This window comes from Carassius carassius, chromosome 37, assembly GCF_963082965.1.
Source record: "Carassius carassius chromosome 37, fCarCar2.1, whole genome shotgun sequence".
Classification (NCBI taxonomy): Eukaryota; Metazoa; Chordata; class Actinopteri; order Cypriniformes; family Cyprinidae; genus Carassius; species Carassius carassius.
Genome location: NC_081791.1, coordinates 3,290,806 through 3,434,151, shown reverse-complemented (window position 1 = coordinate 3,434,151; position 143,346 = coordinate 3,290,806). Strand labels below are relative to the sequence as shown.

The 143,346-nt window shown below is 39.0% G+C and overlaps 9 protein-coding genes across 18 annotated transcripts; 8 read left to right on the top strand and 1 right to left on the bottom strand.

The window, feature by feature from the left end:
• Nucleotides 1–3,843: 3,843 nt before the first annotated feature.
• On the top strand, nucleotides 3,844–11,344 carry LOC132117851 (PRA1 family protein 3-like). The gene is made up of 3 exons (XM_059527167.1): nucleotides 3,844–4,043; nucleotides 8,608–8,825; nucleotides 10,552–11,344. The coding sequence occupies exons 1-3, from the start codon at nucleotides 3,865–3,867 to the stop codon at nucleotides 10,725–10,727; spliced, it is 573 nt and encodes a 190-aa protein (XP_059383150.1). The 5' UTR covers nucleotides 3,844–3,864; the 3' UTR covers nucleotides 10,728–11,344.
• Nucleotides 11,345–12,074: 730 nt separating this feature from the next.
• On the top strand, nucleotides 12,075–18,134 carry LOC132117850 (serine/arginine-rich splicing factor 6-like). The gene is made up of 6 exons (XM_059527166.1): nucleotides 12,075–12,268; nucleotides 13,565–13,767; nucleotides 15,150–15,265; nucleotides 15,394–15,596; nucleotides 17,142–17,219; nucleotides 17,295–18,134. Exons 1-6 carry the CDS (start codon nucleotides 12,162–12,164, stop codon nucleotides 17,728–17,730), a joined length of 1,143 nt encoding a protein of 380 aa, XP_059383149.1. The 5' UTR covers nucleotides 12,075–12,161; the 3' UTR covers nucleotides 17,731–18,134.
• A 30,603-nt stretch (nucleotides 18,135–48,737) lies between these two features.
• Nucleotides 48,738–49,615, bottom strand: LOC132118642 (uncharacterized). The gene is made up of 2 exons (XM_059528615.1): nucleotides 49,048–49,615; nucleotides 48,738–48,964 (listed from the first exon to the last, which is right to left on the bottom strand). Exons 1-2 carry the CDS (start codon nucleotides 49,613–49,615, stop codon nucleotides 48,738–48,740), a joined length of 795 nt encoding a protein of 264 aa, XP_059384598.1.
• A 5,338-nt stretch (nucleotides 49,616–54,953) lies between these two features.
• si:ch211-10d23.5 (uncharacterized protein LOC556599 homolog) lies at nucleotides 54,954–57,656 on the top strand. Its single transcript, XM_059528614.1, has 5 exons — nucleotides 54,954–54,985; nucleotides 55,187–55,339; nucleotides 55,421–55,543; nucleotides 55,773–55,799; nucleotides 56,881–57,656. The coding sequence occupies exons 1-5, from the start codon at nucleotides 54,976–54,978 to the stop codon at nucleotides 57,654–57,656; spliced, it is 1,089 nt and encodes a 362-aa protein (XP_059384597.1). The 5' UTR covers nucleotides 54,954–54,975.
• A 703-nt stretch (nucleotides 57,657–58,359) lies between these two features.
• On the top strand, nucleotides 58,360–72,355 carry LOC132117844 (lethal(3)malignant brain tumor-like protein 1). Of its 5 annotated transcripts, XM_059527159.1 has the most exons (23): nucleotides 58,360–58,406; nucleotides 59,261–59,418; nucleotides 59,697–59,863; nucleotides 61,289–61,415; nucleotides 61,924–61,953; nucleotides 62,348–62,513; nucleotides 62,673–62,796; nucleotides 62,925–62,973; nucleotides 64,139–64,230; nucleotides 64,382–64,486; nucleotides 64,555–64,690; nucleotides 64,908–64,999; nucleotides 65,076–65,227; nucleotides 65,492–65,568; nucleotides 66,608–66,693; nucleotides 66,779–66,889; nucleotides 67,807–67,945; nucleotides 68,024–68,111; nucleotides 68,235–68,429; nucleotides 68,536–68,585; nucleotides 69,322–69,479; nucleotides 70,250–70,312; nucleotides 71,587–72,355. In XM_059527159.1, exons 1-23 carry the CDS (start codon nucleotides 58,360–58,362, stop codon nucleotides 71,719–71,721), a joined length of 2,547 nt encoding a protein of 848 aa, XP_059383142.1. In that variant the 3' UTR covers nucleotides 71,722–72,355. The 5 variants fall into 5 exon arrangements, with proteins under 5 accessions (XP_059383142.1, XP_059383138.1, XP_059383140.1 ...); XM_059527155.1 differs by having other exon boundaries at nucleotides 67,807–68,111; XM_059527157.1 differs by having other exon boundaries at nucleotides 58,387–58,406; nucleotides 58,705–59,418; nucleotides 67,807–68,111.
• Nucleotides 72,356–75,593: 3,238 nt separating this feature from the next.
• LOC132117846 (serine/threonine-protein kinase Sgk2-like) lies at nucleotides 75,594–81,408 on the top strand. The gene is made up of 12 exons (XM_059527160.1): nucleotides 75,594–75,699; nucleotides 75,790–75,842; nucleotides 75,994–76,051; nucleotides 76,250–76,333; nucleotides 76,679–76,810; nucleotides 76,959–77,071; nucleotides 77,148–77,184; nucleotides 77,274–77,360; nucleotides 79,252–79,347; nucleotides 79,427–79,582; nucleotides 79,673–79,762; nucleotides 80,683–81,408. Exons 1-12 carry the CDS (start codon nucleotides 75,682–75,684, stop codon nucleotides 80,842–80,844), a joined length of 1,086 nt encoding a protein of 361 aa, XP_059383143.1. The 5' UTR covers nucleotides 75,594–75,681; the 3' UTR covers nucleotides 80,845–81,408.
• A 1,375-nt stretch (nucleotides 81,409–82,783) lies between these two features.
• On the top strand, nucleotides 82,784–90,404 carry mybl2a (v-myb avian myeloblastosis viral oncogene homolog-like 2a). 3 transcript variants are annotated; one of them, XM_059527152.1, is made up of 8 exons: nucleotides 82,784–82,831; nucleotides 85,346–85,405; nucleotides 85,646–85,734; nucleotides 85,841–85,912; nucleotides 86,009–86,101; nucleotides 86,385–86,605; nucleotides 86,778–86,925; nucleotides 88,493–90,404. In XM_059527152.1, the coding sequence occupies exons 3-8, from the start codon at nucleotides 85,669–85,671 to the stop codon at nucleotides 90,266–90,268; spliced, it is 2,376 nt and encodes a 791-aa protein (XP_059383135.1). In that variant the 5' UTR covers nucleotides 82,784–82,831; nucleotides 85,346–85,405; nucleotides 85,646–85,668; the 3' UTR covers nucleotides 90,269–90,404. The 3 variants fall into 3 exon arrangements, with proteins under 3 accessions (XP_059383135.1, XP_059383136.1, XP_059383134.1); XM_059527153.1 differs by lacking the exon at nucleotides 82,784–82,831 and adding an exon at nucleotides 82,858–82,993 and having other exon boundaries at nucleotides 85,346–85,396; XM_059527151.1 differs by lacking the exon at nucleotides 82,784–82,831 and adding an exon at nucleotides 82,858–82,993.
• Nucleotides 90,405–96,681: 6,277 nt separating this feature from the next.
• LOC132117840 (protein tyrosine phosphatase domain-containing protein 1-like) lies at nucleotides 96,682–110,612 on the top strand. Of its 4 annotated transcripts, XM_059527146.1 has the most exons (10): nucleotides 97,718–98,307; nucleotides 98,869–98,903; nucleotides 99,180–99,354; nucleotides 99,662–99,742; nucleotides 99,828–99,946; nucleotides 100,079–100,216; nucleotides 107,009–108,060; nucleotides 109,675–109,857; nucleotides 110,004–110,114; nucleotides 110,188–110,612. In XM_059527146.1, the coding sequence occupies exons 2-10, from the start codon at nucleotides 98,894–98,896 to the stop codon at nucleotides 110,281–110,283; spliced, it is 1,965 nt and encodes a 654-aa protein (XP_059383129.1). In that variant the 5' UTR covers nucleotides 97,718–98,307; nucleotides 98,869–98,893; the 3' UTR covers nucleotides 110,284–110,612. The 4 variants fall into 4 exon arrangements, with proteins under 4 accessions (XP_059383130.1, XP_059383129.1, XP_059383131.1 ...); XM_059527147.1 differs by lacking the exons at nucleotides 97,718–98,307; nucleotides 98,869–98,903 and adding an exon at nucleotides 96,682–97,024; XM_059527148.1 differs by lacking the exon at nucleotides 100,079–100,216.
• A 5,231-nt stretch (nucleotides 110,613–115,843) lies between these two features.
• LOC132117841 (protein Wnt-7a-like) lies at nucleotides 115,844–130,159 on the top strand. The gene is made up of 4 exons (XM_059527150.1): nucleotides 115,844–116,090; nucleotides 117,137–117,363; nucleotides 119,267–119,538; nucleotides 129,250–130,159. Exons 1-4 carry the CDS (start codon nucleotides 116,020–116,022, stop codon nucleotides 129,730–129,732), a joined length of 1,053 nt encoding a protein of 350 aa, XP_059383133.1. The 5' UTR covers nucleotides 115,844–116,019; the 3' UTR covers nucleotides 129,733–130,159.
• The last annotated feature ends 13,187 nt before the right edge of the window (nucleotides 130,160–143,346 follow it).

The following is a 143,346-nucleotide window of genomic DNA, read 5'->3' as shown; positions in this document are numbered from 1 at the left end:
CATTGGTTACTGTATTCTTTCAATTGCTCTAAACAAGTATTTTGGGTGAACTTTTTTATTGAATGCTAGACATCAAGTTGTTGTTATTTTCATCTGAAAGAAGAACTTTTTTTCAGTAAGCTAGGCCCTATGTGTTCAGTAAGCTTGTTTCAGTAAGCTATGTGTTTTCAAGGTTTCAAGGTTTTATTGAATGCAATGCTCTATACAAGTGCAAAGTAATGCATTCTTAGTCAGTCTTTTATTTTGTAATTTTAAGAGCAATAAACATATATTGCAATGTTAAGGAATTCATGTTTTTTTCATTCAGATATGTAAATCAACATGTATAAATTGTTAGTAGTCAATTAATGGGGAGATAATCGAAATCGAATCGGCCCGAAAAATTAATCGTTAGATTAATCGATGCATCGAAAAAATAATCGCTAGATTAATCGTTTAAAAAATAATCGTTTATCCCAGCCCTACTCTGCACCCATTTACCTAAATTTGTTACTTCAGACTTATGTGCCCTCTAGAAGCTTGCGTTCTCTAAGTGAACGTCGCTTGATTGTGCCATCCCAAAGAAGCTCAAAGTCACTTTTACGGACTTTTAAATTAAATGTTCCCTCCTGGTGGAATGACCTCCCCAACTCAATCCGGGCAGCTGAGTCCTTAGCCATCTTCAAGAATCGGCTTAAAACACATCTCTTCGATCTTTATTTGACCCCCTAACTTTAACACTCACTATTCTAATTCTATTCTTAAAAAACCTTTCTAATCTTTTTGTATTCTATTTTCTTTTCATTTATTATGCAATTGTATTTGTGTGTGTGTGTGTGTATGTAAAGATCTCTAACACTAGCTTGCTCTATTCTTTTTTTATTCTATCTGTTTTCTTTTTATTTATTATATTATTTAAAATCCCATGCTACGTGTACTGTATTAACCTAACTGAGACTTGTTATAGCACTTATATATCATTGCTCTTTTTGTTGTTTTTGATTGCTTCCACTGTCCTCATTTGTAAGTTGCTTTGGATAAAAGCGTCTAATAAATGAATAAATGTAAATAATATAATAATAACCGCTGTGACTGATGTCGGCTATACTTGCTTGTAAAATAGAGTTAGAAGCAACAGAATATCTTTTTTTTTGTTTTTTTTGTTTTTACTGAAAGTGCTGTTCCTCTCTGCGCTCACTGAACACAGCAGATACAGAGAGAGAGGCTTGTGCTGGGAAATAGAGACCTCGCGCTCGTGCAGCAGCACCAGAGAGCAGTGTTGCCAGATTGGAAATGTCCAAGTATCGTACCAGAAGTTCAAAATTATCGTATTTGGAAGAAAATTATCGTACATGAGTCAAAAGAGTTATTTATCTATTCTAAACCAACAACATTTTGACACGACCTGCAAATTACCATAATAGATAACAAGGCTTATTGTTGGACAGAAGCAGTGAGACAAAATACTATCCCATTTTTTCAGTGACTGTCTGCGTCGCGGCGCATATTAAATCATATTAAAATGATTTTTAAGACTTGCTTTGTCGTGTCCAGTGAAGAAGGAATTTAGCTGTTGCTGCGTGGTGCAGTTAACTCCACATCTGAGCCGCTGTCATCGGAATCCTGCGTGCTGCCAGATGTTGAAGGGGTTCTTGCTGTTATGGACCGCAACATAGTGCTCGTTGGCTTTAAAGCAGGGCACTCTCCTGCATTCTTAACACACCCTCATGTGCACACGAACGCATTTAGAGTGTCTGTAATGAGCCGATTTCGTGTATGAGAAAAGAAGCCCTATGACTGCAACTACCATCATTTAAATTTTCATAAAATTCTGAGATTATCGTACATTACGGGATTTTTTTCATTATTGATCGTACATCGTACAGAGGTAAAAATTATCGTACAAATATGATAATTATCGTACGTCTGGCAACACTGCCAGAGAGTCTCAGAGACTAAATAATAATTGGCCAAAAAGTCGCTAGATTTGTCGCTAGTCGCTTTTTTGGAAAAAAAGGCGCTAAATCTAGCGACAAAGTCGTCAAGTTACTTAGCAACTCCACTGCCCAGCGGACCCCGCTTCAACTGTCTCGCAAGTGTTGATAGGCTATTACACGTGAGGTGTAACCAATCAGATAGCGCCGTGGGCGGGACATTGAGCAAGTCTGCAGAGTGGTGAATACAGAGAGGCTGCGCGCCAGCCAAAGTAGCGCATTTTTAAATAAAATTGACTTTAATCAAACCACGGATCCGTGATAAGTTTTGTGATCCGTATCGCCACTAGTGTAGTAGCACTGATCACTTTGAGGGGGGGGGTAAATGTATCCCCACCAGGAATAAAAATAATTAAGCAGAGGCAGGGATACATTTACCAGAAAGGGGGAAATCCCACGCACCCCCCACCCTTCCGGCAAATCGCACCCTGAACATACTTTCCAGAAGGCCAACAATTCACTAAAATTTATTTTTATTTATTTTATTTTTTATATAGGTTTTATGAAGTATTCAAATTTGTTGAGATAATGAATTGGTAGGTTTTTGTTAAATGTAAACCAAAATCATCACAATTAAAAGACCCAAAGACTTAAACTACACAGTCTGTGTGCATTGAATTTAATACACGTATTCTACAATTTGAGTTGAATTACTGAAATAAATGAACTTTTCCACGTCATTCTAATTTATTGAGATGCACCTGTAGTATATACATATAATAATAAAAATAATATAAATATAATAAAAGACATTATTAAATGTCACTAAGACTGTGATTGATCTATCCTGTCAGCATAAAGGAAATAAACATGTAGGCCTACAGTTGAATTATAACACTGAGAAACGTTGCTAGCAGTTAATTGTAAAAAATAAATAGATAAATAGTTATTGAAGGATTATTATTAATTTGATTCATCGTTCTTGACCCGCCATAGAACAGGGTTGGGCACAAGCCCCACCTACTCGTGCTCTGTGTCACGTGAACGTCGCTCAGTCAACGTGCTTAATCATCGCTTTGCTGTCAGAGATCGCAGTAGGACTGTTCGATTCCTGTTCGAATTTTTGGAATCGAGTCCGATTCTGATTCATGGTTCTGGAATCAATGGGATTCGATTCCAAGAGTCGATTCCACACTGTTGTTTTCGAATCTTTTTTTTAGACTGGATCTAACTTCGCCATGACTGCAGGATAAAGTTCGTAGAACGTAGCCTTCTCACAATATGAAGCTTTATTTGTAAAAATAAAATAAAACAGTGATCATTTTTTGTATCTCTGATTTATTATAAATTGTAATTTTGTCTGCGCATGATAGTCATAAACCACAGCTCAGCAGTGGACATGCGTTTATTTCAGCTCTTTTTTATCAGAATTATTATTGGCTGATAGAAAGGTTAACAATAGCATTTAATATAAGAAGAAAATAAGATAAACATCATCGATCACGTCGTTTAACGCTCAAAATATGAACAACATAAGCCATTCTACCCTAAAATAACCTCTGAATCATTTTTGAACTGGTTCATTCAAACGATCTATCTGAAATAACATTTTCGTGGAAACGAATTAGACTTCTAACACTATTAGCGAGCAAGATGCGAATTTATGCAAGTATGGTTAACTATGGGTCTCAAACGGAAGACTGCTCAGTACTACACGTCATTCAGATCATTTTCGTGGATCGACGTTCAGCGACGTTTGATGACGCAGCAGCCGAGATATGCAGCTTTCGTTTGATGCTGCAGTCTTCTTCAGAGAGGCACCATAGTCTTGTTGAACTGAAAACGGCTCTGAATGAGGAGTCGATTCCCTTTGATTCGAATCCTAGGAGTCGACTCTCGATTCCCAACGCCTCTGAATCGATTCCCATCCAGCCCTAGCTCACAGAACATCATGGCAGGGATGGAGCTCGCGCACTTCAGACCGTGGGGGGATTTCTTCCCTGGTTTTGACAGCTTCTCCAAACCCGATGTGTCTGATTTAAGCAAATGGAATAACAGAGTGATCAGCAATCTGCTTTATTATCAGACCAACTACTTTGCAGCCGCTATCGTCGTAATTCTGATTGTCGGGTATGTAGAGGTCTTAAATACCTTAATCATGTATGTTTACTAGTGTAGCCTATGCATCATTCAGTGTGTTATCAAAGATTGATCCAGAGTGTTGTGCGTGTTTATTATTTTTATAAGCTTGAATCAATGTCGTACGCAGCTTGGCTAGAGTAAACTCCTCCTCCATTTAATGCGTTGACTGTAACGAGTCGTGAGAAGTGTTTGTGTCTCTGAGAGGGATGTTGAAGCTGGACCCACCCTTCTTCGGCTGTGTGCTGTTGTCCTGGAATCAGTGAATCACTGCAGGCTCTGGAAATGTGTTTCACTGACGGTCCTGAACGCAGCTCGTTTTATGACAAATGATACAAACAGGATTCCGGGGGACCGTGACATGTAACCTTACATGTTTAAAAGTCCCACGAATATATATATATATATATATATATATATATATATATATATATATATATATATATATATATATATATATATATATATATATATATATATATATATTATTAAATATAATAGTGCTATTCAAAATAAACTATTTTGAATAGCACATGTATGCAATGTATAATTGCAGAACAAATATATACGTTGTATTGAACATTAGGAGCATCAGATTTTGTGTGAAAATAAATCATTAAAATTGTTTATTTTGTTTAAAAATCTTAAATACATGTATGAGGTGGCAAGAGGGGCCTTTTACCCCACACACGGGTACAACATACAAATACGTAAGCTAAAATAATGTTTCATATGTTAAATAATGTCTCAGTTTATACTTGTTCAAAACAATCACTTTAGCAAAGTTTGTACTTTTTTCAGCTTGTTTTGAAAAATAAAGGAATTTTTTTTTCAATAAATATACTGTCATTTAAATACATTAATATAAAAATATATTTTAAAATACAGAAAAATGATTTTAATAAGTAAAAATACTGAAAGTATTGAAGGAGATCCAATAATAATTGAATATATATTTACAGTAGTAACAACAAATTATATTTTATAATATGATATGATCAATATCATGTTTCATTCTAAACATGGTGATTATATCTAATATGGGCACCAAACATAATATATAATATCTACCATCTGAATCTGAACATGTCATGTCAACAAATGGAAAAGTCAGCCATCTATTAATTATCATGATAATTACTGCACGCCTTTAACCCCAACAGCGGGGCGCCTTTTTACCCCAAATACCATAATTTTACATATTTTTTCGTTATTTAAAAATAGTTGCTTCAGTTATCTTAAACAAAACTGAAAATCATAAAGGAGACATTTGTCTCAAAATATATTACTTAATTTTAGTGATTCTCATTTGCTATTTAAATCTACAACATTTTAAAATACAAGCAGATGTTTTGGAAAGTGCTACGCCACGTTTATGTGCCTTCTAGTGGTTTAGAGGAAAATAATATCAAAGGCACCTTTTACCCCGTGGCACTTCAGCCCTGCTATACCCTGTAAATTAAATATAATAGCATGCAAGTAAAACTCTAAAAACTAAGTTTTAAACAAACATTAACATTTTAAAATCATAATTAACTTCAGTTTTAAGACTGTGTTAACCGGACGTTGCTACCAACTTTATTTCAGTGTAGTGACATATTTCCATCTTAAACTGAATATTAGTTAGAGTGCTTTAGGCTGCACGATTAATCAAACGCAATTAATCACGATTGTCATGAACATTTAGTCAGTAAAGCCGGTTCTGTAATCAGCAGTAAATCTCCATCACCTGCTTTCAGGTGGAGCAACATTTAATACATTTTACTCCAAACTCACTTCACTTCACTCACTTCACTTAAAATAAACACTTCTGAGATTATGTGGCTTCTCAAACAGAATAATTAAAGCACACAATATTTCACTGTATTCTAAGCAGTAATAATGAATATGTCGATATTAGCATTTCATTATAGATTTATTATAGATATTTTATTATGATGGAAATTATAATAAGAACAACTCAGATAAACCATATTTTGTTGTAGTCGTGTATTTATTTGTCACGTTGAATTGGATTGGATTTTGAATTGGATTTTCAGCAAGAGAGCGCCCTCTGGCCTTCGAGTGGAGATTTACTGCTGATCACAGAACTGTGCTTCTTTGCATTACAATCGCAGCTTCAGCCTAATCACGATTTATTGCCCTTGTGATTTAATTTTGATTAATTGTGCAGCCATAGAGGGCGTGGTCAGAGATTATTTTATTGTTAGGAGATGAGAGGGTCTGTATTACTTACTATTGGAGAAACCGTAACCGCTAACTTGGATCACGTGTGTCTTAATAGCCAATCACAGGCTGTCACTAACTTTCAGTCAGAGTTGTGCGACACTTGATTGCAGTAGGCCCGGACCAGAATATTCGATTATTCGATTTTTGTCCAGTGTCATTAAATTTTCAGTTCTGAGATTCAAATATTCTTCTTTTTTTTCGAATACCTGGCATCCCCCTCAAAACGGTTCTCATTCGACCTTGAATATAAATGCTCCACGATTTAACGTTGTGATTCAGTTCATCTGTAAGAGAAGACAAAAATGTTGAAGACCTCAGACAAAGGCAGTGTGCCACATGTGTGGTTTTAAACTGGTCTACACCACTTCTGTAAGTAGTACACCTATAGTAGTCTATTATTATTGGCTTAATAAACTAGCTGCTTTATCTGCCATGGTAATCAGTAATTTCACACATGATAAAAATGTGCACTTAATTTGCTTGGAAAATACTTCCAAGTTCAGTAGCCCAGCCTAATAATAATGTATCTATATTAAAACTATAGCTCTTAACTGACCTGTGTGTTTTGTATCACTAGTGCAGTGTTCGTTCTCGGAGCATATAAGCCCTGCCCACCTGAGGCATGCTGCTTCTGGCTCACGCTGTTCTGTAGTTTATTAAAAGTTGTTTAATTCTAAACGTGTCACGTGTCCATATTCCACCAAAATGTGACACTGGACTCCCTTGGGTCCGCAGCAACATGGTTCTCGACATAATATAAAATGCAAACAGACACACAGAGATTCCTGACTTTATTAGAGAAAAGAATATGTTTAGCCCCTCCCTCCGAAGCTTCGAATATTCTGTGTTGATTACTACCAAAGCTTCGAAGCTCAAAGGACCAGCCCTAGTTTACAGATACCATATGAACAAATGGAAAGTGCCATAACCTGAATCCTACATGTCGCAAAAAAAATCAGTGACCTCTCTTATAAAAGGGCATTTGTTTCATGGTAAACTCTAAAAACAGTTCAATCCAAAAGTTTTGTTGAAGATTACCGAAACAAATTTTTTTTCTGCAGAGTAACTTTCACAGATTAATTGTTCACATCAAGAATAGCAATGTGCACTAGAAAAGTAAATAAAGTCCATTTTAATTTAATGCAGACTTTAAGGCTTCCTTTATTTCTTTCTTTCTTTTATTCCTTTACAAAGTTTTACAATTCTTTATTTAAAAAAATGTATTTATTTATGTTAAAGCAATGGTTGAAAAGGCCAATTCACATCAAGAATGGCAATTATATTAGCAGCCACACATAAGCACAATAACATTATATTTATTATAAGCACATACTGAGGTTAGACTTTAACGATAACTTGAGAAGTATACTGATAACTAACATAAGTATACCGATAACTATACTGATCATTTAAAATATGCAGATAATTGAAATAAAACTATACCAACAACTTAAGATATCTTTACTGATAACGTATGATAGCAATACCGATAACTTAAGATATCTTTACGATAACTTATTATAGCTACACCGATAACGTATGATAGCAATACTGATAACTTAAGATATCTTTACGATAACTTATTATAACTACACCGATAACTTATGATAGCAATACCGATAACTTAAGATATCTTTACGGTATCTTATTATAGCAACACCGATAACTTAAGATATCTGTACCGATAACTTATGATAGCAATACAGATAACTTAAGATATCTTTACCAACAACTTATTATAGCAATACCATTAACTTAAGATATCTTTACCGATAACTTATGATAGCAATACAGATAACTTAAGATATCTTTACCAACAACTTATTATAGCAATACCATTAACTTAAGATATCTTTACCGATAACTTATTATAGCAATACCAATAACTTAAGATATCTTTACCAACAACTTATTATAGCAATACCATTAACTTAAGATATCTTTACCAACAACTTATTATAGCAATACCATTAACTTAAGATATATTTACAGATAACTTATGATAGCAATACAGATAACTTATGATATCTTTACGATAACTTATTATAGCTACAGCGATAACTTAAGATATCTTAAGTTTACAGATAACTTAAGATATCTTTACCAACAACTTATTATAGCAATACCAATAACTTAAGATATCTTTACCAACAATATATGATAGCAATACCATTTACTTAACAGAGTGTCCCAACTGAATACATCCTGACATTAGGAGCCCTGTTTTATCACCCGTTTGATGCAGCATCTATATATATATGTGTGTTATAATAACAGTAATGGTGATTAATTGATGTGCATTAGATGTGTGGTGTGGTGTTTGCAGGTGTCTGAACCCGCTGGGCATGTTTCTTGGTGGAGCGGTCGTGGCTCTGGTCTTCATGGGCTCGGTGTGGGCAGGAGAGAATAAAGCTGTGATCAAGAACTTCAAGAAGAGAAATCCCACCCTGTTTGTTGTGGGTGTCCTGGGAATCAGCTACTTCCTGTTGTCCTTGTGTGGAGGAGTGATGGTGTTTCTCTTTGGTATCACATTCCCCATGCTCTGTGAGTACTAGTGTTAGATCATTATTTATATATATATATATATATATATATATATATATATATATATATATATCATTTTTAATATGTTTTCTAGGACTTTATACTGATATTAACTGCTGTGGATGCTGCATCACCCCAAAACAAATACTAAGTTTGGTCACAAGTGCCATTGTAGAAATACTCTGTTCACAGGCATATTTGTCACCCACACTCTCAGAAATAAAGCTGTCAAAAGTGGGTTTTCACAGCCATGCCATTAATGACAAAAACCTTTCAGTTAGCAGTTCTTTAAAAGAACCACTTTTCTTAAAAATGTAAAAATTTGATCTTTTCACTATAAGGAACCTTTTATGCAATGGAAAGTTTAAAAGTTTTCTGATTAAACCATTAATACCAATAAGGAAGCTTTATTTGTAAAAGTGCAGGATTACTTTTGCAAATGAATGTAAAGTGTTTGAGGTTACTCAGAGAAAGTGCAAGTATTTATGTATAATTTATGTCTTATTCTAATAATACAGCTGTTCTGTCGAGCAGTAACGACTGATGACATCTCACGTTTGACACATGCCTTTTATTACTTTAAGTGTAAAAATCCTTCCTGTCAATTATCCATTGACAAAAAGAAAACACTTCCTGGTTTAAGTTTTTCACTGAAAAATTATTAAAACATTTTTGCTAACAAAAAAAAAAGCCAACATAAAACAAAATTTGAATAGTAGATGAAAATGTAGCCTTGACTAACTGAAATAAGCACTAATATTATGAACTGGAGATGAATAAAATCTAGACCTGAAATAAAAAAAACTCACAAGACACAAGCACATAACCGAATTGCCCAAATTAAACTAAAATACAAAATTAAAACTGAAAGTTTAAAAAATAAAAGCTAATTCAAAATATAAAACCTGTAATAGAATATAAATAATAACAAATAATAGCAACCCTTTCTTAACTTTATTTCTTCTGTGGAACATAAACAAAGATATTTTGGGATTTGTATGGACTTCAAAAATAGACTTAGACTCTATTTGAACAGAAAGTTTGGAACGACATGAAGGTGAGTAAATGATCAGAGACTTGTCATCTTTGTGTAAACTAAGGCTTTAATGTTGGAGGATTTGAGCTAGTTCAGTATATCAGTCACAGAGACATGATCGACAGATCTCTTCTCGGTTCTTTGACGATTATTACTCACTCAGAGTCAGGCTGCATGGGGATTTCAGGGTACTGCGGATAACAGGCAGAGATCTAGCAGCATGTTTTGCTTGTAGTCATAGCAACACAAAACATCATCATCTAATTATACTATATTCAGTTTTAGCAGAACAGATTCCTGGAAACGTCTCTGCCTGAAACCACAGCATGAGTCTGCTCTATGACTACAAGTGTGATAAGGTCTTAAAATAACTCTACATTCGGTGCACTCTAAAGACTGAATAAATAAAGATTTGAAATTATATCTATGAATTAAATGAATTAAATTGTATTAATTTATTGTATGTACTTGTTTAAAAAAGTAATATCCTGCAAAAGGAAAGACTGCATTGCATCCACTGGGCCAGTACTGTACCCTGGGCTTAATGGGAAAGATGCACGTTCACTGGAAACACTAATAGAGCAACTGAGCTCTGAATACTGGAGAGATGGCCTTCTCTGTCATCAGTCTCATGTCTCATATGTGTTCTGTCGTGGTTTTGTTGCTGAAGTCTTGTGTTTTGCCCTGCAGTGATCCTCATCCACGCTTCTCTGAGACTTCGCAGCATGAAGAACAAGTTGGAGAACAAGATCGAGGGTGTTGGCCTGAAGAAGACGCCCATGGGAGTCATACTGGATCTCCTGGATCAACAAGAAGAGAAATTTAACAAAATCCAGGATTTCTTGGAGAGTAAGCTGAAAGATTGAGCATCAACCGCCTCAGTGTCCACTACATGCCGCCACTCTTTCTTCTTGAGTTGTTTTGTGTTTGACAGCCAAATACCAAAATGAAAATATCTTGTTTAAATGCCAAAGTATGATGCATACATGTTTGTCACGTCACAAGGAACTGATGACAATGCTGTGGTTTGGTTCTTGCTAGTATGAGACTGTCTGTCAAACTCTTGTGCTAGCCTGCTTATATTAACATTTAGTCTATTTATTTTTATTTTTTTGTTTTTATACATGATGAATTAGAATAAAAGTGTATGCTTTGTAAAGTCTGAATAGATTTCTATTGACAGAGACACTGAAAGCACTTTGAAATATTGTGGATTTGGTCATACCTTATTTTCCCCTGTGGTGAAACGATCATCGTTCTTCTATTGCACATTTCTAATAGTAATGAAATGTTTTCATTTGAGCTGAAATGATATATGATTGAAGAGTGTGTATTGCATGTTTTATTTCTTCTTTTATTAAATTTTATTTTTGGCTAATGCAAGCTCTGCAGTGAACAAACATTTACATGCTTCTGAAATCAATGCACAAAAAACGGTTTGTTTGCTGTTTTGCACAGATTTAATAAAGGTGGAATGTGGAAACGTGTGGGCATGATACAAGCCAGTACAAAGTAAACACCCCTTTGGCAGAAATCAGACTGTCCAAACATGACGTTTCATTTGAAATAATGAATTGAGGTACAGTATGTTTGGGATTGAGATCAGGCATGCCATTGTGTAGCTTTAATCTAACTATGGGCTACCGATGATTATAACTAGTTAACTTTTTTATTTTTTTTATTATTTTTTTTTATATGCAAAGGTAGTATAATACAAAGAATAGTGTTATAAATGTACATATTTTAAAAAACTTAAGAGGATTTACAATGCTTATGACCGTTAAAAGCGTCATCGCAGTCTTGTGAAAAGGGTCCTTCATTCGTCAAAGCGCAAAGGATTGTGGGTAATATTAGCCGTGTGCACGGATCCACACTTCAAAATAGTAAATAGTAGACCAAATACTATGCTTTGGGACAAACACATAGTATTTAGGATGGATAGTATGAACATTGGGACGCAGGGTTAGTTTGGATGGGGCGCTCTAGATCGAAGAAACTTTTTTCTCGATTATTGTGTTTTTTTGAACATTAAAGCATGTCAACATATTCTGTTACACCAAATACACAAAATAATAATCTTTAAAAAAGCTGACCCCTTAAAATTTCCCTCATTCCCGTTAATGTTTCATACTCCAGTCCAGTTGGTGGCGGTAATACACCATAACTTGGCTTGTCAACCGCTATTAAATCGTACAAGAAGAAGATCGAAGAACTTCCGGTTCACGATCGGACAAAAGCCTGTCTCTGCTGGTCTTAAAGCTGGAGATAATCCGTTGCTGCTGAGCTCGAGCGGAGTCAAGATGCCTCGAGTGTACATCGGCCGTCTGAGCTATAATGTCCGCGAGAAAGACATCCAGCGGTTCTTCGGAGGCTATGGGAAGCTCCTGGAGGTGGATCTGAAGAACGGGTGAGTTATTTCATCTGCACGCGACACAATAATAAAGCGCCACACGATGACGCTAGGGTCCGCGCGCAGCGCTGCCGCCATTAAACCATTCCGTGACGCGGAACTACTGGTTGGTTTTTAGCTGCAACAAAGCTATATAACAATAGACTTAAACGGAATTGCCATTTTTGAACGAATGTGAGTTTGTTTGTTTGCGGCGGTTGATTAACGTCATGCGGCGATACTGAGCTCTATTCGGCGGGACGTGTTTTGTTTTGGTTGTTGGTTGAAGCTGATTCTCTCGCCACGTTTACGGCCGAAGCGCCTCCACTGTCTCGGGCCTAGAGACCACCGCAGCAGCACACACACACACTGGAGCTGATGGGCGGAGCGAGCGATGAAACAACATCATAACACCTACACTTACTGATTCAATGTTAATTCTGTTACGACTTTACAATTATAACTAACATTTATATGAACTATCTCACACACTTCACTTGGCGTGTTGATTTAAGAAAGCCAACATACTGTTTTTCGATCTCAACTAATAAACTAATATTTCTGACTCCTACAGCTTTAAGACCGTCTGTCTAGACAGGCCTAAAACTTTGGACTTGCTAACTACATGTTAAACCATACTAACTAATCCGGGCCGTACACTTGCAACGAACTAAAACATGTTAGCAATAAGCTAAAGATTCCTAGCACGAACCAGAGCACCCCCAGAAGACATTAGTAACCCCTGACTATCTAATGGATGTCATGGTCTTCATTTCTAGCTTAAAACAGTTCAAACTAGAAATGTAAAATATTAAAGCTTTCTCAAGCCTGTATCAGTTTTTGACAAACCTATTTAGGTCGTTACTTTCATTGCTGGCCTGGTTGTAATTAATCACATTGATTATGCAATTTAAGAGAGAACTGCACCAGATTTTCATTTGTGTCTCAGTTGCTGTTGCATTAAAGTAAATTTGCAGGTTTATAATTTTGTGTACTTTGCAATCTTCAATTACAAGCTGAGGCCTGAATTTGTCTCAAGGATTTGGAAAACTGAAAGTGTAAAAACAAAAGCAAGATTAATTTTTTTTTTTCTTCACATTAGGTCTTTAAAGGCAGATCTTATCTCATTGTGTTAATGGGTTCTTATAATGCTTTCAATAACATTATCAAATGACCAACCCTTTTGAGCGGCAGAGCGCCTGAGGTCATGAGATTGACCTCCAGGAGCAGCTTTGATCAGTGACACACATTGTTGGGGTCCATTCCCTCTGTCCACTGCTCTGATGCCTGTCCTCATCCGTTCTGTGCTCGTAGGTACGGCTTCGTTGAGTTCGAGGACACCCATGATGCAGACGACGCCGTGTATGAGCTGAACGGTAAAGAGCTGTGTGGAGAGCGGGTGATGGTGGAGCACGCCCGGGGTCCTCGCCGGGACCGCGACAGCTATGGAGGAGGAGGAGGAGGAGGAGGGGGTTATTATGGTGGAGGAGGAGGTGGTGGAGGAGGAGGACGCAGCAGTAAGTAATGCATTGCATTGAGCACTTGTTTTTACTATTTATTCTATTAACCAGATCATTCTTGGAGGATATTACAAGTGTAAGCAAGCATGTAACAAAACTTGCTACCCAGTATTATGCTCCAGCAGGTGTTATGTTGCTTACAAGTGTTTATTTTTTATTATGTTTTTCTCTGTCCCTTTTGCTGCTAATTCAAGCAGTTTTTGATTTCTGTATTCGCATTTACAGAATACCAAACACCATGCTGGCAAAATCACATTTCAGCTGCTGATGAAAATGCTATTAAAAAGGATGATGTTTTTGTTTCCCTTGCCTGCCTTTTTAGTAAAGAAAGCCAAATCAGCTGCACACAGCTTTCTGGATTCCTTGTCTTCATTATGATGTTCATGTAATTCTAATGAAATGTCATAAATGAACATTAAGCCTTTAGCCCAGTCATATCAAGGCAAGTCCTTCCTCAAGTGTTTATTTTTCGCACTTTAATTTCACCAATTCGACTATCTTAAAACATGTTTTGTTTTAGATTACATGCTTCTACCATTTAAAAAAAAAAAAAAACATTTCTATATATAAAGGGTGTTTTATATGATCGTGTTTCTTTTCCCAATATGCCATTTTCTTTTGTTCTTGAGTTTAAGCTTGTGTTCTAGCCCAGTGGAAACTAAGCATCAAAGTTCATGTTTAAGTCTAATTTTATTTCCAATTTGATTTTCATAATAACAAAGTCCTTGATGTTTCAATTTGAAAGAGTCCAGTGGGGGCTGAGGCTGAGTCCAAGTGTCGTTGTGGCTAAGATGACTACCTGACCGGTTTGGCCTTGGCCTCTTCACCTTACAATGTGTGTGTGACCTTTGCCCCTTGATGCTTTGGCTGACCTAACCGGAAGCCAAGATGACCGCAGCCTTTTGCCAATAGACCAGGGGTGATGGTGAGGAATGACACTAGTTATTGCTATGTTGTCCATATGGAAAGCCTCTAGCCAGGATGTAATAGAAATACCTAAAATGGAGACATTGGGTTACACTAGCATTTCTGTACGGGCAAATCGAGATGCTCAAGGCAAGGATTTGTAATCCTAAATCTTAAAACATTTAAATGTATCATGCTGCCTATCGAAAAATAAGTTTTGCCCTGAAAGGCCAAGAATGGTCTGGTCAGCCTTATGTGTGTCTTATCAGTTTCTCTTTTATCCAAATAGTAGTGCCTTTTCTGGGAGGCAGCAAACTGCTCTTGAGTCTGAACAGGTTGGCAATAAGCAACAGAGGGCAAATATGACTTGTATTTTCTCTTAGGTTCTAATGTAAAATCAATGGCGCTTGTCTTTCCCTGATTTCTCTGTTGTAAGAAGATCTTTTTATGTTCCCTTCCCTTTTCTTAAAAAGGTGGTTACAGCAGCAGAAGTCGTCCTGGAAGGGACAAGTATGGCCCTCCCGTTCGCACTGAGTACCGTCTCATTGTGGAGAATCTGTCTAGTCGCTGCAGTTGGCAAGACCTCAAGGTAACGGTTGAGGAGTTTCATTAATAAAATTAAAAAAAAAATCATCTCTCTGCATCACTATTTATAATTGAAGGAAGTACCGTGCCATCGCCAGCAGTGTTGAGGTGAAGTTTGGCTTCCTTTTGTAGGATTTCATGCGACAGGCAGGTGAAGTGACCTACGCAGATGCCCATAAGGAGCGTGCCAATGAGGGCGTGATTGAGTTCCGCTCCTACTCTGACATGCGGAGAGCTGTGGAGAAACTGGATGGAACCGACATCAATGGCAGGAAGATTCGTCTGGTTGAAGACAAGCAGCGCCGTCGTCGCTCCTACTCTGGCAGCCGCTCTCGGTGAGTTCACTTATCAACAACAAGTGCAAATCACCAGTTTCTGATGAACCTGTTTGTGTTGTGCCCTAGTGCTGCAACGATGCGTCGACGTCATCGATTACGTCGACATGCGTGAAATGCGTCGATGCGTCACACTGTTTACATCTCGCATAATGGCATACTTTAGATTACAAGTTATTGGTATGATCACCCGTAGCGGCTGAAGTAAGGATAAAATAAAAAATAAATTAAGTCTGTGTTGGCGCGGGTTTCGAACACATATTAGGGACCGTTCACATATCGCGCCTAAAAACGCGTGGAAAACGCTAGTCGCGCCGCTTTCTCCTTCTTTCCAAAGCGCTCTGGCAGTTGCACCCCTGGGGCGTCTGCCGTTGCTAAGCAACCATGACCTGCACTCTCAATGAAGACGCGGAAATGCCAGAAAAGGATAAATGGATTTGCAGCTCTAAAAATCGCTTGCAGTAGCTCTGCTACTAAATTTATTTAAAAATGGCAATCCATATACAGCTATGATCAGCTGTTCCCTTATCTAAGCTGAGCTTTCAACGTTGTTACGGGAAAGGATGAAGCTGATTGGTTAGTTCTTGTCACATGACCTGCGGTGCGCTTGCGGCATTCTGAAAAGTTGAGATGTTTTTAACTCGATGCGGTGCGGACGCGCTTGTTTTCGCGTGCGCGTCGCGAGCGCGTCGCTTCCATTATGAGCGCGCATACCGCGCGCCTACATTGTAAATAACGAATTTGAGCGCGCAAAAGACGCGATATGTGAACTGCCCCTTAAAAGACAGCGCCCCCCGAGACAACAGTCACAGACCACTGAGCTACCCAGAATCAGCTCCAGATCTCTGGAACAGAACTCTGACTACATTTTATGGTTTGTGATGCTAAAGAACATTTCATGACGTCTCGGACAACTGTAAATTTGTAGCTACTGTGGTTTAATTATAAATGCTATCGTAAACTCATATTTACCATAGTAAAATAATTGTCTTTGCCTCTTTATTTTTGTATAGTGTAAAAACTTCAACCACATTGGTTGAAAATGAATAAAGGTTGAAATTTTATATTAGAAGTTGTACTTATATTTTTTTGTAAAGTTATCCAAAGGATTCATTAGGTAATCAAAAAAGAACATTAGATTATTTATTGTAATAAAAATAATCGTTATAGTTGTCGACTAATCGAAAAAAATAATTGTTAGATTAGTCGACAGAAAAAATAATCGTTAGTTGCAGCTCTATTGTGCCCCTAGATTGGCATTGGCATCTCACAGGACTGGGATCTTGCTGGGTGGGCACTTTTCACCCCTGGTGTACCACACGGTTCTATCCTGGGTCATATTTAATTGCTGATTATGATGTTAAAAGGCTGTTCTCAAACCCTCCCATCTTTGTTTGGACAATCAGTCCCTTGCCATCTGAATGCTGAAGGGTGCTGCTTTTATTACAGCCTCAGTATTTGTTTACAGTTGACTTTGCATATTAGACTGGGATAAGAGTAGGTATGTTTAACAAAAAATTAATTATACATCTTTTCTCCCCCCAGTTCTCGTAGCCGGCGTCGTTCTCGTAGTAGGAGTCGCCGTAGCAGCCGTTCTCGGAGCAACTCGAGATCTCGCTCAAGGTATTAAAATGAAAAGTGATTGAACATAAATGAGTGTTTGTATCCCTTCTTTCAGCTGCTGTTTGTCTTCTGTAGGTCTCGCTCTCGCCGGCACCGCTCCCGTTCCAGGTCGGGACACAGGTCTCGTTCCAAATCTCCATCGAGCAAGTCTCGCTCGCGCAACCGTAAATCCCGTTCTCGCTCCCGCACACAAAAATCTCGCAGTCGATCAACCAGTCGCAAGTCTCGGTCCCGCTCTGACGAGCGCAAGTCCCGCTCTAAGAGCACTTCTAAAGTGAAGTCAGATCGTGGATGCTCCAAGGAGAAATCGGTCAGCAGGAAATCTAGGAGTAGATCGGCTTCACCGATGGAGAATGGCGACGGGGATCGTGCCAAGTCTGCTTCTCGCTCTCCATCACCTCAGGCGGAGAAAATCCAGTGCAAGTCTCCAGACAGGCATTCACACTCGCGCTCTAAATCTGGCTCACGCTCTAAATCCCGCTCCCGTTCCAGATCTGCATCCCAAGATTAGTATTAAGTGTGGTCTGATTTTTATTTTTATTTTTTCACCCTTCTTACGAGTCCAGCTGTCCAGGATAGTTTTCTAATTATCATGATGGGATCCAGGTCCAAGGCATTTCATGTTTTATTTTACTTTTATTTTATAGTAAAAGTGAATCACCACTTCAATTTTTATATTCATAACAATAGCATGAAAATAAGTGATTTAATTTTGTGTGCTGCATGTCAGTCATTTTTATAAGCCATGATCCTCTGTGGTGTGTGGCTGGAAGAGTCGTCTTGGGAAGGAAACGAAAAGCCACTGCATCTTTTGGCTTGTAAAACTATTATCTGAAAAATCTGGGCCTTGATTTCTTCATGTAGTAATTTGTTGAAAACTGTCTGATTTTGTTTCATTAAAATCCAGTCTATTTACTTTGTTGTTGTGTTTTCTTTTTAATGCCTTTTCACCAAAAAACATTGATTTTTTTTTGTAAAGGGCTGTACTTATTTTTCTTTCTTGCAAGATGAGTGGTGATCGAGGCCTGTTAAGACCAACATTTATAATAGCAGAGCTTTATTTTATAGTCCTTCCATTTGCACATACAGTGCAGGGTGTGCATGATTATGCAAGGTGATATTCTGATCATATTTTTTTTTTCAAGCACGTTTTAACATTTCCAAACCACATCAATCCTAATAACTACCATTTGTATTCAATCATTAGTAAGTGATGCATAGTTATCCATGAAGGCTGGAAGTGAAAATCTTATAACCAGGTGTGCATAATTAAGCAGATTTACTTTTACAGATAAAATGAGCCAAAAAAAAGATTCTACTTAGACTCAAAAGTCAAACATTATTAAATCCCCATGAGAAGGATATGATACTAGAATTTGCAAAGTTAAAGGGTTAGTTAGTTTAAGATATTTTAGATTTAGTCCGAGAGCTCTCAGTCCCTCCATTGAAGCTGTGTGTACGGTCTACTGTCCATGTCCAGAAAGGTAAGAAAAACATCATCAAAGTAGTCCATGTGACATCAGAGGGTCAGTTAGAATATTTTGAAGCATCGAAAATACATTTTGGTTCAAAAATAACAAAAACGACGACTTTATTCAGCATTGTCTTCTCTTCCGTGTCTGTTGTGAGAGAGAGTTCAAAAAAATTCACCAAATCGAACTGAATCGTCGAACTGAGTGTTGTATGTGGACTCATATTTTTTGTAGGCTTTATGAACATTAGTTTCCAGTGTCACATCCTCTTGCACCTCTCTTTCAATTTATGCCTCCACCTTGCAATTTCTGCGTTGCATTAGTTTTTAAATATTTCTCCTGGCCGTTTAATAATTTTTGAGTTAAATCTATTTTATCTAATAATTTAGCACACCTGAATATAAGGAGTTTTTCACTTCCAGTCTTCATGGACGATTATATATCACTTATAAATTATTAAATATAAAATTAATAGTATATATTAAGATTAATTTGGTTTGTAACCGGACAAATGTGCATAAAAATGTGATCAGAATATCACCTTGCATATTAATGCACGCACTGCACTATGTACAGTTATTGTGATTACATTAACTGGTAATAAGGTACTAGCTCTATACCTAACCTTAACCCATGTAGTTACTTTATATTACTTTCTAAGCTAAGTACATCGGCTAAAAACACATCTATTCCATCTTTATTTGACCCTCTATCTATAGCAATCTTTACTATAATTCTGTTCTTTAAAAAAAGACTTGCACTCTAATAATATACATTTTTTTAAGTAACACTAGCTTCTCTATTCATATTGTATTCTCTCTGTTTTCTTTTTATTTATTATATAATTTCAGAAAAAAAACCTTGCTATGTCTACTGTGTAAAGCTAAATAATTTGTATATCATTGATCTGTTGCTAATTCTGATTACTTCTATTGTCCTCATTTGTAAGTCGCTTTGGATAAGTGTCTGCTAACTGTAAATGTACATTGTAAGTACACATACTGTAAAATAAATTGCAACCACTATAATAACTGGGTTACACTATTTTAAGATGTCCTTGTTAAAGTGTAATACATTTAAGTACTGAATAATATTAATTAACTACATGTACTTACTATTTTGTTAGGGGTAGGATTAGGGTTACTTGCATGCAATTATGCATAAGTGTTGCTGTTAATGCACTTACGTATTGAGTGTTGATGACAGAACATTACTGTGCAGCATTGATGCTAATGTTATTGTTCTTGGTGTGAAAAAGCCTTCAAGTGTTGGAATTTAGTTTGGCAGAACTGGTGTGCAGTGCTTATAAGAGACATAAGATGAATTGATTCCTATATGAAGACTTTTCCCCCTCTAGCACTGGCAGCAGAACATTTTTCATGATGAAAGTTTCAGGATCTCATGGCTTTCCATTGCCAGAGGAACTGCTGGTTTGATTACAGTTCAGCTCTTGGATATCAGGGCAGATAGTGACTCTCTTCCCTGGGGCTCATGGATACAGTCAGCTGGATCTGAGAGAAGGGGAAAGCAGGAGCAAAACTGTAAGGAAGAATGTTTTTTGCATTAAAAATATTCCATCTGATCTGGTATTACAACTAAAGGTAACTCAGATGTTTTATGAAGAATATTGAGATTTAACTAGCCATTAATAGACATTGATCTAAGCCACCCAGTCCAGTCAATTTGACATTAAAGATTGTATCAGATGCATGAATGCAGGGTTTTTATAAATAAAGGTGACTTGACTTGATCTGCAATCAGGAAGTCCTGTTTTTTTGTGTCCCACGTGTGCATTTTGTGGAATTACCTTCAAAGAATTGGCTCTACTAGCTAAATCAATTACCTCCCACATAGCAAATTTCTTCGGGCCGCACAATCACTTTTCCCTCGACCCAAGTACTGCAAAGAATGACGGCCCTGAAGTGGCCCAGAACTGGATTAAAGACTAGGGCCACACATGGGCCATAACCGGCCCGAATCTCAGCCAGTTAATCACCCATAACTGGCCCTGAAGTGGGCCAAAAGAGGTTTTATTATTGGTACCAATTCTCAGCCTTAAGTAAACCAGAATCCCCCAATCTGAGCCACACCTGAGCTTTATATAGCCCAGGCCAAATTACAGAATCTTAATATTATATATATAATCGCAATTATTAATTTTGTGACATGCTTTGGTAAACCAGACAGCAACATAGTGTTGGCCCAAATCTGACCCACATGTGGCCCGCATGGATTTCACGCAGGCCAGATGTGGGCCGGATTTAAGATGACACGGCTTGCTGTCTAGGAATGTACACACAAACTATGCCAATAAAATACATTAAACTGGATAGAAAATCAGACTTAAAACCCATACATCATCTAACTGTGCAATAAAAAAAACATATTGCATGGGTTTTTCTATTTATTTTTATAAAGAACAAATCAACCAATAAATGTATAAAGTATACCTTCTATAAGAGAAACGTAACAGATAGACACATGTAACTTAATCTTAATAATTTGTTGCAGATGTTTAAAGAGCAGTACCACAGTAATCCAAATGACGATGCATTTCAGTAGCAGTCCTCTCTGGCAGAATTTAATAGAATCGTAAGGAGCAGGGAATAATTTAAATTGTTAAATGCTGAAAATACTAGGGGTGCACCGATCAAGATCGGCCGATCATAATGCGCATCTCGTCAGTAAAGCCGATTCGCTAATCAGTGGTAAATTCCATCAAGTGCGTGATTTCACAAAGAGCAGCTGTTACTACACAGAGCCGTTGTTAATTGACTAGCTGCACAAATAAACGCTGATAATGAACGTGGATTTGCGCAGCTTGTCAGTTAACAACGGCTCTGTGTAGCAACAGCTGCTCTATGTGAAATCACGCACATCGTTTTTAATAGGCTATAAATATTGCCCCTATTTAAACTCGTCTAACAAACATTAAACTTTGAAGCACATGCTGATTGATGGACTAGCATTACTCAAGATTACTAACTACCTTCCAGCAACACTACATTCATTGAAGGTAAAATAGTAAAAAACATAATAATAGTTCATTAAAACCAGGCTCAGTTGGGGGGCCAGTTCTCCTCTGTCCAGACGAAACCAGTAGTTCAATTCCAGGCTGTCAGATTGTGCAGAAGAATCATCTGTTTCCTGTGGTCTTGTCCTGGTGCTCCTCTGAGACAAGGTCTTTACAGGGGATCTGTATCTGGGGCTCTAGTTGTCCTGGTCTCCGCTGTCTTTCAGGGATGTAGAGGTCCTTTCTAGGTGCTGATCCACCATCTGGTCTGGATACGTACTGGATCCGGGTGACTGCAGTGACCCTCTGATCTGGATACATACTGGATCTGGTGGCTACGGTGACCTCGGAATAAGAGAGAAACAGACTAATATTAGCGTAGATGCCATTCTTCTAATGATGTAGCAAGTACATAGGGTGTTATGGGAAGTGTTCCCGGTTCCGGTTTACCTAATTAATGCAGCCTAAAAATCCTTTAACGGATTTGGATATTAAAAGCATATTAGTATGTTATGTGTAAGCCAGGTTAAAGAGATGGGTCTTTAATCTAGATTTAAACTGCAAGAGTGTGTCTGCCTCCCGAACAATGTTAGGTAGGTTATTCCAGAGTTTGGGAGCTAAGTAGGAAAAGGATCTGCCGCCCGCAGTTGATTTTGATTTTCTAGGTATTATCAAATTGCCTGAGTTTTGAGAACACAGCAGATGTGGAGGACTATAGTGCAATCAGAGCTCGTTCATATGTGCTAAACCATTCAGGGCTTTATAAGTAATAAGCAATATTTTAAAATCTATACGATGTTTGATAGGGAGCCAGTGCAGTGTTGACAGGACCGGGCTAATATGGTCATACTTCCTGGTTCTAGTAAGAACTCTTGCTGCTGCATTTTGGACTAGCTGTAGTTTGTTTACTAAGCGTGTAGAACAACCACCCAATAAAGCATTACAATAATCTAACCTTGAGGTCATAAATGCATGGATTAACATTTCTGCATTTGACATTGAGAGCATAGGCCGTAATTTAGATATATTTCTGAGATGGAAAAATGCAGTTTTACAAATGCTAGAAACGTGGCTTTCTAAGGAAAGATTGCTATCAAATAGCACACCTAGGTTCCTAACTGAGGACAAAGAATTGACAGAGCAACCATCAAGTCTTAAACAGTGTTCTAGGTTATTACAAGCAGAGTTTTTAGGTCCTATAATTAACACCTCTGTTTTTTCAGAATTTATCAGTAAGAAATTACTCGTCATTCAATTTTTTATATCAACTATGCATTCTGTTAATTTTTCAAATTGGTGTGTTTCTCCAGGCCTCGAAGGAATATAGAGCTGAGTATCATCAGCATAACAGTGAAAGCTAAAAGCATGTTTCCTGATGATATCTCCCAAGGGTAACATATAAAGCGTGAAGAGTAGCGGCCCTACTACTGAGCCTTGAGGTACTCCATACTGAACTTGTGATCGATATGATACATCTTCATTCACTGCTACAAACTGATGGCGGTCATATAAGTTCGATTTAAACCAAAATAATGTTGTGGTCAGTAGTGTCGAACGCAGCACTAAGATCCAATAAACCTAATAGAGAGATACACCCATGATCAGATGATAAGAGCAGATCATTTGTAACTCTAAGGAGAGCAGTCTCAGTACTATGATACGGTCTAAATCCTGACTGGAAATCCTCACATATACCATTTTTCTCTAAGAAGGAAAATAATTGTGAGCATACCACCTTTTCTAGTATCTTGGACAGAAAAGGGAGATTTGAGATCAGTCTATAATTAACTAGTTCTTTGGGGTCATGTTGTGGTTTTTTAATGAGAGGCTTAATAACAGCCAGTTTGAAGGTTTTGGGGACCTATCCTAATGACAATGAGGAATTAATATTGGCCAGAAGAGGATCTATGACTTCTGGAAGCACCTCTTTTAGGAGCTTAGATGGTATAGGGTCTAACATACATGTTGTTGGTTTAGTTGATTTAACACGTTTATACAATTCTTCCTCTCCTATAGTAGAGAATGAGTGGAACTGTTCCTCAGGGGGTCTATAGTGCACTGTCTGATGTGATACTGTAGCTGACGGCTGAATGGTTGCAATTTTATCTCTAATAGTATCGATTTTAGAAGTAAAGTAGTTCATAAAGTCATTACTGCTGTGGTGTTGGGAAATATCAACACCTGTTGAGTCTTTATTTTTCGTTAAAAATGTTTGTTTTCTTCTAAAAGAGAAGAAAATAATCATATCTGGCAGTTTTTAATGCTTTTCTGTAGGATTGGTTACTTTCCCGCCAAGCAATACGAAATACCTCTAGTTTTGTTTTCCTCCAGCTGCACTCCATTTTTCGGGCTGCTCTCTTAGGGTGCGAGTATGCTCATAATAGCATAGTGTCAGACTGTTTTCCTTAACCTTCCTTAAGCGTAAAGGAGCAACTGTATTTAAAGTGCTAGAAAAGATAGAGTCCATAGTTTCTGCTACATCATCAAGTTGTTCTGAGGTTTTGGATATGCTAAGGAATTGAGATAAGGGACTTTCGCACCGCCGGAAGATTTTCATAGTACTAAATGTGGAACTACCCTCTTTTGGGTGTTTTCCAACCGCTGGAACTAGGTGCGATTTTACAGCCTTTTTCAAGAACCTAATTAGGTCCTACAGGTCTAACAGTCTAACCAGCCCAACTGTTACTATCCATGACGTAAGTAGACATTGATTGGCCAAATGCGTTTGAAAACGCTCTCATCCGCCATGATTTAAAACGCTGTGCAAACATACTGTAAACTTATTTTGCAAGTATTGTGAACAGCAATAAATATACGGACGCCGAAGTGCATGCACTGGTAGCAAATGTAGCACTGGCAGTTGTCGTGGAGATCCTCAGTCCTCCTTTCCGTTCTTTCAATCGCTTTATTTACATGTCGACATTCCATGTCCACTATTGTGAAACCCGCGTGACACAACAAAAACACAGCTCAGATCACAGTGTCCTCCATCTTCCTGCTGTTAACATTGTTGTTCTTTGTTAATGTTATTGAATGCCGCGCACAAATGACATCGCTGTCAACCAGCTTATGTCACTTACTAGTACACACTGTCAGTGCGAATGCAACCCTTCAAATGGTACTGTGAAATAGTTCATGCAAAATCGTCCCAGTACTTTAGTACTGTACATTTAGTCCTGAAACTAAAGTGGTGCAAAAGGCCCTATAAATCAGGAAGATTAGTTACACAGCAGTCTTTTGTGGTAGAAGTGATGGTTCTACCATACTTGTGTGGCAGAGAGGGGGACACTAGGACTTGGGGAAGAATTGTGTGAAGCATGACTGGTAAGGGTGCTAGAACTAATTGTCACACAAACAAGACCAGGTGAAACAACTTATTTAAAGTAAGCCAAACGATCAGAAGATGAGAAGGTGAACGGGAAGCTGGGCTCTTTGTTTGTTCAGGGGGCGAGCTGATTTAGTGCATAATGTAAACTGCTAAAACAAGGTAGTAACTGCTTTTATGGTTTTGGTTAGTATTTTTTAAGTATAATGTTATGATACTTGTTTGTTTGCAGCATTTTGATTCGTCATGAGTGGGGCTGATTACTAATGTATTATTGGAATGCACAAGCTACTAAAACAAGGTATTAATAGTTATTCAATTGTTTCTGTTTTAGAAATGTACTAACGTGTGCATTTTAATTGTAAGACTGGCACCGATTGTTATGTTTAATTTAGAGTTTGTTTCTTACTACTTATTTTATATGAGGTTTTAATGAGTTCTTGAACTCAAGTGAAAATGTTTGAAGTGTGACAAACGAATGACGAGTGAGTCTCTCTTTGTTAACATTTGTGGGGAGTAATGACCTAGCATGGTGCTCATGAGAATGAGGAATTGCTGAATTGTTTGTTAAAGGTGTTTTTGTTTGTTTTAGGTTTTCCCAGGCGGTTAAACTCAAGGGACAGTGGGCGCACGTGTGGTGTTTACTTTTATTGGATGCAGTGGTTTGGTGTGAGGGTGTCACATATAGGTAAATGTTGTGGTGATGTAATGGTTTGTTTTGAGTATTAAGTCTTCACTCCACTCGTACCTCTGTGTACTGCCTGGGTTGGTTTATTTTGTCTTTTTGATTATGTGTTTTAATGCATAAGGGACTTGTGAAATAAAACCGCTCTGTAAAAGCGTTTATACCTGAAGTCCTCACCGCTGGTTTATTCTATATACATGGTTTACCTGTAAGCTCATTAAGTGGGCAAGGTTACAATCTGGCGTAGTCGGCAGGATAACCAGCGGTCTTAATGTTATAATTTTTGTAAATTCAGTGTGAATTTTATTTAGTCGTAAGGTTGATTAAGGAAGAGGATTCATTTGTTGGGGTGAACCTGGATTGGAGTAACATCTGAGACACTGAATTTTTTTTTTCCCTACCCAACAATTTTCTTTACACTAACTGTTGTTCATCAAGGATTGTTGGATGGCTGATGACATGGAGCAGCAACTCTCTGCACTAAGGGAACAGTTGGAGGCACTTCAAGCCACTAATGAACGTTTGCTGAGAGAACGGTCCACTCCCCTGCAGCCTGATGCCTCTCGGCCGAGTACCTCCACTGGTCACCATGTGCCTGTTGAGAAAATTGTGTTTATCCCTAGAGAACGTAAATGTCCTAAGTTTTATGGTAATGATGAGTCAAGTAGTGTTACGATTGAGGACTGGGTGGAGGAGGTACGAGCTTATATTGAGGACAGAAATTGTACAGTGACTGAAAAAGTCCAGTTTGTATTAGACCATTTGGGTGGGGAGGCACGAATGGAGATTAAATTACGTCCACGTAGTGAGAGAGATGTACCTGAGATAATTTTTAAGATCCTTACTGATATGTATAGTGGCCGTAAATCTTATGTGAAGTTACAACAATTTTTTGATAGAAAACAACGAGAGGGGGAGACATTGTGTGAATATTCTCATGCACTTATGTATTTAATGGAGCTGATTGTAAATACTAATGCTGACTGTGGCTCTAATCCAGACAGGGTTGTTCGAGACCAGTTTGTAGAGCATGTGAAAAGTGTGTTCTTGCGCCGTGAGTTGAAAAAAATTAGTACGGCAGACTCCTACCATGTCGCTGTGGCAAGTCAGAGAGGAAGCGATGCGATGGTCAGAAGAAAGCGAAGTTGAATAAGGTCAAACAAATTCCACTTCAGTCTTTAGGCAGGCCAATATGGAGTTGAGTGATTGCAATGCTGTAGTTGTTGATAAAAGAGATGTTGAATTGACAGAAATAAAAAATATTCTTAAACAACAACAGATGCAGATCAGCGCCCTTACGCAAGGTTTTGAATCTTTTAAAGCCAGATTTGAAGTTTCTCATTGTGGTCCTCAGGCTGAGGCTATAATTAACCACCCAGTAAACCAGTCAGTTCCTGCGTCACGACAATGTCTGAGCTGCAGGATAACAATTTGTGGAAGGAAGCCATGTTAAGATGCCAGCAGTTGGAGGACCAGTCCTCCAGTTGTGTGGGGAAAGTTCGTGTCCAGTCTAAAGCCCCAGTTCCTCCAATTCCAGCTGGCTGTTTGGTGTTAGAACCTGCAACTGGACCTAAAGGTAAAGTTGACAGTAGGTCTTTAGTTTATTTGGAACCAATTGATTCTGATGAAACTCATTTACCTCCTGGAATATTACTGTCCCATGCGTTATTGACCATGGAGAATGGGTTAACAAATATTCCTGTTGTAAACGTTGGCACTCAGATTGCATATTTACAACCACGAGCATTGTTGGGGGGGGGTTGTATCTTGCAGATATGTTTGATTCTGAAATTATTGATTTTGAGGAAAGATTTACTCCAGATGGGTGGATCGCCTCTATTAAGCAACATACTGCGGAAGCAGAGCCAGAGTTGAAAAGTTTTGATGTGGTAGATCTTACAAATTTGACTCATGAACAACAGGCAATAGTAAAAAATCTTTTGTCTAAATATAGAGGAGTTTTTTCTAAAGGAGAAAGTGACTTAGGCTGTACTACTTTAATAGAATACCAGATTCCAGTAGTTGATAAGGCCCCAGTTAGGCAACGTTATAGGAGAATACCCCCTTCTCAGTATGAGGCTGTAAAGGCACATATTCGACAGCTTTTAGAAGCACAGATTATTAGGGAGAGTTGCAGTCCGTATGCCTCACCCATTGTCTTGGTCCAGAAGAAAGATGGCACGTTGAGGCTCTGTGTGGATTACAGGCAATTGAATTCTTAGACTCGAAATGATTCATACCCCCTCCCGAGAATTGATGAATCCCTGGATGCACTGTCCGGGGCCAAATGGTTTTCCACTCTCGATTTAGCAAGTGGCTATAACCAAGTCCCTGTGGCGGAGGCAGATCGTTCCAAAACCGCATTCTGCACACCATTTGGATTATTTGAATTTAATCGTATGCCTTTTGGCCTGTGCAATGGACCAAGTACCTTTCAAAGACTTATGGAGCGCATTTTTGGAGATCAGAGTTTTCAGTCCCTGCTGCTATATTTGGATGATGTAATTGTGTTCTCATCTTCTTTTGAACAGCATGTACAAAGACTGGAGTTGGTCCTGCGCAGACTTGATAAGGAGAATCTGAGAGTAAAGTTGCCTAAGTGTTCATTTTTTCAACACAAGGTGAAATATTTGGGCCATGTGGTGTCTTCTGATGGAGTGTCAACTGATCCAGACAAGATCGCAGTTGTGGCAAAGTGGAGAAGACCTAAAAATCTTCAAGAGCTAAGATCATTCCTGGCCTTTGCAAGCTATTATCGCTGCTTTGTCGCAGGTTTCTCAAAAATAGCACAGCCGTTAAATACCCTGGTTGCTGCCTTGCTGCCTAAAAATCACAGAGGTACGTCAAACAAAGCCTTGGAGCAATGGACTTAGGTATGTGAACATGCATTTCAAACATTAAAGAGCAAGTTAGTATCTGCTCCTGTGTTAGCTTATGCAGACTTCAAGAAATCTTTTATTCTTGAAGTAGATGCAAGCCATAATGGACTGGGTGCGGTACTTTTGCAAGAACAAGACGGTAAAGTAAGGCCTATAGCATATGCAAGTATTTAAAGTAAGCCAAACGATCAGAAGATGAGAAAAGCTGAACGTAACATGCAAAATTATAGTTCCATGAAATTGGAATTTTTAGCCCTGAAATGGGCAGTGGCTGATAAGTTCAGGGAGTATTTGTTGGGAAATAAATCTCTTGTTTTTACCGACAATAATCCATTGAGCCATTACCAAACGGCAAAATTTGGAGCAGTGGAGCAAAGATGGGCATCACAACTGGCAGCCTTTGATTTAGAGATTCGATATAAGCCCGGAAAGGCAAACATCAATGCCGATGCACGCCAGTATGTTGATGCAACGATGGAAGTTATTGCCCCATTAACCCCTTTGCCAGTTCTGTTGACACTGGCTATCCAAGAGGCGAGTAGCCCAGACATGCAGGTTACCCAGGAGTCAGTGACAACTCTTCCAGCACGAACAAAGGGGGACATTACACTGTTGCAGGTTGCAGATCCGGTGATAGGCCCTTTTCTGGTGTTTTGGAAGCGTCAGCAAAGCCCAAATCGGGAAGAGAGAGAGGCGGCATCTCCACAATTATTAGAACTTTGTAGGCAATGGAATAAGCTGCTGGAAAAAAATGACACTCTCTATCGACGAATTATGCCACAGGAGGGAGGCAAGGAAATTCATCAATTGGTGCTTCCAGAGGTGTTAAGAGAGGATGTGTTAACGAGTTTTCATGACGAACATGGGCATCAAGAGGTTGGCCAAGGCCGTTCAGCCAAGGGTACGCAGTTTTATGGGCCATCTATTGGCTTCTAAACCACTTGATATTTTGGCAATAGACTTTACTGTTTTAGAGCCTTCATCCGATGGAAAAGAGAAAGTTTTAATATTGACTGATGTTTTTTCGAAGTACACTCAAGCCATCCCTACCAAGGATCAATCGGCCAGTACTGTAGCAGAGGCTTTGGTAAATCACTGGTTTTATATTTTTGGAGTACCCCGCCAAATCCATTCAGACCAAGGGAGGTGTTTTGAAAGCATGCTGATCCAACAACTTTGTTCCATGTATGGGGTAGTTAAAACAAGAACAACACCATATAAGCCACAGGGTAATGGCCAGTGTGAACGTTTTAACCGAACACTTCATGATTTGCTTCGCACTTTGCCTGTTGAAAAGAAATGCAACTGGCCTGTTCACCTTCCACAAATGTTGTTTGCTTATAATACAACGGTGCATCAATCTACTGGCTATTCCCCTCATATGTTGCTGTTTGGACAGGAACCGCAACTACCGGTAGATTTTCTCCTGGGGCAGGAGAGCCTGCAAGGAGGGAGGATTGGTGAGTGGATCACAGATCACCAGGAGAAATTGAAGTGTGTATTTCAGGATGCAAGACATCAACTCCAAGCAGCTGCTGACCAGAGAGCAAGGTAGCATGATGTGACCGTTAAGAATCCAGAACTTGAGTTGGGACAATTAGTTGTAAAGAGAGATCACAGAAGGAAAGGTCGCCAAAAGATTCAAGATTTCTGGGACCCCACAGTGTTTAAAGTGGTAAGGTGCCCCAGTGATGGAAACGCTGTGTATGCTGTTGTCCCAGTGGAAGGTGATGAACCAGTGCGGAATATTCATAGGACAGAACTGCGACCAGTGCATGCTCCCGTTCCCGTGTTGGAAATGGAGGATTTGGGGTTTCCCATTCAAAGTTCTGAACCGGATCTGGAGAGTCCGAACCATTCTTTTGTGTTTTTCCGTACTGTGACAGATTGTCATCTCAATAACCCTGTGTTTCCTGCACATTCCCCATCGGAGGGTCAGCGGAGCGGGTACGACCAACCTGAAGTTACGTCCAAAAAGAAACTGGACAGCAAGAAGAGTTGAAGAGAACTTCAAGAGCGACAGCAGGCCACCATTCTAACCCACATCACTTGCCACGACCAAGTTGTCCATAAGAAACAGAACTGTAAGGGTTTTGGCATGCGGATTTGTAGGTCCCCTATTCCATGGAGATGTAAAAAAAAAATTTATTTTGTCCTGTCGACGGGACATCAACGAAATTTGAGGAGGAGATATGTGGCAGAGAGGGGGACACTAGGACCTGGGGAAGAATTGTGTGAGGCATGACTGGTAAGGGTGCTAGAACTAATTGTCACACAAACAAGACCAGGTGAAACAACTTATTTAAAGTAAGCCAAACGATCAGAAGATGAGAAGGTGAACGGGAAGCTGGGCTCTTTGTTTGTTCAGGGGGCGAGCTGATTCAGTGCATAATGCAAACTGCTAAAACAAGGTAGTAACTGCTTTTATGGTTTTGGTTAGTATTTTTTAAGTATAATGTTATGATCCTTGTTTGTTTGCAGCATTTTGATTCGTCATGAGCGGGCTGATTACTAATGTATTATTGGAATGCACAAGCTACTAAAACAAGGTATTAATAGTTATTCAATTGTTTCTGTTTTAGAAATGTACTAACGTGTGCATTTTTATTGTAGGACTGGCACCGATTGTTATCTGTTTAATTTAGAGTTTGTTTCTTACTACTTATTTTATATGAGGTTTTAATGAGTTCTTGAACTCAAGTGAAAGTGTTTTAAGTGTGACAAACGAATGACGAGTGAGTCTCTCTTTGTTAACATTTGCGGGGAGTAATGACCTAGCATGGTGCTCATGAGAATGAGGAATTGCTGAATTGTTTGTTAAAGGTGTTTTTGTTTGTTTTAGGTTTTCCCAGGCGGTTACACTCGAGGGACAGTGGGCGCACGTGTGGTGTTTACTTTTATTGGATGCAGTGGTTTGGCGTGAGGGTGTCACATATAAGTAAATGTTGTGGTGATGTAATGGTTTGTTTTGAGTATTAAGTCTTCACTCCACTCGTACCTCTGTGTACTGCCTGGGTTGGTTTATTTTGTCTTTTTGATTGTGTTTTTATGCCTATAAGGGACTTGTGAAATAAAACTGCTCCGTAAAAGCGTTTATACCTGAAGTCCTCACCGCTGGTTTATTCTATATACATGGTTTACCTGTAAGCTCATTAAGTGGGCAAGGTTACACTTGTATCAAGAAGTAGAATTTACAATTTTGGCTATATGAAGTTTGCACAGAACTAAATAATGATCTGATACGACAGCGGCAAGGAACCGAAACTCCATCGGTGACAGAATGGAGAAAAAAACCTTGGGAGAAACCAGGCTCAGTTGGGGGGCCAGTTCTCCTCTGACCAGACGAAACCAGTGGTTCAATTCCAGACTGCAGCAAAGTCAGATTGTGCAGAAGAATCATCTGTTTCCTGTGGTCTTGTCCTGGTGCTACTCTGAGATAAGGTCTTTACAGGGGATCTGTATCTGGGGCTCTAGTTGTCCTGGTCTCCGCTGTCTTTCAGGGATGTAGAGGTCCTTTCTAGGTGCTGATCCACCATCTGGTCTGGATACGTACTGGATCCGGGTGACTGCAGTGACCCTCTGATCTGGACACAGACTGGATCTGGTGGCCACGGTGACCTCGGAACAAGAGAGAAACAGACAAATATTAGAGTAGATGCCATTCTTCTAATGATGTAGCAAGTACATAGGTTGTTATGGGAAGTGTTTCCGGTTCCAGTTTACCTAATTAAAGCAGCCTAAAAATCCTTTAACGGATTTGGATAATAAAAGCATATTAGTATGTTATGTGTATGCCAGGTTAAAGAGATGGGTCTTTAATCTAGATTTAAACTGCAAGAGTGTGTCTGCCTCCCGAACAATGTTAGGTAGGTTATTCCAGAGTTTGGGCGCCAAATAGGAAAAGGATCTGCCGCCTGCAGTTGATTTTGATATTCTAGGTATTATCAAATTGCCTGAGTTTTGAGAATGTAGCGGACGTAGAGGATTATAATGTAAAAGGAGCTCATTCAAATACTGAGGTGCTAAACCATTCAGGGCTTTATAAGTAATAAGCAATATTTTAAAATCTATGCGATGCTTGATAGGGAGCCAGTGCAGTGTTGACAGGACCGGGCTAATATGGTCATACTTCCTGGTTCTAGTAAGAACTCTTGCTGCTGCATTTTGGACTAGCTGTAGTTTGTTTACTAAGCGTGCAGAACAACCACCCAATAAAGCATTACAATAATCTAACCTTGAGGTCATAAATGCATGGATTAACATTTCTGCATTTGACATTGAGAGCATAGGCCGTAATTTAGATATATTTTTGAGATGGAAAAATGCAGTTTTACAAATGCTAGAAACGTGGCTTTCTAAGGAAAGATTGCGATCAAGTAGCACACCTAGGTTCCTAACTGATGATGAAGAATTGACAGAGCAACCATCAAGTCTTAGACAGTGTTCTAGGTTATTACAAGCAGAGTTTTAAGGTCCTATAATTAACACCTCTGTTTTTTCAAGAATCAAGTAAGAAATTACTCGTCATCCAGTTTTTTATATCGACTATGCAATCCATTAGTTTTTCAAATTGGTGTGTTTCACCGGGCTGCGAAGAAATATAGAGCTGAGTATCATCAGCATAACAGTGAAAGCTAACACCATGTTTCCTGATGATATCTCCCAAGGGTAACATATAAAGCGTTAAGAGTAGCGGCCCTAGTACTGAGCCTTGAGGTACTCCATACTGCACTTGTGATCGATAGGATACATCTTCATTCACTGCTACGAACTGATGGCGGTCATATAAGTACGATTTAAACCATGCTAATGCACTTCCACTGATGCCAACAAAGTATTCAAGTCTATGCAAAAGAATGTTGTGGTCAATTGTGTCAAACGCAGCACTAAGATCCAATAAAAGTAATAGAGAGATACACCCACGATCAGATGATAAGAGCAGATCATTTGTAACTCTAAGAAGAGCAGTCTCAGTACTATGATACGGTCTAAATCCTGACTGGAAATCCTCACATATACCATTTTTCTCTAAGAAGGAATATAATTGTGTGGATACCACCTTTTCTAGTATCTTGGACAGAAAAGGGAGATTCGAGATTGGTCTATAATTAACTAGTTCTTTGGGGTCAAGTTGTGGTTTTTTGATGAGAGGCTTAATAACAGCCAGTTTGAAGGTTTTGGGGACATGTCCTAATGACAATGAGGAATTAATAATAGTCAGAAGAGGATCTATGACTTCTGGAAGCACCTCTTTCAGGAGCTTAGATGGTATAGGGTCTAACATACATGTTGTTGGTTTAGATGATTTAAGAAGTTTATACAATTCTTCCTCTCCTATAGTAGAGAATGAGTGGAACTGTTCCTCAGGGGGTCTATAGTGCACTGTCTGATGTGATACTGTAGCTGACGGCTGAATGGTTGCAATTTTATCTCTAATAGTATCGATTTTAGAAGTAAAGTAGTTCCATGCCACACACACTCATGCAACCCCATACCATCAGAGATGCAGGCTTCTGAACTGAGCGCTGATAACAACTTGGGTTGTCCTTGTCCGCTTTAGTCCATATGACATGGCATCCCAGTTTTCATGTTTAGATATGGCTTCTTTTTATACCATTAGAGTTTTAGACGGCAACGGCAAATGGCACGGTGGATTGTGTTCACCGACAATGTTTTCTGGAAGTATTCCTGAGCCCATGTTGTGATTTCCATTACAGTAGCATTCCTGTATGTGATGCAGTGCTGTCTAAGGGCCCGAAGATCACGGGCATCCAGTATGGTTTTCCGGCCTTGACCCTTACACACAGAAATTGTTCCAGATTCTCTAAATCTTTGGTTGATATTATGCACTGTAGATGATGACAAAATGTCTCACTTTCAACATTTGATATGTTATCTATATTCTATTGTTAATAAAATATAAGTTTATGAGAAAATTATTCCATTCCTTTTTCACTCACAATTTGTACAGTGTTCCAACTTTTTTGGAATTGGGTTTGTAAAATCACAAACTCTTTAATAAAGTCTGTATGGTGCCCTGGTGGCCTGTATACAGTAGCCAGTACTAACATAACAGGGGATTTATCATTATCATTTGTTTCTCTGGATAATGTTATATGAAGCACCATTACTTCAAACGAGTTATTCTTGAAGCCTGCACTCTGAGAAATCCTGAAACGTTGTTATAAATTGACACCAACACCTCCCCCTTTACCTTTTGGACGTGGCTCATGTTTATAACAGTAATCTTGGGGGGTGGACTCATTTAAAATAATGTAATCATCAGGTTTTAGAGTTCATGTTTTTAAGTATCTGGAGATATGGTTAGATGAAAGGTATACTTGGAAGAAACATATTGAAGAAACAAATAAGAAATGCAGGATATTTTTTAAATGTGATGAGATCTTTTGCTGGAAAAGAGTGGGAAGCAGATAGAGAAACTATGTTAACAATATATCAAGCCCTGATTAGATCTATACTTGATTATGGATGTATGGTGTATGATGGAGAACACATTTCTAAATCACTTTCACTTTCCGCAGCCGGAGACTCACTTTCCTCAGCCGGAGACCCACTTTCCGCAGCCAGAGACCCACTTTCCGCAGCCGGAGACTCACTTTCCGCAGCCGGAGACCCACTTTGCGCAGCCGGAGACTCACTTTCCGCAGCCGGAGACCCACTTTCCGCAGCCGGAGACCCACTTTCCGTAGCCGGAGACCCACTTTCCGCAGCCAGGGATCCACTTTCCGCAGCCGGAGACCCACTTTCCGCAGCCGGAGACTCACTTTCCACAGCCGGAGACCCACTTTCCGCAGCCGGAGACTCACTTTCCACAGCCGGAGACCCACTTTCCTAATAAAAAAATCTATATTTTGTAAAAAATAATTAAAAATAAACCTGAATTATAATCTAAACATAAATAAGTAGGCTAATAAATATATAATGTTTTAAAAGAAATATGATATAAACTATAATAATATATAGTGAGAGCTAAGCTAAGCAATAAAAAAAAAATAAAAAGGCACAGGTTAGGTCGAGGTGTACAGCAAACAGCTAAAACCCCAGTACTACATTTTTATAAACTGTGGACCCCAGGAAACCTAATCGGCGACAGGAAACGTTACTTAAAAAATAAATTATTAAGCTTTTAATCTTTACTGTAATACTGTAATAAAATATTTATATGTATATTAATATTATATATTCAAATGGGGGGGGGGGGGGGGGGTTGGTCCTGTAGCTAATTTTACATAATGATTAAAAAAATTAAAAAATCATAATTTTTAAAAACGTTTTATTAAAAAATTTTGCATTATTAAATGAAACTTGATTAATTTTGGTAAATATTTTGCTAAATATGTTTTTGTGCTGGTAGTAGGCTAGTGCTGGCACGTTGTCTGGTTTAGACCTTTCATGGATAAATAATGATGACAAATAAAATCGCCAGTAGGTGACAGCAAATCCATGGTTTAAGTATTTATTGAATCGTTCAAATCAAACTTTTCGTTCAAAATGGCTGATTCCATTAGGAAAGGAAGGAAACAAGTGAGTCCATCTGAATGGACTGTTAAATCTGATGAATTCAAGGAACAAAACACCGTTTTACTATGCACTGTTGTAGCTACAAAATTATTATTTTTTTTTTTGCGAAGCTTGTGACTCCAAATGTCAGCTCTATCATCTCTCAATCCGTCTCAAACAGCATATGAGGGACAATGGAAGCAATCAAAAACAACAAAAGAGCAATGATATACAAGTGCTATAAGTATCAGTTAGCTTAAACGCAGTACACATAACAAAGGCTTTTAAATAATATTGTAATAATAAAACCTTTGTAATCTTCGGGAAGAAGGAGGCGGGAACCGGCGGACAATCAAAATGAAACTTTAATAATCAACATAAACACAAAACAGCGCATCAGCCCCTCGGGGACGACTGATGCGCACAAATAAAAACCAGAACATAAAATAAAGCCCAGGCCTGGTCCTCTCTCGTCCTTCACTGTCGTCGCTCCAGTTTTATATCCTTCCATCTCCTCTGTGGGACTCGAGACCGGTGGTGGGTCGCAGGTGTCGCTCATTTCCCAATCACTCCACCGGCCTCGCTCGTTCCCACATCCCTCGGCCCCGCCCCACTCATCACATACCCCCATCGCCCCTCGCAGGCCGGGGGGTACTCCCGAGACTGCGCTCTACTCCCCCCCCCCCCCCTCCGTCCGGGGGGGACCGCTCACGGGGAGCTGCGGGAACCTGGGGGTAGGACAGACGAGGCGAGAGAAAAGGAGATGGAAGGAGGAGCGACAGAGACGAGAGAGGGGAGAAAAAAATTCCGGTTCCCAGATGCACTGCTGCTCGGCCCTCCACCAGCTGGGTGATCTCCTCCGCGGTGCCTGGCGGTGGCACTGAACGGCCCTCGGCGGATGGCACGACACTCCTCCGCCGCCCGGTGGACGGCGACGGCTCCTCCGGTTTTGGGCAGCCGGCAGGAGTCCCCCGTTCCCTGCCCCTCCGGATACCTTCACGGAGGCAGCAGACTCCGGCCCCCTGGCGAACGGCGCCGACTCATCCGCTCCCTCACGGACGGCAGCCGCCCCTCCACATCGCGGGCGGCCGGCAGCGAGCTCGCCCGTCCCCGGCAACTCACTCCAGCCCACCGCCTCGAGCGTCCATGGCAGCACACTTCCTCGCCTGCTCGATGGCACCGCGGATTCCCCACAGCGGCGAGGGATCTTCAGCAGCGTGTCCCTCCTTCTCCCCTCCGGATACCTTCACGGAGGCAGCAGACTCCGGCCCCCTGGCGAACGGCGCCGACTCATCCGCTCCCTCACGGACGGCAGCCGCCCCTCCACATCGCGGGCGGCCGGCAGCGAGCTCGCCCGTCCCCGGCAACTCACTCCAGCCCACCGCCTCGAGCGTCCATGGCAGCACACTTCCTCGCCTGCTCGATGGCACCGCGGATTCCCCACAGCGGCGAGGGATCTTCAGCAGCGTGTCCCTCCTTCTCCCGGGCTTCGGCACCACTGTAATAATAAAACCTTCGTAATCTTCGGGAAGAAGGAGGCGGGAACCGGCAGACAATCAAAATGAAACTTTAATAATCAACATAAACACAAAACAGCACATCAGCCCCTCACGGACGACAAATGCGCACAAATAAAATCCAAAACATAAAATAAAGCCCAGCCCTGGTCCTCTCTCATCCTTCACTGTCGTCGCTCCAGTTTTATATCCTTCCATCTCCTCTGTGGGACTCGAGACCGGTGACGGGTCGCAGGTGTTGCTCATTTCCCAATCACTCCACCGGCCTCGCTCGTTCCCACATCCCTTGGCCCCGCCCCACTCGTCACAAATATAATAAAGGAAAAAAAACAGATTGAATAGAAAAAGAATAGAGCAAGCTAGTGTTAGAGGTCTTTTTTGCCTTTGTTTATTGTATAACAAATTCAAATTAAATCGATAGAATACAAAAAGATTAGAAAGCTAGTTTTTTTAAAAGAATAGAATTAGAATAGTGATTGTTAAAGTTAGAGGGTCAAATAAAGATGGGAGAGATGCGTTTTAAGCTGATTCTTGAAGATGGATAAGGATTGAGTACAGACAATCCAGTAAAGATTTACATATTGCTTAGCTTAGCTCTCACTATATACTGTATTATAATAGTTTATATCATATTTTTTTAGACATTATATATTTATTAGCCTATTATTATTTATGAAATTGTATGAAAATACAGATGTTTAGATTATAATTCAGGTTTATTTTTTTATTATTTTTTACAAAACAGATTTTTTTTAAATGTCTCAGTACATATAGCCTGGTGACTACAGAAAAAAAAGTTAACCATGCATTCATAAATTTGCAATAGGCAATTATTTCATTTTATTGAAATGTACACATTTTTGAATATTAAAATATTATATCTAAATATTCTTTTGGATGTAATATAGAAGTCACTTTAATTATAATATTCGGTCCCTACATGAAGAGAGGGTCAGTGGTCTGCTGCGTGAGGAAAGTGGGTCTCCGGCTGCGGAAAGTGAGTCTCCGGCTGCGGAAAGTGAGTCTCCGGCTGCGCAAAGTGAGTCGCCGGCTGCGTGAGGAAAGTGAGTCGTTCGCTGCGTGAGTCATTCGCTGAGGAAAGTGAGCCATTTGCTGCGTGAGGAAAGTGATTCGTTTATTGAGGAAAGTGAGTCTCCGGCTGCGTGAGTCATTCGCTGAGGAAAGTGAGTCGTTTGCTGAGGAAAGTGAGTCGTTTGCTGCATGAGTCGTTCGCTGCGTGAGGAAAGTGATTCGTTCACTGAGGAAAGTGAGTCGTTCGCTGCGTGAGGAAAGTGAGTCGTTCGCTGAGGAAACTGAGTCGTTGCTGCGTGAGGAAAGTGAGTCGTTCGCAGCGTGAGTGAGTCGTTCGCTGAGAAAAAGTGAGTCGTTCGCTGCGTGAGGAAAGTGATTCGTACACTGAGGAAAGTGAGTCGTTCGCTGAGGAAAGTGAGTGGTTTGCTGCGTGAGGTGAGTGTGTATACTGATGCACCGCCGGCCTATCAGTGGTAAACTCAGTGGCTACTGGCAATTGTACGGTGAATTCCCGCGACAAGTCAGTAGCCTTATTTTTGGACCGGACCACACGCCATAACTTTTTACCTACAATTCATTCTGATTTCGAGTGTACAACCGATGTACAGTCGTGGCCAAAAGTTTTGAGAATTACATAAATATTGGAAATTGGAAAAGTTGCTGCTTAAGTTTTTATAATAGCAATTTGCATATACTCCAGAATGTTATGAAGAGTGATCAGATGAATTGCATAGTCCTTCTTTGCCATGAAAATTAACTTAATCCCAAAAAAACCTTTCCACTGCATTTCATTGCTGTCATTAAAGGACCTGCTGAGATCATTTCAGTAATCGTCTTGTTAATTTAGGTGAGAATGTTGACGAGCACAAGGCTGGAGATCATTATGTCAGGCTGATTGGGTTAGAATGGCAGACTTGACATGTTAAAAGGAGGGTGATGCTTGAAATCATTGTTCTTCCATTGTTAACCATGGTGACCTGCAAAGAAACGTGTGCAGCCATCATTGCGTTGCATAAAAATGGCTTCACAGGCAAGGATATTGTGGCTACTAAGATTGCACCTAAATCAACAATTTATAGGATCATCAAGAACTTCAAGGAAAGAGGTTCAATTCTTGTAAAGAAGGCTTCAGGGCGTCCAAGTAAGTCCAGCAAGCGCTAGGATCGTCTCCTAAGGATTCAGCTGCGGGATCGGAGTGCCACCAGTGCAGAGCTTGCTCAGGAATGGCAGCAGGCAGGTGTGAGCGCATCTGCATGCACAGTGAGGCGAAGACTTTTGGAAGATGGCCTGGTGTCAAGAAGGGCAGCAAAGAAGCCACTTCTCTCCAAAGAAAAACATCAGGGACAGATTGATCTTCTGCAGAGAGTATAGTGAATGGACTGCTGAGGACTGGGGCAAAGTCATATTCTGCGATGAAGCCCCTTTCCGATTGTTTGGGGCATCTGGAAAAAGGCTTGTCCGGAGAAGAAAAGGTGAGCGCTACCATCAGTCCTGTGTCATGCCAACAGTAAAGCATCCTGACACCATTCATGTGTGGGGTTGCTTCTCATCCAAGGGAGTGGGCTCACTCACAATTCTGCCCAAAAACACAGCCATGAATAAAGAATGGTACCAAAACACCCTCCAACAGCAACTTCCAACAATCCAACAACAGTTTGGTGAAGAACAATGCATTTTCCAACAGCAACTTCCAACAATCCAACAACTGTTTGGTGAAGAACAATGCATTTTCCAGCACGATGGAGCACCGTGCCATAAGGCAAAAGTGATAACTAAGTGGCTCGGGGACCAGAATGTTGAAATTTTGGGTCCATGACCTGGAAACTCCCCAGATCTTAATCCCATTGAGCACTTGTGGTCAATCCTCAAGAGGCGGGTGGACAAACAAAAACCCACTAATTCTGACAAACTCCAAGAAGTGATTATGAAAGAATGGGTTGCTATCAGTCAGGATTTGGCCCAGAAGTTGATTGAGAGCATGCCCAGTCGAATTGCAGAGGTCCTGAAAAAGAAGGGCCAACACTGCAAATACTGACTCTTTGCATAAATGTCATGTAATTGTCGATAAAAGTCTATGAAACGTATGAAGTGCTTGTAATTATATTTCAGTACATCACAGAAACAACTGAAACAAAGATTTAAAAGCAGTTTAGCAGCAAACTTTTTGAAAACTAATATTTATGTAATTCTCAAAACTTTTGGCCACAACTGTACACCCGCTGAAGCACTATTTCCCACAATCCAATGCGGAGTGGCGTTGGGCTGGAAGCGAGAGCGGGAGCGAGCGAGTTTGAATGAGAGATGAAGTTTACATCTTTATTATTTGTTTTAACGTTTTTCCTACATTATTTATATTAAAATATGTTATGTAGGCAATAACTCAGTTTAATATTTGACTAATTTACTGAGGTGGCATTGTTGTTAACTTACAGAAATGATGATAATTTGGTGGATAATTTACATGTTATCGTTAATAACAGGTAGTGTATTCTGATGTAAAATTAACGGTCGCCTGAGGACGCTCTACAACCATCTTACCTGAGCTCAAAACGCTGCTAGAGTGAGTGTCAAGTTCCTTAAAACAATAAATACATAATTATGAACGTGTTTATGTGTGTTTATTGTTGTTCTCAGTACGTTATTTTAATAGCATTTAATAATTATGAACATAAAAGCATTACAAAAAAAATTATTATATACCATCGATGAAACCACAAAGCTGACGCGGAGGTATGTATAACTGCAACAAAGAGTATAGAAGTAACAAGAGGCGAAACTCAATAGAAAGTTCCATAGCAACAAACGCACCCATGCACAGAGCTGCAGCTCCGCCATCTTGGACTGAACGCAACACAGCTGTCATATAATTGAATGATACCGGTTCCAATTCAAAAGCGGTTGAGGGAATTAAATAGTAGTTTCTAGTTTTTAATATCTCTATAGCAGACATCCCATGTCTCCCGGAAGTTCTGGGAGTCTCCCGCATATTGATAGCGGCCCCCTGATGCCCGCAAATTAGCTAAAATTTCCCAGAATCTAGAGCTCCAAACCGTGAAGAGCACACGCAGAAAGGCTGAGAGAGCGAGACCTTGCGTGTGTGTGCTAGTGTGCGTGTGTGCCTCAACAAGCGCATGTAAGATAGAGAGCATCCTGATTGGCCTGTTTCGGTAAGTCAACCAATCAATTGTCATTGTGGGTGGGATTTTATCTCTTCTCCCCAACCTAATTAATCAGTTAACTGTATCTAGAAACAGGAGCGCCATGGCAGATGTAGAGTGTCCAAAAAAAACGAAAGTAAAAGACACATTCTTTTACTTCACAAGGGGTGGGGGAGGGTGCTGGGGATACCTCCCTGAAATGACCTTTTGCATGTTGGGATGTCTGCTATAGCCTAAACTAAAACGGCATGTTGAATAATGTACAACAAAATAATGCTTATGGATCGGTTTATAATTAAACAATTTCATCACAGAGCATGAAGCTGTCAAACGGGCTACTTATTTACCCCAATAACTTTTGGGGATAACTCCCATTTTCATACACAGCACAATTTTACAACACCAGTAACAACAGCCCATGTAGTAATAGAAGATCATCACAAAATTAACTAATAAAATTGGTGATGGTAAATAGATCACCACATCATTTCTGCCTGCATTACACACAAATCAAACATCGTGCAAGTAAAGTGCACACATTTACTACAAATAGAATGACAATGGAAGTATATTAGCTGTTCTATATGTTTTAGTCTTTAGTTTTATTATAATTTAATTAATCTTGACTGATAAAAACTTTGTACAACACATGTTACATTTGATACCGAAAGAGAGAGTTAATGTACAGATTTACAGATGACAGCTTTAAAAATTTTCTGTTGCACTTCTGTTTGGGTTGTGAGAGTTGTCGATTTTGGGTCCGTAATATATGATGGATTCTGACTCTATTAAATAGCTTCACCATGTATATTAGCCAGAATTTAGCAGTAAGAAATTACTCGTCATCCAGTTTTTTATATTGACTATGCAATCCATTAGTTTTTCAAATTGGTGTGTTTCACCGGGCTGCGAAGAAATATAGAGCTGAGTATCATCAGCATAACAGTGAAAGCTAACACCATGTTTCCTGATGATATCTCCGAAGGGTAACATATAAAGCGTGAAGAGTAGTGGCCCTAGTACTGAGCCTTGAGGTACTCCATACTGCACTTGTGATCGATAGGATACATCTTCATTCACTGCTACGAACTGATGGCGGTCATATAAGTACGATTTAAACCATGCTAATGCACTTCCACTGATGCCAACAAAGTGTTCAAGTCTATGCAAAAGAATGTTGTGGTCAATTGTGTCAAACGCAGCACTAAGATCCAATAAAACTAATAGAGAGATACACCCACGATCAGATGATAAGAGCAGATCATTTGTAACTCACTAAAGAGAGCAGTCTCAGTACTATGATACGGTCTAAATCCTGACTGGAAATCCTCACATATACCATTTTTCTCTAAGAAGGAATATAATTGCGTGGATACCACCTTTTCTAGTATCTTGGACAGAAAAGGGAGATTCGAGATTGGTCTATAATTAACTAGTTCTTTGGGGTCAAGTTGTGGTTTTTTGATGAGAGGCTTAATAACAGCCAGTTTGAAGGTTTTGGGGACATATACTAATGACAATGAGGAATTAATAATAGTCAGAAGAGGATCTATGACTTCTGGAAGCACCTCTTTTAGGAGCTTAGATGGTATAGGGTCTAACATACATGTTGTTGGTTTAGATGATTTAATAAGTTTATACATTTCTTCCTCTCCTATGGTAGAGAATGAGTGGAACTGTTCCTCAGGGGGTCTATAGTGCACTGTCTGATGTGATACTGTAGCTGACGGCTGAATGGTTGCAATTTTATCTCCAATAGTATCGATTTTAGAAGTAAAGTAGTTCATAAAGTCATTACTGCTGTGGTGTTGGGAAATGTCAACACTTGTTGAGGCTTTATTTTTCGTTAATTTAGCCACTGTATTGAATAAATACCTGGGGTTATGTTTGTTTTCTTCTAAAAGAGAAGAAAAGTAATCGGATCTAGCAGTTTTTAATGCTTTTCTGTAGGATATGTTACTTTCCCGCCAAGCAATACGAAATACCTCTAGTTTTGTTTTCCTCCAGCTGCGCTCCATTTTTCGGGCTGCTCTCTTTAGGGTGCGAGTATGCTCATTATACCATGGTGTCAAACTGTTTTCCTTAACCTTCCTTAAGCGTAAAGGAGCAACTTTATTTAAAGTGCTAGAAAAGAGAGAGTCCATAGTTTCTGTTACATCATCAAGTTGTTCTGAGGTTTTGGATATGCTAAGGAATTTGGATACATCAGGAAGATAACTTAAAAAGCAGTCTTTTGTGTTAGAAGTGATGGTTCTTCCATACTTGTAACAAGAAGTAGAATTTACAATTTTGGCTATATGAATTTTGCAAAGAACTAAATAATGATCTGAGATATCATCACTTGGCTGAATAATTTCAACACCATCAACATCAATTCCATGTGACAGTATTAAATCTAGAGTATGATTTCGACAATGAGTAGGTCCTGAAACGTGTTGTCTAACACCAATAGAGTTCACTTCATCAAGCACAGTGAGTAATGGCTTCTCCTGCTATTGTTATTTGCACCTCTTGCCACATGTACAGTTTATCTATCTCTGTCGCAGATGAGGGATTCACATGTGATAAATGCAGGGAAATAGTTAGGCTGACAGAGAAGATTTCAGAATTAGAGACACGCATCCAAACTTTAATTGAGGACAGTAAGAATGTTAGGGCTCTAGATACGGCTTTGGATGCGTCTAGCTCAGAGATTCCTGTACATTGTTCGGTTCCGGCAACAGAGCCCCTGCAGCAGGGCAACTGGGTTACAGTGAGGCAGCGTAGTCGTGGGTCAAAACACCGCTCTCCTGTTCCGATCAAAACATTAAACAGGTTCTCCCCACTCAGTGATGCACCCACTGAGAAACCTGATGAAAGTGCTCTAGTTATTGGTGATTCTATTGTACGGAACGTGAATATAGAGACACCAGCCACCATAGTCAAATGTTTACCGGGAGCCAGAGCGCCTGACATCTTGGCAAATTTAAAAGTGCTGGCTAATGCTAAACGTAAATACAGTAAGATTGTTATTCGTGCCGGCGCTAATGATGTTCGACTTCGCCAGTCGGAGATCACTAAAAATAACATTAAAGAGGTGTGTGAACCCGAACTAGAAAATACTAAAAATGTCCATACCAAGTTAAGATTAACAATTTAATTGAGGTTCAACAAATAAAAAACAGATGCAATATGGATAAACAAATGATAAAGCTTGGCTTATTGAATATCAGATCCCTTTCTACGAAAACACTTTTTGTAAATAATATGATCACTGATCATAATATAGATGTACTCTGTTTGACAGAAACCTGGCTAAAACCTGATGATTACATTATTTTAAATGAGTCCAACCCCCATGATTACTGTTATAAACATGAGCCGCGTCTAAAAGGCAAAGGGGGAGGTGTTGCTTCAATTTATAACAACGTTTTCAGGATTTCTCAGAGTGCAGGCTTCAAGTATAACTCGTTTGAAGTAATGGTGCTTCATATAACATTATCCAGAGAAACAAATGTTAATGATAAATCCCCTGTTAAGTTTGTACTGGCTACTGTATACAGGCCACCAGGGCACCATACAGACTTTATTAAAGAGTTTGGTGATTTTACATCCGAGTTAGTTCTGGCTGCAGATAAAGTTGTAATAGTTGGTGACTTTAATATCCATGTTGATAATGAAAAAGATGCATTGGGATCAGCATTTATAGACATTCTGAACTCTATTGGGGTTAGACAACACGTTTCAGGACCTACTCATTGTCGAAATCAAACTCTAGATTTAATACTGTCACATGGAATTGATGTTGATAGTGTTGAAATTATTCAGCCAAGTGATGATATCTCAGATCATTATTTAGTTCTGTGCAAACTTCATATAGCAAAAATTGTAAATTCTACTTCTTGTTACAACTATGGAAGAACCATCACTTCTACCACAAAAGACTGATTTTTAAGTTATCTTCCTGATGTATCCAAATTCCTTAGCATATCCAAAACCTCAGAACAACTTGATTATGTAACAGAAACTATGGACTCTCTCTTTTCTAGCACTTTAAATACAGTTGCTCCTTTATGCTTAAGGAAGGTTAAGGAAAACAGTTTGACACCATGGTATAATGAGCATACTCACACCCTAAAGAGAGCAGCCCGAAAAATGGAGCGCAGCTGGAAGAAAACAAAACTAGAGGTATTTCGTATTGCTTGGCGGGAAAGTAACCTATCCTACAGAAAAGCATTAAAAACTGCTAGATCCGATTACTTTTCTTCTCTTTTAGAAGAAAACAAACATAACCCCAGGTATTTATTCAATACAGTGGCTAAATTAACGAAAAATAAAGCCTCAACAAGTGTTGACATTTCCCAACACCACAGCAGTAATGACTTTATGAACTACTTTACTTCTAAAATCGATACTATTAGAGATAAAATTGCAACCATTCAGCCGTCAGCTACAGTATCACATCAGACAGTGCACTATAGACCCCCTGAGGAACAGTTCCTCTCATTCTCTACTATAGGAGAGGAAGAATTGTATAAACTTATTAAATCATCTAAACCAACAACATGTATGTAAGACCCTATACCATCTAAGCTCCTAAAAGAGGTGCTTCCAGAAGTCATAGATCCTCTTCTGACTATTATTAATTCCTCATTGTCATTAGGATATGTCCCCAAAACCTTCAAACTGGCTGTTATTAAGCCTCTCATCAAAAAACCACAACTTGACCCCAAAGAACTAGTTAATTATAGACCTATCTCGAATCTCCCTTTTCTGTCCAAGATACTAGAAAAGGTGCTATCCTCACAATTATATTCCTTCTTAGAGAAAAAATTGTATATGTGAAGATTTCCAGTCAGGATTTAGACCGCATCATTGTACTGAGACTGCTCTCTTTAGAGTTACAAATGATCTGCTCTTATCATCTGATCGTGGGTGTATCTATCTATTAGTTTTATTGGATCTTAGTGCTGCGTTTGACACAATTGACCACAACATTCTTTTGCATAGACTTGAACACTTTTTTGGTATCAATGGAAGTGCATTAGCATGGTTTAAATCGTACTTATATGACTGCCATCAGTTCGTAGCAGTGAATGAAGATGTATCATATCGATCACAAGTGCAGTATGGAGTACCTCAAGGCTCAGTAGTAGGGCCGCTACTCTTCACGCTTTATATGTTACCCTTGGGAGATATCATCAGGAAACATGGTGTTAGCTTTCACTGTTATGCTGATGATACTCAGCTCTATATTTCTTCGCGGCCCGGTGAAACACACCAATTTGAAAAACTAATGGAATGCATAGTCGATATAAAAAACTGGATGACGAGTAATTTCTTACTGCTAAATTCTGAAAAACAGAGGTGTTAATTATAGGACCTAAAAACTCTGCTTGTAATAACCTAGAACACTGTTTAAGACTTGATGGTTGCTCTGTCAATTCTTCGTCATCAGTTAGGAACCTAGGTGTGCTATTTGATCGCAATCTTTCCTTAGAAAGCCACGTTTCTAGCATTTGTAAAACTGCATTTTTCCATCTCAAAAATATATCTAAATTACGGCCTATGCTCTCAATGTCAAATGCAGAAATGTTAATCCATGCATTTATGACCTCAAGGTTAGATTATTGTAATGCTTTATTGGGTGGTTGTTTTGCACGCTTAGTAAACAAACTACAGCTAGTCCAAAATGCAGAAGCAAGAGTTCTTACTAGAACCAGGAAGTATGACCACATTAGCCCGGTCCTGTCAACACTGCACTGGCTCCCTATCAAACATCGTATAGATTTTAAAATATTGCTTATTACTTATAAAGCCCTGAATGGTTTAGCACCTCAGTATTTGAATGAGCTCCTTTTACATTATAATCCTCTACGTCCGCAACGTTCTCAAAACTCAGGCAATTTGATAATACCTAGAATATCAAAATCAACTGTGGGCGGCAGATCCTTTTCCTATTTGGCGCCTAAACTCTGGAATAACCTACCTAACATTGTTCGGGAGGCAGACACACTCTTGCAGTTTAAATCTAGATTAAAGACCCATCTCTTTAACCTGGCTTACACATAACATACTAATATGCTTTTAATATCCAAATCCGTTAAAGGATTTTTAGGCTGCATTAATTAGGTAAACCGGAAACACTTTCCATAACACCCTATGTACTTGCTACATCATTAGAAGAATGGCATCTACGCTAATATTTCTCTGTTTCTCTCTTATTCCGAGGTCATCGTAGCCACCAGATCCAGTCTGTATCCAGATCAGAGGGTCACTGCAGTCACCCGGATCCAGTACGTATCCAGACCAGATGGTGGATCAGCACCTAGAAAGGACCTCTACATCCCTGAAAGACAGCGGAGACCAGGACAACTAGAGCCCCAGATACAGATCCCCTGTAAAGACCTTCTCAGAGGTCTCAGAGGACCACCAGGACAAGACCACAGGAAACAGATGATTCTTCTGCACAATCTGACTTTGCTGCAGCCTGGAATTGAACTACTGGTTTCGTCTGGTCAGAGGAGAACTGGCCCCCCAACTGAGCCTGGTTTCTCCCAAGGTTTTTTTTCTCCATTCTGTCACCGATGGAGTTTCGGTTCCTTGCCGCTGTCACCTCTGGCTTGCTTAGTTGGGTTCACTTCATCTATAGCGATATCGTTGACTTGATTGCAAATAAATGCACAGACACTATTTAACTGAACCGAGATGACATCACTGAATTCAATGATGAAATGCCTTTAACTGTCATTTTGCATTATTGACACTGTTTTCCTAATGAATGTTGTTCAGTTGCTTTGACGCAATGTATTTTGTTTAAAGCGCTATATAAATAAAGGTGACTTGACTTGACTCTAAAAATTATAACAATATTAGCCAAATCCACTGATATAAGTATGCATATTACACAAGTTGTTTTCCCCTAGATCTAGTTTTGTTAACCAAAGCGAAATTTTTTCATAAAACAGTTCTGATTCTGAGTTGCCAAGACCTCATGTTCTTGGAGATAGCTGGTCCTGGCTGAGCCCTTTCCTTGAATTTTGAGATCCTGAGCATTACTAGAGGTAGACGGCTTGTCCTGGCTGAGCATTCTCTCTAGCCTCTCTGATTTATTGATCAAGGGAACCTCTCTCTCCCTGACCTCAGTGTAATTCATCGTATCTTCTTTATGTGTAATAAAATATAAGCAAACATTAACAGTTAACTAGCAATGTTAATATACAAAGTAAAAAAAAAACATTACTTACCATGGTCTCCATAGCATGGTTTTGTTTGGTGGGGATAACACTGTCTGTGTATTGAAGGGGGGCCTCTCTCAGCCACCCCACTATCTGCAGCCACTCTACTGTAGTCATGTTCTTTCAGAACCATCTCTGTGTCATTGATGACCTGGGGACTCTCCTGGGAGGCATATGCACTGAACTGCAGTAGGAAGGTGTCAAGATCTTGCTCACAGTTGGTCTTTTCAGAGTTGTTGAACATCAGTCCTGTGGCCACGGCCCGATATTCACATTCAAACTGGAGAGAATCAGGATTGTCACGATTACCGCCACGAGCTGAAACAAACATACACACCACCATGTCGTAAGCATATAGATCTTCCAGAACAGCCCAGGTGATTTCATCTCCATCCAATGCAAAGCCGCGGTTGTGCCAGTTGTTGCGTGTGTTTTTAATCAAATGAGGTGGATCCCACAGGCAAAACACTTTGATATTATCAACCTCAAAGTATGGCTGCTCCTTTGTCACCCCAAGGCGAGCAAGCATTGCACGATTACCAGCACCCTGGTCACAAGTGAAGACTATGCACTCCATTCCAGCCTTCCTCAGCTCACGAATTCCCTCAAGCAGCAATGACTGAAGCCGGGAATGTGGTATGGGCCCACTTGTGAAGCAATATCCAAACAGTTGCTTCCACTTCCGGAAAAGGCCTCTTTATATAAATGCTGAGGCATAGTTGGCCACAAATGGACTACGATGACTTTTTCCAAGATCCTCAAAGCCTTTAACTCAATCTGCAGAATCATCATAATGGACTGCCTGTTTGAGGGACATCTCGTCGGTGATGATGGCACATACCTTGTTTCCTGGGCGTCATGGTCTCCAATCACTTCTTTACAGTGGACAGAATGCTTTCATTAAAACCAGGTTTGAAATCAAGAGACTTAATGACCTTCTGGAGTGTGCAGACAGATGGCATCGAAAATACTTTGCAGAGTAGCCGATAACACTCAGGACTGGCATGCAGGAGAAACAAGAAAAAGGCTTTGTCTTGAACGGTCCAACGGAAACCATTAGCCTTGCGCTGGCACATCTGTAACTGAGTGCTGAAAAAAGCATAAGACTTGGCTGGTAAGAGTCTCTTCAGTTCATTCATCACATCCATCTTGCTGGTCTTCTGGCGAGTGAGGTGCCTTACTTTTGCCTTCAGCTTGCATATCTGTGACTTCAGAGACCTGATATTCATAGAATGTTTTTTAGTAGCGCCTGTCAGGTCTGGTTGCATTGGTGGTGGTAATAAAGGTCCTGCGACAGCATTATTATCTGGTGATGATGGTGGCGACGAAGGACCTGCGACAGCATCATCATCAGGAAAGCTATGTTCCTTAAAGAATGGACCAGTGGTGTGACTCTGTTTCCCTGTAAAAAATAAAAAGCACAATATTTGTAACTTATGTCCTAATTGAATAATTTTACAGCAAAAAAAAAAAAAAACATTAAATTATTCAACAAGATGTTGATAGTATTTGATGGACATTATGACTGAGAATAAGCAGGGCTTGACTGGTAATCTGGCATTCCGGGCAAATGCCCGGTGGGCCGACGCACTTTGGGGCCGGTCAATATAATATGATTTTGGTTTTTTGTTTGTTTTTTTTATTGGCCAACGACCAGCCCATAAAGCAGGGACAGCGGCCCATTAGTTTATTTTCCATACTGACACTGGGCTGGCCCAATCATCTCTTAACAGGCTCCACCCCTCCCCCTCTGTTTCTTGTGTCAGATGCAGTCAGTGGCTCAGACACAGAAATCTGGGTTTAGGATGGAGAAACAAAAGCCCAAAGGGGTTGTGGAGAAGTTGCGGGCCAAAAAAAAAAATTCTAGTGGTTGATGCCTCAACATGTGCAAAAATAACCGACATGTTTAGTGATGTAGCTTCCGTTTCCAAGCCTACAGTACCTGACGACATTTTGCAAAAACATGTGAACATAGCACATGGAGGTGACTAGCCATGGCAGCGCCGGCGGCACCCAGTCAGAGGAGCAGGCGTCTGGTAATGAAGTCAAGGAGGGACAGAGTGAGCAGGAGAGTGTAATAGAAATGGTAAGCATGGTAGCTACATGATTAACAGTGAGGGAGTGTTAATCAGGGCGGGTGCAGGAGGATAGTGTGATGATTTAACGTGACCTAAATTATTGAATAATTAGACAACACAATCGTTGTCGCTAATATAAAGTCTGTCAGATTGTCACCTACTGCACTAGCCACTCAGTCAGCTAAAGTCAAATAACACAGCATAAGCTATTTTGCATTGTTTTTTGTAGCTAGGTTAGCAGAGTTAACTTATTCAATTGCAAATTCGGCTGACTATTCTAATGTTAACCCTTTAAAACCCATAGTGGCCGTACGTTAAGTAAAAAACTTAAAAGGATGCCATTTGATTAATTTAGTTATTACTCAAAATAGGTGCGTCAAAGCGCCCACAAATAGTTACACATTGGAAGAGAGGTAGCTAACGTATGATATTTGGGGATTAATACCTGCCTTGAATTTTGAAAGCTGTATATTTTTGTTTAGCTGTATATTCAACGAAGTAGATATTTTCTCATGTTTCTAATGAATTTCCAATATCATTAATATGCAATATTAACGGTGAGTGAATAATATGAATATCATATATATTATTAGGACGTTTTGTGTGAGTAATTTGGTAGTATAGTTTGTTTTTTCTTTTTTTATGGGAAGTATCTAAACAATGAGAGGTAAATGTTGTTTGGTGTCATATTAAAGAGGGGTTTTTGCTCTTTAAAACAAAGTAGCCTATACTTGCAATTGTAAACTAGTTTATCTGCTGTCTGGTTCACTGAAAAAAAATAACTTTTTAGAATTAGCAGTATTCTGCATCCACATTCTATTTGGTTCTAAAGGATTAACTAGCTTTTATAACATGGAGCACATTGTCCATCTAGAAATCCTGCTCTTCAAGAATACAGGACTATATAACCAAAATGGATCCTTGCTAAGAGTACTTTTAATAACTCTTCCAAATAATTGTAATCATCTGTCTCTCTGTCCTTATGTATAGTCAAGTCAGGTTGAGTTAGCAGTGGAGGAGAGCACCTTTGATCACCAGGGAGTCAGTCAAGAGAGAATGAGTACACTGGTCCATGGCACTTAGTTCTCAGCTTTGTAGGGGTTTGGGGGAATGGAACAAGGGTAGTGTACTGGTTGGTTATGTCCGATCGACTGTGGTGGGCCGGTCTGAGCAAAAATGCCAGGGCCCTTTTTTTGTCCCAGTCCAGCCCTGAGAATAAGTCAACCTGTAACATAATATAGACTTTATTACCAAATTACGTTTCTTTGGTGGCAACTCCTGGCGTGTCTTTGGTGGTTTTCTCTTGTGCACTATGTCCAGTGGTGGCGGTGGGTTAGGGGCATTAACCATAGTGGGCACTGCATTCCAGTTCAGTCCTGCATGGCTGTTTTTATAATAAAAAAATTTTATGTTTATAAAGTACATTTCAATATCAGTATTCTATGATTATACTATTACTATATTTTAATTATACATACACGTCTGATGGCCTTTTAAACTGGCTGGGGTGGAAATGTGCACTGCACACGCTGTAGCTCTGATGGAGCTGCTGGAGCTTATCCCTGTCAATGTCAACACCTTCAAAATGTTGTACATAATTTCATTCATTTCACTTTTTGGAGGTGCACCTAACTAACTGTCGGTAACGTTAACTTTAACTTTGCTGGAGCTGAAGAAACTTCAACGGGATCATAAATCGGATTATCATAAAGTTGTCAGTGTGGATATTGCACATATGTGCTCTTTTTATGTGTTTATTAGAGGTTGAATTAAAAATCAAATACTGCCAAATCACCAATACTACCTCTGAATAGGATGTCTACTTCATAAATTGTATGAAAATTATGGAAATACATGGTTCAGATCACTCAAAACATATATGAAAATAGAGGAGCCCTTATATGGTCAGTAAGAAAGCTTGCCTTTCCATCTAGTGAAAAAGTTTTGGTACTATGCCCAAATAAATTTTTTGAGATATCAACCTAAAATGTGAAACACAACTTGTTCAGATTTTTTGCTTTCATTTTCTTGCAGTTATATAGTAAAATATATTTTGTAATAAATATATTTTATATAGAATATAAATAATTATATTTTTTAATTTGTACATTTTAATAAACTTAAACTTACATAACTTTTTTTCTCTCACTTTTATAATTTATTTCACTTCAACAATAACCTAGCAAATGTCTTCTTTAAAACAAGACCAACCATAAGTCTATATTCCAAAGCATTCTTGAATTACAACCATTTAAGTTTGGATAGTGATTTTCATGTTTATGCGAAAAAAGGGTGACAGTTAAAGGGTTAATTTAGTGATAACAATGAATTAATAAAGCGGTCATTTGCCAGGTCAGGTGTTCATATATCTCTGAAAATATGCGATTTAAAAAGCACATTTCGAGTCTTGACCCAATTTTGACCAAATACATAACGTTAGCACACTGTTACTGCGGTCATGGGATAGCATACATTAACGTTACAGCACCTGTTATCGTTGACGTTAGCTCACTTTAACGTTAATAAAACACTTTTCTATTTTACCTCTCTGAATCTTTGGGGAATCTATGAAATGCTAGTTGCTTGGTTGTACACTGATAGTTGTTACAGTTGATGGCAGAACACTGTTATCTTTGTTTCCAATTTATAGACATAATGTTAATGCTGTGTATACGGTAGTTCTGCCAACGGTAAAGCCGTTGGTTAAGTCCAAAATGGCGGCAGCGCGATAGCAGCGCCATCTAGCGATTGTTGTCAAAACTGCAACGGAGTTTCGCCTCTTGTTACTTCTATACTATTTGACTGCAATATAAAGTAATTTTGAGTATTATTGCTATTAGTATTATTTTCTAAAATTAGGTACATGTAATATAAAATTACATATGGCAATGTTTTTGCAACAGCTCCAAGTCTCACGCGCAGTGTAGGCTATACGTCACTGTCCGAATCCGTTCACTTATTTATTTGTTCACTCCTTCCTGATATAGTGAACTCAACTGCCATACACTATATAGGGATTAGTGAATGAGTGAATGAGTGAGCGATTTCAGACACAGCACTGGCATCCCATATGAAAGGGAAAGAATACAGCTAAAAGAGGAATTAAAAACTGCTGGCATTTATTCTATGACATTACATAATATGTTAAACAGTTGTCATAAAGGTAATAAAGCTCTTATTAATTATTTGAAAAGAATAAATGTATATTATAAATTATAGTTTATTTTTATTTTTTTAATTAGCGTTTCCTTGATATCGTCGCCTCACACTCCATTCCACTAGGTGGCGGAATATGCACCAAGAGCTGGTTTGCCGACCGCCATAAAACATCAAAAGAAGAAGAAGCAGAAGACTCAGCGTCGCTCAGCTGTTCACTTGTTTTTGTTATCGCTTGTTTTTATTTTTTATGTATATTTATATATATATATATATATATATATATATATATATATTTCAAACTGCAGTTGGTCGATGCTCTTAAAACTGCGGTGTCATCTTTAGAGAACCTGCATCGAGAGGTTTGACTGATCTCCATCCACACATCTGCTCGTGGCAAGCGAGTAACTCAGATATATCTTTGTTTATATGGTTCTAGTAAACGGTTTAAAGGATATAACTATTACCCAAACCTCCAGGATAATCATAGTGTACATCAAGTAACGTTACACTTGATTCGTCTTTCGTTTAGTTTCGTTATTAATTTTTGGATGGTCAGTGTTGTTAATAACCGAATCTGCATAGTTTTACTGTATAGTAACAATAGTAGTATGTTGTTGTAATTTTTCAGAGCACATAAATAGTATTTAGTACTTACTAAATGCCTTTTAATTGTATTTTCAGGCTCTGGAAGTGAATAGTCATGACCGCTGGTGAGTTTAATGCTTTGTGTTATAATATAAATGTTACTTAGGTTCTCTCAGGCAAAGTGCTGAATTGTGATTTCTGGGTAAAGTAGGGTCTGTGGTTAGCATCACTTTACTGTTCTGCAGCATCAGTGAAACACTCATAACTATCAGAACATATTCCTCTAGAGGTTCGATCTCTCAGCTTGTGTTTGACGTGTCTTACAGAGCGAGCGTTTGTGTTCGAGGATGAAGATGAGCTGTTCAGCGTGATGAAGGATATGGACTGTCTCTACTGTAGGATTCCAGTCACTGCGTCTAAACATCACCTCAAAAAGAAACATCTCAGATTCGCTATTTATTATAAAGACTCTGGCATTGGTAACTGTTTCTTCAAACACATCTAGCACCCAATGTTATTGTCCAGCCGCTCTGATGTGTAGTGTTGTGTGTTCTGGACAGGGAAGTTCTCCATCCCCTGTTACTGCTCTGATGGAGGCCATGGCAGGAGTCACTGGCACTGCCCCATGTGTCTAAAAATACTGCACCGCACACAGAATTACAAAATCCACATCACCAACCACGGTTTGTGTCTGTCTCAGTACATTTCTTATTGAGTGGTATTCTTATCAGATCTGAATGGGGCTGTATAGTCATTTTTCCTAGTTGTGCAGTTTTTACATTCACAGAAATGTACACAGTTTACACATGCTTATTTATTATTATTATTATTAGCATGAACATGTTCATTTGAGCTCATCCAAGGTGATTCTTGTTAATGAATATCCTTATATTCTGATCTCATTGACTGCAGGTGTTGAGATGACAGACAAATCTTCAGGTGAGCAATGGCATTTCATCACTTTTCAATCGCACTCATCCATGGTGTCCCACACCGCAGCAGTCATCACAGACTGTTGTGTAAAGATGTAGACACCTGTACTGTTTCCCAAAGGAAGTTCAGTAGCTCCTGTAGGAGAACACACTGTCTGGAATCTGCCGTGAGGGCATTGCATCTTGCAAGTGACTTCTGAGCTGTGTGTACTGCACTACATTATTGATAACAGACAGGGGACCTTTTATGCTATTGTTACCACTCTTAAATATATAATTTCATATTATATCTGTATTTGTGTGTGCCATCTGAACAGGGTGGCTTCTATTTCAAAACTAGTGCTGTCAAACGTTTAATCACATCCAAAATAAAAACTTTGTGTACTGTGTATACTTATGTACACACACACACAAACACACATGCATGTATATGATTAAGAAAAAAGTTGTTTCAATTTAAAATATGTATTTATAATATAAATCATATGAATATAAATATATACATGTCAATATTTTCGAAATATATGCTGTATGAGTGTATTTATACAGACATAATAAATATGCACACACACATATATTGTGTACACAAAAGCATTTATTGTGGATGCAGTTAATCACGATCCGTATGTTTGCGTGAGGTTTTTTTTGGTTTGTTTGTTAAATCCTAACACATTTTGCCCAATGTATATTGCATATTTAAATTTGCCAACACACATCATATACTATATGATTTATTCTTTTTCACTTGGTACCATCCTTGAATCATCAGTAATTATCAGTAAAATTGAAAATGAGTACATTTATTGGTTACAGTTTATTTTAATCTGTCCTTGTTACAGTGTAATTACACATTTAAGTACTGAGTAATGTTTATTAGCTACATGTACTTACTATATGGTTAGGGTTATTAAGGTTTGGCTTAGGGTTACTTGCATGTATTTATTCATAAGTTTAGTATGCAAGGACACCTTAAAATAAAGTGTTAATATAACTGAAATAATATTTTATATAGTACTTGATTTGTGTACTTCGTCCACCTCTGGTCACTGATGGAAACAGCCATATGTCAAAGTTTTCTCCTCTTCCAGCTGAGCTACAGCCTACAGCAGTCCCATTAGAGATCCCACGCACGGACATCCAAGACAAGACACCAGGCAACAAGTTAGCGTGCCAGAAGTGTGGGACCATCTTTACCACCACATCAAATTTGAGACGGCATGAGAGGCTACAGCACGGCCAAGAACAGCAGCCCATTTTATGCATAGATCCCAAAAATGCAATCTATGTCACACCCAAATATCTGCACGGACCCAGAGTGCCCATTCATATCCGCAAATCCTTCACCTTGCAGATTCTGCTGTGTGAGCTGGAGGAATGCTGGGATTTCATGAAAGCGCTGGCCCAGAGCGGGAATCCTGGGAGGGAATGCCGTCACCTCGTGAGAACGAATTACGCTCAGCACTACGTCCCTCCTCCACCGCTGAGTGTCATCTCTCTGGAGGAGATGAGCCACAAACACCTCCTGTCTGCATCCGAGAAACACGAGTGCCAGGAGATGAACTCCAGGGCAGCTGTACAGGGGGTGGATTGTGTCTACCCTGTTTTTTGGGGCGAGCATGACCTTTCAGAGAGATGTGTCTTCTTTTCTGTGTACACCGACCTTGAGGACAAATGGTGTCAGTTTGGGAGGACACGGGTCTCGTTTGACACCAAGTGTGGCAGCTGGAAGTGTCTGTGTCAGCACAAAAGAAGCCGCTGCGTCCACAAGTGTTTGTCCATGTGGTGGCTCTTCCAGGAGCATCCTGAACTGTTGCAGAAGGCCCTAGATGTCCACGCGGACATGGATGGAGAGGACGTGCTTTAAATGACCTCTGCTACACTCAACATCAGTCAGATATTCTCTCGTTTTCTGTCTTTACTCAATAAAAACACTGGACGTAACCCTTATTTTGGCTTGTAATTTGTTAACTTTTTTGTTAAGTGCATCTTATCTATGTTTGAACAGCTGAGATAACAACTGTCTAGATGTACAGGATCCCACTTATTACGTGGCAAAAAATATTTGTTTTTACCATATATGTTGAAATGAATGCGTTGGATAAGTGTTTTCAGTCAACGATAGCGACTGGCCAATCAGAATCAAGTATTCCACAGAGCCGTGTAATAAATAATAATAAAGAAATTAAAGAAATACTGGCTTATGATGCCCAAGTGGTGTGCATAGCATTTTTCAGAAGTCAGAAAGAGCTTTAATCACCAAGTAGGCTGTTTACACACACAAGGAATTTGAGTTGGCACAGGAGCTTCCAGGAGAAAGTAGCACAGACATCGTGCATATAAGAAAAACTGATAATTAAATAATGCTCTATATATAGAAGTAGAAATATAGTTATGTTAATTATATTAGTTATATTACTAAAATAATTAAAAGCTATATTAAAAGATATTAAAAAACCTAATTATAAAATGACTCTTATAGCAGAGATGTGCCATTTGCGATACACTGTCACATGTGAATGGGTGTAAATGCAACACACTTTCAAACATCAAAGGATAGTGCACTCCGGATGCGCGCATGCGCAGAACACACTCCTTCCGAGCAAGACCAGCACTGGTGAGAATAAATTCATGATCTGATCGCCTTCACATTACACCCAATTCATGCCAATCATGCCATTAATATGCGATCGATATAAACAGATTTTTACTTTGCATGCATTTCTCTACACTTATGATGTCGCGCGTTCCATCGTATTTTTCCTTCATGAAATTATTAAATAGCCCTTATAATTAGCAATTAAGCTGTGGTTGTCTTGAAATAACAGAATATGTTTTAATATCGATCATCATAACAGAGCGCATCTGTCTTTTCCTTCCAAATGCATCGGAATCGGATGTTCCTCAAAAAGCAGTCTTTCAGGCAAGAGCGGAATGAAATAATGAATGGTTCGCCTACTTTACAGTTTACTGCACAGGAACATGGACTTCCGCCATTTTGCACTGGTAGAGTAAAGATTATTTTGGGGAGAGGAGAGGATGCGCTGGAACTGATGCTTTTTGACATGGAATGGAAGATTCAGCCACATCACCACCATGCATTATGCATTTTGCATAATCATCACCATCATCACCATCACTGGTTTAATGGATGAGCACCATCACCATGAGTTAATGGATTATGCATCACCATCAATTAAAATGGTCAACACTATCAGATGATAGATTGAGCATTAACATCATTGTGCATTATCCTGTTTCTCTTTCATTTTTCTTTGTAAAATGAATGACAGAAAATATCCTCCCAAATGGCTAATTGTCTTCCTCTTAAAATATCTGATAAACTCTCTGCTGTTCCCTTTATTTATTTCAAACATCCACATTCTGAAGGACGTTCTCTGCCAGTGTTCCATATGAATAGTGAAATGACTTCTATACTATCACGGATGTCCTCAATTTCTGTGTTGTTAGTGGTACAGAGCAAAGTCTTGCTATGAGTGCCAAAGCAGAACTGGATGTCCTGCCACATGATGCAGACGTCCCATCTGAAAGCAGCATCTCTCACGCTCCCAATGACGGTTCTGCACAGCGGCTCAAACCCCAGGATACCACCACAATCATCTTTCCAGGTGCTTACGGTTCAATAGAAATCAGTGTAGAATGTTTATGTATTATATTGAATTTCCCATATTTGTTTTTCTCTTTTTAAACTAAAAAGGTAAACAAATTTGGCTTGCTGTCCAAGATGTAATGATAGGGCTTGAGACTCGATCATCTGTTTATATTTTCTTGCAGTTTGACTGACAGGATTAAATGAAAATTCTCCTCTTGAACAATTGTTTAATCCATTTCTCCATACTTAGAGGTGTTAAATATTGTGGAAAAAAAAGTTTTTATTTCCCCAAAGCTTCTGCTCATCCACTGCCAAAAGTGGAGCTGCCTCCAAATGCAATCAAGGCGATTAAAGGCAGTGAACTGGAGGCCGCACCACTTCCTGCTCAGGTGGGAGGGACGATTGTCCATGTTCTGGGCTGGAAGGAGGGAATGGCCATCCTCCCTGGAAGCAATCTGAAGGTGAGCAATATGCCTGTGTTTGTGTGGCCTCGTATGTGTTGACCCTTTAAATAAACTCTCGAGTTCTTCAAGTTCAAAAAGCAGCCGCCTCTGTAGATGTAATGTTACAGTATCTGGGAACAAAGAGCTTTATTTTGATCATGATGTCACAAAGTTTACATTTATGCATTAGCAGACACTTTTATCCAAAGCGATTTACAGTGCATTCAGGCTATACATTTTTTTACCAGTATGTGTGTTCTTTGGGAATCAAGCCCACAACCTTTTGCACTGCTAACACAATGCTCTACCACTGAGCCACAGGAATACAAAGTCAGTGATATTTATCTGAAATAAATGTTTAACCATGACATGTTAACATATTCAGTACGATTGCTGAAGATAATTGTGAAACCAAATTCAGGGAGCGGAAAACTAAAAACATTCATTCCTTTAGCAGATGCTTTTATGCAAAGCAAGTTACAAGTGAGGAATTCTGCAATGAAAGAATTGCATGCTAAGGGATCAGGAAGGTTTTTGCTAACATATTTCAAAGGATAAATCAAATCCCAAAATTGCACCAGAAGTAACCTGCCATATGAAATGAAAATACAATACTAAAACAATTTTAAGAAATCTAATTTTAAAAGCCTATCAAATGATCAGTTAAATGTTATTTGATCTCCTCATATTGTGAAGTATAAACTCAATAAATATTGTGGTCAGTATCTGATTTCAATAAACCGCAACAATGCAAAAATAAATAGTACTTAAATAATGAATATCTGGAGGAATATCTGAAATGTTAAATCAAATGCTCAAGCAATGTTGAATGCCTGATTCTGTACAGTGTAAATTTGTATGACTGTGTGATTTTTGTGATGTGGTTTGAGAAGTTAAAATGGTTGCCGAATGCTACCAACTTCCTGGCTGAAATGGATGGCATTATAAAAAGATTAAGTTGACAGTGATGTTTTTCTTCCATGCCAAAGTCTCTACAAGGCAAGCAGAAGTGTAATGTTACCACAGTTAGGAAATCTAAGTGCATGAATAATAAGTGATTTCATGTGTATATTGAGAAGAGGAGAGGTCCAAACACCGAACCCTGAGGCACCCCAGTGTGATTTAGACACTACTTCACTCCAAGATACCTTGAAAGATCTGCCTGTTCTGATATCAGATCAAAGGAGGGCAGTTCACGATGACCAGTGCAGAGAGGGAAGGTCTGGTGATTTAAAATGTCAGAAAAACTGCAGACAACTTGCTCTTTCACCAGTCAAAAGGCAATCTCTGTTGAAGAAGTGGATGCAATCTAATCACTGGAGTGGCGAAAGAAAACATTTTACATTAAAACAAATAATTATATAGTGTAGTGAATGCTTCATGAAGGCACTATATATTACTTTTTATTATTGCATAACTATAATGCTACTCTACTTTCTACAGTTATGTGTTAGTGATACTGGTTCACTGGAAGTGATCAGTGAAGGGAAAATAGGCTCTGCTAATCTGACCACTGAAGGAGCGCAGACAAAATCAGCTGAAATGGAGCTCAAACAAGCTGAAAAACCAGGTAATTGTTCATTAGATGCCTCTGGATTATTACATCATTCTTACAAGAATGGCTTAATGATGTTTTGAAGTCTGGCTGTCAGTCAGGGTTGAAAATTAACACCAAAGCAGGAGTAAAAATTGGCTTTGATGAGTACATAAAAGAGTTACTTTACTGTTAGCCAGTCTCTTTATTATTACGCTAATTAACAGTACAATTGTGCAAGTATTGAATTCTAGCAAGCAAATTCTATATTGTTACCTTAAAAGTCCTGACAAACTAGTTTGAAGAAACAATGGCTTTATGGTGCAACATGAATGAATTACATTTAAGTGCTGGTTCACTGTAATATTTGGACTAGATACAATCTAAATTCTGAACATTTTTCACCATCAGTATTTCTATTGTCCCATATATTTCACTTTGCTTATTACAGTTGAATGCACTAAGTCATTGCAGTCAGATTTTTGCAATTATTAAACTTTCTTACATAGCAATATATTTTAAATGGGCCCTTAATTTTTTGCAGATCCAGACCCATGGGCTTCTTGGGATAAAGGTTGCAGTCTTCATAGATGAGCAATGTCATGTTATGATATGTCATGATATGTCCTAAAATTTCTTAATTTCATAATATTAAATTATGTGTGAAATTAGTAGCCTAAGCAGTAAGATAACCAGTTGTGCTCTCCATTTTACATAGATTAGGGTAAATCTATGGATATGAATGATACAGAATTTGTAATGTACTTTTATTTTTATTTTTGAATAACATTTTATCAGTAAAATGTCAATTGGGTGGAAACAGCTAATTTATTCCAGTTTAACTCAAGCTTGAAGAACAGTAGTCCAATGAAAAGTTCAGTAACTATTGAGAATGTGCATCAAATCTTAAAGCTATTAGCATTTGTCTTTCCAGTAGCACCATCACAAACGGGAATCTTTGCTTGCAGACGTCTCAGTGGGTGGGAATGTCCGGTCTGCTGCCTTTGTGGAGGCCGGCAGACTTCAGAGAGCACGTATGGAGGCTCGGGACAGTCCAGCTCATAGCAAGTGCACTGAGACACCGGCCAAACAGACTTACTTAACGCAGCTACGCGGAGAGACGATGTCTGAAAAGTAAATAAACTGCCAGACTTACACATCTATTTAACTCATGCATTATACAGTATGAATATGTATGAGACAGATTTCTGGTAAAAGTCATGTGTATATTACAGTCAGATGAAGGATACTGAGGTTATTCTTTCAGTATGGTGTTCTGTATGGATGCTTTAGTACTGCAGGGATTGCTGAAGCACAGGTGATCTATCATGAGCATGAGATGCTGAAGCCCATGAAGAAGAGGAAGAGGAGGGAATACAACAGCCCATCAGAGGAAGAGTCTGATGCTGAACCAATGGTGCAGTTCTTTTTCTGCTTTAAATGAATGTCATTATTGTGCTTGATGTGTATGTCTACATTATCGTGCATTTCATATGGTGCTTTGAGTTTTTTAATGCAATAAAAAATGAACTTGTGTGATTAAAGGAGGAGAAAGTGGAGGCTTTAAAAATGGATGGCCGACAGAACAAAGCAGGTACGTCATCACACCCCCATGATAAACCGTAAATGTTTTAAGAAACCATCACTAAAGAACTAAAGTTAGATTTCATACGCTTACACTCTGCACTCTCACAATTGTCAATTACTGGATTACTGGAAAACTATGTTGCCTTGACTGTCCAAACGCAGGCTTTGTTGTCCTTACCAGTGTGTCTTCATTAGGATATGCAGGTATTCTAATGTAAAGTGACACTGTGTGTGTGTGTGTGTGTGTGTGTGTGTCTGTGTGTGTGTGTGTGTGTGTGTGTGTGTCTGTGTGTGTGTGTGTGTGTGTGTGTGTGTCAAATAATTATTCATGATTAATCACATCCAAAATATATTTAAAAAAAATGTTTACATAATATGTGTGTGTGCTGTGTATATTTATTATGTATATATTAATACACACACATGCATGTATATATTTAAGAAAAATATGTTATATTTGCATATTAAATATATTTATATTTAATATAAATCACACAAATAAAAATATATACACATGTAAATAAATGTAAATATTTTCTAAATATATATTGTATGAGTGTGTATTTAAATATACTGTACACAGTACACACACATATATAAACAAAAGCTTTTATTTTGGATGCGATTAATCAAGAATAATCATTTGACAGCACTAATATATATATATATATATAAATATGCAAATGTTATTATAGTTAACTGCAACAAAAGCTAAACCCAAAACCACAAAAAATCATTATGTTAATGTTAATGTTTACTGAAATAAAATGTTAAACAAAAACTTTTTTTTTAAATCAGCTAGTTGCGTAAACATTTCTAATTTTTATTTAGTTTAACACACAAAAAAAGAACTAAAACTAAACAAACTTAACAAAAATTAAATGTTAAAGTAAAAATACCATTGTGAACACTATGAGCTCACAACGAAATATGTATTTACAAGCCTTAAATATTTTCTGTGGTAATGGAGCACATTCTGCTTTTGAACATTAATCGTACTGATAATAAATACAATGAAATCTATGAGCTTTGTGAATTCAGCGTACTATGAACCTAAACAGAGCATTTGAAAAGATGTCTCATGTAAGTACTTATGATTGGATCTGCATATATATAAATATACTGGTCTAGTTTTATCTACTAATGCTAACGGCATCGGCGCGTCTCTGTAGGCTCATCGGAGAGTAAGCTGGAGACGTGGTCCTGGCCGCAGTATCTAGAGCAGCAGAAAGCTGTGGCCGCTCCAGACAGACTCTTCCACGAGGTGGGACTTCTGTCTTTCACTGTAGAGAGTGATGCAGCCCCCATGTGTGTCTTTAACAGGATTCAGTTCAACACGGACTCAAGATTACACTTTTTATAGTTCAGTTATGGATTTTCTTCTGTGTTAACATTTCTGCATGTCACCGGTCTAGACCCAGAGGGTTCCCGTGATTAAGAACAGCTTCAGACAGGGGATGAAGTTAGAAGGCATCGACCCCCAGCACCCCTCCATGTATTTCGTCCTGACCGTCGCTGAGGTACGCTCTGCCTCTTATGACTGTGATCTGTCTCTCAGAGCTCATTCTCACCACGTGCTGCTCTCTAGGTCTGCGGCTTCAGACTGCGTCTTCATTTTGATGGCTATTCTGACTGCCATGACTTCTGGGTGAACGCCAGCTGCCCTGATATCCACCCCGCAGGCTGGTGTGAGAGCACAGGACACAAGCTGTACACCCCGAAAGGTCAATTACAAATCTGTTTCGATGAAAATAGGGATAACCATACAATGTGATGGACATACATACAATTTCAGGATGAATTATATACACCAAACAGAGAATAAGAAGTGTCTTCTCTTCACTTGGCCCTGATCCTCTTCTGTACAGCTGTTATAGATGTCCTAACATACAGTTCTATTGTAAATTCATATTTGAGCTACTGAACTCTCTTCCCTTGCAGGATGTAAAGAGGAAGAGTTTTCTTGGTGCAGCTACCTGAAGATGACGCGCTCTCAAGCCGCGGCGCACGAGCTGTTCTGTGGCTCAGTCAGAGTGAGTGACCCTGAAGCTGTGCTGTCCTGTCTCGCTAAAGCACTGTCAGCACTCAGCTGCTTTTCTGACTGTGCAGCCCGACACACTCTGTGGCTTCGAGGTGGGGATGAAGCTGGAGGCTGTGGACCGCATGAACCCCTCGCTCATCTGTGTAGCCACCGTGACGGACAGAGTGGGCGACCGCTTCCTGGTTCACTTTGACAACTGGGACGACACGTATGACTACTGGTGAGTCACAGCCGTTACTCCCTAAAAAAGTAACTCATTATGTTTCTGACCTCCCTTTCTTCCTGTGTTCAATAGTTTTTCCCTCAGTCATTCCGTTTTATTACACAGAACTTGATTTCTGAGCGTATCTGTTTTTCACCTTTAGAGATATATTTACTGAGAAAAATGGCGATGTGTTCAGTTCTTCTTTGAGTGGCTGTAGATGGTCCGGTGTGTAATGAATGGGTTTATTATTGAAGGTGAAGTGTTGGTGTGTTCCCGCAGGTGTGATGCTCACAGCCCGTACATTCACCCCATCGGCTGGTGTCAGGAGAGAGGCCTGCCGCTGACGCCCCCTCAGGGTAACACACTCCTCTTTACTCTACTCTTGTCATTTTGATATTTCAGTGTTGTTATGAACATGGATTTTACTTGAGTTGTTTCTATAGATGTCCATTGCCTTTCAAAGGTTTGGGGACTTTTTATTATTATTTTTAAATTTAAGAAATTCAGGCTTTTTATCAGCATTGATGTATTAAATTGATCAAAAGATACAGTATATAGTGTGACAGTATAATGTCGGGACAGTATAATGCCACAAAATATTATTGTGAGCTTTCTATTAATAAAGGATTGTGGAGGAAAAAATGATTATGGTTTCCACAAAATATCAAGTAGCACAACTGTTTTCAAAATTGAGAAACATAAGAAATAGCATGGTAAAATGACTATGACCAAAGACAGCAATATTCAGTATATGATAACATTTATCATTAAAATTATTCACAGAAAACCTATTTTATATAGAACCGGTAAAACATTTGGAATAATTCTATATATATATATATATGAAGATACACACACACACACACACACACACACACACACACACACACACACATATGCACTACACAAAAAAATCAGCCTAAATGCATTAAATCAATCGAAAGCAACTGTCAAGACATTTATAATGTTACAAAATATTTCAAATAAATGCTGTTCTCTGGAACTTTCTGTTCATCTGTCAATCCTAAAAAATAAATTGATAAAAAACAAAGATATTCAGCAACACAGCTGTGTTCAACACTGATGATAATCAGAAATGTTTCTTGAGCAGTAAATCATCATATTATTATGATTTCTGAAGATCATGTGACACTGAAGACTGGAGGAATGAAAATACAGCTTTGCGTCAGCAATAAATTAGATTAAAAATATATATATATTTAAAAAGAAAATACTTCTTTACAATTTTGCCAAATGCAGCATTGGTGATGAAGCATGGTGTCTTCTTGCTGACCCAGACGTTTGACGGCCAGTGTAGCTGTATGTGTGAAGACTCTGTCTGTTTTGGGGGCTGCTTTTATAACAGACTGTCCTGATGTGCTCTGGTCCCGGCAGACTATCCGGACGCTGACAGGTTCTCGTGGGAGAGGTATCTGGAGGAGACGGGCTCGACGGCGGTCGCTCCTGAAGCCTTCACAGTGGTGTGTCAGATCGCTCAGTCCTGATCAAATACACTCAGCTCCTAGAATGCCTCAGATAAAGAAAGCGCCTCTTGTGTTTGCGCAGCGCCCCCCGCACAGCTTCCAGGTGCAGATGAAGCTGGAGGCGGTGGATAAGAGGTGTCCGGGGCTGATCCGCGTGGCTACGGTGCAGGAGATCGACACCTACAGGATCAAGGTGAGGAGAACCTCTGCTTCTCTAGACTAGACCCAGCTTACAACAAACCAGAAATAAACTCAAAGCAGCATACTGGACGTATTCCTTTAACGGATCATAACTCTAATATACACTGAGATGAAAAGCCTGGGGTATGATGATATTTTAATGTTTTTGAAAGAAGGGTCAAGACTGCATTTATTTGATCAACCATACAGTAAAATAGTAATATTGTAAAATGTTATAACAATTTTCTATTTGAATATATTTTAAAGTGGTCCTATTATGCTTTCACTCTTTCAGCTTTAGTTAGTCTGTAATGTTGCTGTTTGAGCATAAAAAAGATCTGTGAAAAATAATGTGTGTTTTCGAACAACCTAGTATGAGAGTCTGTTCTAGTGCACCCCCCAAAACAAAATCAAGACCTTGTAAAAGGGAATAATAGGACCCCTTTAAACTAGAATGTATTTCTGTGCTGCACAGCTGTATTTTCATTCCTCCAGTCTTCAGTGTCACATGATCTTCAGAAATCATAATAATGTGATGATTTACTGCTCAAGAAACATTTCTGATTATTACCAGTGTTGAACACAGCTGTGCTGCTGAATATTTTTGTGAAAACAATATTTTTCAAATGCTTTTGTAACATTATAAATCTCATCACTGTCGCTGTGTTCTTGCTGAACCCCCAGAAGCGCTGCGACTCGTACAGCAAGCACTAGCTGAATATTTGAATGTTGAGCAGCGAGTTCATACAAAAAGAACCAATCAGCTGTGTCATGTGATAATGATGTCATTATGTCAGATTCAAATCTCTCTCTCTCTCTCTCTCTCTCTCTCTCTCTCTCTATATATATATATATATATATATATATATATTAATGTATTAGAGTGAGGTTGATTTGAGTGTGAATCAAGCTCATTTCTGTTGTCCTTAGATTCATTTTGATGGCTGGAGTCACTTGTATGATGAGTGGATGGATTCGGATCATCCGGACATCCACCCTGTGGGCTGGTGTGAGAGCACAGGACACCCCCTCAAGCCTCCCCCCTGCCAGCCCACCGCGCAGAGACCCGGTGAGACACCTCCCTCCTCACCCTCACCTGCTCATGTACCGAATGCTGTGTCAGCTCAGAGTCCCCTGTGTGGTTTAGGTCCCCGGGAGAGTCTGACGGCCCGGCCGCCCAGCTTCTCCTCCGTGCCTCAGCCTCGCAGCACCTCCAAATACAGCTTCCACCACAGGTCAGACTTCAGCCTGCCTTTAGCGCTTTTCACCGCTGCTTTAATGAACTGGCTTAAAAAATGAAAATGTTGAAATGGTCAGACATTGCAGAAAACAGAACAGACGTGCTTTCTGTCAATCAGAAAGTGCCCTACTCCGGGATGTGACGGGTCAGGTCATGTGACCGGCCGCTTCACCGCGCATCACTGTTTGTCTGGCTGCCCATTGGCTGAGAGGAACCAGGGCCGGCTTAAAGCGGATCTCTCTGATACAGAGGGATCCAGACGTAGCCTGCTGGTCTTCGGACAGAGAGCAAAGAAATCACGCTACCATGGCAGGTACAACAATATTTATGATTGTTGTGTTAATCAAGTATAACTGTGTATTAAGATATTGCTGTTATGTAAACTTTTCTTGAAAGTCACCTGTGTTTGCTGTCACCAGGATTGGTCGCCCTCCTAAATATCGCAAAAGTCAGCAGAGAAATTGTCAGAGTGAGTTTAACTTTACTACATTTTCTATATTTGAAAGTTGAAAATTGTCATTCAGATTGAATCAGTGACTGTGTTTGAATGAGCATGAATTATTCCAATTATGTGACTAAATTATATGTAATTATACCAAACTCTAGCACTTTCTATGTTAATTCTGTTTTATCTATTTGTTTTCTTTTTTATTTAGAAAAACGTTTGACCCTCTAGTACCAGCATTCTCTGTTCTTTTTCTATTCTTTTGACTTGTTTTAGTTATTGTTTTTTTTTAACACTGGCGTTCCCTATTATTTTTCTATTCTATCTACTTGTTTTCTTTATATTTATTATATAAAGAAACCTTGTGTGTGGTTTTAGACGAACTGTCACAGCACTTGCATATCATTGCTCTTTTGTTGTTTTGATCGCTTTTATTGTCATCATATGACAAAATGTAAATGTATATATGTGTCATGTGAACATGTTAACCAGATTACCATATCCCTGTAAGGTAATATTCTGTTTACTAATAATCTGACTGATGTAGTTATTGTTGAGTTATGCAAAGACCTACTCAGAATATCCTGATCAAATAGGCAAGTCAAGTCTATGTGATTTTGCAGTTCATTGAAAACTGCATGGTTTTATTAAAGACACTAATAGTCAATAGTTGGTGAAATTACTGTGTGGAATTATGAAAATGACAGCATCTTAATCAGAAGCTCATGTGCATGTAAAGGTGATGGTGTGTGTGTTTCAGACATGTCGTCGGAGGGAGTGTACTCGTCTCTCTTCATGACAGCGTTTACAGCGAGCTCGGACCGGACTCTGTCTCTCTGCTGGGAGCAGCACTGTAAGTTACTGCCCGGCGTCGCAGGACTTCATGCAGCTCAAGTGTCCACATGGACTATAGAGGAGGTAATCGCTTCATTCAAACCTTTGCAATTTTGGGGGGTAAAATAAAAACATTTATTAATTTTTGTGTAATAGATCACATGCAGTTATAAAGGATGGCATGCACAAGCCGTTATTTGCACATGTACAGTACTTTATTATTATATATACCTGAAGTGCTTCCAACACTTTTATTTTAAATAAAAAAGTAACATATTTAAAATGCATTTATTTCATACTAAGTTTAGTTCAAATCTATTAACTGACATGAACATTATAATTAAACTGTATTTGGAGTACTATGTGTGCACAATGCACATTTCTTAATATTAAGCCTAAAATGTGTTTTAATGTCACTAATGATGAGGATTGTGTGACTTTTAAATAATATCGATGTTCAAAATCCAAGATATCTAAAGTTTACCTGAAGTGTACTTGCAATAACTCCACTTTATCACGATCAGATATACCTCACTATATCTTTAGTTGGACTTCGGCACTATTTCTGCACAATTAAAGTGCATTAAGCACAATATTAGTTGTTGCAATTTAGCAGAATTTAAGTATTGGCTACCAGTTTCGTATAAAGCACAATTGTAGAGTATTTTTATTAAGTACATAAATATGTGAATGTATTTGTAGCATACTTAACATTACATTTGTTTAAAATACACTGTAGTATATTTATTTTTCACTAGGGCAGGACAATAAGAGAACAGATGGACAGTTGTGAATTTCTGGGCTGGACACAGCAAACAAACAACAGTCTGTATGATGGCTCTGTTTATTTGCAGGTCTTTGGATTTGTCAATAATCTTATTGGTTGTGAGGAGCAGGCCCGAATTTTCAAAGATGAAGTAAGTAATTAGCCTCATTAAATTAGAATGACTAATGGCACTTGCTGAAGAAAGCAGAAGTATTATTGTGCAAATTAAAATTTTAAGTAGATTGACTGTTGAGTCATCATGTTTTAGTAGTTAATAATTTCTTAGAGTTTCTATATTGGAATTATGTATATGAAGGCAGGATCGGGTATTTGGTTTGAAAGTTACAGTAAATAACTCCAGTATATTGGTAGTGAGTTTTGCATGGGTACACACCACTAATATTGTCTTTAAAGAACCTTATATATGATATTTCAGGTATGGTGGCCAGGAGAGGACATGTTCAGTTCACTTAATTTTGCTGTGGCCTGATGTTTAATGCGTGGATAAACCTGCATGACCATAGCAACCGGGGATTATCAGAGATGGATAGAACATTTTTAAATGAAACATTTCATTTAATATTTGTATATTATTACTATTACTTTATTAACTTCTTAGGGCTATATTTTTATATGTATTGTTTTATGTGCTTATTTCCCCTTTCCATTTGTGTATCACTTTACCTAATTAATGTTCTGAATAATTATGCTATTATTTGCTACTATAAATTATTTATTCCTCAACAAAACACTATTGTAGGCTATTTATAATTGTAGTATATTAATTAGCTGAAATAAAAATTTAAGTCAGCATAATCAAAGCTTCACTGGCATGTTGAGCATTTACAGGAGGATATTATTTAGCTTTTATTTAGTATTCAGAAAGTTAAGTAAAGAGATCGAACCGAAGGGGGGAAAAACATAAAAATATAACCAATAATAATAGTCTAATAATAATAATAATATACAAATATTGCGGGGAAAAGACAATCAGTTAATAGATTTAAAGACTGTGGGATGGATACATTTTTTTATTTTATGCACTCTATGTAACTTTTATTCATGATAAACTTATTTCAAATGCTGTCTACATCGTGCACAATTCAGTCTGGTAGCCTATTATGTAATAATTTCTATAATATAATAATATCTTAATTCAAAATAAAATATTAATAAACCCATCTCTGATAATCCTGGTCACGCAGGTTTGTTTACACATTAAACTGGACATGGATGTCGTTTGCTCAACATAGCATCTCAAGGCCACAACATAATATCACGTTCCCTCGAGTTAATTTGTGAGCCGAACATGTCCCCTCCCGGCCACCGTATTCAGGCATTGTAGAATGAGTTTAGAATTAAAACAGGCCTTTTGAGGGGTCTTGTGATACACGTTGTGTAGCTCATTGATGCTTTTCTCTGCAGATGATTGATGGAGAGGCCTTCCTCCTTCTGACTCAAAATGATATTGTTAAGATCATGAATATCAAGCTCGGACCAGCGTTGAAGATTCACAATGCCATTTTAATGTTCAAGAGCACAGATGAAGGCCTGAAGTGAGCAGACTCCTCGTGCTGTAACCATCCAGTCAGAATCTGTCATCAATCACGTGTTTGGTGTTTACCGTCTGAACCCACCAGAGAGAGAGAGAGAAAAGTCCAGGATGAACTATGAGTGACAGAGCAGCCCAGCTGAGCTTTGATGCTGCTTTATTTCAAAAACGAAACGACACGTTCTGATAAAGAACATCTTGATCTAAACCCACCATGCAGGCTTTTACAGATAGTGTTTTTTGTATCTGAAATCTACATTTGTCCTCAGAAATATCAGGGCAGATTTCAGTCGATTGGTGCTACTTTATTCGATCCCTGATGATGTTTATGCACTTTACATGATGAGTCAGTCCAGGGCACTGCTGTCCATTGTTTGGGGACCTTTAACAATATTTGCCCTCAGTAACAAAGTGCTCCTGACATTGTGGTGTTTAAAGAGATTCTAGTTTAAAAGCATGAGCTATTTTACAGAGACAGTTTGGATTCTCAAATCAGTGTTGTTGTTATTTTTCAACTGTATGAATGAGGGGTGATTAGCAGAAGGTCATCTGTGTTTCTCTCTCTGATGGGAAAATTTGAATAATGTAGAGTTGAGTAACTGTGTCGTTCAGTTCATCAACATGAATAAATGTTTAATTCAAGCACTGTGTTCAGTGGAGTCTGAATATGTAAACTCGTCAAGGAGAGCTGTGCTATTTCTAAGCCACTAGATTCACAATTTTCATCTGGCAGATGATAAAACAGCCATAACATTTAATAAATAAACACTAAGATGATGACAACATGACAGTGCCCTGGAAACCACACTTTTTTAGAAAATTACAGGTGCATCTCAATAAATTATAATGTCGTGGAAAAGTTAATTTCAGTAATTCAACTAAAATTGTAAAACTTGTGTATTAAATAAATTCGATGGACACAGACTGAAGTAGTTTAAGTTTTTGGTTCTTTTAATTGTGATGATTTTGGCTCACATTTAACAAAAACCCACCAACAAATTAGAAGATGGTGACATGCCAATCAGCTAATCAACTCAAAACATCTGCAAAGGTTTCCTGAGCCTTTAAAATGGTCTCTCAGTTTGGTTCACTGAGCTACACAATCATGGGGAAGACTGCTGATCTGACAGTTGTCCAGAAGACAATCATTGACACCCTTCACAAGGAGGGCAAGATACAAACATTCATTACCAAAGAAGCTGGCTGTTCACAGAGTGCTGTATCCAAGCATGTTAACAGAAAGTTGAGTGGAAGGAAAAAGTGTGGAAGAAAAAGATGCACAACCAACCGAGAGACCCACAGCCTTATGAGGATTGTCAAGCAAAATCGATTCAAGAATTTTAGTGAACTTCACAAGGAATGGACTGAGGCTGGGGTCAAGGCATCAAGAGACACCACACACAGACGTGTCAAGAGATTTACTGAACCACAGACAACATCAGAGGCGTCTTACCTGGGCTGTCATCTGCTGGTGTTGGTCCATTGTGTTTTTTGGAAACCAAAGTCACTGCACCCGTTTACCGAGAAATCTTGGAGCACTTCATGCTTCCTTCTGCTGACCAGCTTTTTGAAGATGCTGATTTCATTTTCCAGCAGGATTTGGCACCTGCCCACACTGCCAAAAGCACCAAAAGTTGGTTAAATGACCATGGTGTTGTTGTGCTTGACTAGCCAGTAAACTCACCAGACCTGAACCCCAGAGAATCTATGTATTGTCAAGAGGAAGATGAGAAACAAGAGACCAAACAATGAAGATGAGCTGAAGGCCACTGTCAAAGAAACCTGGGCTTCATTACCACCTCAGCAGTGCCACAAACTGATCACCTGCATGCCACGCCGAATTGAGGCAGTAATTAAAGCAAAAGGAGGGCAAGATTTTTGGGTTTTGTTAAATGTGAGTCAAAATCATCACAATTAAAAGAACCAAAGACTTAAACTACTTCAGTCTGTGTGCATTGAGAGATGAGGCAAGTACTCAAAGAAGAAGGAAATGGGCTCTTTATTAATAGTAAAAAATAAACAAAACTAACAAAAACCATTCCGAAGGGGGAAAAACAGGCAGGAAGGCCAGAACAGGGCACAGCAAGGGATGGACAGGACAGGAACACACAGACACATACGACAACGAAGAAACACAGGACTGCAAACACAAGGAGAATAAATATGAGACAAAAGAGGAGGGTAACGAGGGAGACACAGGTGGAGCAACTGAAACAATAATGAGATAACAAGTAGGGCAGAGTCAGACAATAAACCAGAGAGCACATGGCACCACCAACAAACACCAAGCCATGTGTTCACAAACAGACACAGGAGTGTCCTCTGGTGGCCGTCCTGAGCCCCAGCTGAAGACTGGGACAGTCACATGGTTGTGTGTGGTTGTATCTGGATTATCTAATCAGATTCAACCAATTTAGTACTTGTAATTAGATTAAATTAATCAGACTACAGTTATTTTTTATGGATTCCATGATTACATATTATTTACACAATAGCAATCATTTATTCATAATTTACTGATTGTCCCTAATTCCTCTTTTTCATCTTTTAAATGTTCCTTCCTTAACTAGCCTAGCACTTATATATGCTCAGAAAGTCTGTCAGTTTTATAGTTATACTATTTTATATTATCCTGTTTAAATCAGTGCAAGCTGATTATATCACTTGAATTTGTGTAATGTAACGGATTATGTTACTAACTACAGTTTTTAGTTATCTTCCCAGCTGTGTTATATTAGTGTGTACAGTGTGTGGCTGAGTTTGAAGTACGCCAGAATCAGACATCTTAAAATAGTGAAGTTTTAAATACTAATATAATGTGGCCAATTTATGAGCATTTTTAACTTACGAGGGCACATAAAATGCACTCAAAATTCAGTTATCAAGTGCAAACACTTTATCTACTGTAAATGAGGGAATGCAATAGACTTCTGTAGCTTTTATATGTAGCTAATAAAAACAGCTCTGCATTTCCAAAATAAAAACTAAATATTATTTAGACCTGTTTTATTTATGTACCATTTTTACAAAGAACAATGTCCTCAGATGGAAGTTTTTGTCAGATTTAACTCATTTCTCGGGACACTTTTGTCTTCAATGCATATTGAAGTATTCAAACACGCACACACACACACACACACACAGGCTCTCATATCTCTGCCGCACAGTTGGGTTGATCATTCACCCGGGCCTTTAGCCGAAGCAGCTGCATAACCAGACGTTTCTGAAATGATGCACTTCAACAAGACTTTATCAGCTGTATATCTAACCCTGACTCCAAATGGACGGGTGAGCTGTTTTTCAGTCTGAACGGATGTCAAGAGCATGTTTTTGTCTGTGACGTCATGTTCACACTCTTTTGGTTTGTTTTACTTTTATTGGATCAGAAACTATAGAATACAAACTGCTTGTCAGTGTTTACACTAATCTACTTCCAACTGATGTATTGATTCAGGATTTGGTAACACTTCATTTTAAGGTGCCCTTGTTACACGTTACCTGTACTTACTATTGTAATAAAAACAAATGATGCATAATTACATGCAAGCAACCCTCACCATATAGAAAGTACATGTAGTTAATATAACTCAGTAATTAATATGTAATTACACTGTAACAAGGACTCCTTAAAATAAAGTATTTACTGTGATTCATAATTAACTCATAAATAAAGATGAATAAAAACATAAGTATAACACTGTTATCCTTCACTGTGTCTATCAATCGAACAACACATTTAGTCGAACCTCACACCAGCAGAAGTAACCTTCAGGAACAAAGTGTTTATTGATAGTCCTAGTTTGCAGGAGACCTGCACAGCTGTATTTACCGTGTAAACTTGTTGAAATGTCCTTCATGTTTCTGTTATGTCACAAAAACCTGAAGATCCAGTTTGTGAGCGGCAGAGCAGCATAAGAGCTCGGTGCTGCTGGACACTTCAGATCTCCACAGCTGCTGGCAAACACAAGATGGCTCATTATAATCCAGTAAGAACTTTTATTCTTCACTCTTTCATGGCAGATCGGCCAGGCTTTGCTGGGATGTGTGTGTTGAATCTGTTTCTCTGTCCTCTCTAGTCCTTATCGTCTCCATCAGACGAGGTCAATCTGGGTGTGACGGTCAATCCTCAGTAAGAGCACACTTTTATTAGTCATTTATCAGAAGTAAGGAACACCACGGATTCACGTGCATAGATCCTGATTGTGGTGTAGAGGCTATTACTGTATATATTATAATAACTAGGGCTAGGCTGTTCATTTGTGTTGTTTTGTGTGCTTCAGAGCCAAACCCACTGACTTTGACTTTCTGGCTGTGATTGGGAAAGGAACATTTGGGAAGGTGAGGCGCGTCTGATTACCTGTGCCCCGTTTGACTTCACCAATCATTAACGCTCCTGAAGGAAGTCTGCCAAGGTTACCTTGAAAGAAATGTTTGGGATTGTTTTAAAAGGCATAAGTGACCTACATGAAATAAATAAATAAATAAAGAAATGCTGTTTTATCCAAAACAATATGTAAGATGTCATGTCGATTGCAGGTGCTCTTAGCTAAACTGAAAGCCGATGGAAAATTCTATGCCGTGAAAGTTTTGCAAAAGAAAATTATATTGAAGAAAAAAGAGGTTGGTGTTTATTTATTTATTTATTTTTTACATGCAACCAGCTTGTTTTTTCCATGCACTGCTTCATATGAAAGATTAAAACACCTCATTGCTCTGATAATGATAGACTCGAATCTAACCCTGTCCTTTGTACCGTGCCAACTAATATGTTGTATCAACTATGTTGGAATATAATTGCTGAAAACTATCCCAGTGTGTAATACAGAGTGCAAACTGCTTGCAGAGTTTCATTGTTTTAGCACTGAAAAGCTCCTCTTGAAACTGTAGCATTGAGGCTTGTCTTATGGCCTGTCCTGGATGGGGTCAGCTCATATCTGTATTCAATGCTGCGTTTGTGTGCATCAGCAAAAGAATATAATGGCAGAGAGGAACGTGCTGCTCAAGAGTCTGAAACACCCTTTTCTGGTCGGGCTGCACTACTCCTTTCAGACCTCGGAGAAGCTGTATTTTGTCCTGGATTATGTCAACGGTGGAGAGGTATGGCAAGAAAACCACTTCTGAATACAACCATATCACCATATTAGAGTGATTTCTGAAGGATCATGTGACACGGAGTAATGATGCTTTACATTACATAAATGCATGACATTCAAAAATGCATTTCTTTACGACATTTCCCCTGCAGTTATTTTATCACCTGCAGAGAGAGCGGTGTTTCTCAGAGGCACGAGCTCGCTTCTACACGGCGGAGGTGGCCAGTGCCATCGGATACCTTCACTCTCTCAATATAGTGTACAGGTCAGTAACCGCACAGCTTTCTCTTCAGATCTCAGCTGGCCTGAACTCACTTCCATCTCTTCATGCTCCCATCTAGAGATCTCAAGCCAGAAAACATCCTGTTAGACCACCAGGTAAAACAGGCATTTAGGACTTGTGTGCAACACTACTAATAAATGCATTGTGCTATAGTGCATATAAGTTTGTTTCTGGTGTCTTTCAGGGTCATGTGGTGTTAACAGATTTCGGCTTGTGTAAAGAAGGCATAGAACCAGAAGGAACCACCACAACCTTCTGCGGCACTCCAGAGGTACCATCCTTGAGTACAGTACACATTGTTTCAAAGCAGCTTTACAGGAAATCATAATGTCAATGTTTATAATATTCTTATCTCTTCGAGCTACATAAGGTCTATATTAGTGCACTGTGTGTATGTGGATAAAGCTGAACATACTTTTATTTTCAACTTTATATAAAGCTGGACAGTAATATAGCTACATTTAATATACGCAGATATGAATAAATAAATAAATATAGCAAATATGTGTGTGTGTGTGTATGTGTGTGTTCCATTAGGGATGGAACGATTAATGGCTTGACGATAAATCATGATAAAATTCACCATGGTTATTATTACTGTTCTATATATTAATTATCATTAAAACCATATGCGATTACTGTGATTTAAACAACTCGTCATGAATAAATAACTATCCAGCATAAAGCACAGTTTTAAATAGCAGTCTCGGGTTTTGAGTTTGAGGGGGGTTAAAGTAGCTTCCAAAGTAGGCCTAGCGCAATGACCATATCCCACATATCTCAACTCAAATGTCCATGCCTAAAATACATCTTTAACAGTCATCAATATGCAGATGATCCTAAGCTCAGCTTAAAGGCTTCCTACAAGTGGTCATACTTCTCAAAACTTAACATCTACCACAGTTGTATCAAAGGTGGAATGCAAAATGTTTCAATACAAGCATTTCAGTCACATGTTATTTATGCAATATTGCAAACCTTCAAACCAAGGGAGAAATTTAACCCACCACAAGAGTTTAAAATCAGCCCAATCCCATGCAAAAAAAAAAAAACAACGGATTGGGCACCCTTGCATGCACTGCATCCAGAGTGATTGAAATACTCCACATATTGATAGTAATTCCCTGATGTGCGAAAATGATATTCAGTATATTTATTAGGAAGTTTGTGGGAGCAGGCAGTTCAAAAATTCAGCAGGAGTGGGATTAAGAAAACAGTCTTTAATACAAAAATGCACACAATGAATGGAGACTGTAGATAGAAAAAGCTGAATCCTGGACATTTTGAGCAGTTTAGAAATCTCATTTTTGTAGGTTCAAAACGAGGACATGTCCAGGGAAAAGAGGACGTGTGGTCACCCTTATACCTAATAAAGTAGTGATTTAATTGCACTGCTACTTTGTCCACGGAGGTTATAATCTGTGATTCTGCTGCCTCAGAAGCGCCACCTGCTGTCAGAGAGTGGATTTACAGAGACTCACCTTCACATTCAGCTTGTGTGCAGCTTCTGTCTGGACTAAAACAGGCCGTCTGTAAACTTTGACCGGTTGATGAAAGGCTATTTATGTTGATTCTACACATTTAAACAATTCAGATAAGGCGTCAAGAATTATTTATGGAGCAGATAAAATGAACCCTTAACCCTTTTCTTTATTTAAATGCTGAAATGTGAGGTTTACCATTTTATGAACCTTTTTCAAAGCATTTCGTACATGCATTTCAGTCATGTTGTCATTTAAAACCCAGACATCTTTGGAAATGTTATAGTTTTAATGTTTATGCAACAAAAAGTTATTTTTTTGTTGATTTTAAATACAAAACGTATTAAACAATTTATGTGTCAGTACTTTTTGAACATTTCCAGCACATTTGAACAATAACCGAAGAAACTTTCAAACGGTTAAAGCCATTACATCTCTCTCTCTCTCTCTCTCTCTCTCTCTGTATATTGGTTTATGTGAGTGTATGCATGCACACAGGTCAAGTAGGATGTACCATATGTTCAACTGTTAATATATCTCTGGGCTATACTATAGTTTACATTTTTGCATAATTTAAACAATTACAGCAGTTGAGATTTGCTATATGGTACATACTGTTTAATGTGAGTGTGTTTTATGTATCTGGGTTGACAAAGTCATGTGGTTTTCTCTCCCTCTTAGTATCTGGCCCCTGAGATCCTACGGAAAGAGCCGTATGACCGCACTGTGGACTGGTGGTGTCTCGGAGCTGTGCTCTTTGAGATACTTTACAGCTTAGTAAGTTCACCTATTCACTGCATATATTTAATCTTCTTGGCCCAGACGTAATGGATTGTAATCACACTGTGGCACACAGCCTCCGTTCTACAGCCGGGACGTGTCTGAGATGTACGACGCGATCCTTCATAAACCTCTGCAGCTGCCTCCGGGGAAGTCTCAGGCCTCCAGTCACCTGCTCCACGGACTCCTGCAGAAAGACCAGCGTCGCCGGATAGGAGCCATTGCTGATTTTGTGAGTGACCCTCTGGAGGTCTTTGTCATTGTGAAACTGTGTATTAGGCCAGGCGTCACTGTTAATGTATCAACTGTTCTGGTTTTGCAGTTGGAGATTAAAAATCATGTCTTCTTTGCCCCCATAAACTGGGACGACCTCTACCACAAGCGAATCACTCCTCCATATAACCCAAATGTGGTAGGTTACTACAGACTCCCTTGGTGATCAGTGTTGGGGGTAATGCATTACAAGTAATGTGAGTTACATAATCAGATAAAGTAACGGATTACTTTTTAATTTAGAAGGAAATATCTGAGTTACTTTTTCAGATAAGGTAACAGCAGTTACTTTGTTTCTCATGTTTTGAGTGACAGCTCTGGTGTTGCCATGGTGACAGAAATCCGGAGTCAGTGCAGTGTTGAGTGTGAACATGATCTCACTGTAGCTCTAGACTCAATCTGAACATGTGTTTACTCATCTCACCTGCACAAACACACATTCAATGGTCCTCAAAATGAAGAAAAACAGTCAAATGCAAACTTAGAATATTATACAAACCTGCAATAATTAAACTTGTTAAATAAGACAGATATCATTTATGTATTTAATCCCATTTTATTAACCTTCGAGGATCCAATTGAGCCATACTAATCAAACATTACACATTTGTGTTTCATTTTAGTTATTGCTGAATAGTGTTGATCTTTCTTCTCCTGCGTCATATTCTTCACGTGATCTGTTTGAGCGGCGCTCTCTATTTCACAGACCTGAAGTTACTTTTCCTTCAACCTGGGGTGTATTCATTTCACTTTTAGTGGGAAAGGGCTTTTACATTTGTAAAAGAAGAACTTTTTATATCAAAAATAAACAAGCAAGCCCTGGCCAGATTTAAAAAGTAACTCAAAAGTAACATAACGCATTTCTTTCCATAAAAAGCGACTAAGTAACATAATTAGTTACTTTTTAGGGAGCAACGCAATATTGTAATGAATTACTTTTAAAGGTAACTTTTCCCAGCACTGCTGGTGATTATTAGGAAGCAAATTGATTTGCGGTCCATCTGCCAGTGCTACACTGAAGGCGATGTGAGTAGTAAGCGTTCTGCCGTGTGTCTCCAGAGAGGCCCAGCAGACCTTCAGCACATTGACCCAGAGTTCACCAGAGAGACGGTGCCCAACTCTGTGGGCCGCACCCCAGACCTCACCCCCAGCCTGGCCACCAGCAGCTCCAACGCCTTCACCGGCTTCTCATACATCTCTGGAGAAGACGGCTTCCTCTGAGGCGAAGGCTTCTCTCGCTGTCAGCTCTCTGAGCGCAGGGCGTTTCACTGGACTGGAATGAGGGTAAGCTGTGACACAGGAAACGCACCTGTCGCATGACGAGTTTTCAGATTCTGCATTCATAATAAGATATTTCATCAGGATGCACTCATGTTTGTTGTGTAAGACTAAAGGAAATTGCCGGGGACGGGTTTGCTGATTGCACCACTGGCAAAGCAGCTATAGTTGCAAAACCTGTAAAAGTCTACAGTAGATTTGGGATCTTGCTCGTCTTTGGGGGATGGTGGATCTGTCTGCTTTACCTTTGGCAACATCCTCATCTAATGTTCTTCATCTGATTACTGAAAAGCATGGAAAATGACACCTTTGCTTTATAACGTTTTGTGCAAAACATCCTGTAATGCAATGCTCTTCTGTTGTTAAAAATGTCCAATCAAATCTATTTTATGATCTAAAAAAGTGAAGTTAATCTGACTGTGTTTTACTAAATCATGTATAATGCTGAGAAAGTCTTTGTGAAGAACCATTGATAAATGTACTATTTGTTTTTTTAGATATATACAGATATACATATATACTGCTCATATGCGTTTTTGTTTAAGATGTTGTCAAATCCTGCTAATGTTTCCCTTAATCTGTGTGATATGATAGAATTCACCTTGGAAAAAAAATGTGCTGAGATTTTATTTTATTTTCCTCTGATGTGGCACTTTTTGTTTCCATATGACAAAGCAGCGATGAATTCATGCAAAGCATTGCATTCACACACTGTTCATTCATTTTGACTTCACCAGTAAGCAGAACATCTCCATCTATTTTAATAGTAACATTTATAACATTTATATTAGCTTCCTTTAAATAAAAATTAAAAAAAACACTTTGTGACTTTATAATGAACCTTTTACAATACATGTAGACTTTAGATCAAACAGAAATACCAAAAACAGTTCAATTCCATGTTGGCTTTATGATCACTAGAAAGTTAGAAACTGTTTTTAGACAAATTATTATTAGTCTTGCCCCTTACCCAAAAAAGCTAATTTAATCTCGTCAGGTGACTGTAAATAAGATAATTTTCTTATCTAGAAATTATCTATTTGCAATTAGCAAAGATGAATTTAAGGAAGTGTGTGCTTTCCACAGTGTAGACTAAATCTGGGTTAAGTCTGGAACATTTCTGAGATAAGGTGGATTGGTTAAAGTTTCCCCGTGTTTTGAGGCATTTAAAAAATATTTTAGAATTTTATTATAATCTCTAAAACAATAAAAAAAACTACTGCACTGAACCTCTCCAAACTACTCTTTGTCTTGAAATTTTCTTTACATGTTTTGTTATTATTTTATTTTAATTCATTCATTTATTTTATTTTATCGTGTTTATTTTTTGCTGAATAACCGAAAGATGAAAATGCCTGTTTGTTCTTTGAAAGGTTTAATAAAGTGAAGAACACATTTGACTTAAACCATATATATATATATATATATATATATATATATATATATATATATATATATATATATATATATATATATACATATATATATATATATATATATATATATATATATATACATATACATATACATATACATATATATATACATTATATATACATTATATATATATATATATATATATATATATATATATATATATATATATATATATATATAAACATACTAGTATCTAGAATCACAAGTTTTGCCGGCACAAAAATGATGACAATGAAAGCTGATTTTTAATAAATGTTTAAACACGTTATAATGCACCAGTGGTGTCTAGTACAAACACTTACATGTAAAGTACATTCTGTGTGTCACTCACTGAGTTAACGCTTCTGAACGGGCTGTGCTGCGTATTTCTGCGCAAACCCGTCGGGCTGCAGTGGGAGGAAAGCAGCGGCTGCGCTGCGCAAACTGAGCGCAGATGTGACGAAGTCAAGCGCAGAAGCTGTGCGCGGGCTCAGTCAGGACGCAGCAGTTGGAGGTTAGGAGCGTGCGAGGCAAACAAACCGACACACACACACCGCAAGCTTTCACTACAGTAACACATAACTTTCACTATAATAGTGAGTTTACTTCATGCATTATCGTTGACATTTCGGAAACTCCTGCAGGACAGCGAAGAAATGCCCGGGCAAGTGTGTGGGTAAGAAAGAAAAACAACAGTCAAAAGTGTGCCGTTTAATTGCTGAAATACTCTCCACCGCGTTTGAACAAATGTCAGACAGTTATATCCGTCAGAGCAGCTCATCTACAGACAGATGAAACGGTAGAGATGTGAGCAGCCGTTACACTAACTGTCCAAGTTTTGTGTTATTTTAGTGTCTGAACTATAGGAAAACAGCTTCAGTTTCAAAGAGAAACGCTAGAGTTCTTGTTATGTGACTAATATTAAAGTATTCGCGCTATTGTAAACTAAACACATCTTTTACAGAGCGAGATTAACAGGATAAGGTTTGTTTTTCCAGAAGAAAATGTTGGTTAGTTGGCTCTGAACTAGCCGGGAATGCTAATCACAAAGTTCATTGTCTGAAATCAGTGGCTCACCTGTATGTAGGGCACTGTATGTTTTAAACTGGTGTACTAGAACTATTTAGTTTACATTTTATTATCTAATGTTGCACATCTATTATATGTATAATGTGCACTGTTCACTAACGGTCGTGCATTGCGGTTAGATCTGCCCCCGTGAAATTAGCACAGTTAGCTTTACCATCACAACCGAACAGCTCTGCTTTAGGATTAGGATTAATTTACTGATTTCCATAAAAATAAATTGTATCAGTTCTCTTGGGTTAAGTTATAATGAAATTCTTGACATGCAAAACTCAGCATTTGAACAGTCAATAAGTAATAATAAGTAATAAATAAATAAACTAATAGCTAATAAACTAAGCAAATCTTCCCACATAGTGATGTAGAGATGTGGGGGCGTGTTTAAACGAGGTGTTTTGGGGTGTGGCAGAGTCTTTACTTTGATAAAGAATATCTCATTGTATTTGAGACTTTTGTCTTTGTAACTTCACAGATCTTTGTTATACACCAAGAGCATGTAACACTCCAAAGAGAAAGGAAAAATTTAAATTGCACCATATGACCCCTTTAAACATGTTTTGGACAGATTTTAAAGCACACATTAAGTTAAGGCTTGAATACTCTACATGATTTCTTCGAACAGATTTTAAAACACTATGCAAACTGGTCATATACACTAACTGACTGAGGATCATGAAAATCTGGTCGTTTGCGATCCTCAGTCATTTAGAGTATGATGACCAGTTTTTCTCTATCAAACAAAATTGGCAAATATATGATGCATAGTGTTTAAAAATTGGTTATCAAAGTGGTGTTGGGTATTCCAGCCTTTCTGGATAAAAGTAACAACCACCACATCTGTGTTTTCATTAAAATCACAGCTATGTAGCTGTCCAGGAAAAACAAATCTGGTGTTAACTCAATAGGGCTTGGGCGTCGTGACGCCATTACTTGGTGTGGCACCATGTTGAGGGCCTCCTTTACTGCTACTCGGACTACTGCGCAGTGTTTAGACATACTCAACATTGAACATTGGATATAAGGGAAATATCCCGGGTTAATCATCCAAAATACGGGAAAAGTTTAACATTCATCTTTCTGTTGCTATTCTTCTGCTGACAGCAAAAATACTACAAAACTGCTGCATTAACTAAGTGAGTTGTGAAGCTAGGTCTGACGTGATTTTGATTACAGATTGGCATGAAATCGTGCTCTCACAACAACCACGCTTTTATCTTTAAAAAGCCAAAATCACGCTAAGGTTGCTTTCAAGTAAGCAATACAATGCTTTGAAAACATCCATTTCGCTGGAAGGGCAAGGGTGTAACAACAGGACAACAGTACTGCCAGGTCCGATGGAAGGGCTAACGGGATATTTTAGAGGAAAATACTACAAGGGAAAAGAGCTCAAATACGTGAGAACCCCGGAAAAAAAACGGGAGTGTTGACAGCTACTAAATACACTTTTGAAACGCATAGTTAAAAGTACACATGTGAATGGTTGTTAGCACTAACAGCTACTAAACTAGCAGCTAGGTGGAGCGCAGCTTTGTCCGGATTACTGTATACAGTTTGCCGGTTCTATGATCTGCAGCTCCTGAACCCTGAATCCATTTGTGAACTGTACATGAGACTCCAATGACTTGTAGCTTCAGAACTGTTCTGAAGTGAGGCGCTCACGAAACAAACAAGGTAAATGAAGATATCTGTAATGTATGCAAAAGTGCGGCAGCAAGTCGTCGTCGGTGCTCCACTTGGGAATTTCATATGGATCCAAACCGTTAATAGTGCCGATTTTGTCCACATACCGGTCCCTGGCATCCCTATTTAGCATATCCCTGTAAATCCCACAACCTTTTCACGATTTTAATATTTTTTCTTTCTCCCCACTCTGCTTCTCGTTCGACTTGCTGAATGTTTACAGTTTTATTTTTTAACTAATGTGAGGCTTTCAAAATTTTAGGTTCAGGATGCTTATCCAGCGATTCATTTGAGTCATCCTTTGAAAGGGTCAGTAAGGTATGTTTCATATTCTCTGTTTCATTTCTGTCTCTGTTTCATTTAATTTTGCACTTCCTGTGACCATGACTCTGTTTTCTGCTTCTCATTGGAGCTGTTTTAGTGTGTATAAGTTCATAGCTGGCTCTGTAGGTCTGATTAGGACTGGAGTTCAGCTCAATGGGCGCATGTAGGAATATTTAATGGCAGTCCTGAATCCTGTTTGATTCTCCTCTCTGTGTTTCTAGTGTAATAGAAGCTATAGTAAGTCTTAAACCTAAGGGTGTGATGGATCCCGAGTCTGATATAGATGAAGATATTGAGCGACTGAAGAGTAAATGGACTTCAAAAGAGGTGAGCTGAAGCATTGAGTTGCATTTAAATCATTGCTAATAATACACAAAAATGCTTACTTTTAAGGGATGTAACTTTTTTGTTTATTATTATGGCTCATATTTAGGATGAAAGTCTTGCATCCCTCGTCAGGAGGTTTGGAAAGGATGAGTGGGAAATGGTCTCAAGCTTCCTACCTGTGAGTGATTTAATTTAAAACGTTACTTCATAAATACTGAAGCGTTTAAGTGATCATTTGTTGTTGTACATATTTGAGTCTGAACTGTGTTTGCAGGGACGCTCTGCACAGGATTGTAAATACAGATTCACGGTTGTCTTAGATCCAGATCTCGTTAAGGGAACCTGGACCAAAGAAGAAGATGAAAGGGTGAGCAGTGTTGGGTGTATTTATTAGATCTTCATGAAGGATCAGGGCTGGACGTTTTATTTTTCAATTGTTTTTGTCAAATAAAATGCTGCACGACAGAACTGTATACATTAAAACGTGTGAAAAATATCTTGGTTGTATGTTATTCCTAAAAGATCAATTTATTATTATTATTACTTTAAAAAGTATTATACAGCAGTAATAGCATAGGTTTCTGAAAGGGAAGTGAACTGTCCTCCTGTATTGAGACGGGATCTAACTGTGATGTCTTCTCCTTATGTAGCTCATTCAGCTGGTGACTATGTATGGTGACAAGAATTGGAGCACAATTGCAAAGCACCTAAAAGGCAGAAGAGGCAAACAGTGCCGTGAGCGATGGCACAATCACCTCGACCCTTCTGTGATTAAGACCCCCTGGACAGAAGACGAGGATCTCATGATCATAAAATGCCATTGTGTGCTGGGATCTCGTTGGGCACAAATTGCTAAATTTCTCCCTGGAAGGTAATTTAGAATTGAAAGAAAATTGTAAATCATCTTTGTTTTTATAGTTAATGTTAAACAGTCTTATTTATAGTGTTGTCATGTATTATGTCATTAAGGCTGTTCTCTGTTTAGTTTGTAAATGGTTGCAGTAAGGCACTGTAACTGATCAGCACTTGGTAATGTTTGGCAGGACTGATAATTCCATAAAGAACCACTGGTATTCAACCTTAAAGCGTAAAATGGACAAGGGCACCTACAAGATAGAAGATGTTGACTTGAGTGATCTTGGACTCTACTTGTCACAAAAAGAAACCACTACTTCCACAAGTCATGAAAAGGTATTTTATTTTTTGTATCGTGTATATATTTATTTTTGTTTAGCACTTGATCTTGCAAAATTCTTTAATTAATTAATTAACGACCCATCACTAATAAAAACGGGAATATATAGCGGTTTCCCCAGTAATGACTGTCATCAAGAAAGCCCTGCTCACAAACGCTACTTAATCAAGTATTACAGAAATGAAAATGACATCGAAGCTTTTCTGAAGACACTCGTTCTTTTCAAAGATAAGTTCATATAAAAACACCTACGCTGCATTTTAATTTTGAAACGTGAAGTGCTCATTTTATTCAACGAAGTCTGAATAAGCCTTCAATAAGCCTTTTGGGAAATCTGTTTGTGGCGATTAGTTTTTAAATAGGGATGCATCGATCTCATACTCGGGATCGATATCGGCTCCGATCCTGGCATTTTCTGTGGATTGGGTATTGGTCAGACGAGACCGATCCAAATCCGATATTGTGCGTATACTACTGTGTGTTATTGTTGATCCCCACAAAAGACACAAAAACATTATAAAGCACCAAATCTTTTTGCTGTCTTTGCTGACTTTATTACTGTGCTATACATTTAAAAATAAACGTCTTTTAGATTTCTATATAAATGTATATACTTGTTTTTCATTCTTGTATTTTACAACAATACAAAGGGCAATGTTTACCTTTTACCAGACTTCAGACTTATTCACTTTTATTTTCAAATAAAATATTTCACTAGATTTGATCAAATTAGTGTGCACCTGTGATTTTTTCTAGAATCTAGAATATGTTTTGCTGCCGAATTAGCCACTAACCTAGTTTATAATACTAGTTTTGTCATAGATTGATTATATATTTTTTCATTTGTTATTTTCCATTTAAATGAAGTTGTGTATATGAGTGATGATCAGGTCAACACAGAGAAGTATAGAAAATCTACATTTAACTGCACTGGTATCAGATTGGATCGGTATCGGGAGATACTCAAAACAAAACAAAACAAAAATGTAACAAAAATAAAAGATTTCACACGTATTACACGACCTGCTGCTCATAACTGCTTAAGAGTGCGCTGACCGCGAGTGATGACATCGTGGAGGATATTGTTATATTTGATATTGGATATTGTACGATAAGTTAACGTGCAATCAGCCCAGAAGTTGCTCAAACTTACTTGCTCAAATATTGATTTTTGGATCCTTTTAACCAAAAAAAAGCTTTAAATATGACAACATGACACAGAAATCTAACTGCTGCTTACCTCAAGACAGTGGGGCTAGTTTGTCACAAAGTTTATTATACACATGAACAAGGGTGTATTTCCTCTAGCAGTGGTTTTGTATATTTGTTTCAAACACCTAATTTTACACCAGGATACAGTTTGTAGATTCTGTCACCAAGCTGAGATTTAGCATAGGTGTTAAGTTCATATAAAGTATTGACGTCGTTTGAGGTTTTAATGCCATTTATGCATGATAGTGGAGAGCCTGAGGAGACAATTATGATCAGCCTGCTTGGATAATTTAGAAATGAATGTGTTTGCCTACGCCTGTCTTTTTTAAAATATTTAATTTTAATTCACAGTCAAAGATCACAGCAGAGGCACTACCTAAGGTGAAGGAGACGAAGAGGACGACTTTAGAAAGACCGCTGGATGTGAACAGTCCTCCGCTCTACCCATGTTCACCCTCCAGCTCCAGAAGTCCTTCTGGTGTGCCGCCGCAGCATAAAGCTTTTGTTGATGATGTTTTGCGAATGCTTGCCGAGGACATGCTGCCCCTGAATTTCACTGAAGGCTCAGGATTTTGTAAATTCTTGTCCTCATTTGGTCCTCAACACCCACAACTCTCTCAGCGCACCGTAGCATTAGAGCTCTATAATGCTGTGGAGAAAACCATCAAGCCACAGCTGATCCAGCAGCTCATGAACTGTGTATCTTTGAGTGCAGGCAGTAATGTTGTTCACATCACCGCTGATATTTGGGCTAGTGAACATGCAGAACCACTTCTTGCCGTTCAGATGCACTTTCTTGATGACGACTGGAACATTCACAGACCAACTGTGGCTTTTCGCCAGTTGCAGTCTAATCAGTTTACGGCAAAGATTGGAGGAGAGCTCGAATCAGTTCTTCTAAGCTATGGGCTTTTCCCACATAACATTGGTTACAGCATTATCCACGAGGCCAAGAACACACTTGCTACACATGATGTTTTCTGTGACTACAAGATCATGTATTCTGCACAAAAGAACGATCCAGATGAAGATGAATTATTGCATTTTCTTGATGACCAGTTCGCCATAGATGAATACTCTATAGCTGAAGTCTCGTGCAGCAAGCATCTGGATTGTATTACAACACTACTGCACTGTGTAATGAAGGAGGCCCTGAAGAAGTCCAGAGTTGTTGAGCGTATACATCTTGAGATACAAAGCGTGGTGTCTTTTTTTCGCCGCAGTGCCTACTGGTTTGAGGTTCTTGCACGGAAATGCAAGCACTCACTGTCTGTTTCTTGCAGCACAAGCAGCTACACCTGGAACTCCACAATCACCATCATTCGTGAGATCATGCAGGAGTCGGTGTGGGACTTGGTGATGACCCTTCTCAATCAAGCTCGCACGGAGACAAACAGCTGCCACGTCTGTCCACCAGTGGTTCATGTTGCACGTGAGCAGGTAGTGGACTTTGTGGGCTTGGTGGAGCCTTTTGAAGAAGTGGTGCAGGTGCTTCAGGAAGACGCTTTCACCTTGTCCCTCGTCATTCCGTCTATCATTGGACTGGATAAAACACTTGAGGCCAAGGCCACAAGCTTCAGCCTTTTCTGCTCATCCCTGCGCTCTGGTCTACGCTCTTACTTCCAGCCTCTGATTTTGCGAAGAGATTTTATACTCGCCACAGTTCTGGACCCACGAATCAAGCTGCAACCCTTTGACAGTGGAAAAGAGAAGTTCAAGAGTACCACACTGTTTACACCCTCCAAACAGCGTGCCTCTTCAGTTGTGGAGTCAGCATTAAGTGAAACTTGTACCGCCTCAGAAATGAGCAGTGAACAAGCAGATGTTGATAGGCAGAGGCTAATGAGCGTGCCTGAGCTGCATCAGTATTTATCAGAGCCCTTGTTTGAGGGAGAAGTTTCTGTCCAGACCTTTTGGAAAGAGGCTACCCGCTTCCCTCTCCTTCAGAGCATCTGCCGCAAACTGTTGGCCGTCCCAGCATCTTCAGGGGGGTTTAAAAGACTGTTTCCTCTAGCGTCCTGTATCGTACGGGCTCGGAGAAACAGACTGCCACAACACACCACAGAACGGCTTCTGCTGTACAGAGAGCATCGGAATACCAGTGGCAAAAATGCAAACACTAAGTAAACACTGAGCTTGTTGCTTTCTTATCAGGAAGTGATGACATAAAGTGTATGTTTTTTTGTTTTTTTAATGTTTTTGTTTATTGAGTGACTTCATTAGAATGTAACCTGATAATAAACGTCTTGATAAATATATGAAATTCTTGATATCTTGAATTGATTGTCTAATTGTAGTTTTCACATTATTCTGAATAAGAGAGAACCTGTTTATATGACCTGCCTCTTTCACCTCTGCCTCCATGTCTTTCATAAATGCAAACTCCTCACCTTTCAGTGACCGCTCACCTTTCCAGATCAAAATAGGTCACCTATGAGATTTGCTTAGATCCAGTGAAAAAGTGTGCTTGGTGGGGGGGTGGTTCTTGTGATCTTAATGCTGATTTATACTTCTGTGTCTGACCTGCGATGTAGGCTATGTGTCAGATTTCATTTATACTTCTGCGTCGTTGTCTGTGTCAACATGCAGTACACACTCAAACTGCTAGTGTGCAGTGTCCACAGACATGTTGCTGGTGTAAACCAAGACCATGACAAAAGCCAAAGAAGAAGCAGCTTGTCAGAGAAGCATTATAGCCTTGACGACCGCAAATAAATATCAAATCATTAAATCATTATTTAAAACTACAAAAACAATGGATCAAGAGAGGATGGCATTCTTTCCATCTCCACAAGGAGTTGTACCACGGCAGATCAACATTGTTTTTCACAGAAAGCTAGTGATGTGTAATGCTGTGTATTATAATAAATAAGACACTTGTTCTTTGTTTAATTTTATATAAGAAGGTGTAACATTAAAATATAATAAAGTGCACATAAACACACAAAACTCAAGTACATACGGAGGGAGGGGTTCAAGCAGACCAATCACAGAGCTTGCGGTCAGTGTAGAATCGATACGCTGTTATATTTGTGAAAAAGGTGCACGTCAGGCTACGCCGTAAGGGAGTACACTTAGGTCCAATTCTATTTTATACGACTTTTATTAAATACAGTTTAGGTACTGAATCACTACATTATATTTTCCAGCGACGAGAGGATACAATCGCTGTTTTTAAGTAAACTCACTCTAAAAAGATAAACGCACAGACGCGAATACACGTAACTTCCATTTCTATCTCTCTCTCTCTCTCTTTCTCTCTCAAAATAGCCAATATTTGAGAAAAAGGTTTAGGGATTTCTATTGGGGGGATTAGCCCCCGTAAGGGAGTGCGTCAACGTGTAGGCTACGCCGTAAGGGAGCGCGTCAACACATAGGCTACACCGTAAAGGAGCGCTTCAACAAAGGCTACACCGTAAGGGAGCGCGTCAACACATAGGTTACACCATAAGGGAGCGCGTCAACACATAGGCTACACCGTAAGGGAGCGCGTCAACACATAGGTTACACCGTAAGGGAGCGCGTCAACACATATGCTACACCGTAAAGGAGCACTTCAATACATAGGCTACACCGTAAGGGAGCGTGTCTATACTTAGGCTACGCCGTAAGGGAGCGCGTATACACTTAGGCTACGCCGTGAGGGAGAGCGTCTATACTTACTCTACGCCGTAAGGGAGCGCGTCAACACAGGCTACACCGTAAGGGAGTGTGTCAACACTTAGTCTACGCCATAAAGGAGCGCTTCAACACATAGGCTACGCCGTAAGGGAGCGCGTCTGCACTTAGGCTACGCTGTGAGGGAGAGCGTCTATACTTAGTCTACGCCGTAAGGGAGCGCGTCAACACAGGCTACACCGTAAGGGAGTGTCAACACTTAGCCTACGCCATAAAGGAGCGCTTCAACACATAGGCTACACCGTAAGGGAGTGTGTCTACACTTAGGCTATGCCGTAAGGGAGAGCGTCTATACTTAGTCTATGCCGTAAGGGAGCGCGTCAACACAGGCTACACCGTAAGGGAGTCTGTCAACACTTAGGCTACGCCATAAAGGAGCGCTTCAACACATAGGCTACACCGTAAGGGAGTGCGTCTACACTTAGGCTACACCATAAAGGAGCGCTTCAACACATAGGCTACGCCGTAAGGGAACGTGTCTACACTTAGGCTACGCCGTGAGGGAGAGCGTCTATACTTAGTCTACGCCGTAAGGGAGCGCGTCAACACAGGCTACAACGTAAGGGAGTGCGTCAACACTTAGGCTACACCATAAAGGAGCGCTTCAACACATAGGCTACACCATAAGGGAGTTTATCAAAACTTAGCCTACGTCATAAAGGAGCGCTTCAACACATAGGCTACGCCGTAAGGGAGCGCGTCTGCACTTAGGCTACGCCGTGAGGGAGAGCGTCTATACTTAGTCTACGCCGTAAGGGAGCGCGTCAACACAGGCTACACCGTAAGGGAGTGTCAACACTTAGCCTACGCCATAAAGGAGCGCTTCAACACATAGGCTACACCGTAAGGGAGTGTGTCTACACTTAGGCTATGCCGTAAGGGAGAGCGTCTATACTTAGTCTATGCCGTAAGGGAGCGCGTCAACACAGGCTACACCGTAAGGGAGTCTGTCAACACTTAGGCTACGCCATAAAGGAGCGCTTCAACACATAGGCTACACCGTAAGGGAGTGCGTCTACACTTAGGCTACACCATAAAGGAGCGCTTCAACACATAGGCTACGCCGTAAGGGAACGTGTCTACACTTAGGCTACGCCGTAAGGGAGAGCGTCTATACTTAGTCTACGCCGTAAGGGAGCGCGTCAACACAGGCTACAACGTAAGGGAGTGCGTCAACACTTAGGCTACGCCATAAAGGAGCGCTTCAACACATAGGCTACACCGTAAGGGAGTGCGTCTACACTTAGGCTACGCCGTAAGGGAAGGCGTCAACACTTAGGCTACACCATAAAGGAGCGCTTCAACACATAGGCTACACCGTAAGGGAGTGCGTCTACACTTAGGCTACGATGTAAGGGAGTGCGTCAACACATAGGCTACTCCGTAAAGGAACGCTTCAACACATAGGCTACACCGTAAGGGAGTGTGTCTACACTTAGGCTACGCCGTAAGGGAGCGCGTCAACACATAGGCTACGCCGTAAGGGAGAGCGTCAACACATAGGCTACGCCGTAAGGGAGCGTGTCTATACTTAGGCTACGCCGTAAGGGAACGCGTCAACACGTAGGCTACGGCGTAAGGGAGTGCGTCTAAAACTTAGGCTACGTCGTCAGAGAGCGCGTCTACACTTAGGCTACGCCATAAAGGAGCGCTTCAACACATAGGCAACGCCGTAAGGGAGCCTGTCTACACTTAGGCTACGCCGTAAGGGAGAGCGTCTATACTTAGTCTACGCCGTAAGGGAGCGCGTCAACACAGGCTACACCGTATGGGAGTGCGTCAACACTTAGGCTACGCCATAAAGGAGCGCTTCAACACATAGGCTACACCGTAAGGGAGTGCGTCTACACTTAGGCTACGCCGTAAGGGAACGCGTCAACACTTAGGCTACTCCGTAAAGGAACGCTTCAACACATAGACTACACCGTAAGGGAGTGTGTCTACACTTAGCCTACGGCGTAAGGGATCGCGTCAACACGTAGGCTACGCCGTAAGGGAGAGCGTCAACACATAGGCTACGCCGTAAGGGAGCGTGTCTATACTTAGGCTACGTCGTAAGGGAACGCGTCAACACGTAGGCTACAGCGTAAGGGAGTGCGTCTACACTTAGGCTACGTCGTCAGAGAGCGCGTCTACACTTAGGCTACGCCGTAAGGGAGCGCGTCTACACTTAGGCTACGCCGTAAGGGAGCGCGTCTACATGTAGGCTACGCCGTAAGGGAGTGCGTCAACACTTAGGCTACGCCGTAAGGGAGCGCATCAACACGTAGGCTACGCCGTAAAGGAGCGCATCAACACGTAGGCTACGCCGTAAGGCAGTGCATCAACACTTAGGCTACGCCGTAAGGGAGCGCATCAACACGTAGGCTACGCCGTAAGGGAGTGCGTCTACACTTAGGCTACGCCGTAAAGGAGCGCATCAACACGTAGGCTACGCTGTAAGGGAGTGCGTCAACACTTAGGCTACGCCGTAAGGGAGCGCATCAACACGTAGGTTACGCCGTAAGGGAGTGCGTCTACACTTAGGCTACGCCGTAAGGGAGCGCGTCTACACGTAGGCTACGCCGTAAGGGAGCCCGTCTACACGTAGGCTTCGCCGTAAGGGAGCGCGTCTACACGTAGGCTACGCCGTAAGGGAGCCCGTCTACACGTAGGCTGCGCCGTAAGGGAGCGCGTCTACACGTAGGATACGCCGTAAGGGAGCTCGTCTACACGTAGGCTACGCCGTAAGAGAGTGCGTCTACACTTAGGCTACGCCGTAACGGAGCGCGTCTACTCGTAGGCTATGCCGTAAGGGAGTGCGTCAACATGTAGGCTACGTCGTAAGGGAGCGCGTCTACATGTAGGCAACGCCGTAAGGGAGCGCGTCTACATGTAGGCTACGCCGTAAGGGAGCGCGTCTACACGTAGGCTACGCCGTAAGGGAGTGCGTCTACACTTAGGCTACGCCGTAAGGGAGCGCGTCTACACATAGGCTACGTCGTAAGGGAGTGCGTCTACACGTAGGCTACGCCGTAAGGGAGCGCGTCTACACGTAGGCTACGCCGTAAGGGAGCGCGTCTACATGTAGGCTACGCCGTAAGGGAGCGCGTCTACACATAGGCTACGCCGTAAGGGAGTGCGTCTACACTTAGGCTACGCCGTAAGGGAGCGCGTCTACACATAGGCTACGTCGTAAGGGAGTGCGTCTACACTTAGTCTACGCCGTAAGGGAGCGCGTCAATACTTAGGCTACGCCGTAGGTCTGAGGCAGAAGTATAAATGAGCCTTTATAAGCCTTTACATGGGTAAATAAAAAAAACTGGTAATTTCAATAAGTTTTGTATAGCATTTTCTTTATTTTTCACTTCAGAAACTGTCTAAAAGGGTAATATTTATGTATGATGAAGAGAGAAAGGCCAAACATTTTGCTTTTTAGGTCAGCATTGCCATCTAATCAACCAATATAGTCTTAAATAGCCTGCATATCACTTTTATAACATGGGATTTTGACCAAAACATGTTACATACATGCATACATATACATATGGGTTATAGGCCCATATGTCCACATCAAATTACATTTACAAATGTAATTTTAAATACATAATAAACATCTTAAATGCAAGTTAATCGTCTATTTTTATATTTCAAATAACTTTTGAGACAATAAAATGTACAAATATGTGTAAAAATGTACAAATATGAGTAAATCAAAGTGTGAAATTGTCATTGTGTAATGGTCTGGACTTTGATTTTACCATTACCTCTTTAAATAAACATAATAAAAAATATATTTGTTGACTTGTCATTTTCACGTAATAGTGTTGGTTGTGTTTAGGCCTGTCATGATAACTTTTTTTGTAGAAGCATTGTTTTTAATTTGAACATATCTCTGTCTGTAATTTCTTTAAATCAAATTTTGTTGTATAAGCACAGAAAAACACATATCCACCCCACAAATATTTAGTATAAGCTTCCCTTTCACTTACAGATAAAGTCATCACACTCTCACTCTCGTGCTGTTTCAAACCTTTATGAAGAAGAGTTTTTATAGCATGCCTGGCCACTTATTATATGATATACTGTAGTCAACACTTGAAACGGATCAAACAAGTTAATCAGTTGTCCAAAGACAAGAATGCATTTTAGGACAACTTTAAAGAAAGGTTTTGATCCACTTCAAATATTGACAGATTCAGGTTGTGCTGAATGTGTTTTTTTGCTGTCAAATACGGTTTCTTTTTTTACCCCTTTTTATATATATATATATATATATATATATATAAAGTAAACACAAGTAAAACTTGTATTAGTAATATTTCAAGATAAACCCTTACTGAAGCAATAGCTTTACCTGATTATCCAGAGATCTGTTATATGTTTGGATCATTTAATTCTCATCTTACTAATACATATTTTTGGAGATATCGAGTGATGAATGTAATTACCTGCTCTACTGTTATAAAGATCTAATTTACAAGTGTCAGAATTTAGTTTTACATCTCTTGTCCATATAAATTTCTGCATCGGCAGCAAATGTATTAATTTTGGGCCTCTGAAAGTAAATGAGGTGTTTAACTTTAATCCTTGAGAACGAGCTTCATATTCACCTGTATCACACTATATCAGCCATAAAAGCACGACAAATCAAATATGTTACTCATATGCAAACTTTCTTACATATCTTTTTACATTTTGTCTTAATGTTCAATAAACCTAGTGTCCAGTTCCATAAAAAAAAAAAATTAAATTACACATTTTAATCACAGAGTCTTATTATCCATACTGACTGAAATCTTTCTTTATGATGGAGTCAGAAGAGCAAGAGTGTCCACATGAAGCGTGTGGAGCTCAAACCAGCCAAGCAACAGTCTGAGCAGTCTCCTGTCAAGATAAAATGAGCAAACCTATGTAGTTTGTGACAGTGTGAAGGCGTGTAAATGAGTTTGAGGGCATTCTCAATGACACACTAATCTCACCAGTGAAGCCCTTAATGTGATTTTCCTGCTTTGTCCAGAGTTTGATGATGGTCTTTATTGGAAACAAGTAAACCCTAGTAATCTGTGTCCTCACTGTAACACACGCTCAATTCACATCCAGACAAATGGCACTGCATTCATCCTTTCAGTATCATTCTCTTCGAGACCTTTCCATGGCTATTTCTTGAAAACTGAATATGTTTGCTTGTTCTAGAGCAGAAGAGAGTGCTTCATTCTCATTAGGGTGAGTTTCCTCTTCATTTTAACAAGTGTGTAAAACAGACGGCTGTTTGTGTGAACCGAGTGGACAGATCCGTTTGCACTGATATGATTACTACAGCACTGGTGGAGAATATGATGACTGACATGAAGTTGTCATCAGTGACTCTTCAGAGGGCCAATCAGGGTTTCCATTACTGGTTTGCAGCATGTAATGATTATTAATGTCATCTATAAACAGTACAACCTCAGAGCTGTTTTATTCATTTAAAGTGCATGTATGTGTCGTAAGGACAGCCATCATCTGACTCTGATGCAGTGATGGAGCAGCAGTGCGTCACCTGTTTGATAACTTCCTACTTAGGAGACTCTCCTTTAATCAGATTGGCTGTAAGTCCATCAGTCTGAAAAGCTTTGAGAGCCTCACCTCATTGTCGTTTTCAGTTACGTGCTTTTTGGTGGGTTGAATTACATTTACATTTAGCAGATGCTTTTATCCAAAGCGACTTACAAATGAGGACAATGCAAGCAATCAAAATCAACAAAAGAGTAATGATATGCAAGTGCTATAACAAGACTCTGCTTTACATAGTACACATAGCAAGAATTTTTTAATCATGTAAAAATAGAAAAAGAATAGAGCAATCAAGTGTTAGAGTGTTAAGTGTTTTTTTTATTTTTTTATTTTGTTAATTGTAGAAGAATATCAAATTCAAGACAAACTTTAGTTTGGCTTGAGAAAGCGTAACCTAAGAGTTTAAAGCAGTTGTAAAAGCCTGAACCATCATGATTAGCATGTTGCTAGCATGATTAACAAGTAACTAGCATGTTTGCAATTAATTCAGAACCATAAACCACAACAACAAAAAGAAATGTTGGGATTGCTGAAAATGTCTTTTAAGTAGTAAACGTTTTGAAAAAATTGAAGACTGAGAAAGTTTTGTGTTTTGTAATGAAAGTGAAATGCATGACTGGGATGAGTAGAGTGCAGCTCTGAGTGATGATGCCGTCTGTCTGTGAGGTCAAGGGTCAGAGAAATGGGCTATTTCAGGAGTAAGTGGATTAGGTGGTAAGTCTCCGGCTGCTTTATTCACTCTTTGGCTTGATGTGAGCACAGAACAGCAGAATTCACTCAGACACTTACTGTTTGAAAATGAGCAGGACGACTGTGCATCTTAAAGGAAGACAAAATAAATGATAGAGAGCCGTTTGAGTGTATGATTGAGGGACACGATATCAGTTCAGTTCAGCTGTGGATTCAGTGGATCGAAGAGAAAGTAAAGTTGATTTTCTCTAGCAGTTTTTTGGGTGAGTAATAATCACAACTCATTCTCTAGTCTGAGGACAATATCATTGAACACCAAATCCAATGTGATCAGGTGAAATAATGGTGAATCAATGAAAAATCTAATTATGCTTTGTATGAAGATGCCTTGATATGAGAAGCTTTGGATGGCTGGAACATTTCACACCAAAAACTAATTATTATTTATTATTAAGATATTTTGAGAGATATTTTTTAGTAGAAAAAATTATTGTTTTTTTTTTTTATAAAAAAAAAACTATAATATTAGTATTAATTAAAAATGTATATATTATGACTGAAATAAAAAAAATTAGCAGCAAACATTTTTTTTAAACTTTTTTTATATAATAACATAAGAAATGTTTCTTGGGCATCAAATCAGCAAATTATAATGATTTCTGAGGAATTGTGTGCTGAAGTAATGAAGCTGAAAATTCATCTTATTGTTTTTACTGTATTCCTGATGAATGCCGCTGTAATTGAGTATAAGCAACAACTTCAAATAAATCTTACTGAGTCGTTGACGTCAGTAGAGCTCATTCATTTATCCTGTGCTCAAACAGATATTGCCATGGAGGAGGAGGTATCATGGACTTTGGTAAGGAATGGCAAAACCTAAACTTCAAGTAATGATCATTAGAACACAGTTACACTATGTTTGACTTTGTCCTCTCGCGTTTTACATTTTAAAGACATTTCGAGTTCATAATGTAATCAGTAAAGCAACAAAGATTTCCTTTCTGCTTGTCTGTTTGACATCTATATTGCAGAACTCATCGGTTGGTGAATGGTTTTGCTCACCCGAGGAGACAGTTTGAGAGTGATCAGACTCTCCTGAGTTTCTAAGTAGATCATGTGTGTTTGATTCTTAAAGTGACGGGTTCCAGGGTTCCCAGAGCCAAATACACGATGGTTCGAGAGGTGCTGTGTTACGTGATCCCCTATCATATGCAGTGCTCCATGGGATGTGGTGGACTGGCCTGCAAGTACGAGGACCCTTCACACTGGAGTGAAGACGATCAGGCCATCAGAGGAATCTACTCGTCCTGGTACATGGCATGCACTTACACCTGTTTACTTAAACATGGCCTTTTCCAAATGAGGTTAAGCCTCTGGCAGTCTTGTGAACCAAAGCTTCTCAGTATGTTGAGGTCTCACATCACATTTTTCTTTATACCAAACAGAGTTACAAAAATAATGGGTTTCTTTCCCCCAAAATGTCTCCTCTTCAGAAAGTCAACCGATCACCAAAGGCTTGCTTTTACATCCCAAAAATGTCAATTTTAACAAGTTTTATCCAATAACAGCATATACGAATGGATTAGTTCGACTCATGGCTTCTCTGTTTCTCCTTAGGATCACTGATAATCTGCTGGCCATGGCCCGTCCTTCCACTGACATCATTGAAAAATTTGGCGTAATAGACCAGTTTTTGAGGTAAAACTGATGATTGTAAAAAGAAATCTGGTTCTGGAGTATGTGTTTGGTACACTTTTATAATTAGCTGTTTTGTCGTGTTAAGATGTGGTTTGAAGACAGTTATTAACCTCCAGTGCCCTGGTGAACATGCCAGCTGTGGAAACCAACTGGATCCCCAGAGCGGCTTCACGTACCGACCGGAGACATTCATGGAGGCTGGCAGTGAGTGACGTTGTCTGATTCTGCCTAACTTTCAATATGTATTTTCCCCATGTAATATAAAGAATCTTCTTGACACATTGAGTTGTTCTTATGTTTTCAGGTTGTAAAGGTACTCTTGTTGCTCTATTTTAGTATATTTCTACAACTTTAGATGGAATGACTATGGTGTGGCATCTCTCACATCCATCTTGGATATGGTCAAAGTCATGTGTTTTGCCATCCAAGAAGGCAAGCTGGCTGTTCACTGTCATGCAGGGCTTGGCAGAACAGGTACAGTTCTGTTTTATATGTTAAAAAATATATTTATAATTTAATAAACATACCTGATTTATAGGTTGCTGGTTTGATCCTTACAAGCAGCCATGATCTATTATTATAATTCTGTCCTCAAGCAGCACACTTAACCCCATGATACTCCAGAGGGATTTTCTGGATAATAATGCTGCCATAAGTCGCTTTAGTTAAAGGGGTCATGAACTGAGAAACCAAAGTTCCCTTGATCTTTTGACAAATAAGAGGTCATTGTACTATAAAAACATCCTGTAAGTTTCAGAACTCATTACTTTCTTGTTAGTCTAAAAACCGCTTTTATTGAAAGCAGTCTGCCAAAACAACAGCTTATGGAATGTTCTATGATGTAAAAGTGTGGATAAGCACTGCCTCCAGAGGAGACCATCAACACCTACAGTACATAGCTGCTGTTTAGCCCCGCCCACCGATTCTACATTACTGTCTTTTAAGCACCGCCCACCGATTCTACATCACTGCCTGTTTTAGCTCCGCCCACCGATTCTACATCACTGCCTGTTTAGCTCCGCCCACCGATTCTAAATCACTGCCTGTTTAGCCCTGCCCACCGATTCTAAATCACTGCCTGTTTAGCCCTGCCCACCGATTCTAAATCACTGCCTGTTTAGCCCTGCCCACCGATTCTACATCACTGCATGTTTAGCTCCGCCAACCTATTCTACATCACTGCCTGTTAAGCCCTGCCCACCGATTCTACATCACTGCCTGTTTAGCTCCGCCAACCTATTCTACATCACTGCCTGTTTAGCCCTGCCCACCGATTCTACATCACTGCATGTTTAGCTCCGCCAACCTATTCTACATCACTGCCTGTTAAGCCCTGCCCACCGATTCTACATCCCTGCCTGTTTAGCTCCGCCAACCTATTCTACATCACTGCCTGTTTTAGCTCCGCCCACCGATTCTACATCACTGCCTGTTTAGCTCCGCCCACCGATTCTACATCACTGCCTGTTTAGCTCCACTCACCGATTCTACATAGATTACTGTTTAGCCCTGCCCACCGATTCTACATCACTGCCTGTTTAGCTCCGCCCACCGATTCTACATCGATTACACAATTTGACGCATGATTTTCAGAAAGATTGAAACTAAAAGATGATGCTGTGCTATGTGTATTGGATCTGACAGTAATGTCACAACACACAAGTGTGAGTAACTGATTTTGTTATGTGGTCGCTATTGCTCTGTCTGTTATTACAGATCATTTGATATGTATCAAGTTATTTATGCATTTTTAACCTAAATAACAGGAGCGTCCATCAGTGAAGGATGTAGTCTGTCAAGTATACAACTATTAGCCAATCAAAGCAGTGGGCGTTTACTTCTGAGTCTACAATCCACTACACCTATTCATACAGAGCTTCTGATGAGGGGGTTAAAAACAGGACTAAATTATGATGTTTTTTTTATGTAAAATCTTGACAACATTATAAGGGGACCTCAGAGAATAGTACAAAATAAAAAGGCAGTTCATGACCCCTTTAAAAGCATCAGCGTAAGCACTACCCATGCATTGAGCACAAGCTTCTGAAAACTTATTTTTTTCTTTTTAAGATGACAGGGTTGGTTTTGAGCTATAGCATTATGGACAGCACTCCAGGTGACTCGAGTTCAAGCCCCAGCGTGTGGTCCTTCAATTCAATTCAATTCAATTCAAGTTTATTTGAATAGCGCTTTTTACAATACAAATTGTTACAAAGCAACTTTACAGAAAAGTATGTTTCTACAATATTTAGTAATAGCTTATAAGTGGTGACTGTCAGTTTGTGCACATTTGACAGGATTTTTAGAAAAATTAATACAAGACGTAGTCAGCCAGACGATGAACATTATTAATATTATTAATAATTTATAATAATTATATGATGCAGTCACACTTGTAGCAATATTTGTTAGTTCTGTTTGTTGATTCAGGGTTAGCATCGTCTGAGGTCCTCTGAGGGTCAGCATCATCTCTTCTCAGGTGTTCTGGATCCAGACTGGAGCTTGTGTAAATCCTAGTTAACCGTGGCAAAACATAGAAACAAATAGAGACATCATTAGCATAGCTGCTGATCCAACAAAGTAAAATTAATTAGTTTAACCCAAGCTAAAGAATAAAAATGCGCATTTGATCAGATGCAACTACACTCACAATTTAATGCCCCGTTTCCACCGCAGGAACTTTACCCAGGAACTAGGGACTTTGGCCTGGTACTCGTGTGTTTCCACTGCAGGAACCAGGAACTAAATAAAGTTCCGGGTATAAAAATGCCCCTCAGAAAGTCCCTGCTGGCGAGGTGGTACTTTCTCAAAGTTCCGGAACTTTCGGGGGCGGGACTTGGGCGCTAAACATCCTGATTGGTTGAGTTCACGCAGCATTGGTTGAGTTCAACCACCATTTATTCGGATCATTTTCAAAATATTACTGATATTGTGTCATGAAATGTAATTTTAAAAGTATTTCAGGCGAGAATGTAATTGTTTAAAACTCAAATCTGTGGTTTATTTATAAAGACAGCACCTATTTAAAAATGTGTTTTGCCGATCCCGGAGACGGTGAGCTCCACGCGATCAGCGAGAGCTCAGTCCTCATGTATCCGCCAAGAGCATCCTCTCCTCGGCTAGACCTTCTGATATGTGCCGCTGGCTTTGATGTCTCTTTAGTGGTTAAACATAAAATATAATTCGTTTTGGGTAAATCTAACAGGTTACCTTTGGTATGTATTCAGTTGATCTATATGTTAAAATAAAAATAAAAAAGGCAAATTTATATAATATTTTGTTTCATTGTAATGGCTGTATATATACACATATCCCTGAACTAAGTACATTTCTGCAGCTGTTATTATGTTTAAATGAAAACGAAAGGAGGCAGTGGTATTTGATATCCTATTTCGTTTTATTGTAAATATACAGAGAGGAAAATTGCAGTAGCCATGGTCAGCTGACTGAAGTTATCAAGTATGCTGCTTTTTGCAGATTTACCGGATTCGCGTCGTCGCGGACATCACACTCCCGAGTCGCATCCACAAAGTCTGAACTACCCATAGACAGTAAAAGAAATGGACACTGCGACCCCATTGGAACTCAACTGAGACAAGTGAAGCCCATTTTTAGCGATTTTTAGCACTTCCGTTTCTGACGCGCAGACTCATACTAAGCTTGATGACGTCAGCAACATTTCTGACAGATGTAAATCTTCTAGTGGCTGTGCGTGCAAACTGCCATCGTTAATCTTGCAGAAATTCAGTCGCTGGTTATGATGCAATCGTTAGCCTATTTTTACAAAAACTGTTTCTACGGGGCCATAATGTAACATAGAAGGTAATGGAGCCGTTTATACATTGTCGTGTATCTTTAGAAATAAATAATGGACAAATGGAGTCTTTAAACGCCTCAGATGTAAAGTTATTCGCTTTCAAAGTGACGCCAAAATGAATGGGAGTCAATGGGATGCTAACGCGAGTGAAGTTCTGCTACAAGATGGTGGCACATGGCCGACTTCAACTTCCGGTCGACTTCCTTCCCGCCTGGAACTACCGAGGATGCACGTCCAAAATCAGCGTACTTTGTATTGAGAAACGCGCACAGACCTACGTCACCAGACTATTTGCCTAATCTTCCCTGTACTTTACACAGTGGTGGAAACGCAGAAAGCAACAGGTCTAGGGGGAAAAAAGTTCCTGGTACAAATATTCCGGGTAATTTCGGTGGAAACGCGGCATTAGATACATTATTCAAATGCTTGGCGAAAGAGATGCGTTTTTAATCTACAGTCGTGGCCAAAAGTTTTGAGAATTACATAAATATTAGTTTTCAAAAAGTTTGCTGCTAAACTGCTTTTAGGTCTTTGTTTCAGTTGTTTCTGTGATGTACAGAAATATAATTACAAGCACTTCATACGTTTCAAAGGCTTTTATCGACAATTACATGACATTTATGCAAAGAGTCAGTATTTGCAGTGTTGGCCCTTCTTTTTTAGGACCTCTGCAATTCGACTGGGCATGATCTCAATCAACTTCTGGGCCAAATCCTGACTGATAGCAAACCCATTCTTTCATAATCACTTCTTGGAGTTTGTCAGAATTAGTGGGTTTTTGTTTGTCCACCCGCCTCTTGAGGATTGACCACTAGTTCTCAATGGGATTAAGATCTGGGGAGATTCCAGGCCATGGACCCAAAATTTCAAAATTCTGGTCCCCGAGCCACTTAGTTGTCACTTTTGCCTTATGGCACGGTGCTCCATCTTGCTGAAAATGCATTGTTCTTCACCTAACTGTTGTTGGATTGTTGGAAGAAGTTGCTGTTGGAGGGTGTTTTGGTACCATTCTTTATTCATGGCTGTGTTTTTGGGCAGAATTGTGAGTGAGCCCACTCCCTTGGATGAGAAGCAACCCCACACATGAATGGTGTCAGGATGCTTTACTGTTGGCATGACACAGGACGGATGGTAGTGCTCACCTTTTCTTCTCCGGACAAACCTTTTTCCAGATGCCCCAAAAAATCGGAAAGGGGCTTCATCGGAGAATATGACTTTGCCCCAGTCCTCAGCAGCCCATTCACTATACTTTCTGCAAAAGATCAATCTGTCTCTGATGTTTTTTTTTTGGAGAGAAGTGGCTTCTTTGCTGCCCTTCTTGACACCAGGCCATCTTCCAAAAGTCTTCGCCTCACTGTGCATGCAGATGCGCTCACACCTGCCTGCTGTCATTCCTGAGCAAGCTCTGCACTTGTGGCACTCCGATCCAGCAGCTGAATCCTCTTTAGGAGACGATCCTGGTGCTTGCTGGACTTTCTTGGATGCCCTGAAGCCTTCTTTAAAAGAATTGAACCTCTTTCCTTGAAGTTCTTGATGATCCTATAAATTGTTGATTTAGGTGCAATCTTAGTAGCCACAATATCCTTGCCTGTGAAGCCATTTTTATGCAACGCAATGATGGCTGCACGCGTTTCTTTGCAGGTCACCATGGTTAACAATGGAAGAACAATGATTTCAAGCATCACCCTCCTTTTAACATGTCAAGTCTGCCATTCTAACCCAATTAGCCTGACATAATGATCTCCAGCCTTGTGCTCGTCAACATTCTCACCTGAGTTAACAAGACGATTACTGAAATGATCTCAGCAGGTCCTTTAATGACAGCAATGAAATGCAGTGGAAAGGTTTTTTTGGGATTAAGTTAATTTTCATGGCAAAGAAGGACTATGCAATTCATCTGATCACTCTTCATAACATTCTGGAGTATATGCAAATTGCTATTATAAAAACTTAAGCAGCACCTTTTCCAATTTCCAATATTTATGTAATTCTCAAAACTTTTGGCCACGACTGTAGATTTAAACAGAGAGAGTGTGTCTGAACCCCGAACATTATCAGGAAGGCTATTCCAGAGTTTGGGAGCCAAATGTGAAAAAGCTCTACCTCCTTTAGTGGACTTTGCTATCCTAGGAACTACCAAAAGTCCAGCGTTTTGTGACCTTAGGGAGCGTGATGGATTGTAACGTGATATAAGGCTAGTTAGGTATGCAGGAGCTAAACCATTTAGGGCCTTATAGGTGAGTAATGATAATTTGTAACTGATACGGAACTTAATAGGTAGCCAGTGCAGAGACTGTTAAATTAGGGTAATACGATCATATTTTCTTGACCTGGTAAAGACTCTAGCTGCTGCATTTTGGACTACCTGTAACTTGTTTATTGAAGAAGCAGGACAACCACCTAGAAGTGCATTACAATAGTCCAGTCTAGAGGTCATAAATGCATGAACTAGCTTTTCTGCATCGGAAACAGATAACATTTTTCGTAGCTTGGCAATGTTTCTAAGATGGAAGAATGCAGTTTTTTGTAACATTGGAAATATGATTTTCAAAAGACAAGTTGCTGTCTAATATAACACCCAGATTTTTGACTGTAGAGGAAGTAACAGTACATCCGTCTAGTTGCAGATTGTAATCTTCAAGATTCTGTGTAGTGTTTTTTGGTCCAATAATTAATATCTCTGTCTTATCCGATTCAATTGGAGAAAATTAATTGTAATCCAATCTTTTACATTTTTAACACACTCTGTTAGCTTAGATAATTTAGAAGTTTCATCTGGTCTCGTTGAGATATATAGCTGAGAATCATCAGCATAACAGTGGAAGCTAATTCCGTATTTTCTAATAATATTACCAAGGGGCAACATGTATATTGAAAATAGAAGGGGACCTAGGACGGATCCTTGTGGCACTCCATATTTTACTGATGATAAATGAGATGACTCCCCATTTAAGTAAACAAAATGGTAGCGATCGGACAGGTAGGATCTAAACCATCTTAGAGCTTGCCCTTGAATAGCTGTATAGTTTTGTAATCGATCTATGAGTATGTCATGATCTATGGTGTCGAATGCAGCACTAAGATCAAGTAAGACTAGAAATGAGATGCAGCCTTGATCTGACGCCAGAAGCAGGTCATTCAGTTACATATATACATTTAGCAGATGCTTTTATTGCATGAAACATTTTTTTCAATTCATACATTCTGTGGGAATCAAACCCATGATGCTGGCATGCTAGTGCCATTCTCTACTGTTCAAGCTAGAGGAATGCTTTCCTGATCCCTGTCTCTCACTGACTGTCCTCTCAAATAAAGAAAACAACAACAACAACAACAAAAACAGTTTTCAATCATGTAGTAACCTGCCCTTAAATGTTTGCAATCAAATTGGAACATTACGATATGTACACTAGCTGGATACTGACTCTTTTTACGTGTTGTTGTCATAGGTGTGTTGCTGGCCTGTTTCTTCTTGTTCACCACACAGATGACAGCAGACCAAGCCATTCTGTTAGTTCGAAGCAAACGACCCAACTCTATCCAAACTAGAGGTCAGCTCCAGTGTGTCAGGCAGTTTGCTCAGTTCCTGGTTCCGCTAAGGAATGTGTTTGCTAACGCTGAGCCTAGAGCACCACCTGTTACTCTTTCACAATACTTGATCCGCCAAAAACATATACTGCATGGGTATGAGGCTCGGAAGTTGAGATACGTGCCAAAGCTCGTCCCTCTCATCTGCAGACTCCTACTGGATATCGCAGAGAATCGCCAGGTTATCGAGGAGGACATTGTCGAGGTTCCTGACGTCACATCTGTGGTAGAGAAAACTTTAAATGAAAGTTCAGTGTATCAGTTAAACAGAGAGATTTGGGGAAATGGGATGACTCTGATCAGTCCCCGTCTTCCAGGTCTACCCAGAGCCAACAGAGGCAACACACAACCTCTTTACTATGTCCGTAAGAGCCTCAGCTACAGCGAGTCTGACCTCCAGAGGTTAGCAACGTCTTTAAACCTCTCGGATAACCCTCTCGGGGTTTTAGCCAGCATCCACTCAACTACCATCAACGATCAGCTGGGAGCTTTCAACTGTGTTTCCCAGAACTACGTCGCTCCTTCTCTGGGGGCTTGTAAGAACAATTACATCTACAGCTCAACCAGCAATATATGGGAGCTGAAAACTCTTATGGATCAGACAGAAGGATCTCCACTGCTCAAAACCAGGAGGCAGTCTGTCCTGCAGCGAAGCCAATCTCTAGGTGTTTCAGATGAGAAAAGCACCACGAACATCGGAAGAATACTGTCCTACTGGAGGAAAGACTGCAAGCAAAGCACTGACCCTCACGAGGCTCAACACATTGAAAAAGAGCATTCGGAGGTGCCCTTCATCACTGTCCAGTCCGAGCTGTCTCTGGAGTCACGTCACCTCCTGGTGACTCAGTCCCTTGCAGTGGACCTTGAGAAGGATGGAGAGAAGGAGCAAATTCAGAAGGTGTCTACTTGGCAGGTAGGTGCATGTACTGATTTACTAAGAAAGTATAAAATATGTATTTAAGTATTAAATTCAGTGTTTATTCTTACATCTGTATTTGGTTTTGGTATATTAATTTGTTGTCTGTTCATTGTTATTGGCTTTATGTGTACTCTCATTTTTTTTATTTGTCACATTCTCAATTAAAAATAAAAAAGTATTAAAAGATTAGTTCACTTTCAAAATAAACATTTCCTGATAATTTACTCATCCCCATGTCATTAAAGATGTTCATGTTCAGTCAAAAAGAAATGAAGGTTTTTGAGGAAAACATTCCAGGATTTTTCTCCATAGTGGGCTCCAGTGGTGGCCCATGAATTGAAAGTCCAAACTGCAGTTTCATTGCAGCTTCAAAGAGTGCTGTGACATGTAGCCAAGTATGGTAACCCATACTCAGAATTTGTGCTCTGAATTTATCCAATCCAAGTGCACACATACCACGCCACTGCTTGGTAGCTTGTACCTGGTACTTTTTTAGTACCACCTTGGTTGAGGTTCCAAGTAAGCCATACTAATACTAAAATGTGACTTGCAAACTCGTCACTGCCAGCATCATTGGATTTGTGACACGAGACACCAAACCGGCTAGATTTAAATAGTCACTTTTTTAAATGACTTGCTTTAACCAACCACTGCACGTAACTTGAAAAATGAATTGAATTTATATTAAGTGCATATAGCCTGGCTTGTTGGCAGAGGCTATGTAGATTAACTCCACCCATCAGCTCATTAACAATACAAAAGATGATCGCTCTAACATCAGCTCCAGTGGTGTATAGTTAAACGTGTGCCATAGTCATTTTTGACCTGGGTATGAATTCGCCTTTTGGCCTTTTTTTTTCTCCTTTTTCAAATCTTATCGGAATGGCATTTATTTTTTTATAAAAATGAAGTCAATAATCAAAAAGTTGAAAATAAAGTATCAGGTAGGGTTAGGGAGGGCTTTAATGTCCCAATAAGGTGGCATCCATTTACTGGGGGGCCCCCCTCAAAACACCATTGGGTTAATTTTGGGCTAGTTTTGCATAGCAGTTGGGTGGGTTTTGTTGTGAAAACCTGGCAAACTTGATCCCATCAGATTTGGATTTTTTATCTTGGGGTCTTGGTGTATGGTCTCAAATAAGACTGCAAACTATTTCCACTGTTCTTCAGGAGATGAAGTTGCCACTGTCTCTTCAACATTTTAGAGAAATTGCATGACAGAATGGCATCTTAGTTCTGAGTTCTGCTTCGTGCTCGGGTCCAGACCAACCACAAGCCAAACCTCCTCTTCATTAAAGATTATATCTACATTTATAAGACCCTTAATTCAAAGTGTCTTGACACAATAAAAGTCAACAAAAGTGCAATAATATGCACTATCAATTCAGAATTTGTGTGTTCATCTAGTGAACCAACAGGTCAGGGGTTTATGTGGTCTACTGTTGTGCATCCCAGTTCTTTCTATGACTTTAGCATGTAAAGTTTAAGTCTGCTTACTGAAGACAGGTAGCTCTGCATGATGGATCTAGTTGTTGTCTACTCGGGTACTAATCTTACACTCAGAAACCTTAGGTCAGAAGCTCTATGTTTGTTTATTCTTCTCTGCAGGCAGATCTTAATCGTCAAGGTGCATGGGAGCGACTGTGTTTGGAAAAAGACCCATTTATTCTGTCTGGAATCATGTGGTCCTGGCTGGAGCAGCTCAAAGAGCCAATCATCTCAGCTCATGATGTTCATACACTAACAGAGTCCAGCCAGGACCCTCAAACTGTGCTCAATTGCCTAGATAGGGTAAGACTTAAATATCAGACCTGTTCTTTCATACTTTCTTAACGTAAGATAACTTAGCATGGCTCAATATTACTAACAAGAGGCATTTCATGAGTACATTTGAACTTCGCTCCATGATGTGAATCTATTATTATTACCATCTTCAGGCTTCCAAAGAAACCGTGATGTGCATTGTGGACTGTTTCGCTCATTTAATGACAACAACTGAGGAAATCGAGAGTGCTTTCCTGGAGCGAGCGACCAAAGCTTTCACAAAGGTACTGTGTTTAATTCTAAGATGTCCTGAAATGGTTAAATGAATACTTTTATTAACTGTGGTGCTCTCTTTAGATGAAAAACACCAATGGTGGGAAGAGCGTCCACAAAATCATGAACGGGGTCTTGAAGCTTGTTCTGCATCATTTGAGGAATGAGTTTGAGGTCTAACACATGCAACAATCACTAAACTACAGTTAACTTTGAGTTTATTTACATCTGTGTCCAATGTTAAAGATGAGCTCCACACATTTCTTTGGTTGCTCCTCAGCTCTCGGTTCAGATGAAGAATCCAGCATGTGATTTAGCCCACAGATAGACTGAATTATAATTGTCCCATTTTTAGAAGTTAGAAAATGTGTTTTACGTGGTGAATTGTTTGATGTAAACTGTATGTTATGTGCCATAGTGCTAATACTTGAAAAGCATTGCTTAAACTTCTCATTTTTTTTACCATGTTTGTACAGTTATTTGTAATAAAATAATTAGATTGCACACAACTAGGAATGAAATCTTCATCTTCATTTTACATTAGTATAAAGATGTGAGGGCTAACTGAGATTGGCTTTATTGCGCAGAAGAAAAGTTATAGTTATATTATTTTTGTGAAAAATATTGGTTCTTACTGTTTTTATTGATTGACTCATCATCAAATTAAGCATCTTTGGCTCTATCATGCTATACATGGATCTGGTTATAAGTACAAAAGATCTGAATACATCTGGTGGTTTCAGGTCAGAAATCAAAGGTACATCGTTCCCATCCACCGACTCCACAGAGCTCACAATACTTCAATTATCACAGGCAACGTTGGTGAATCCCCTGGAAATATAAAAAGGGTCAATTTAAATAAACTGTTTTGAAAGCTATACAGGACCTAAACACCACCTTCTCAAAAGATATTTTTAATCTTGAGACAGACCAGTATCTGAGTCCTATGCAATTTGGATTCAGGCACAACCATTCCACAGAATTTGCAATCTGTCTATTAACTGAAAATATCAAACAATCACTTGACCAGGGAAATGTAGCTGGTGCTGTTTTTCTAGATTTTAAAAAAGCATTAGATACAGTAAATCACAACATATTAATTTCAAAACTAGCTAAGTTCAATTTATCCAAAAAACATTGTCCTGGTTTGAATCATATGTAAAGGGCCGTGAACAGTGTGTTGTGATTAATAATGTGAGATCTACTTTTCTTAAAATTAAAACAGGTATTCCTCAAGGCACAGTCTTGGGACCCATACTCTGCAGTCTATATATTAATGACTTACCGGATGTAGTATGTCCAGATATAGGTCTACTGATGTATGCAAACAACACAGTGGTGTATGCATCTGCTGATACATGTATCTCTGTGGCTGACAAACTTAATGCTAATTTAGCAAGAATATCATCTTGGCTGGCCTCATCTTGTTTAACTTTAAATACTAAAAAAAAAAAACTCTGTCTGCTTTTCTATTCAAAAACTACCTCCAACACAACTTTTGAACATAAAAATGAATGGGGAACTTATTGAACAAGTACCTGAAGTGAAGTATCTTGGAATAAATATAGATTATCAGTTGAATTGTAAAAGTCATATTAAGAACATCTGTAAAACCATTAAGGCCAATTTGAGCTGTTTTATGATGATAAGAAACTGACTCTTGTCTGTGCTTTTATTTTTTTTAATTATATGATTCTTTCACATATATCTTATGGCTTAACCACATGGTCTCAAGCTCATCAGTCATCAGTCAAACACATAGAGTGTCTTTACAACCGAGCCTTGAAAGCTCTGGACAAGAAGAGAATAAGGTACCATCACTGCCAAATTCGAAGTAAATATAAGATCTTAAGTTTTGCTAATTTTATTTCTCTGCATCTGGTTAAACTGGTCTTCAAATGCTTAAATGATGCTGCTCCACTACCGCTTTGCAAAATAATAACAAGACAGCAAAGTACTAGATGCACCAGATTTGCTTCTAAAGTCAATTGTTACATCCCTTTTCGTAGAACATCATTTGCCCAGGTTGCTGTTTCAGTGAAAGGGGCAAAATTATGGAATGCTCTGCCAGATCATCTTAAATGCATCCCGACATTAGCCACCTTCTAAAAAAAAAAAAAATTTCAGGAACTAATTCAGGAACAATGTTGCTCTCATATTGAGTCTTTTGACTTTGCCCTCTCTGTATACTTGTAGTACTTTTTTATTATTTTCCATTGTGTTACATTTTTATCCTTTTTCTTTCCCGTTCTTTTATTAATGTTTATATTTTTTTTACCAAAAAGCCCTAATAGGGACAAGTGTTGTACATTGGCTTTAGCTAAAAACATTATGATACATGCATCAGCGAGATCAGCACAGTGTGAAACCATTCACCGGGAGAGTTTTGATATTGAACGGTCGATCAGCTGACCACACAAAGAGCAATGCTTGGCTGTGAATGGTCTTCAAAACTAGCAACGAGTTCTCCTTTAATTGCGTAGACCTTCAGATGGTTTCCGTCTGTAACTAGAAGAGTGCTGCTCCCTCTCGCCTCCAGAATGACATCGAACGATGGCTTAGCATCACCTGGAACGAGGAGACTTGCTGAGCTAAAATGAGAAGACATGACATACTGTATCAGCAGAGATTATTGCATCGGTTGTAATACATTTGTAAAAATGTGACCCTGGATCACAAAACCAGTCATAAGGGGCAGTTTTTTCAAATTGATGCATGGTTTGTTAGAATCTGACAATATTTGTCTGAGATACAACTATTTGAAAATCAGGAATCTGAGGGTATAAAAAAAATCTAAAAGACTGAAAGAGCTGTCAAAGCTTAATATCTCTTTAATTCTGGCAACTGTATTCAGGCTTCAAAATTCAGAAAAGTTTGTGATTTTTGGAGATCATCATGATGAACAAAACGCTTAAGATAAAAATGTTTGGTTTATTTCTGGAACCGTACTGCTGCGCTCGGTTTCACATCTCTTCCAATAATCACATGGACTGAAATCAGTTTTGGGAGCATTAGTCTTACCTTAGGGCTCAAGTCAAGATTTGTTTTGGAGGTAGCGAGTATCCATTTTTGATCTGGTGATGAGCGGAGGAGGTTTAAACTGAAGGAGTCGCACACCACGTGCCTGGAGACTTCAGACAGTGCAGGGCAAGTCAAGACCACCAGAGACCCTAGAACAGTGCCCACCTAAAAACATTCCTACACATTCACTGGTGACTCCACACTGAGCAAAGTCTGTTCACACACGACCAGTCAAACCTTTCTGAACAGACACATCTCTCATGTTTCTAAAGAAGTCTCTTCTGCTCACCAAGCCTGCATTAATTTGATCCACAGCAAAAACAGTAATCTTGTGAAACATTTTACTATTTAAAATAACTGCTTTATATTTGACTATATTGTAAAATGTAATTTATCTATTATGATAAAAACTGTATTTTCAGCATCATCTCTGCAGTCTTCAGTCACTTGATCTTAAGAAATCATTCTAATATTATTATACTTTCCAAGCTTTGAATGGTATAGTGTATAATGTTACAAAAGCTTTTTACTTCAGATAAATGCTGATCTTTCTGTTCTTCAAAGAATCCTGAAAAAAAAAATCAAATGTTTAAATGATTGATAACAATAAAAGAAATGTTTCTTGAGCATCATATCAGTATATCAGAATGATTTCAGCAGGATCATGTGACACAGAAGTAATCTTAATAAATAAATTACATATCAAAATATATTGACATAGAAAGCAGTTATTTGAAACAGTTTTTGCTGTACTGAGGATTGGTGAGCAGAAGAGACTTAGTAGTGTACATGAGAAGAGAGCGGTCTCTGTTGTTGAATGACAGCAGCGTGGTCTTCGAGGATCTCGCACCCTTCCAGGTTTTGTTTGCTCCTGTGCTGTCAGAAGTCACAACAACACTGGTATAAATCCCCGGGTCAACTGTGATGTCCTGCATGGGGAACATTAAATCAAACAGCTCCTGGTATGACTTATACCAGTGTTACAGCTACCACGTGCAGAATTATTACATTCTGATCTTTTTGTTTTTTTCAAGCACATTTGATCAATTCCAAACCACATTAATCTTAATAACTACTATTGATTTTGTATTAAATCATGGTATTTAATCAAGTATAGATGTATAATTGTTATTGAAGGCTGGAAGTGAATTATTAGGCAGGTTTTCTTTTACAGATAACTAATAATTCAGCATGCGGTGTGCATGTTTGCTGAGCTCTTGAGGATGAGGCCCCTTGCCTTTATGGCCTCGCAGGCTTTTGCAGGTGCACACAGGACCTGCCTGTTTTCATCTTCATCTCCAGGTGGGACGGGCGCAGGTAATAAGCCTTCCACGAGTGTGTTCCCGCGTCCGACAGCAGCTGGGAAACATTGCATAAACTCCATCTCTGCAGACACATTCTCCTACACAAGGATATGCTCTCAAGAGTCTCATCAGAACAACAACCAGGTTTAAAGTGACAGCAGCCCACAGCAGTCCACATCATAAGATGGATGCGTTTGGCTCCTGACTGACCCCCACATCCACGGCGTCTCTGCAGCATCAGAACACTCCTAAACTAAGAGAGAGGCCTCCAAACGTCTGACCGCTAGAGAAAATGCTTCTATTTTTCTCAATATATATAATATATAGATATGTAAGTTTGGGATCCGTAAGATTTTGAACGTTTTCTTATGCTCATCAAGGCTGTATGTATTCATAAACATCCACGATATATTTATCAATGTAAATGTACTGCACTGAAAATGGAATGTTTGTCAGTATTCCAATATTGTCAGTATTTGTATAGATATAAATATGTAAATCAGTTGTTTTGTTGTTGTTGTTGTTGTTGTTGTTGTTGTTGTTGTTTGACTACAGCTATAAACAGTTCAACAATATTTGATCATAATATTTATTTTATATTTCTCTACAAAAGATTTTAAAACTTTATGATCTGATATTTAGCCATTCTGTGAAAGCTAGATCGTTAATGTAATGAATGTGGTAGAAATGGCCATGACTAAGAAAATAACCCTTTATAAAAACACTGTGTTTTCTCAAATCTAGTGGAACTTGAGAGACCGCCGTCCATTAACTGGTTCTGCCAGTAGGGGGAGTGATTGGATTGATAAACAATACTGCTAAATAAACTGCTATAAATTAAGGAATGATTTTTTAAATTTGTGATTGCATGCCCTTCTCAATGATTACGAGAATCAACGGAGAGACATCTGACTCTCAGGCCTCTTCTCAAATCACCTTCTAACACCACATCAGACAATCTGCCTGTTCATTATCATCTATATGACCATGCCATACCTTCATCTGCACCCTTAACAGCCTATGTACAGAAGTATCGCTGTACTTTACAGAAAACTAACACAGATTTCACTTTAAAACAATGCAGGTTTTCATAGTCCTATCTGCTTTTAGTCTAATTTGTATGCCTACTTTGAAAGAATGTGTTTCTTTCACAGTCACTTCTAAGTTCAACTTAAAAATTCGTATTGATTCACTGATTTAAAACCACCTGTTCTGTTGAGACATGATGAGGACTGCTTTAGATTATATATCTGCCACCTGATGGGATGTGTCAGACGGTCTGATTTCATTATGGATCTGAATGAAAGCATCTGTGTATCTGAGATTGTATGGGTGGGCTCAGGGCCCTCAGGAACACGCCCAGATATATAAAGTAGATGTGGAGGATGAGGGCTCAGATGTGCTCTACCTGTGCCGCTGTGCGCGAGCTGCAGACACCTTGACTGAGCTACATGAGCGGCCAGAAGAGTCAGTCCTATAGCTGGAGATCCAGACTACTTCACACGGACCTGCTTTAACTGCTGACAGACTGACGATTCAACCCGAGAGATCCGTTTCTCGTTACCTTTGAGCGAAACGAGACAGGACCATCATGAGCAGAAGAACACGGCGCTGGGTACTTCACATGTTCCTTTGTCTCGGAATAATCTACTTGAAAATGGGGTGAGCTGATTGGGAAACTGTATTGTACAGTGTATCATATCACAATGTCGTTATAATAATGTTGTCTATTCTGCATTAGACGAACTTTTTATGCTGCTCTGTATAGTCTTTGTCTACTTTTCCAGTTACAAAAAGAAGTTATTTTTATTTCTTACATGAATATATTTTACAGCAATAGTGCGACAGAGTAAAAGAAGTTGTGGTAACACTTGACGTAAATCGTTTATGTAGGCTATAATGCATTATGAAAGTAGTTTTCTCTTGTAATGCGTTGTACAATCTCATGAATAGTTGTAACCACAGTTAATACATTATAACACTTATCAGTTAATAGTGACACTATACATTTTATAATTATTTACGACAAGTTATAGACTAATGAATTACAGCGCACATTATGAATAATTACAATGCATTAATAACCCGTAGACTAATAATGCAATTTCATAAGGCTTTAAGTAAACTGCCACTGAAATGTATTTTATTCAGTGGGAGGGAAAAGTTTTTTTTTTTTTTTTTTTTAAGTAATAATGCTATCCAAAGACATTAGGGTCTGCTGCGCACTTTTTAAAAAAAATTTTTATTGAGATTTATACAAAATCTGAAAACTGAATAAATAAGCTTTCCATTGATGTATGTATATTGGTTTGTTAGGATATGACTATTTGGCTGACATAAAGGGTGCAAATAAATAAATAAATAAATAAAAATATCGCTCAGAGAAAATCAGCTCAAGAGTTGTCCAAATAAAGTTCTAGCAATGCATAGCCTATTCCTAATAAAAAATAAATAAATAAATAAAATACAAGTTTTGATATATTTATGTTAGGAAATTTACAAAATATCTTCATGTAACATGATCTTTACCTAATATCCTAATGATTTTTGGCATAAAAGAATAATCGACAATTTTGACCCATAGCCTACAATACAATGTTGTCTATTGCCACAAATGTCCCTGTGCTACTCTGTGCCCCAGGGTCACCAGTGTGTTTGATTAGCTAGCAGTGTTAGATATTAAGACGTTGTTCTCTGGTCAACTCTAGGCGGTTCTCCACCGTGCTGGCGCTGGGAGCGAGCATCATATGTAACCGGATCCCGGGTCTGGCGCCCAGGCAGCGCATCATCTGTCAGAGCCGGCCGGACGCGCTCATCGTGATCGGACAGGGCGCACAGATGGGCCTCAGCGAGTGCCAGTTCCAGTTCAGACACGGACGCTGGAACTGCTCCGCGCTCGGAGAGAGGACCGTCTTCGGAAAAGAGCTGAAAGTGGGTATGTTGGAAATCTCCTCTCGTATGATGTCTAAAACAGCATTTGGGTGAATCTGGTCTAGGAGAACAGGAGTGTTTACTAATCTGGTTACGGATTATACAGTTTGTTTAGTTTGGGGTAAAACAGTTACCTTCTTCACTAATCTCAGTTCATACGTTATAAAGATCGACGTGTTCCGGTTAAGATTTCCGCGCTACATGCCTGAAATGTCTGGCAGATGAGATACATGAGCGGGTGCTCCAAAGCATCCCAGAAACCAGTCTTAATGAAAGATGTCAGTATCAAGAGAAGCTCAGACAAATGTACAGGTTCTTCAGAGCCTCGTACCCGATCGCACAGGTTGTGTTCAGCGTGCATATGATGAGCAGTGGATAGGTGCGTGTTATATATACGCCTAAACTGCGTCATATGCACGCCAACAAATTACATATTACATGCACGCTAAACACCTGCACGCCAATGTCAATTTCTGCGTATAAAAGCATGCCAAATAGAAACTCAAATTCGTGCTATTGGTATTCACTTTCATTGGAGAACCAGCATAAGTTGCTGTATAGTTTCTTGAAGATCAAACGTTCTTGCAGTTTTATTATATGTAGGTACTTGAGTTCAGTGTTTTAAGAGTACAGCCCCTCTTTCTGACTAAAAGCCTCCTTGTGAATTCGGTAGTGACATTTTTTTGTGTGTGCATGCATCAGTGTTTGGGTTGGTATTTGCAGCCTGAAGAGTTTTTCCACAGGTGTAAGTTACAGAACATGATAAGATGTCACCTGAGACAAATGGACTTTTACTTTGCCAATCCGACCTGCTTCAATATAAGGCACAGCTGCTGTCTCAGTTTATAAAAGTTCATGAGGTCTAAGCTCTGAATGATGTCAGTAGAGAAAATCTGAGGGGAAATACAAGTAATACATGCTTCTAATATTATGCTCAGTGTCTGAGAGTCACTTCAAATGACTAATACATCTTTACTTTTCATAATCTCATGAGAATTTTTGTTGTAATCAGTTTGCAAAAACAACTTACCTAGCTTCAGTAGTGTCAGATAAAATCGTTAATTTAAATTTTTACATTATTTTTACACAATTTTTGTGTGGGCTCTGTGAAAGCTCAGATTTAGAGCATGAATAAAAACAATGAATGTTCACACATAGTGTGATTTTGCTACTTATTTGGATTTGTTATGTGTTATTTTTTTCATTGTTAGTTCATTTTTGGTGATTTAGTAATGTTAATGTTAAATGGAAACTTACTGTAAGGTGTTATAATGGTTAAAGTTGAAATAATCTATAATGTCAGTCTCAGCACAACATGAGTGAAATCACATTTCTGAATATACGTTTGTCTATAGTGTTATCATGGACGACAGCTCTAATTTACAGTTTGGGTTAATTGTTATCCATCTGCCGATTATGCAAATACAGCCGTGTTCGTCAGTGATTTATGGAGAAGGAATAAGTGATAACCTCAGGAAGTTCATCTGTTACTTGACAACATGAAGTAGATCATTAGTTTTTTTTACTTCTGAGCTCATTCATAGAGCATCACTTGTTTGCATGTAATGTAATTAATATTCTCTGCCTGTAATACATTCAAAATACAAAGATTCAATTGTAAAAAGTACACACTTAATGTAATTGTCTGCACATAACTATTTTACAAATATATGCACAATAGTGGTCTAAGAGATTTGGACATGAATCTGAAAGTGTTGCAAGTCATTGATTTAATGTCATTTATTTAAACATTTTCTAACCACATTCAATTCCACATTAATGCAGATATTTGATGCTTTAGTTGAAGTATTTGATTTTGGCCATGCAGAGTTGCTACATATTCAGTGTTTCTCTGTATAAAGCCATGATTTTTGCGATATGTGATGTTGTAAAGTGTGTGTTGACAGGCAGTAAAGAGGCAGCGTTCACGTATGCCATCATGGCAGCAGGAGTGGCTCATGCCATCACAGCCGCCTGCACGCAGGGAAACCTCAGCGACTGCAGCTGTGACAAAGACAAGCAGGGCTTCCACGGGCACGCCGACGGATGGAAATGGGGCGGCTGCTCGGCAGACATCCACTACGGCCTGGGCTTCTCCAAAGTCTTTATGGATGCTAGAGAGATCAAACACAGCGCCAGGACACTTATGAATCTGCATAACAACGAAGTAGGCCGAAAGGTATGTATTTGATTATACAAGCAAAGGCTCGGCTTTGTATGTTTCTTGTAAATAAAAACTGTCAGACATTATTTAGTTTCGAGGGCTTCCTTTGAAGGAACAGTTGACTCTTTTACGAGGTGGAGATTTTGGGCAAATATGTAGGATTCACAATTTTTTGAAAAACAGTTAGCATGAAAGTCCACCTCGAATCCCACATTTACACATAATGAATTAGCCACAAATTCACCAAGACATGGAAAAGTTACAGACTGTCATACTGGTTGACTTGTGTGACTTAATTTTTCTTCTGTGATACACGTTCATGCTGTTCGTTTACATGCAACAAAAGCATGCAGTGACTAGTGACAAAAAACTACAATTTGCCTATTTATACTATTCCCTGAAAGTTTGTGCTTTGGTGAGGAAAAAGTACATTCTTTTGAAGTGTGTACTGTAGGCAAGCTTTGGGACATACAGTGGGGGCCAAAACTGTTAGATCACTTGGCATATTTGAGAGGTTTCAGTTGGTTTTGTTGAATTGTCCATTACAATACCCATAAAACAAACTATTTGTGGCTCTACCTGCGATGGAAGGAATCTTCTGGAACATTGGACATGATGTACTGGCCCCTCAAAGTCCATCGAGCAAATTTGGGGCGAGTTAGAAAAAAGAACTGGACAGATCTATTGTAGATTCAAAGGAAAGCCTTTGGCTTGAGTTCAGAAGGCATGGGATAACACTAGTGTTGAAGTTCTTATGAAATATACTGACACTGTCAGAGAGATGTGCTGCTGTAATTGCTGCAAAAGATGGACATATCAAAAATATTAAAGTGGATAAAAACAGTACGACTCACTTCATCTGATATAAAGCATGTTGTGCTCACAGCAACCATCTGCATGTTTCATGAACATTATGAAATTGAAGTCATGTTTTGGAGGCATTAAAAGGTCAACTGAGGTCTGTACAATCATGTCACACAACTGCATCTCTGACGAATAGTTACGCACATCCTGACACCTGTAACCTGGCCTGTCAGTCGTCTTGTCACAGTTAACATCCACATTTCATTTAACTTTACTGTCCTGGAGAGAAAAGAAGTAGCACGTTGATTTGCCAAAGGCTGTGGGTCTTTCATGCCGAGATCTCTGCTCACATTAATACACAATGATGCATTTAAAGGTATATGGATGCTTATAAAAGTTCACATTGTTGTTGCAGATGAAATATAACATTAAATACCAGGTTTTTACCAAGTCAAATATGGATTATTAGTAACTCAAACCCCTTTATCTAAACCTAACTACTTAATCAATCAAGGACATCTGCCATGTATGTAGTTTTTAACACTTTTTATTCATGTCTGTAGTTCTGAACTGAATCCTTTGCTAAAGTGCAATGTGTTGTGTGCAAAATTATCCATTAGAATTCGTACAGATCCACACTAGGAGACTTTTGCCATGTTTTATTCAACATGCTATGCTTTTTTACTAGTCTGACATACTGTTTAGGATGCACATTGAGACACAGGGACAGTTCTTTTTACAGCTGAGCTTATTGAGGATAATAGACGTCATTATAGACAGTTGTGACGTTTGTTATCTGTGGACAGAGTCAAAGTCAAAGTCAAAGTCACCTTTATTTATATAGCGCTTTAAACAAAATACATTGCGTCAAAGCAACTGAACAACATTCATTAGGAAAACAGTGTCAATAATGCAAAAATGATAGTTAAAGGCAGTTCATCATTGGATTCAGTTATGTCTTCTCTTTTCAGTTAAATAGTGTCTGTGCATTTATTTGCAATCAAGTCAACGATATCTCTGTAGATGAAGTGTCCCCAACTAAGCAAGCCAGAGGCGACAGCGGCAAGGAACCGAAACTCCATCGGTGACAGAATGGAGAAAAAAACCTTGGGAGAAACCAGGCTCAGTTGGGGGGCCAGTTCTCCTCTGACCAGACGAAACCAGTAGTTCAATTCCAGGCTGCAGCAAAGTCAGATTGTGCAGAAGAATCATCTGTTTCCTGTGGTCTTGTCCTGGTGCTCCTCTGAGACAAGGTCTTTACAGGCGATCTGTATCTGGGGCTCTAGTTGTCCTGGTCTCCACTGTCTTTCAGGGATGTAGAGGTCCTTTCTAGGTGCTGATCCAGCATCTGGTCTGGATACGTACTGGATCCGGGTGACTGCAGTGACCCTCTGATCTGGATACAGACTGGATCTGGTGGCTACGGTGACCTCGGAACAAGAGAGAAACAGACAAATATTAGCGTAGATGCCATTCTTCTAATGATGTAGCAAGTACATCGGGTGTTATGGGAAGTGTTTCCGGTTCCGGTTTACCTAATTAATGCAGCCTAAAAATCCTTTAACGGATTTGGATAATAAAAGCATATTAGTATGTTATGTGTATGCCAGGTTAAAGAGATGGGTCTTTAATCTAGATTTAAACTGCAAGAGTTTGTCTGCCTCCCGAACAATGTTAGGTAGGTTATTCCAGAGTTTGGGCGCCAAATAGGAAAATGATCTGCCACCCGCAGTTGATTTTGATATTCTAGGTATTATCAAATTGCCTGAGTTTTGAGAACGTAGCGGACGTAGAGGATTATAATGTAAAAGGAGCTCATTCAAATACTGAGGTGCTAAACCATTCAGGGCTTTATAAGTAATAAGCAATATTTTAAAATCTATACGATGCTTGATAGGGAGCCAGTGCAGTGTTGACAGGACCGGGCTAATATGGTCATACTTCCTGGTTCTAGTAAGAACTCTTGCTGCTGCATTTTGGACTAGCTGTAGTTTGTTTACTAAGCGTGCAGAACAACCACCCAATAAAGCATTACAATAATCTAACCTTGAGGTCATAAATGCATGGATTAACATTTCTGCATTTGACATTGAGAGCATAGGCCGTAATTTAGATATATTTTTGAGATGGAAAAATGCAGTTTTACAAATGCTATAAACGTGGCTTTCTAAGGAAAGATTGCGATCAAATAGCACACCTAGGTTCCTAACTGATGACGAAGAATTGACAGAGCAACCATCAAGTCTTAGACAGTGTTCTAGGTTATTACAAGCAGAGTTTTTAGGTCCTATATTTAACACCTCTGTTTTTTCAGAATTTAGCAGTAAGAAATTACTTGTTATCCAGTTTTTTATATCGACTATGCAATCCATTAGTTTTTCAAATTGGTGTGTTTCACCGGGCCGCGAAGAAATATAGAGCTGAGTATCATCAGCATAACAGTGAAAGCTAACACCATGTTTCCTGATGATATCTCCCAAGGGTAACATATAAAGTGTGAAGAGTAGCGGCCCTAGTACTGAGCCTTGAGGTACTCCATACTGCACTTGTGATCGATAGGATACATCTTCATTCACTGCTACGAACTGATGGCAGTCATATAAGTACGATTTAAACCATGCTAATGCACTTCCACTGATGCCAACAAAGTGTTCAAGTCTATGCAAAAGAATGTTGTGGTCAATTGTGTCAAACGCAGCACTAAGATCCAATAAAACTAATAGACCCACGATCAGATGATAAGAGCAGATCATTTGTAACTCTAAGGAGAGCAGTCTCAGTACTATGATACGGTCTAAATCCTGACTGGAAATCCTCACATATACCATTTTTCTCTAAGAAGGAATATAATTGTGTGGATACCACCTTTTCTAGTATCTTGGACAGAAAAGGGAGATTCGAGATTGGTCTATAATTAACTAGTTCTTTGGGGTCAAGTTGTGGTTTTTTAATGAGAGGCTTAATAACAGCCAGTTTGAAGGTTTTGGGGACATATCCTAATGACAATGAGGAATTAATAATATGTCAATGTCAATGTCACCTTTATTTATATAGCGCTTTAAACAAAATACATTGCGTCAAAGCAACTGAACAACATTCATTAGGAAAACAGTGTCAATAATGCAAAATGATTGTTAAAGGCAGTTCATCATTGGATTCAGTTATGTCATCTCTGTTCAGTTAAATAGTGTCTGTGCATTTATTTGCAATCAAGTCAACGATATCGCTGTAGATGAAGTGTCCCCAACTAAGCAAGCCAGAGGCGACAGCGGCAAGGAACCGAAACTCCATCAGTGACAGAATGGAGAAATAATAGTCAGAAGAGGATCTATGACTTCTGGAAGCACCTCTTTTAGGAGCTTAGATGGTATAGGGTCTAACATACATGTTGTTGGTTTAGATGATTTAACAAGTTTATACAGTTCTTCCTCTCCTATGGTAGAGAATGAGTGGAACTGTTCCTCAGGGGGTCTATAGTGCACTATCTGATGTGATACTGTAGCTGACGGCTGAATGGTTGCAATTTTATCTCTAATAGTATCGATTTTAGAAGTAAAGTAGTTCATAAAGTCATTACTGCTGTGATGTTGGGAAATGTCAACACTTGTTGAGGCTTTATTTTTCGTTAATTTAGCCACTGTATTGAATAAATACCTGGGGTTATGTTTGTTTTCTTCTAAAAGAGAAGAAAAGTAATCGGATCTAGCAGTTTTTAATGCTTTTCTGTAGGATATGTTACTTTCCCGCCAAGCAATACGAAATACCTCTAGTTTTGTTTTCCTCCAGCTGCGCTCCATTTTTCGGGCTGCTCTCTTTAGGGTGCGAGTATGCTCATTATACCATGGTGTCAAACTGTTTTCCTTAACCTTCCTTAAGCGTAAAGGAGCAACTTTATTTAAAGTGCTAGAAAAGAGAGAGTCCATAGTTTCTGTTACATCATCAAGTTGTTCTGAGCTTTTGGATATGCTAAGGAATTTGGATACATCAGGAAGATAACTTAAAAAGCAGTCTTTTGTGTTAGAAGTGATGGTTCTTCCATACTTGTAACAAGAAGTAGAATTTACAATTTTGGCTATATGAATGTTGCAAAGAACTAAATAATGATCTGAGATATCACTTGGCTGAATAATTTCAACACCATCATTTTTAAAACTTTATCTGCAGCCAGAACTAACTCGGATGTAAAATCAACAAACTCTTTAATAAAGTCTGTATGGTGCCCTGGTGGCCTGTATACAGTAGCCAGTACAAACATAACAGGGGATTTATCATTAACATTTGTTTCTCTGGATAATGTTATATGAATCACCATTACTTCAAACGAGTTATACTTGTAGCCTGCCCTCTGAGAAATCCTGAAAACGTTGGTATAAATTGAAGCAACACCTCCACCTTTGCCTTTTAGACGTGGCTCATGTTTATAACAGTAATCTTGGGGGGTGGACTCATTTAAAATAATGTAATCATCAGGTTTTAGCCAGGTTTCTGTCAAACAGAGTACATCTATATTATGATCAGTGATCATATTATTTACAAAAAGTGTTTTCGTAGAAAGGGATCTGATATTCAATAAGCCAAGCTTTATCATTTGTTTATCCATATTGCTTCTGTTTTTTATTTGTTGAACCTCAATTAAATTGTTAATCTTAACTTGGTTTGGACGTTTTTTGTTTTTTCTAGTTAGGGGAACAGACACAGTCTCCATAGTGTGATATCTAGGTGAAAAAGTCTCTATGTGCTGAGAATTAACTGACCTCTGTGACGGGAGGCAGCTAGCAGACGGTCGGTTTAGCCAGTCTGTCTGCTTCCTGACCTGGGCCCCAGTTAGTCAAGTATAAACACTAAGACTATTTGCCATATTTCTAGAGAGAAGAGTGGCGCTACCCCAGGAGGGATGAAGACCATCTCTTTTAAACAGGTCATGTCTGCCCCAAAAGCTCGTCCAATTGTCTATGAAACCTATGTTATTCTGTGGGCACCACTTAGACATCCAGCCATTGAGTGATGACAATCTGCTATGCATCTCATCACCACGGTAAGCAGGGAGGGGACCAGAGCATATTACAGTGTCTGACATCGTGCTTGCAAGTTCACACACCTCTTTAATGTTATTTTTAGTGATCTCAGACTGGCGAAGTCGAACATCATTAGCGCCGGCATGAATAACAATCTTACTGTATTTACGTTTAGCATTAGCCAGTACTTTTAAATTTGCCAAGATGTCAGGCGCTCTGGCTCCCGGTAAACATTTGACTATGGTGGCTGGTGTCTCTATATTCACGTTCCGTACAATAGAATCACCAATAACTAGAGCACTTTCATCAGGTTTCTCAGAGGGTGCATCACTGAGTGGGGAGAATCTGTTTAATGTTTTGATCGGAACAGAAGAGCTGTGTTTTGACCCACGACTACGCTGCCTCACCGTCACCCAGTTGTCCTGCTGCAGGGGCTCTGTTTCCGGAACCGAACAATGTACAGGAATCCCTGAGCTAGACGCATCCAAAGCCGTATCTAGAGCCCTAACATTCTTACTGTCCTCAATTAAAGTTTGGATGCGTGTCTCTAATTCTGAAATCTTCTCTGTCAGCCTAACTATTTCCCTGCATTTATCACATGTGAATCCCTCATCAGCGACAGAGATAGATAAACTGTACATGTGGAAAGAGGTGCAAGTAACAATGATGAGAGAAGCCATTACTCACCGTGCTTGATGAAATATTCTTACTGCGGTTGTTTGATGAACTTGTGAAAAACTGGAGCGAGGGAGAGGAGAAAAGAAAACAGCGATAGGTTCAAATGAAAACGCTAATGACAAGCTAACGAGTGCTAACGCTTTGCAGGTGTACTGCACTCACGGATATAAAATAAAAGTGAACGATCAAAGTTAATCTGATAAGATTGATCGATAATATCAGAAATATGGTGTGAATTAAGTTATATTTTACCACCCTACCAGAGTCTACCTGGGGGCAGAAAATGACAGTTTTCAAGTAGCAGTAAATGGAAGCCAAGGAATTAAAGAATAAATTTAATTTAATTTGAGTTTATATTTCCAAATTATGGCTTTATTCTCACAATTCCAAGATTATATCTCACAATTGTGATAAGGGAAAATAACTTGTCATTCTCTTTCTTCCCCTCGGTTAAGAAACACAAGTTTATTCTTTTTTTTTTTTTTCTCAGAATTGACTAACCTGCTATTGTTCATTTAAAAATAAGAGCTATAAACTTGCATTTGTTGGAAAAATATTCAGAATTGTGAGATAAAATGGGAAAGTGTTCTGTTATAGGTTTAAGTATATTTCATACTGTAACTGTAGGGCTAATACAAAACGTCCCCTATGAACAGCATATGTGAATAACGTTATGTAGACCTGTTGTTTGCGCAGCACTTGGTAGTTTGTGTCGGTCGTTATGAAAATTGGACATTGTCAGCAGAACTTTCCACTCTCATCTGTGCTTTTATGGGATTGTGGCTAATGCTAACTTGCCCTGTTTAGTAAGTCTGGCTCTTGAGTTGTTATTCAGTGAAATCTTCCCATCCGCTGCAGTTCAAACCTCGCTGTTTATGCATATTCGAGCTCGGTGTGTCATGTTGAGCTATGACACACGTGATGTTTGGCCGTGCCTCTTCATGTTAAGTCTGAAAATGAGCATGTGGGTGAGTAAATGACCAAATGTTCATTTTTTGGGGTGAACTGTGCCTTAAAGAGGTATTATCTGTCAGTGAAGTGATGTTTTGGTTACACTGAACGGATCAAGTGAAAGTCAAGTACAGCGAAGGATTCAGTAACTATGGCACTGCGGTTTGCAGCCATCAACAATGTGGCACCGAAGCCAAGACTCGACTGGCACAGCAATAATAGGAAGCTTTTAGAGGTAAGAGCAGAATAAGTGCTCGAGTTTGATTACAAATCAGATGAGCTCTGTGCAAATCCACTCCCATGTTCAGCTCAGTTTAATAGACATTGTCTTACACCAGTATCCCCTATCGCTAGCTTTGATGGGGACCTTTATTCATTGATGCTGTGTTTTTGTCTCAACTTTCAATGCTCAAACCGCCAAAGATCTTAAAAGGCTTTTTCACTTTCACTTACTTTTTTCTGCGTATACATTTGTTGTCCTGATGGGGAATAAGGGACGCGGTCCTTTGGGAAACAGAAGTGCGCTGAATGTGTACTTGTACATTGAAAAAAAGGATTCATTGAATTTATGAGATTTTTTATGGGAAGTGGTTGCAATCAGTTTATTTTAGCTACATTTAAATAAACTAATTTAGATGACTAATTTTCAACATGTTTTTTTTTAAGTAGCTAAAATAAATTGTTTGCAACCACTTACCTTAAAAAAAAAATGTCTATAATTTTTTTCAGTGTAGTGTATATTAAAATATATACATTTAAAAATTGTACTTGCAGAAATATTAATGAATGTTAATGAAATAAAGACCTCTACACTTTCATGAGTGTTTTTTGTAACGTGCTTAAGTGCACTTTTAAAAAGTCTTATTTGTATTATATATATATTTTTTTTAATTTACGGTTTAATAATCACTGAATACATTTTTCTCATGCTTTAACAAAGTACACTTATTTTGATGTGTTGACTAACATACTCACGCACATGGAAAGTACTTGAGTATTATTTTACCTCTAGTGTGTTATTCACTACTATATTTAAAGTTCATATATTTTAAATCTACTAAAATAAATGTACAATACAAGACACGGAAGTTTCAACAGAAATTACATAAAAATATTTGTAAGTTTACTATGAATGTCTGTCAGTACACCTTTTAACCATATACACTTAAGTTTAGCTAACTAAAACTATTTCATCAGGGGTGATAGCTAAACCATCTTGTTTTGCAGATGTGTTTATTAAAATAAAACAGCAGTCCTCCTCACTGTTGTCATGATCAGGTTAAAGGAACGACTCCACAGAAGCTGTCGTCTTTCTTAAAAGTATCATGAGCAAATATCATTAACGTCAAAGCTAATAAAATTTGACAGAAGTTTAATTTGATCGTTTTTAGGTGAGCTGTTCATTTAACTAGGTTATGTGTGAAGTAGAAGCCAAACAGAGAGCAGATTAATCACTCTCGCTCTCCCAGTCGAGTTTAACGAGGGGAAAGAAGCTTGCATCTTATGTCTGCTTGATGCACATTTGGTCACAGAGAGCTGATTCATGGCTCCAGCTCTTCTCCTCAGTCCCCACGCCGTATGTACCGTCTTATCTGAGCTGCTTAATTGCCTCTTAGTGAACTGACTAGCCTTACAGGATAATTGTAGCTGCAGGTTTTGTCTTGAGCAAACTAAAAGAGTGCTCTGTTTGGGCGTTTAACGCTGGCTCACGGTGACCCATCTCTGAAGAGCAGACAGCAGAAGAGTCACTGAGCTGATGCACGATACATCGGGCCATTTTGATTGGTGGAAAATAACATTGTTATGCTATTGGCATGAAAGGATATTAGTGTATACTTGTTTTTAATCAATAAAATGGTCAAACAAATATTTAGACATTCAAAGAAAGAACACAAGCCATTTCTAGAGACCGGAAAACCAGAGACTGGTTTAGCAGCAATCCATCCAGAAAACACACAGCATATAAAAGTGTTGAATGTTGGACACGTCATGCAGTTTTTCTTGTTGTTACACACGTTACCTGTACTTTCTTTTATAATAACAATAAATTATGCATAATTACATGCAAGTAACCCTAACCCTAATCATATAGTAAGTACATGTATTTAATTAATATTACCCAGTACCTAAATGTATAATTAAACTGTAACAAGGACACCTTAAAATCAAGTGTAGCCTAACCTGCCCTACACTGTTTACAACATGTGCTGTGTTCATTATCAGTAATGAGACATCTGACTGTTGAAAGCACTGATTTCTCATATTCTCATATTCTCAGGTCCTGGAGAGGAACATGCGGCTGGAGTGTAAATGTCACGGTGTGTCTGGATCCTGCACCACCAGAACCTGCTGGATGACCCTCCCCAAGTTTCGCGAGCTCGGCTACATCTTGAAAGACAAATACAGCCGTGCCGTTCATGTGGAGCCGGTCAAGGCCACGCGCCACAAACGACCCACTTTCCTCAAGATCAAAAAGCCCTACTCGTACCGCAAGCCCATGGACACAGATCTGGTGTACATCGAGAAATCACCCAGCTACTGCGAGAAGGACCCTGTGACCGGCAGCGTGGGCACTCAGGGCCGGGTTTGCAATAAGACGCTGGTGCACCATCCCAACGGCTGCGACCTGATGTGTTGCGGCCGAGGATACAACACACACCAGTATTCACGCGTCTGGCAGTGCAACTGCAAGTTCTTCTGGTGCTGCTACGTCAAATGCAACACTTGCAGCGAGAGGACAGTGGTGCACACATGCAAATGAGCGATGCTTTTGCACAAGACCTTACTTCAGACTCACTTTAATGGAAAATCGTCAAGATTGTCAAAGCTTTACTCTGGAGAAAGAATTGCGTGGGAAGGAATGTGGAACTAAAAGTGTAAATGGCTGTACCTTTGATGCTTTCCTTGCTTTCTTCGATAAATCCTGAAGCTGTCTGGATTAAAATAAGGCTCTCTGTAAAACCCATAACACTGACCTGCACCTTGATTTTACCAGAGGAGCTGCTGAAACATGGACGTCTTGCATGTATGCAACGAGACATTGACAAACAGAGCAAAACAGCAGGTTCCAGAAGTAGAGGAGAGGACTTTCTTCTCACGTTCTGCTTCAAATCAACCCAGGTCCAAAAATAGTGTACTAAAAGTGCTTAATATTTAGTTACACTTTATTCTAAGGTGTTGTTTTTACCGTGTAATAATACATTTAAGTACTGAGTAATATTAATTAACTACATGTTCTTAATATATGGTTAGGGTTACTTGCATATAATTATGCATAATTTATTGTTATTATAATCGTAAGTACATGTAACATGAGTAACAAGGACACCTTAAAATAAGGTGTTAACAAATATTCTTTAGTAAACTTAAGAATATCTAAGTGTACTCAACTGTGCTATTTTGGGACACTATGAACATGAACTAAAATGTGCTTTTAACATACTTTCGCTGTAAAAAAAAAATGTATTTAGATACCAGTAGTGTATGAAAGTTGAGTACACATATGTTCTTAAGATTATCTTAAGTACTAAAGAATTATTTTTAGTGTTTTAATTAATTACAAAATTAGTGTGTCAAAACAGAGCACTTTAAGTACATTATGAAAGTGCACTTTGTTTTCTCTCTCCTGGGAAAGATGTAATGATTCATCTTGAAACTGTTCGTTTCAATTCACAACTTTAATTGCCTTAAGATTTTTAATATAATTTTTTAAGTAAATTCCTACAGAGAAAATAAATGGGAAAATGACTTCTGGAGCCAAGGTTGCTGATCACTGTTGTGCTCTGTTGTTCAATTCTTCCAAACCACTGATTTTATTTATTTATTAAAAACTATGTTGTTAACTGTAAGACACTAGAAAGAAATAGTGGATCTGCATCTCTGTTCATGAATACACTGAGATTTATATCTTTTACGAATAGCTTTTTTAGTTTACAAGACAAGAAGCAATATATATAAATATTACGTACATGAAATGTCCTGTATGCTGCTAGTCTGGAATAATCACATTCACTGTAATATTACGAAACTACTGACCACAAGCTTTTTGTAACTGGTATAGTGTTGAATCCAGATGTAGAATTTTCACTGAAATATTGTAAAATATTGGTAAGAGAGTTTATTTTGTAAAATAATATTTTTATATGTGTTATTTATACTTTGTCATTTCTGAACACCCAGTGCATTTATGTTTGCATTATGCAATAATTTTAATTTGTGGGTGACAAAGTTGGAATGTGGATGTTAATTATTAAAATCAAATTTAGATCTCATGCAAATGTGGTTATGTTGTTATAGTATAGTCGCCCCCTTCCTCAAATCTTGCCCTGGAGGTCCAGTGCACTGCAGAGTTTAGCTCCAACCCTGATCAAAGTCATCTGCCTGTGATTTTCTAATGATCCCAAAGACATTGATTAGCATGCTCAGGTGTTATTTGATCAGGGTTAGAGCTAAACTCTGCAGAAAAATGAATCTCGAGGTCCAGATTTGAGGAACCCTGGATAGTGTTTGCTGGAGGAAAGCAACACTGTTACTAATGCTCTTAGGTTTAGTGATTTAAACAAAGTGATGCCAAAAAAGACCAAAAACTGTGACCTGAAGCATATCTAGAGAGCAGAATATTACAGACAAACACCACTAAAGCAGCACTCACAGTTCCTTCAGAACATTCAATTAAATTCAATTTAAGTTTATTTTTATAGCGCTTTTTACGATACAAATCATTAAAAAGCAACGTTACAGAAAATTAAGTTTCTACAATATTTAGTAGTAGCTTATAAGCGGTGACTGTTAGTTTATGTGCATATGACAGGATTTTTGAGAAAAAATAATACAAGACGTAGTCAGCCAGACGATGAACATTATTAACAGCAATTATTATATGATGCAGTCACACTTGTAGCAATATTTGTTAGTTCTTTTTGCTGATTCAGGGTTAGCATCATTTTTAATCTAGATTTAAACAGAGAGAGTGTGTCTGAACCCCGAACATTATCAGGAAGGCTATTCCAGAGTTTGGGAGCCAAATGTGAAAAAGCTCTACCTCCTTTAGTGGACTTTGCTATCCTAGGAACTACCAAAAGTCCAGCGTTTTGTGACCTTAGGGAGCGTGATGGGTTGTAACGTGGTATAAGGCTAGTTAGGTGCGCAGGAGCTAAACCATTTAGGGCCTTATAGGTAAGTGTCAGGGAGCAACCCCGTGATCATAAATGGACTGTATGCATGTACACCATATCTAGCACACACACATACACTGCACGCATCATTAACATGGTCTGTTAGCTGGCACTGACATCATGTATACACGGACCTGTATAATGTCTGTGATTGTTCAAATGTATTGTGTATTATGGGTTTAAGAGATGTGAGGTACGATGTATATTTTGTTCATTCATTTTCATTATAAAGAACCACAATACACATATGTTTGATTTAAAGTCTTTAAGATTAAAGGGATAGTTCACCCAAAAATGAAAATTATGTAATTAATAACTCACCCTCATGTTGTTCCAAACCAGTAAGATCTCCGTTCATCTTCAGGACACAGTTTAAGATATTTTAGATTTAGTCCGAGAGCTTTCAGTCCCTCCATTGAAGCTGTGTGTATGGTATACTGTCCATGTCCAAGCAATAGAAGCCTGTGTAAAAGTACCTTTTGTTGTTGTGTCTATGATCCAACAAAGAGACTTGTACACATTGTTTTCTTTCTTTATTTTTGTTTTGTTTTGTTTTGCGGTGGGATCTACACTATCTGCACAATAAACTCACCTCCACTGGAATTTCCTGTCACCATGGTCTTATTATGCCTCCGATCGCGAGTGCCATCCATAACATATGGTGTCAGAAGTACCAGTCAGTGGCCTAAATAGACTGAAATGCCACCCAAGACAAGAGGACAGCAGACGGCAAACATGGATAGTGAAGATGGACAAACTTCAGCAAGTGGAGCTACAGGAGGAAGTGTTCAACAGTGTACTGAAATCCCTACAACCACAGATAAGACAGCCCTCACAGCTTTGGCAGGCATGTTCCAGACCTTCTTGCAGTACCAAAAGGAAAGAGATGAGAGGCAAGAGAAAGACTTGGCGAGACGAGAACAACAGTTCAAAGTACTTACTCATCAGATCACGCAAATGCAGATGGACTTGGAGCGGACCAGATATGGAGGTACATCGGCAGAGCGATTAGCTACTCGGGGACCGGCTCTGGTGCCTCAACTGCCTCAGCTACAAGAGGATGACGATAGTGAGCAGTACTTAACCACTTTTGAGAGAATGGCTGAAGTCTACTTGTGGCCAAAGGAGGATTGGGCTGTTCATCTGATCCCTTTGCTCACAGGGAAAGCAAGGAGTGCATTCGTCGCTATGTCACCAGCCTTGTCTTTAGATTATGGTAAAGTCAAAGAGGTGATTCTCAAAAAATATGAAATCAGTCCAGAGACATATCGACTGAGATTTTGTTCACTAGACACACCAGCTGACGAATCCCCAATGGAATTATATGTTCAGCTGAGGGATTTATTTTCCAAATGGGTGTGCCTTGAAACAAGTAACAAAATGGACTGCAGACACAATGCAGACGCTGGTACTAGAGCAGTACATGTGGGTATTGTACCCTGAAGTAAGGACTTGGGTGAAGGAGCAGAATCCTTTAACTGCACAAGAAGCAGCTAGCTTGGTGGATGCCTACATCACAGCAAGGAAGGGATCCACTGGTACGTTTCAGTATGCTGGAAGCCTACAAGCTAACAGAGGTAGGTCTGGGGTGTCAGGGGGTAGTTCGTACTCTTAATTGCAAACCCAGATTGTACATCCCGCCCACCCTAAATCCATACCTGCTAAAATAGCCAGAGGTGTCAAGTAACAAAGTACAAATACTTCGTTACATTACTTAAGTAGAAATTTGGGGTATCTATACTTTACTTGAGTAATAATTTTTCAGACGACTTTTTACTTCTACTCCTTACATTTTCACGCAAGTATCTGTACTTTCTACTCCTTACATTTTAAAAATTGCTTCGTTACTGCTATTTTTTTTCGACTTGTTTTCATTCCGGCTTGTCATCATTCAAAAAAAAAAACTTATCCAGATAAATCGCCCCATCCGGATGGAGTGAATTTGATTGTGGTTGGAAGAGAGGTATAAACATATACCATTCCGACACCCTATTGGTGTGTACGCGATCCATCGCACCTGCACATGACACACACTCCAGCAAGGACATAGCCAGTTTTGGGTTCGTTTATCTAAAAATATATTTCTTAAAAGTAGGGTTGGGTATGGAACCGGTATGCACCGAACCGAATAAGAGGAAGTAGATTTCGGTGCCTTTTAAATGCCTGAGCGATCGATTGAAATTTGTCCTGGTTCTCCGAAATGTACGGTACACAAGGAGCAGGGGCGTCACTAGGCTTTTTTAGCGGGGCTGTACACAAATTTGGCTACATAAACTGTACACAAATTTGCGATCGCCTCAGAGTCAGTCCCCTTAAATTTCATATGAAACCGGCGTCAGACCGGTCTCCTCTCCGTCTTTCAGCGCGCTCTTCAATCAGCAGACCACGGCGGAGCAGCGCGAGTGCACTCAAACACAAACAGAGGACACAAGGTATGTGTTTATCGACAGATTGTTAGAATATCTGTATTTGTGCAGTTCTTTTTTATAAATACAGTTTACAAAAGGTCACGAGGGAGCAGTCGGTTTCTCATCTACTGTAAAGTTTTCGCTTGTCATCGGTAATGGTTAGAATGACAAGAAAATCTAGCCCTTAACACATATGAATGGACACATACTTTAATTACACTTATTTAAATATACTTCATTTAATCATACGTACTTTATACATACACTAGCTACTGTGCAAAAGTCTTAGGCACATTAATATTTTCACTTAAAAGAATGGTGTTCGGCCAGTTATTTATATATTTTGCTGTAGTGTGACAGTATAAATATCAGTTTACATTTCCAAACATTAATTTTGCCGTTGTCAGACTGCTTGTGCATTCAAAATCGCATTCGATTATTGTTAAAATGAATGGCAAACTGATATTTCCTACTGACACACTACAGCAAAAGATATAAATAACTGGCTTAAAACCCTTTTTTGGGCTGAAAATACTAATGTGCCTTAGACCTTTGCACAGTTCTGTACTTTACAAACAACATTGTTGCTACTTTATAAAGAATGAGCATACAATAATTCACAGAACTGCCTAAACACAGTGACAGACCGAACTCATTTTAACTAAATATATCAGAGAGATAGACAGAGATACAGTAGAAACATTATGTGTGGTTTTGTATTAAATAATGACCCAGATTGTGAAATACATTTATTAGCCTTAGATTAAGGGAAGCACAACTTGGGAAATGAGAGCATCCAAGGTGAAAGCTATGGATTTATTTTAAATATTTGTTATATTCGTTTAGGCGCCGGTACCGTTTTAAAAGTATCAAAATGGCACTGGACCCTACTTAAAAGTTATTATTTCTCACTGGCTCATTTACCAAATGGGTGCTTTCTCTTCTTCCTCTGCAAATTAAGCTACTGTAGGTAGTTTGGTAGCGTGACATTTGAATAAATTATCGTTTGCGATTGACGACGCGATTGACAATGTTGTGATAAGTAGGCTATACCAACTTTGTAACTCGTTACCCCCCCACACTGGACATAGCAGACGTATGTAGCGAATACAGGAAGCTATCAATCAAGAAGGTATCAGGATTATGAGTTATTTTTCATTTTTAGTTTTTGATTATTCACTTGGATTAATCATTCATTTTGACAGCACTATAATGTTTATTGTATATAGACAACCATACAAGGGTAACTGTTACTAAGCCTGCACCAATGTTCTTGTCCATTGCCCTCGCAGATTCCTGCAGCTAAGCTTGGATGTACATTTACATTCCATTAAAGGTTATTGATGACATGCCTCTGAAGTTTGACTTTTTGCACCATAACAATACTTATGGGCAACTAGTCATCATATCTCTAGTCCTTTAATGTATTTGCATTGTACTAAAGTGCGTTCATTTTCAATGGGCATATATGCGGCTGAAACAGGAAGCCTAGTGCATCCCAAATTTTTCAACATGAACATTTTAATATAACATTATAGTCATTATGGCCTATGGCCTTTAGAAAAGGTAGTGCACAATAGGCCCCTGTGGCGCGGCCTAAGCTTTTGTTCTTAATGGCATTTTTCCCCCTTACATTACTTTTACTTTATACTTTAAGTAGTTTTTTAAACCAGTACTTTTACACTTTTACTCGAGTAAAAAGCTTGAGTTGATACTTCAACTTCTACAAAAGTCTGTTTAAACCCTAGTATCTATACTTCTACTTGAGTAATGAATGTCAATACTTTTGATACCACTGAAAATAGCACACCAATCATCAGTAAAAAATGAGGTGGTTTGTTATAAGTGTGCAGAGCCAGGTCACACTAGTCCACATTGTCCTTTAAAAAAGCCAAAATCAGCTTGACTGTGTTATATACCAACCCCTACAATAGCGCCCAAAGTAGACAAAGAGCCTACTGTTTCTGTTTTGTTAAATGGTAGACCTGTAACAGCCCTGGTAGACACAGGTTGTGCACAGACTTTAGTGCAGACAGGATATGTTCCAAGAGATTCATGTACTGAGGGTACAGTCACAGTCTGTTGTGTACATGGGGACAAATCAGAGTTGCCCACTGCTGAGGTGTACATTGAGATTAATGGTCAGCCTTGATGAAAGATGAAAGTAGGGGTTGCTACAACATTACCTTATCCAGTGTTGCTAGGTGTAGACATGCCTATACTGGCAGACTTGGTGCGGGAAACTGCATGGTGTGGCATTGTTACTAGAGCACAGGCCCAAAAGTTAACTCAGTTGTCGCAGCCTCAAGATCTTGCACAAAACACCCTACAGGAAATGCCATTTTTCACTGATGAAATAGTAGGTGAAACAAAGCCAAGTAAGGAAGACAGGCTAGAAAAGCGGAGAAAATAGGTGTCAGATTTAATAAATACCTCAGAGCATTTTGATTTTGAGTTGGAAGAACCAGAACTTGATGAGGCAGGCTTGAGCATATCTAATGAAACAGGATATTGAGACAATGCTGAAACTTGAATAATCCCATCGTCCTGGTTCCAAAGAAGGATCGCTTAGATTCTGCTTGGACTTCAGAAAACTCAATGCAGTGAGTAAATTTGACCCATATCCCATGCCCAGAGTAGATTACTTAATAGAAAAACTTGGTAGTGCAAAGTTTCTTACAACACTGGACTTGTAAAGGCTATTGGCAAATACCATTAAGCCCAGATAGCAAGGAGTTAACAGCTTTTAAAACTCCTTTTGGAGACTACCACTTCCGGGTCCTTCCCTTTGGGCTTCATGGAGCACCTGCTACCTTTCAAAGGATGATCAACCAGATTCTCCAAGGCACTGAGGAGTTTGCAGCAGCATATCTAGATGATATTATCTACAGTAAGACCTGGGTAAAGCATCTACAGCATCTGGCAGAGGTACTGGAAAGAATAAAATCAGCAGGACTTACCATTCGTCCAGACAAGTGTGCTATAGCCAAAGCGAAAACTACTTACCTGGGATATAAACTAGGACATGGAATTATTCGTCCTCAAGTAGGAAAGATTGAAGCCATCAAGCATTCTGAACGACCAACTTCAAAAAAGCAGGTACGTTCTTTTCTGGGCCTAGTTGGATGGTATAGACGTTTCATCCCTCACTTCTCTGCAAGAGCAGTCGTTCTTACTAACCTTACAAAGAAGGATGAACCCAATAAGATTGATTGGACTGCAGAGTGTGAAAGTGCTTTCAAGGATTTGAAAGATGTGTTGTGCAAAGAACCTGTTTTGCAGAGTCTAAATTTTGATCAGCCATTGACAGTAAAGACTGATGCTTCAGAGTGGGGTTTGGGAGCTGTACTTCTGCAAGGTCAATCTGGTGAGATGCAGCCCATCGCCTACTTTAGCAGAAAACTACGTCCAAGAGAGACAAGGTACTCCACAGTGGAGAAAGAATGTTTAGCTGTAAAATGGGCTTTGGACTCTTTCAGATACTACCTGTTGGGTAGAAAGTTTACCCTGGAGACTGATCATCGGGCCTTAGTTTGGTTGAGCCGCATGAAGGACACAAATGCCCATATTACACGCTGGTTTTTAGCTATACAACCCTTTGACATTGATATGTTATATCGGACTGGTATTGTGAATTGTGGGGCTGATTTTCTCTCTAGGACACCACAGGAGGTGTCAAAGAGAAGGGGGAGGAAATGTCATGGAACAACCCCGTGATCATAAATGGACTGTATGCATGTACACCATATCTAGCACACACACATACACTGCACGCATCATTAACATGGTCTGTTAGCCGGCACTGACATCATGTATACACGGACCTGTATAATGCCTGTGATTGTTCAAATGTATTGTGTGTTATGCGTTTAAGAGCACTATCTTTTTATAAGACCTCATGGTCTTCTCACTCTCTCCCGCACAGTATTTTGTTTTCTTCTTTTATGGATTTGTAAAGTTGTATTTTGAATGTTATATGTGCAAATAAACCTTCAAACTAAGATCAAGTAAAACTAGCAATGAGCAGCCTTGATCTGATGCAAGAAGCAGGGCATTTGTAATTTTAACAAGTGCAGTTTCTGTGCTATGGTGGGGCCTGAAACCTGACTGAAATTATTCATACAGATAATTTTTTTGCAGGAAGGAGTTCAATTGCGTAGACAACTTTTTCTAAAATTTTAGACATAAATGGAAGATTTGAAATAGGCCTATAATTTGCCAGTTCACTAGGATCTAGCTTTGGTTTCTTAGTAAGAGGCTTAATAACCGCCAGCTTAAAATGTTTTTTTAAGATGGCAGAACATCTCGTTTCTGTTAGCAGTGAACCTCATGTGTGATAAACATCACTCAGCAGCAATGCCCACAAATGCTCTGTGTTGTACAGTGATTCCAGCTCCGCATGTAATTGATGAGCGCAGGCAGTGTTATGGTGATGACTTGCTCAAGTGGGCGGAGCTGAAGCTGTCTGGTGATTGATGACTTTGACATTTCTTTCATTCAGTCCTTTGCCACTAGTTGCTAAACAACTCCAATGCCTGCTGCGAAATGTCCAACAGACTGCAGTGCACATGATAGCATTCAGATAACTTTCTCAAAAAACATTAACACATGGAAAGATAAGAAATATATCTAAAAAGAGGACAAAAGTAATCAGTTGATTTTTAAAGTCAATCATTTTAAAGTGAGCTGCTGAAGTCAGTTCATGTTGATTCAGTTTGGTTTAATAACACAAGGAAGCTGATGCATGAAACATGGGTTTGAGACATTGTTTTATTTTGAATAGAGCGTTCTGTGAGATTGATTCAGTACATTCTTCGATCATCGGAGCACAGGGACAGACGTCATAGATGAACATTCATCAGATAAATGCTTTTCCACAGTGCTTGATCTCACTTTACACAGTCCTTTCTGATTATAATGAACAGTAAATGTTGTTTGGATCATTTTCACTCAAACTGAGGGTAAAAACCACAAACTATCAGAAGTCCAAATATAATAATAACAGCAGTAATTGCATGTAGTGAAGAGGGGGAAGAAAAGAGTGTTTTGCACCCGCTGCCTGTCTATAAATCACCCAACACATAGTTCCCTCAGTCATAGGTTTGTTTTTCATCTGGTTGAGACATGCACATGCACCTAGAGGAGCAGTCTCTGGTCTTTTTCATACATGTGCTTATTGGATCTGTAGGATGCTTCTGCGTTTGACTTCTGAAGGAAATCATTCTTCTGAAGAATAGTTCTCCAGCAACACGTCTGTGTCCTCTGTGTTATAGAATACGTCTTGTTATGGGATATGATGAAATGTTGTTTTTGACAGATTCTCTTTGCCTGTAACCTTTCCAAAAGGTTCAAAGCTTCAGAAACCCCACAGGGAACATTACTAGACGCTTCAATTAGACTTGTAAAGTCGCAGCTCTCAGGTTGTTGAGAAAGAAGAAAGCTTCCCCTTTAGGTGTGTATTTCGCAACATTGTTTGAGATATGGGGAGATGGATTTGGGAGTTAACTTAAGTAACAATTGTCCTTGAACATCATCGTATAATCGTAGAGTCTCATATGATATCTTTGGCTGTGGTTGGGTGTGGGGTATATGGTGGTCCCTCCACCTTTCAATTTTATCTGAGAAATGATTGCTGCAAAGCTCATACTCGATGTGATTTTTTTTCAAGAATTATCCTATTTTCTCTTTGGGTGTGAATTCCTGACACAAACGTCATGTTACTTTAAGAAATCCATGCTGCATAAGACAGACAAAGTTTCTTTATGTGTTCATATTTGATTGAGTACACGGTGCAAAAAGGTCCCATAACCTATAATGTGCTTCAAGTAAAAGCATCTAAATGAAATATAACTGGTTTTTCTCAAGTCCAAAATATGATCTAATATGACTGAACCGACCTGCTACATACGGTTGCCTAGTAAAAAAAGATATATATTCAAAATTCATTTATTTCATACTAAGTACAGTTCAAATCTATTAACTGACATAAACATTATAATTAAACTGTATTTGGAGTATTACTTGTGGACAATGCACATTTCTTAATATTAATGTGTACCTGAAGTGTACTTGCAATAGCTCCACTTTATCACAATCAGATATACCTCACTATAGCTTTAACTGTGCAGAAATAGTGCAGAAGTCCAACTAAAGTGCATTAAGCGCAAAAAATTTGTTGTTGCAGTTAAGCAGACATAAAGTATAGGCTATCAGTTTAGTATATTAAACCACAATTGTGGAGTATTTTTATTAAGCACATACGTACATGTATTTGTAGTATACTTAGCATGAAATAAATGTATTTCAAATACATTTATGTATATTTATTTTTCACTATGCTTACACTAACAAAAGTCTTTTATTAAAGGTCTGATGCGGCAGAAGAGCTGCAAATCTCCACTTTTTACAGTATATACAATATAACTTAAGCTGTTCTCCATATCTTTTAGATATCTTTATGATGCAGATGACTGCTGATCTCCAGGCTGCTGTATTAGTGCTGGCTAATGGTGATGAGTCTTCCTCTCTGAAGCTGCTGCATGTCTTTCATGTCCTCTGGCTTAATGACCACATGTGCAGATCAACAATGTTGTGACAACAGCACCACGTCTTAGTCCAGATCACTGTTGTTGAATTAAAGACATGTTTGCTGTGTCAACGGTGCTTTAATATACAGGGGAAAATGGTCTGTCCGTCTTGTTTGACTTTTTGTCTTACAAAACTGACTCAAGTGAAGAATACATTTGGTAGCACTGACTGCACGTAGAGCTACTAAGTCAAATAATAAATATTAAATAATTTTTTTTAATTTGCTCTCTATACTGCATTGATAAAATAAAAAGATCCATAAGGACTTAAATAAGATCCTAAGGCAGGCCTCTTTAACTCTGGATCTGACTGGTGTACAATTTAGCACCAATCTTGAACAACCTCAGTGAGGTCTTCAGATTCATAGATATTAATAGTCACATTCATCTTCAGCGTCATATAGGAGCACTACTTATTTCTCTATAGTCTGTCCTTCAACAATGAATGCTGTAAAACTCAGAAATCATTTCTTATATATGGTTCAGATTGGGATGGGGGGGGGGGGTCACTATGCAAGTGATTGCTGTTTGTATACCATGATTAAAAAATATCTGATTTAAGTAAATAAACATGGATGTTTTTGAATCATAAGATCATTCGATGGTATGATCTCTACTAAAAAATGACCGGTTGGTAAATATTATTTAAAAGTGTATTTTACCAATACTTTATTTTGGGAATATTATTGTGACAAACTAAACGATGTTAATGACCAACTCATTTATCAGCTGGTTTGACTGAAGGGAAGATCCCTGTCTTTCAACATATCTATGAAAAACTGCAATTCTGGTAATGAAATGTCACTACACTCCCTTCAGTAGGATGCTATTGTTACAAACACGCCAGGTTCCACCTCCACGCAATCACTACGCACACCCTCACCGGAATACTAAGCACATCCACCTGATCCTCATCACCACCCAATCACATCAGCACCATAAAAACCACACACGCACTCAATCGATGTCCGGTCTCGTTCGCGACAAGGTCTTACCTGTATGCTAACTCTGGTAACACTTTAGAATACTGTTTCTTACTTACTGCATAACTAATAAGGAATTATTGAAGAACTAACAGGTAATTTTCATTAACACTTAACTCACTACTGTTAACTACTAAGGAAGATGTGTTAACTAATCAGTATGTAATATAATTTTATGATTTTGTTAAGTAACAGTTAGCTAATCAATAAATAATGAATTCTGTCATACCTCCTGAAGAACTACTATTAATTATCTACTAGTTAAGGTTCAAGAAAAATAACTATGAAGTAACTACTAATGAACAGTTATACACAATTTCATTGAATTGTGATCCCTTCATATAAAAGTTATTAGCAGTTGTAGTAGTATAAAAATGCAATATTAATAAATGCAATACATTTTATAGAGGTTTTGCCTATGTAGTGAATTGTTTTGTGAGTGTGTTTTGTAAGAAATCAGCTTCCAATAGGAACCTCACCATGACTCCAGTGCCTTGCGATAATTTCCTTAGTTTTTATATTTTATATACAGTACTGTATGTGTGCCTCCTCAGCATATACCACATTACCATTAATTCAGTTTCTTTATGTAAGGAAAAGCCAAAAATACAGGTAACCCATTAGTAATTAATAAAGAATTATCAAATAATTCTGCTGGACTCATTTCGATCCTGAAACATTAGGCCTCTTCTAAAGTGAAATTATAGTGAACCCTTTAGTAATTAATAAAGAATTATCAGAGAATTCTACTAATTTAACAAACCTTTTATAATCAAAACTTAAACATTTAGAAGCAAACAAAATGCATATTTAATTTCCATTATAGGCTAATAAGTGGACTTTAACAAAGTTGCAACAGTAGTAGTACTTTGTACTTGTCCTTTTACTCAAGTAACTTTGAAAATGAACATACCTACTTATAATTTTACTGGAGTAATATTTTATTGGGGTATCTGTACGTACTTTTACTCAAGTGCTTGATTTGTGGGACACAGCCTGATTATAATAGTTTTTATATTTGCATATAACTGTTCATTATTAGTTACTTCATAGTTATTTTTCTTGAACCCTAACTAGTAGATAATTAATAGTAGTTCTTCAGGAGGTATGACAGAATTCATTATTTATTGATTAGCTAACTGTTACTTAACAAAATCATAAAATTATATTGCATACTGATTAGTTAACACATCTTCCTTAGTAGTTAACAGTAGTGAGTTAAG

What these genes read in the sequence shown, in the direction of transcription:
- LOC132117851 (XM_059527167.1), top strand. Translation starts at nt 3,865, where the DNA reads ATGGCAGGGATGGAGCTCGCGCACTTCAGACCGTGGGGGGATTTCTTC. An exon ending in GTCGTAATTCTGATTGTCGG is followed by an intron (nt 4,044 to 8,607) that starts GTATGTAGAGGT and finishes TGGTGTTTGCAG; the next exon opens with GTGTCTGAACCCGCTGGGCA. An exon ending in TATCACATTCCCCATGCTCT is followed by an intron (nt 8,826 to 10,551) that starts GTGAGTACTAGT and finishes TTTGCCCTGCAG; the next exon opens with TGATCCTCATCCACGCTTCT.
- LOC132117850 (XM_059527166.1), top strand. Translation starts at nt 12,162, where the DNA reads ATGCCTCGAGTGTACATCGGCCGTCTGAGCTATAATGTCCGCGAGAAA. An exon ending in GCAGTTGGCAAGACCTCAAG is followed by an intron (nt 15,266 to 15,393) that starts GTAACGGTTGAG and finishes TTCCTTTTGTAG; the next exon opens with GATTTCATGCGACAGGCAGG. An exon ending in TACTCTGGCAGCCGCTCTCG is followed by an intron (nt 15,597 to 17,141) that starts GTGAGTTCACTT and finishes TTCTCCCCCCAG; the next exon opens with TTCTCGTAGCCGGCGTCGTT.
- LOC132118642 (XM_059528615.1), bottom strand. Translation starts at nt 49,615, where the DNA reads ATGGAGTGCATAGTCTTCACTTGTGACCAGGGTGCTGGTAATCGTGCA. An exon ending in ACCATGCTATGGAGACCATG is followed by an intron (nt 48,965 to 49,047) that starts GTAAGTAATGTT and finishes TTACACATAAAG; the next exon opens with AAGATACGATGAATTACACT.
- si:ch211-10d23.5 (XM_059528614.1), top strand. An exon ending in TTATAAAGACTCTGGCATTG is followed by an intron (nt 55,340 to 55,420) that starts GTAACTGTTTCT and finishes TGTTCTGGACAG; the next exon opens with GGAAGTTCTCCATCCCCTGT. An exon ending in AATCCACATCACCAACCACG is followed by an intron (nt 55,544 to 55,772) that starts GTTTGTGTCTGT and finishes CATTGACTGCAG; the next exon opens with GTGTTGAGATGACAGACAAA.
- LOC132117844 (XM_059527155.1), top strand. Translation starts at nt 58,360, where the DNA reads ATGCGCGCATGCGCAGAACACACTCCTTCCGAGCAAGACCAGCACTG. An exon ending in GACGACACGTATGACTACTG is followed by an intron (nt 65,228 to 65,491) that starts GTGAGTCACAGC and finishes GTGTTCCCGCAG; the next exon opens with GTGTGATGCTCACAGCCCGT. An exon ending in TCAGCAGAGAAATTGTCAGA is followed by an intron (nt 68,586 to 69,321) that starts GTGAGTTTAACT and finishes TGTGTGTTTCAG; the next exon opens with ACATGTCGTCGGAGGGAGTG.
- LOC132117846 (XM_059527160.1), top strand. An exon ending in ATTATGTCAACGGTGGAGAG is followed by an intron (nt 76,811 to 76,958) that starts GTATGGCAAGAA and finishes TTTCCCCTGCAG; the next exon opens with TTATTTTATCACCTGCAGAG. An exon ending in ACATCCTGTTAGACCACCAG is followed by an intron (nt 77,185 to 77,273) that starts GTAAAACAGGCA and finishes GGTGTCTTTCAG; the next exon opens with GGTCATGTGGTGTTAACAGA.
- mybl2a (XM_059527152.1), top strand. Translation starts at nt 85,669, where the DNA reads ATGGATCCCGAGTCTGATATAGATGAAGATATTGAGCGACTGAAGAGT. An exon ending in TGGTCTCAAGCTTCCTACCT is followed by an intron (nt 85,913 to 86,008) that starts GTGAGTGATTTA and finishes CTGTGTTTGCAG; the next exon opens with GGACGCTCTGCACAGGATTG. An exon ending in CCAAAGAAGAAGATGAAAGG is followed by an intron (nt 86,102 to 86,384) that starts GTGAGCAGTGTT and finishes CTCCTTATGTAG; the next exon opens with CTCATTCAGCTGGTGACTAT.
- LOC132117840 (XM_059527146.1), top strand. An exon ending in TGCAGGGCTTGGCAGAACAG is followed by an intron (nt 100,217 to 107,008) that starts GTACAGTTCTGT and finishes TTGTTGTCATAG; the next exon opens with GTGTGTTGCTGGCCTGTTTC. An exon ending in CGACCAAAGCTTTCACAAAG is followed by an intron (nt 110,115 to 110,187) that starts GTACTGTGTTTA and finishes TGCTCTCTTTAG; the next exon opens with ATGAAAAACACCAATGGTGG.
- LOC132117841 (XM_059527150.1), top strand. Translation starts at nt 116,020, where the DNA reads ATGAGCAGAAGAACACGGCGCTGGGTACTTCACATGTTCCTTTGTCTC. An exon ending in CGGAAAAGAGCTGAAAGTGG is followed by an intron (nt 117,364 to 119,266) that starts GTATGTTGGAAA and finishes GTGTGTTGACAG; the next exon opens with GCAGTAAAGAGGCAGCGTTC. An exon ending in ACAACGAAGTAGGCCGAAAG is followed by an intron (nt 119,539 to 129,249) that starts GTATGTATTTGA and finishes TCATATTCTCAG; the next exon opens with GTCCTGGAGAGGAACATGCG.